At 33.5% G+C, this 144,179-nt stretch overlaps 4 protein-coding genes across 4 annotated transcripts; 2 read left to right on the forward strand and 2 right to left on the reverse strand.

Annotated features, from left to right (window-relative positions):
* Positions 1-6,152: 6,152 nt before the first annotated feature.
* Positions 6,153-50,496, forward strand: LOC139501693 (allantoinase, mitochondrial-like). Its single transcript, XM_071290840.1, has 11 exons — positions 6,153-6,334; positions 9,905-10,056; positions 11,061-11,175; positions 14,232-14,378; positions 15,213-15,264; positions 45,956-46,049; positions 47,182-47,368; positions 47,873-48,011; positions 49,401-49,573; positions 49,789-49,821; positions 50,264-50,496. Exons 1-11 carry the CDS (start codon positions 6,191-6,193, stop codon positions 50,411-50,413), a joined length of 1,386 nt encoding a protein of 461 aa, XP_071146941.1. The 5' UTR covers positions 6,153-6,190; the 3' UTR covers positions 50,414-50,496.
* Positions 50,497-51,625: 1,129 nt separating this feature from the next.
* LOC139501692 (heat shock 70 kDa protein 12B-like) lies at positions 51,626-56,267 on the reverse strand. The gene is made up of 5 exons (XM_071290839.1): positions 56,212-56,267; positions 55,107-55,427; positions 54,326-54,544; positions 53,084-53,237; positions 51,626-52,723 (listed from the first exon to the last, which is right to left on the reverse strand). Exons 2-5 carry the CDS (start codon positions 55,407-55,409, stop codon positions 51,672-51,674), a joined length of 1,728 nt encoding a protein of 575 aa, XP_071146940.1. The 5' UTR covers positions 55,410-55,427; positions 56,212-56,267; the 3' UTR covers positions 51,626-51,671.
* Positions 56,268-65,254: 8,987 nt separating this feature from the next.
* LOC139501694 (transmembrane protein 26-like) lies at positions 65,255-83,908 on the forward strand. Its single transcript, XM_071290841.1, has 4 exons — positions 65,255-65,545; positions 72,972-73,143; positions 81,631-81,837; positions 83,166-83,908. The coding sequence occupies exons 1-4, from the start codon at positions 65,355-65,357 to the stop codon at positions 83,727-83,729; spliced, it is 1,134 nt and encodes a 377-aa protein (XP_071146942.1). The 5' UTR covers positions 65,255-65,354; the 3' UTR covers positions 83,730-83,908.
* A 3,112-nt stretch (positions 83,909-87,020) lies between these two features.
* LOC139500958 (uncharacterized) lies at positions 87,021-99,197 on the reverse strand. Its single transcript, XM_071289888.1, has 8 exons — positions 98,454-99,197; positions 96,541-96,826; positions 94,389-94,553; positions 92,053-92,226; positions 90,754-90,906; positions 89,870-89,981; positions 87,647-87,768; positions 87,021-87,386 (listed from the first exon to the last, which is right to left on the reverse strand). The coding sequence occupies exons 1-8, from the start codon at positions 99,026-99,028 to the stop codon at positions 87,081-87,083; spliced, it is 1,893 nt and encodes a 630-aa protein (XP_071145989.1). The 5' UTR covers positions 99,029-99,197; the 3' UTR covers positions 87,021-87,080.
* Positions 99,198-144,179: the final 44,982 nt, after the last annotated feature.

Genomic DNA, 144,179 nt, shown 5'->3' on the forward strand with positions numbered 1-144,179 from the left:
AAACAGTCTTTTCGATAACAACTGGCATATGTCTGACCTGACTTGGTACTATACAGAACAATTGAAGAAAATGTTGGTTGGAACATGATTTTAAACAAGAGTTCAAATGCAAAGTTGAAATCATCCCGTCAATCAACCAAAATACCGTCATCTCTGCCTTGAATTTCACCTACCGAGTTAGGCTTGTCATCGAGTGAGTATTACATGAGCCACAAGACGGGTGTCACATGTTGAACAGGATCTGCTTACCCTTTGGGAGCCCCTTAGTTCACCCAAACATTTTTGGGGGTTTGTGTTACTCAATCTGTAGTATTATATGTTGTGTTTTGTAAACTGTTGCTTGTCTTTTTCATTTTTTGTCCCTGCTTTGTCAGTTCATTTTCAAATGATGAGTTTAATGTATCTTTGATATCTTAAGTCTCTCTTTGAATAGTAAATGTTTTTAAAGTTATAGTTAAATGTATCGTGAATACGATTTGATTCTATATCAAATAATCACCATGAGCAAATAAACTTATTTCGCGGATATTTGTCTATATGTTGCGTTGAATCTTCTTCACTTTACAGTGGGCCGAACGTTTTGCCGATATTCATTACTGCAACTTAATGTCTTTAAAGTAAAATGATACCAAAGGGACAATCAATCTCAAACCATGAATCAGAGAAACTTATGAACAAAATTAAATTAAAGTCAAACAACAGTCCACAAAACACAACACAGCATGAACGACCACTGCCTAAAACAGCGAATGATCTCATGAGGTCAGGAAGGGTACTCAACCTTTTCATTTACCAGTATTCAATAACACAACTGCCTATAATGTTTTTCATACCCAATGTCCTGCATTTGTATTTTAAAAGCTTATGTTGGAAACACTCAAAAAACACTCAAAGCATCTTTCATTCGAATAATAAAAGAGATTAAACTTCTAAACACATTTAACATGTCTAACACGTTTTTAAACAGCAGCATTTTATTACGTTCGTTTACATCCCGCTTAATACAACCAAGTTTTTTAAACGATAATAACGTATTCCAATGTTGCCTACGATTTAGTCGCAAAGCCATGTTTGCATTTAAACATGATTACAAAAGGTAAATAAGTTTGACTTCGAAAAAAAACCTATTTTGACCTCAATTAGCTCGTATATTTCTGTTCGAACTTTGAATAACCCATCTTTTATTATGGAAAATCATTCTCCTCCCTGATATTGACAAATAGCGATGTGCTATTTTAACATAGAATTACAAAATGATCGCTATTTGCAGATTGCCGATTTTTGGGCAACTGCAAACACTTCAATAGAAGGCTGTTCTATGAACAAAAGTTAGTATTTGCATCTTAAAATGATAAAACATATATTCCTTGACCTAAAACATATACATTTATATATATTTTTTTTTTAGCATACAACTATCGATCCCCCATGATATATTTTGCGTTTGGAACAATTTTTCCCTTTTTTTTAATTTCCGCAACTAACCTCTAAAAAATTTAATGTTTATTCAACAGAATTTAACAGAAAAGTACTATAAAAAAAGGTATGAAAGAAAAGGCAAAAAGGCACGAATAAATAGGAATATGTCAGTTGTTATCAAATAGTTCATTTCTATGTATGTTGGCATGTGTTTTTTTTCATTTCATTGTTCCTGTTATTCTTTTGTTTTCCTCTTATAGTTGATGTGTTTCCCTCGGGTTTAGCTATAAACCCGGATTTGTTTTCTCTCAATTGATTTATGACTTTTGAACACTGGTATTCTACTTTTACCTTTATTTATTTATGTCTAAAAGAAGACAAAAATAAAAACACCAAACCAGTTAACTAACTGATTTGACAAAGTTTAATTAAAAAATGGAAACGCACGAAAAAATCAAGTATCGCTCTTTCATCTCACTTATTTTTCACGTGATCCGTAATACTTTGCTTGTGAATGTTTACGAAAGGTAAACGTATGCAACAAACCCGAAACTCAATGCACCGACAATGCAGAAAATGAGAAATAAAAAATCGAGCAAATGGGCCGTAAAATTATAGAGAGTAATATGGTGCTAAAATGTAAAGAATACAGAATAATAAATGGGAAATAAAGAACATAGTTAGCGAAAAAAAAAAAAAAAGAACTCCTATACAACCTGTATTGTTATTTAATGTTAGAATCAGTCTATGGAAGAAGCGTATTGATGAAAACTTTTCTTATGTCACATAGCGATATTGTCTAATATCAATTGTAAATATGCAGACATTTTATGCGGAAAATGTTGTTTTCGGCAACGAAAAATTAAGAAAATACTAACTTTAAAACTTATTGTTCAAATATAGACAACAATTGAGTCTAAATATACACTCAGAAGTTAGTTAGAAGCTAAAGTTTATGTCCGTGTAAAATTTGAAGTGCTGTGTTTTTCTTATATACATAAATAAACAAATGCTATTATTTCTTATATCAATGAGATACTTTTAAAATATCATAGCGGTGTTTTTGTTATATCAATTTTAGTACTTATTAGTATTTAAAATATAGACTGCTGTACCCATATTTTGACAATTTCACCTATTATGTCTGTTTTGTTCACGCATTGTTGTAAATATGACAGAATTTGATGAGACTGTCATACACGTCAGAGGTAAAGCGCTATAAAACCAGGTTCAATCCACCATTTTCAACATTTGAAAATGCCAGTACCGAGTCAGATATATATGACAGTTGTTATCCATTCGTTTGGTGTGTTTTATCATTTGATTTTACCATTTGATAAGGGACTTTCTGTTTTGAATTTTCCTCAGAGTTCAGTATTTTTGTGATTTTACTTCTTAGTAGTATTGTATGTAAATAAGCAGTTTTAAGACCATTGATTAATTCAAATTGTTTTTGGTAACATCTTACCAATTTCTCAATTGGTTTTTAGAAGCAAAGCTAATCAAATTATAAACCAATTGTTCAGAGAACAATTGAAAGTCTTTCAACATCAAAGAAATTTTGATAAGAAGATAGTTTCTTCATTCTGATGCGATTAATAATGGTTTAATTATTTTTTTGAGTGATATAAGGGAGATAATATGCTACTTCCGGTGACATGAATGTCACTTCCGGTCTCATATGAAAGCTTCTTTCACACTGATTCCAAAAATATATAGTTTCTATTTACTTTTGTATGTAGAATGGGAGATAATTTGCCACTTCCGGTTTGTTGGAAGTCATTTTTAGTCTTCAGTAATCAGTTTATGTATCTATATGACAAAATATATGGATTCTGAGTACTTTTATATGAAAAAAATTGCAAAAAAAGGCTACTTCCGGTATTCTCAAGGTCACTTCCGGTAGTTATTTTTCAAGGTAATTTGTCACCTAACCTTTTGTACAAGGTCAAATGCCTTTATAATGAACTTGGTTGAAGTTATAATCAAATAACCTCATATCAAGACATTTCAGGGGCACCAACTCCTATAAGATGCCATTAAATTGTATCAGACTAAATGTAGCATATCTTCATTACAATAAAGCAGACATTTTGCACTTGTTCTTTTATATGTATCTTTCAAAGTGTCGGAGAAAATGCAAAAACAAGCAAAAGTCACAATAGAGAACTTGACCTTGACCTATGACCTTGACCTTATTTTCTAAGTTAGGATGATTTCAAATAAAAACATTCCAGGGTTATACGGTTAACTGTTTATGAGTTCAAAAAACATACCGACGAATTTATTTTGTAAAGGTAGACAACTCCTATAAAATTTCATCGAATCGCTTTGATCCAAATAAGCCAAAATTTACTGAGGATGTAACGAACAATTTGTTAAAAGAATTTTGTCGATATCTTTTTTTGTTACAAAGGAGATGAACTTACTTGATAAACAGTGAATAGGGAGATAACTCTTACAAAGAAAATGGTTCGGCTTAGCAGGGTGAAATTTAAAAGCGCATAAACTATATGATACAATACAAGAAATATCTGAGCGACATATTGCGAAACAAAAATTTCAGAAGTTGGCGGAAAAAAAATGATAAGACTTAATAAAGGTTTAATAAACAATGTCGTAATCAAATAGCTAAGTATCAAAATGATTGTTCACATAACATTTAGCAAATTTTATAATGAACGCACCGAAACAATATATATCTGATATGCTCGCAACGCACGCGTTGAAGACTTTCTTTATTGATGACAATGAAACTAATTTGTGACAAAGATGAATCATACTGTCCTCGTTCAGATTGATTCCACAAAATCTGACCTGTACTTTTGAATCTCCTTTTTTTATACAAATTAGACCGTTGGTTTTCCTGTTTGAATGGTTTAACACTTGTAATGTTTTTGTTCCTATATAGCGTGCTGTTCGTTGTAAGCCAAGGCTCCGTGTTTAAGGCCCTCCTTTGATCTATAATGGTTTACTTTAAACAAATTATTACTTTGATGGAAAGTTGTCTTATTTGAACTCATACACCATCTTCTTATATCTATAAATCTTTAAAATTTCCCCTCATAAATAACTGCTTTCCAGTCCTCCAACTGAACGATCTAAATTGATAAATATAGAAAAGATATATACACATTTCTAACGTCAAAAGACATTTACATCTTATTTATTTGTGTTCTTAACAATTTTTGTTAGTACTCATCATGCTCAATGAAGAAATGAATTTATAACAAGCGATACGGATTGTTATTTTGCACTAAGAAATGTTCGCGTATTTATACGATCGATTACTAGTCAAAAACGAAAGTCCAATCTCTGTGGCAACAATACATCGGAATGCCCTCACGGTCATCGATGTAAAAGAGCGTTCACGCGGCGAGCTAGCGCTGATAATGTTCATAGAGATATCGATTTACCAACGGGAAAAGACTTTGATATCCAAAAAGAACTGTTTCCCTTCTCAACATTTTTTTACTATGTTAATAATAAATACATTTTCTGTTTAACAAGATTTTTGATTTTCGTTGTATCTGAAGTTGTCCAATTTATAGTCTGAGGCTACCTCAGTTGGTATCTTCAAAGTTCGGGACATCAGCATTTGTACATTTTAATTTGTTTGGATTATTTATTTTTCCATTTGAATATTTATTGTAATTTGGACCTGTATTGGATTGTTTGAATGAATGTTTCTTTTAAGTAATGATATTTTTTGTCTATTTCGATATTACCAACTTCAAGGTGGATAGGCTATAGCAGTGTGACCAGTATATTATAATCTAATAGGTCGGTAGACTATTTGTAACCGCATTTAAATTCCGCCATTGCATCATCACTTCAAATAGAATTAGTCGGTTAAACCATGTGATTGAAAACAATAGACTGAACAGGTTGTTAACACTTTCAACTGACAATAGGGTCAAGCAACATTTTCGAAATGATAAGTTTATGTAAGCGTTGATTTTGTTACAGTTACGAGATGTTAGTGATATTGATCCTAAAACATTAAACCGGTCATGATCTAAGTTTGTGAATTATGTTTGCAGTTTTCTTGACATGCATTGTGACGTGTCATCGTATTCATTTTATATTAGAAAACTATAGCAGTTATATTAAAAAAGTATCGCATTCATACATTTTTGATATTAAAAAATCATCGCTACTATGATATAAGACAAATATCGCATTTATATAATAAAATATAGCAGTATCTTTGACTTATAGGTGATTTTGGCTTAGCAAACAATTGAATTCATCTCTATTGCATTCCACGATGGTAAATCGTGCATTTATGTTTCATTTATTCAACAATTCAATTTTCTCGTTTAAATACATCTTGCTTTTTATTACATAAAATAATTCATGGAAATTATACACCAGACGTACATGTATGTCGTGTTAAATGTCACCCTGTTTTAAGAAAAGAGTCATTACTTTATGCCGAGAAATTTGCCTTTTTTCGTACAAATGCTAACATTCGTCTGAAATTTCCCACAATGCAACTCGTTGATATAAGACAATATTGCTCGTTGATATAAGAAAAGTTTTTATCGAATCGCTTCTTCCATAGACTGAGAATGGTTATCAGTAAAATTGGCTGTGTTTAATTTCATGGTTATTCGATCCCGTGTCCATTCCGAAAACATTTTGATGGCCTGTTACTGTTTAAAAATATATTATCGGATCTTTAAATTTCTCCTATTATCATTCCTGCAGTGATTCGATCGATAGCTAAAAATAGATTAACACGTTTGCACAGATTGAAAAAGTAATAATGTCAACAAGAAAAGCGTTTGTAAGCAGACGGGTTTTTCTGGAAAATGAAATAATTCCTGCTTGCATAATTGTGGACGATGGAAAAGTTACTAGCATACAACCTGGAGATGGGTCTAAAATATCGAAATCGGACGTGCCTGAGGTATATTATATAAATATATATGTGTGTGCATGTGCTTGTGTTGTAAATGTAACACATATTTCATATTGACAGTTGTAAGTGTGTAGTGTCAGTTTAGATCTCAACAATGTATTTAATATTTAGGTTATGTTTCTATTAATGTGAATTTTATTATTTTGGATGATATTTTTTTTTATCGTTTTATAAATATTTGATTTTAGAATGTCCTATTTAACATTGTCCTTGAATAAGACCAGGTATTATTAAATGTTACGAACCTGTTAAGCGGAAAAAGGTTTATCTCTGGTATTTATTTGTTCTTGTCTTGCATTTATTCTGTCGATCATGAACGTTTGATATCTACTTTATTAGTTTTTATACGCTCGTTTACGTCCACGTAAATGTGGTGTACCGTTGTCCGTCTGTCCGTCTGTCCTTCGATAACATGTCGGACATGAACTCAAACATGCTTTAACAAATTTGCATAAATCTTTGGTGAATTATTTATATCTATTGACGTGAGGTTTCATTCGTGTTTTATTAATTTTAAATTTTACTTTTCTGAGTTATGGGGTTACCGTTTTATTCATTAAAAAACGGGGAGTTCCAGTTTTCGGACAATAACTCAAATATGCTTTCACCAACTTGCAAGAAATATTGGTGAGTTGCTTATATCTATGGACATGAGCTCCCTTTCGATTTTTATACATTTTTAGATTTTTCGTTTCCGAGTTCCATGGTTTTATTTATAAAAAAAACGGAATTTTCCAGTTTTCGGACGATAACTCAAAAATGCTTTCAACAGTTCTCATGGAACTTTGCTGAATTTTTCATATATATTGATGTAAGCTTTCTTTAGAATTTCATAAATTTTATATTTAACATTTCCGAGTTATTGGGTTTTATTCATAACTAGAGGCTCTCAAGAGCCTGTGTCGCTCACCTTGGTCTATGTGCATATTATCAATGGACACAGATAAATTCATGACAAAATGGTGTTTTTGTGATGGTGATGTGTTTGTAGATCTTTCTTTACTGAACATTCTTGTTGCTACAAATATTTCTCTCTATAATGAACTTGGCCCAGTAATTACAGTGGAAAATATTTCCTAAAAACATGACGAAAAAGTTGTTAACAATTGACTATAAAGGGCAATAACTCCTTAAGGGGTCAATTGAAAATTTTGGTCATGTTGACTTATTTGTAGATCTTATTTTGCTGAACATTATTGCTGTTTACAGTTTATTGCAAAATTTCCTTAAAATTACTAATTTGGTGGCAGCAACCCAACAACAGGTTGTCTGATTTGTCTGAAAATTTCAGGGCAGATAGATCTTGACCTGATAAACAATTTTACGTAGTCAGATTTGCTCTAAATGCTTTGGTGTCAGAGATATAAGCCAAAATCTACATTTCCCCTCTATGTTCTATTTTTAGCCATGGCAGCCATCTTGGTTGGTTGGACGGGTCACGCCACACAATTTTTAAACTAAATACCCCAATAATGATTGTGGCCAAGTTTGGTTAAATTTGGCCCAGGAGTTTCAGAGAACTTCTTAAGGGGTCAACTGATAATTTTGACTTATTTGTAGATCTTACTTTGCTGAACATTATTGCTGTTTACAGTTTATCTCTTTCTATAATAATATTCAAGATAATAACCAAAATCTGCAAAATTTCCTTCAAATTACTTATTTTGGGGCAGTAACCCAATAACCGGTTGTCCTATTCATTTGAAAGTTTCAGGGCTGATAGATTTTCACTTGATGAACAATTTTACTCCATGTCAGATTTGCTCTAAATGCTTTGGTTTCAGAGTTATAAGCCAAAATCTACATTTCACCCCTATATCCTATTTTTAGCCATGGCGGCCATCTTGGTTGGTTGGCCGGGTTACGCCACACATTTTTAAAACTAGATACCCCAAAGATGATTGTGGCCAAGTTTGGATTAATTTGGACATGTAGTTTCAGAGGAGAAGATTTTTGTAATAGATTACTAAGATTTACGAAAAATGGTTAAAAATTGACTATAAAGGGCAATAACTCCTAAAGGGGTCAACTGACAATTTCGGTCATGTTGACTTATTTGTAAATCTTACTTTGTTGAACATTATTGCTGTTTACAGTTTATCTTTATCTATAATAATATTCAAGATAATAACCAAAAACAGCAAAATTTCCTTAAAATTACATATTCAGGGGCAGCAACCCAACAACGGGTTGTCTCATTCATCTAAAAATACAGGGCAGATAGATGTTGACCTGATAAACAATTTGATCCCATGTCAGATTTGCTCTAAATGCTTTGGTTTTTGAGTTATAAGCCAAAAACTGCATTTTACCCCTATGTTCTATTTTTTGCCATGGGGGCCATCTTGGTTGGTAGGCGGGGTCACGCCACACATTTTTAAAACAAGATACCCCAATGATGATTGTGGCCAAGTTTGGTTTAATTTGGCCCAGCAGTTTCAGAGGAGAAGATTTTTGTAAAAGTTAACGACGACGGACGACGACGACACCGGACGCCGGACGCAAAGTGATGGGAAAAGCTCACTTGGCCCTTCGGGCCAGGTGAGCTAAAAAGGGGGGATTTTCCAAGTTTTCGGACAATAACTCAAAATGTATTCAGCAATTCTCATGAAACTTTGATTTTCATAAATTTCAAATGTGACATTGAGAAGTAATTGAACTTTATTCTTCGAAAATGTGACTGGCGTATCATGCGCTCATGGTGCATCTGTTTATTACCTAAATCATACTCAAATGATAGTTTTAAATGATAACAAATAAATGTATACTTTTCCTTGACAAATGCTTGATGATCGTTTTACCTCATAATGAAAATATTCCAAATGAACTTTCATTTTTTAGTAATAGTTATTATCTAGTTTCAAAAAAATCTTGAATAACTTACTTTTAGGGAGCTATCATTTAATTTTTATGGGGGGGGCTAGGATGAAATTTGAAAAAAATAGGCAGGACAGGAGTTTTGAGAAAAAAAAAAGGCAGGATGAGACACTTTGCAAAAAAAAAAGGCAGGATGACAATTTAGGTAAAAAAAGTTAGGATAAACTAATAAAAAAAAAGGCAGGACCGAATAGAGTGAAAAGTAAAAAGGCAGGACAGAGATTACAACTAAAAAAAATGCAGGACAAAATTTTTCATCCTAGCCCCCCCATAAAAATCAAATGGTAGCTCCCTTAATTCTTAATAGTAGTTGTGCAGAGAAATGAAATCGTAATATACTATCATATGTTGGTGTCTTTGAAAAACAGATGGGGCCATATACTCCATATAACTTCTTTGGGGTTGTAGCATTCTAACGTATTACCGAACGTGTTACTAATCACTAATTGGATAAAGATAACGAGAACATGAAGTTTTGGTTGAACATTCGTAAACAAAAACAAAATGTCTATGACATTCCTTTTTCAATGCATCTGCGTAAAACACATTAAAATATTTAGTTTATGCCATGTTCATAATGTTCCGCTTCGTGTCCAGAATATGCATGTAATATGTGTTGCTGGTCAGTAAATAATAAAAACTTTTCATCATCTGTTACTTCAAATAAGGTTTCATTTGTAGATCATCAATGTCGGTGACCAGTTGATAATGCCTGGTGTTGTCGACTGCCATGTCCACGTGAATGAGCCAGGAAGGACGGCGTGGGAGGGTTATTTGACAGCCACAAAGGCAGCAGCGGCAGGAGGTGTTACCACAATTGTAGATATGCCGCTGTACGTATATCGATTTTCATTAACAATAAATTTAAAGCAATAAAAATATAAGTAAACAATATTCATAAAATTGAGAATGGAAATCGGGAATGTGTCATCAACAACGTGAACCCGACCAAAGAGAAGACAACAGCTGAAGCCCACCAATGGGTCTTCCATGTAGAGAGAAACTCCTGCACCTGGAGGCGTGGTTCAGCTGGCCCCTAAACAAAAATGTATACTAGTTCAGTTATAATGGACGTCATACTAAACTCCGAAATATACACAAGAAACTAAACTTAAAAATCATAAAAGACTAACAAAGGCAAGAGGCTCTGTTTCTGCTACTTAGTCGACAGGGTTTTAATTTCGCCTCATTAACCGCAATAGATAATTATATTAAAAAAGAAGATGTGCTATGATTGCCAATGATACCAATCTTCAAAAGAGACCAAATGACACAAACATTGATAATAATATGTTACTTAACGGCCTTCAACAATCAGCAAAACCCACACTGCATACATGTAGTAAGCTATAAAAGGCCCCGAAATGACAAGCGTAAAACAATTCAAACGAGAAAAATTACGGCCTAATTTATGTACAAAATAATAAACGAAAATCAAATATATAACACAGCAACAAACAGAAACTACTGAATAACTGGCTTTTGACTTGGGACATAGACACACAGAATGAGGCGGGTTAAACATGTTAGTAGGCACCCAAATCCTCCTCATAACCATGGGACAATGGTGAAATAATACTTAGTCCATAGGTTTACCTGTTCAAAAGAAGGGCCCAGGCCGGGTTAAACACAGTTCACATGCCAACGCGTAAGGCCAAATAAAAAAGTATGTGTGGTTCCAGTTACATCTGAAAAAAAGTTAGGGTAGGTAGGTAGGGATTTTTTTTTTTTTACATTATAAGGTATTGTTCAATTGCTCCTCAATTTATATGATCAAAATGAAAGAAGCGAACAAAATTAAATTAAATGGTCGATATATTTAACAACTATTTTGCAGAAACTCTATTCCCTCAACTGTGACATTACCTGCCTTCACAACGAAATTATCCGAGGCTGCTGGGAAGTGTTACGTAGATGTCGGTTTCTGGGGCGGTATTGTTCCAGGAAATCAGGTATGTGTACGTTAATAATATAGGTTTTTAATAATATACGTTCGATGTGAGACAAGGCTCCGTGTTGAAGACCGTACTTTGACCTTTAATGGTTTACTTTTATAAATTTTGACTTGGATGGAGAGTTGTTTCATTGGCACTCATACCACATCTTCTTATGTCTATGTTTGTCACTCGAACTCATCAAAATCAAATGTAATGTATAAAAAACATATATCTGCCAACAGTGGCGTAGCTAGGTCATGTTTACATGTACGCCCGGAGGTCGGCCAAAAATTCTGAGGGTTGCAATCGGGTCCATTTCATAGCACCTGCTGGTAGTTAAGTAGGTTCTAGGGTGGCGAGATATTGAGAAAGAGGTACCATTGCTTTCATTAAAAACTCAGCAATACCAACATTCTTAAGAATCTAAAACTTTGTTTATGTTTTAATTCATTCATTGTGTTAATTTGGAATCTTATGGTCATTGGTTTAAAAAAAAATGTCAAAAGCAGTTACTTTAAAATATGTTCATTTTCAATGTTATCAAATTAAAGTTACCGTGGCGTAAAGCAATCAATCGACAAAAATACCTTTTCATGTGCAAATGTGTTATTTAATGAAAATAAAAATGTATACTAACTGTTCAGAATTGTTAAGGTGCACTATTAGAATTCGTTTAGGGGTCTGTGAAACCCTGGTCCACGCCTGGGATTGCTTTACGACAAAGCTGGATCCGGCCTTCATCAGTCATTCAGAGGATTAAAAAAAAATGCTTTCGATATTTTTTCGTGAATTGGTCAAGTTTTATGACAATCTATGACAATCTATGAAGATTTATAAATTTATCATGTAATAAGAAATCGAGACGATCTGTTAATTGCGGAATAATAAGTCTATCTGTCAATATAATACTGAGAAATGAAAGAAAAAAAATACTTTCAAAATTTTGCTTTAGACAATAATCAAAAAAAAGCTTCTGTCCAAACTTTCATGAAATTCAATAAAAGTTTGACAAAGGATGTGTTAAAACTAACCCCACACTGTATCCACTTATTAACTGCTAAAAGAAATTCCTATCATTCGTGAAATACGGGGTAAATACACAATATTTCATCATTATGCTCTGGATACTCATATGGTCTGGAAACATTTTCGGTTTCAGCTTCCATAAAATTGCATGAAGGGTTGAGAAAGTTATTGATATATTTTTTTTTACCCCATACTTAACCTTTTTATTGACGAAGCCGACGTTTTTGAATCGCTATATCGGTCTCGCTTTTGCGACACAAATGTCAAAGGCTCGAAAAAATGCAAACCACATATCGAATTTAAGTTGATAATCAATTGCTATAAAGATAAGCAAAGCGATTAGAATTCACATATTTCAGACTTTGACAGAAAATGACCCAAAATATAATATGATACCATTTGATTAAAAAAATGGAAATAGTTATCAAAGGTACCAGGATTTCGTCTACATAAATTTCGAAATTTCGTTACTTACAGTCGAAACTGCAAGTTATTTAGTTAGATTAAATTTTTTTTTTTTTTTTATCAAAATGAAAGTGTACGCCCGGGCGTTTTGACGTAAACGTAGCTACGCGCCTGGCTTTAAAGAAACTTTAATATATCTTAAAAAAAGGTTACTAATCTATTTGAATTGAAGTTTTACAGAAAATACTGCTCTTCTATCCTAATATATTAATCCAACTGTACAATTAATTTTCTGATTTTTTGTCACTCAATGCTCTACAACTTTGTACTTTTTGGGTATTTTAACTTTTTGATTTGATTCAATCGATTTTTGTGGATGAAACACACGTCTGTCACACAAAATTATAAGCCAAGTGAGATTTTAAGTACAAATGCAGAATGCTGGTAACATATATAGTTGGGTATAAATGTTTTCTAATATACATAGTTGTGTAAACATTAGTGTTGTCAACGGTTAACCGGTTAACCGGTTAACCGTTCGAACGACCGAATACCGAATACCAAAAACGCTAACCGGTTAACCGGACTTTTTTCAATGTTGATAGATTTAATGTAAATTTGTATTGAAATCATTAAATAGTTAGATTTTATTTAAAAATTGTCGTCGTGGCAATTAATTTGACAAATCAATTGTTCAGTAAATTGATTGCTGTTGTTAATCATAATAACATAAAATTAATTAGAACTAGTCTCTCAGCTCGGGGCATGATCTTAAAGACACATAATTAGTTTACATGTTTTTTTAACAGTAACTCTAAACCAGTAATGCGATTAAATTTTACGACTTACTTCATTATTTCGTTTCTGATCTAATATTGTGTAAACTGAGTGTGTAAACCTACATCTAAATGTGCAAACTTCGTCGTGAAGGGCTTAGTCTTACTTAGAAACGAAATACTAACTCAAGAATTGTAAAATGAAAACCAATGTGAATGTACACAATGTATACGTGATAGTACGAGTAACATGCAAACAAAGTAAAGAAACAGGCCGTACAGTGACCTATAATAGTTGTTAATTTCTGAGTCATTTTGATCCCTTGTGGAGAATTGTCTCATTGGCAATCATACCACATCTTCTTTTTTTTATAATTAATCATTCAAATTGAAACACTCCACATCATTATCGGTGACAACAAGTAAAAAGGAAAGAATAATCAGTTTCAGACATATTCAATTCTACGAGATCAAGAAGTTTTATTTTTTTATTTTTCAATCTGAAGTTGGTACACACACTATAGTTGATACGGTGTAGTTGATTATTAAAAGTCAAACTTCGCCAGAAACCCACACAGACAAGCCTTAAAATGCCAAAGGACAAACTTCAATTTTAAAAGCGTAAATTTATGACTTGGATGAAAGGTTTTCAAATTGACACTCATACCACATCTTTTATCTATGTGTAGGGTACTATTGATAAGGGCTTTCAAGCACCAATTCAAACTACCGGTTAACCGGTTAATCGGTCGAACGATTATCCGAGTAACCGGTTACTAGTACTCAAAAGTGTACGATTTGACAACACTAGTAAACATGAATCAATTGAACATTTGTTAAATAGAACTTTACTCACTTTTTCAGAATGAGTTAGTACCAATGCTGAATGCTGGTGTGATGGGATTTAAATGTTTTCTGATACACAGTGGTGTGGACGAATTTCCCCATGTTGATAGATCTGATTTAGAACAAGCATTTCCAATTCTTCAGGGAACATCTGCAGTCGTTTTGGTATGTTACAGTACATTAATAATGTCCACTGAAGGATTAGAGCGTACGCCCCTTTTCGGCTGGAAAACAAGTGTTGTTTTGCATAAAATGGTCACAAGTAATTGAGCCTCTTTACTGTCGGTCGTTTTATTACCACAATCGACCCCCACGAACCCCCGGAGTCATCCCTGGTGTCGCCCCTGTTGTAATGGACCACGTATGCATTTAAAAAAAATACACAGCAAGAAATAGCATGAGGACTTATGTGCTTAAATTAGTGTAACATTAACCCAAGTTAAATCCTGTAGCACGTCAGATTACATATATCTAACCTTACAATGTTTGTTATTTGAGACTTTTGCTTGTGTTCTATTGAACAATTAGTTGGTTGTACCTAGTTGATGCCATGTGTGACTGAGTTCAAATTTGTGTTTTTTTGTCATTGTTCTAACAGGATTATTTGATTGTTGGTTGGTTGCAAAACGTCCAGCAAAAACCATATTCTATACATGTTTAGGACGAAAACCAACACAATATAGAAGGTCCTGTAATACAGGCCGTGAGGGATGTTGCCTTGCAATAAATCAAATATTGACCTCTTGAAGAGTTTTTGCAAGGGTTCGCAATGTGCTATAGAACGTCCTCATTTTAACCAAACGTGTGTGCGTACTTGTACATCCCACACAGCCGAACGGACGCCCCACTTTTACACAAGGGTTTTACCGCCGATCGGATGCAGACCATATTTCTATTCCCTTAGTATAGTCACCCTTTGCATGGTGATGTTGCGTGAGGATATAGCATATACATGTTTTTTAGGATGAATTAAATGTTAGCATATTTTGTATTTAACAGTTCCATGCGGAGGTTGACTGTGGTTGTGGCTCAAGCACCTACATAGAAAAAGGTAAAGTTTTCATTGTTTCATTTGCCTGTTTATCATACTAGAATGCTTGTCTTACAGGCAGGCATATCTTTATTATTGTTATTTAAATAACAACGTTACAGAAATGATAATTTACATGATAATTTATCATATTTTGCACGTGTTAAGATAGATTAATCATTAACTGGGGAAGGGTGGGGTTACACGAGTTCATTTTACAAATCCCCTGTAATACAAAGAACCACTATAAATGGATAAAAAAGAACAGATAATCCATTGAGTTAGCTACACAGGTATTTGTTTTTATACGACCGCAAAATTTGAAAAAATTTTCGTCGTATATTGCTATCACGTTGGCGTCGTCGTCGTCGTCGTCGTCGTCGTCGTCGTCGTCCGAATACTTTCAGTTTTCGCACTCTAACTTTAGTAAAAGTGAATGGAAATATATGAAATTTTAACACAAGGTTTATGACCACGAAAGGAAGGTTGGTTTTGATTTTGGGAGTTTAGGTCCCAACAGTTTAGGAATTAGGGGCCAAAAAGGGCCCAAATAAGCATTTTCTTGGTTTTCGCACTATAACTTTAGTTTAAGTAAATAGAAATCTATGAAATTTCGACACAAGGTTTATGACCACAAAAGAACGGTTGGGATTGATTTTGGGAGTTTTGGTTTTAACAGTTTAGGAATTAGGGGCCAAAAAAGGGCCCAAATAAGCATTATTCTTGGTTTTCGCTCAATAACTTTAGTTTAAGTAAATAGAAATCAATGAAATTTAAACACAATGTTAATGACTACAAAAGGAAGGTTGGTATTGATTTTGGGAGTTTAGGTCCCAACAGTTTAGGAATTAGGGGCCAAAAAGGGACCCAAATAAGCATTTTTCTTGGTTTTCGCACCATAACATTAGTATAAGTAAATAGAAATCTATGAAATTTAAACACAAGGTTTATGACCATAAAAGGAAGGTTGGTATTGATTTTGGGAGTTTTGGTCCCAACAGAATAAGGGGCCCAAAGGGTCCAAAATTAAACTTTGTTTGATTTCATCAAAATTGAATAATTGGGATTCTTTGATATGCCGAATCTAACTGTCATGACTGTGTATGTAGATTCTTAACTTTTGGTCCCGTTTTCAAATTGGTCTACATTAAGGTCCAAAGGGTCCAAAATTAAACTTAGTTTGATTTTGACAAAAAATAAATCAGTTAGGTTCTTTGATATGCTGAATCTAAAAATGTACTTAGATTCTTGATTATTGGCCCAGTTTTCAAGTTGGTCCAAATCGGGGTCCAAAATTAAACTTTGTTTGATTTCATCAAAAATTGAAATCTTGGGGTTCTTTGATATGCTGAATCTAAAAATGTACTTAGATTTTTTATTATGGGCCCAGTTTTCAAGTTGGTCCAAATCAGGATCTAAAATTATTATATTAAGTATTGTGCAATAGCAAGTCTTTTCAATTGCACAGTATTGCGCAATGGCAAGAAATATCTAATTGCACAATATTGTGAAATAGCAAATTTTTTTTAAAATTAGAGTTATCTTTCTTTGTCCAGAATAGTAAGCAAGAAATATCTAATTGCAAAATATTGTGCAATAGCAAGATTTTTTTATACGACCGCAAAATTTGAAAAATTTTTCGTCGTATATTGCTATCACGTTGGCGGCGTCGTCGTCGTCGTCGTCCGAATACTTTTAGTTTTCGCACTCTAACTTTAGTAAAAGTGAATGGAAATATATGAAATTTTAACACAAGGTTTATGACCACAAAAGGAAGGTTGGTATTGATTTTGGGAGTTTTGGTCCCAACATTTTAGGAATTAGGGGCCAAAAAGGGCCCAAATAAGCATTTTCTTGGTTTTCGCACTATAACTTTAGTTTAAGTTAATAGAAATCTATGAAATTTTGACACAAGGTTTATGACCACAAAAGAACGGTTGGGATTGATTTTGGGAGTTTTGGTTTCAACAGTTTAGGAATTAGGGGCCAAAAAAGGGCCCAAATAAGCATTATTCTTGGTTTTCGCTAAATAACTTTAGTTTAAGTAAATAGAAATCAATGAAATTTAAACACAATGTTAATGACTACAAAAGGAAGGTTGGTATTGATTTTGGGAGTTTAGGTCCCAACAGTTTAGGAATTAGGGGCCAAAAAGGGACCCAAATAAGCATTTTTCTTGGTTTTCGCACCATAACGTTAGTATAAGTAAATAGAAATCTATGAAATTTAAACACAAGGTTTATGACCATAAAAGGAAGGTTGGTATTGATTTTGGGAGTTTTGGTCCCAACAGAATAAGGGGCCCAAAGGGTCCAAAATTAAACTTTGTTTGATTTCATCAAAATTGAATAATTGGGGTTCTTTGATATGCCGAATCTAACTGTCACGACTGTGTATGTAGATTCTTAACTTTTGGTCCCGTTTTCAAATTGGTCTACATTAAGGTCCAAAGGGTCCAAAATTAAACTTAGTTTGATTTTGACAAAAAATGAATCAGTTAGGTTCTTTGATATGCTGAATCTAAAAATGTAGTTAGATTCTTGATTATTGGCCCAGTTTTCAAGTTGGTCCAAATCGGGGGCCAAAATTAAACTTTATTTGAATCATCAAAAATTGAATAAATGGGGTTCTTTGATATACCAAATCTAACTGTGTGTGTAGATTCTTCATTTTTGGTCCTGTTTTCAAATTGGTCTACACTAAAGTCCAAAGGGTCCAAAATTAAACTTAATCTGATTTTAACAAAAATTGAATTCTTGGGGTTCTTTGATATGCTGAATCCACAAATGTACTTAGATTTTTTATTATGGGCCCAGTTTTCAAGTTGGTCCAAATCAGGATCTAAAATTATTATATTAAGTATTGTGCAATAGCAAGTCTTTTCTATTGCACAGTATTGCGCAATGGCAAGAAATATCTAATTGCACAATATTGTGAGATAGCAAATTTTTTTTTAATTAGAGTTATCTTTCTTTGTCCAGAATAGTAAGCAAGAAATATCTAATTGCAAAATATTGTGCAATAGCAAGATTTTTTTTTAATTGGAGTTATCTTTCTTTGTCCAGAATCAACTTAAATCTTTGTTATATACAATATACAATGTATATTCACTTTTTACTACCAACTGATAAATTAAAATAATCTTTACCATTCAGTGATAACAAGCAGTTTTTTTACATCTTAATATTTTATGATGTATTTAAATGAGTAGTTATTGTTGCAAACTCCATTAGAAATTTTAATTGAGATTAGTTTTGGAATAAGGGAAAGGGGGATGTGATTAAAAAAATTGGGTTCAATTTTCTCATTTGAAATTTCATAAATAAAAAAGAAAATTTCTTCAAACATTTTTTTGAGATGATTAATATTCAACAGCATAGTGAATTGCTCTAAGAGAAAACAAAAATTTTAAGTTCATTAGAACACATTCATTCTGTGTCAGAAACCTATGCTGTGTCAACTATTTAATCACAATCCAAATTTAGAGCTGAATCCAGCTTGAATGTTGTGTCCATACTTGCCCCAACCGTTCAGGGTTCAACCTCTGCGGTCGTATAAAGCTACGCCCTGCGGAGCATCTGGTTTAAATATTCAATATGTATATCTTTTAATTTGAAATTGTTTTATATAAAAAAAAGATGTGGTATGATTGCCAATAAGACAACTCTCCACAAGAGAACAAATGACACAGAAATTAACAACTATAGGTCACCGTACGGCCTTCAACAATGAACAAAGCCCATACGACCGCATAGTCAGCTATACAAAGCCCCGAAATGACAAATATAAAACAATTTAAACGAAAAAGTGAACGGTATAATTAATGCACAAAAAATGAACGAAAACAAATACTATATAGTAAGCAACACATCAACAACCGACAACCACTTAATTACAGGCTCCTGACTGGGGACAGGTACCGTCATACAGAATATGGCGGGGCTAAACATGTTAGCGGGATCACAACCCTCCACCTAACATGGGACATAGGTGTCACAGTATAACATAAGAACGAACTACAGTTGAGATCACTTCTAACCTCTCATCAAATCTGTCAGAACTGTTGTAGGACAGTATGTAGAACTGTTATCCTGACATCATTTAGATAGTACTAGCTAGAACAGTTCTAACCTAGAACTGATTTGGTCAGTTCTACCTAGAACTGATTTAGACATTTCTACCTAGAACTGATTTAGACATTTCTACCTAGAACTGATCGTGAAAGTTCTACCATAGAACAGTTTTAGACAGTTCTACGACAAGAACAGTTCTACGCCTAAAACAGTTCTACGAATAGAACAGTTATACAATTAGAACTTATTTGGTAAGCTCTACGGCTAGAATTGGTTTAGTCATTTCTATCCATAGAACAGTTTTAAGAACTCTTTGTCTTAAATAAGAATAAGTCAAAAGAATATAATATGTATTAAAAACGATAATAATAACACTGAATGGTGACCAGTGAGATGTCCTTACTGCAGTGACGCCATTGTATGTATGTATGTACGAAGATCCCTCCGTGAACGGAGCACCCCTCGATTGCTGCGAGGGTACAGTGGAATCCGTGTACACTCCCTATCAGGATTAATGGAGATGTGTCACTAACTTATATACAACCCACCACCAGGACAATCCCCAACCCAACACAGAGGGAGTGTTAGGAGACACAGGGAAGTCTGTTATTATGGTGGAGGAAGCCGAAGAACTCGGAGAAAACCACCGGGCTTCTCGGCGGGAACAGACAAACCGAAGAGATTTCAGAAGATTGATCTCCAGGTCAAGCTGGGAACAACTTTGACCTACCGAGGCCCCCGAAGTATCCAAGCTAGTTTAAACTCCGGTCTGGATACCAGAGATGTGTGTGAGAGGGTGAAAATCACCCTTCTGATGTACTGAAATTTTTGGCATCCCGAGTGAGGATCGAACTCGGGACCTTCAGCACTGTAGCCATCGGTCTTAACCACTAGACCACGAACTCACACATTTAGAACTGTTCTACAATCATGACAGGTTTGGTCAGTTCTACGGCTAGAACAGTTTTAGACGGTTATAATGACAGTCCTACGATTAGAACTGAGTTAGTTAGTTCTGCTGACAGTTCTACGGTAAGAACTGATTTGGTCAGTTCTGTTGACAGTTCTACGACTAGAATTGATTTGGACAGTTCTACCTAGAACAGTTTTAGACAGTTCTACCCTAGAACTGATCCTGAGAGTTCTACCTACTGCTGATTTGGTCAGTTCTACCTAGAACAGATTCTGACAGTTCTACTCAGAACAGATCTAGAGTAGTTCTATGGCAGTTAAGAACAGTTCTATAACAGCTTATTCTGACAGTTCTGATGAGAGGTTAGAAGTGTTACATCTACATCTACATCTACGACATAGCAAAGTCGTCACTCGAAAAGGGTACTTTGACCCATCACTCAAGTATAAAATTTTACTTTGACGTCTTCCAACATGACAAAAAATTTGTAAATAACATTCAATAAAAATAGACCAGGCAGAAGCTAGCGAACAATAGCTAGCGAACAATAAGCCAGCGAACAATAAGGCGATATATCGAGAAACCAAAAAAAAAAATAAGACAACAACGGCCGTTAAATAAAAAAATATTTAAAAAGGCAGAAAATCAGTTAAAATATAGCAATTTAAACTCAATTTTGAAATGGTTTTTATCCAATCTATTGATTTAACAAGTCGCATAACTTTTTAGGCTAATATTCAGTACCACAATAACTATGCATCTATCAACGGATTATTTGTAGGTGTAGGGCCACCCCTATTCTAGAGAAAAATAATGAGGGGTGTCACGGGGTATGACTATATAGGTCTTGTAGAGCAGAAACAGGCGCTTCTTTTGCACTAGGTATCGAAGGGCGCTATGTTCAAAAATCTGAAACTAGAGCTCAAAGTTCGAAAAAAATGTCCAAAAAATGGGGGTAGGGTCGGCCTATTCCAGGAGTTCTAGAGAAAAATAATGAGGGGTGTCACGGGGAATGACTATATAGGTCTTGTAGAGGAGAAACAGGCGCTTTTTTTGCGCTAGGTATCGAAGGGCGCAATGTTCAAAAATCTGAAACTAGAGCTCAAAATTTGAAAAAAATGTCAAAAAATTAGGTGGGTCGGCCTATTCTAGGACTTCTAGAGAAAAATAATGAGGGGTGTCACGGAGTATGACTATATAGGTCTTGTAGAAGAGAAACAGGCGCTTCTTTTGCACTAGGTATCGAAGGGCGCTATGTTCAAAAATCTGAAACTAGAGCTCAAAATTCGAAATAAATGTCAAACAATGGGGGTAGGGTCGGCCTGTTCCAGGAGTTCTAGAGAAAAATAATGAGGGGTCTTTCGGGGTATGACTATATAGGTCTTGTAGAAGAGAAACAGGCGCTTCTTTTGCGTTAGGTATCGAAGGGCGCTATGTTCAAAAATCTGAAACTAGAGCTCAAAATTTGAAAAAAATGTCAAAAAATTAGATGGGTCGACCTATTCTAGGACTTCTAGAGAAAAATAATGAGGGGTGTCACGGGGTATGACTATATAGGTCTTGTAGAAAAGAAACAGGCGCTTCTTTTGAACTAGGTATCGAAGGGCGCTATGTTCAAAAATCTGAAATTAGAGCTCAAAATTCGAAAAAAATGTCAAAAAAATGGGGGTAGGGTCGGCCTATTCCAGGAGTTCTAGAGAAAAATAATGAGGGGTGTCACGGGGTATGACTATATAGGTCTTGTAGAAGAGAAACAGGCGCTTCTTTTGCACTAGGCATCGAAGGGCGTTATGTTCAAAAATCTGAAACTAGAGCTCAAAATTTGAAAAAGATGTCAAAAAATTAGGGGGGTCGGCCTATTCTAGGACTTCTAGACAAAAATAATGAAGGGTGTCACGGGGTATGTTATATAGGTCTTGTAGAAGAGAAACAGGCGCTTCTTTTGCACTAGGTATCGAAGGGCGCTATGTTCAAAAATCTGAAACTAGAGCTCAAAATTCGAAAAAAATGTCAAAAAAAATAGGGGGGTCGGCCTATTCTAGGACTTCTAGAGAAAAATAATGAGGGGTGTCACGGGGAATGACTATATAGGTCTTGTAGAGGAGAAACAGGCGCTTTTTTTGCGCTAGGTATCAAAGGGCGCTATGTTCAAAAATCTGAAACTAGAGCTCAAAATTTGAAAAAAATGTCAAAAAAATAAGGGGGTCGGCCTATTCTAGGACTTCTAGAGAAAAATAATGAGGGGTGTCACGGGGAATGACTATATAGGTCTTGTAGAGGAGAAACAGGAGCTTTTTTTGCGCTAGGTATCGAAGGGCGCAATGTTCAAAAATCTGAAACTAGAGCTCAAAATTTGAAAAAAATGTCAAAAAATTAGGTGGGTCGGCCTATTCTAGGACTTCTAGAGAAAAATAATGAGGGGTGTCACGGAGTATGACTATATAGGTCTTGTAGAAGAGAAACAGGCGCTTCTTTTGCACTAGGTATCGAAGGGCGCTATGTTCAAAAATCTGAAACTAGAGCTCAAAATTCGAAATAAATGTCAAACAATGGGGGTAGGGTCGGCCTATTCCAGGAGTTCTAGAGAAAAATAATGAGGGGTGTTTCGGGGTATGACTATATAGGTCTTGTAGAAGAGAAACAGGCGCTTCTTTTGCGCTAGGTATCGAAGGGCGCTATGTTCAAAAATCTGAAACTAGAACTCAAAATTTGAAAAAAATGTCCAAAAATTAGGGGGGTCGGCCTATTCTAGGACTTCTAGAGAAAAATAATGAGGGGTGTCACGGGGTATGACTATATAGGTCTTGTAGAAGAGAAACAGGCGCTTCTTTTGCACTAGGCATCGAAGGGCGCTATGTTCAAAAATCTGAAACTAGAGCTCAAAATTCGAAAAAATTCAAAAAAATGGGGGTACGATCGGCCTATTCCAGGAGTTCTAGAGAAAAATAATGAGGGGTGTCACGGGATATGACTATATAGGTCTTGTAGAGGAGAAACAGGCGCTTCTTTAGCGCTAGGTATCGAAGGGCGCTATGTTCAAAAATCTGAAACTAGAGCTCAAAATTTGAAAACAATGTCAAAAAAATAGGGGGTTTGGCCTATTCTAGGACTTCTAGAGAAAAATAATGAGGGGTGTCAAGGGGAATGACTATATAGGTCTTGTAGAGGAGAAACAGGCGCTTCTTTTGCGCTAGGTATCGAAGGGCGCTATGTTCAAAAATCTGAAACTAGAGCTCAAAATTTGAAAAAAATGTCAAAAAATTAGGGGGGTCGGCCTATTCTAGGACTTCTAGAGAAAAATAATGAGGGGGTGTCAAGGGGTATGACTATATAGGTCTTGTAGAAGAGAAACAGGCGCTTATTTTGCACTAGGTATCGAAGGGCGCTATGTTAAAAAATCTGAAACTAGAGCTCAAAATTCGAAAAAAAATGTAAAAAAATTTGGGGGTAGGGTCGGCCTATTCTAGGACTTCTAGAGAAAAATAATGAGGGGTGTCACAGGGTATGACTATATAGGTATTGTAGAAGAGAAACAGGCGCTACTTTTGCACTAGGTATCGAAGGGCACTATGTTCAAAAATCTGAAACTAGAGCTCAAAATTCGAAAAAAAATTCAAAAAAATTGGGGTAGGATCGGCCTATTCCAGGAGTTCTAGAGAAAAATAATGAGGGGTGTCACGGGATATGACTATATAGGTCTTGTAGAGGAGAAACAGGCGCTTCTTTTGCGCTAGGTATCGAAGGGCGCTATGTTCAAAAATCTGAAACTAGAGCTCAAAATTTGAAAACAATGTCAAAAAAATAGGGGGTTTGGCCTATTCTAGGACTTCTAGAGAAAAATAATGAGGGGTGTCAAGGGATATGACTATATAGGTCTTGTAGAGGAGAAACAGGCGCTTCTTTTGCGCTAGGTATCGAAGGGCGCTATGTTCAAAAATCTGAAACTAGAGCTCAAAATTTGAAAAAAATGTCAAAAAATTAGGGGGGTCGGCCTATTCTAGGACTTCTAGAGAAAAATAATGAGGGGTGTCAAGGGGTATGACTATATAGGTCTTGTAGAGGAGAAACAGGCGCTTTTTTGCACTAGGTATCGAAGGGCGCTATGTTAAAAAATCTGAAACTAGAGCTCAAAATTCGAAAAAAATGACAAAAAAATGGGGGTAGGGTCGGCCTATTCCAGGGCTTCTAGAGAGAAATAATGAGGGATGTCACGGGGTATGACTATATAGGTCTTGTAGAGGAGAAACAGGCGCTACCTTTGCGCTAGGTATCGAAGGGCGCTATGTTCAAAAATCTGAAACTAGAGTTCAAAATTTGAAAAAAATGTCAAAAAATTAGGGGGTTGGCCTATTCCAGGGCTTCTAGAGAAAAATAATGAGGGGTGTCACGGGGAATGACTATATAGGTCTTGTAGAGGAGAAACAGGCGCTTCTTTTGCGCTAGGTATCGAAGGGCGCTATGTTCAAAAATCTGAAACTAGAGCTCAAAATTTGAAAACAATGTCAAAAAAATAGGGGGGTTGGCCTATTCTAGGACTTCTAGAGAAAAATAATGAGGGGTGTCAAGGGGAATGACTATATAGGTCTTGTAGAGGAGAAACAGGCGCTTCTTTTGCGCTAGGTATCGAAGGGCGCTATGTTAAAAAATCTGAAACTAGAGCTCAAAATTTGAAAAAAATGTCAAAAAATTAGGGGGGTCGGACTATTCTAGGACTTCTAGAGAAAAATAATGAGGGGTGTCACGGGGTATGACTATATAGGTCTTGTAGAGGAGAAACAGGCGCTTTTTTTGCACTAGGTATCGAAGGGCGCTATGTTCAAAAATCTGAAACTAGAGCTCAAAATTCGAAAAAAATGTCAAAAGAATGGGGGTAGGGTCGGCCTATTCCAGGGCTTCTAGAGAGAAATAATGAGGGATGTCACGGGGTATGACTATATAGGTCTTGTAGAGGAGAAACAGGCGCTACCTTTGCGCTAGGTATCGAAGAGCGTTTGTTCAAAAATCTGAAACTAGAGCTCAAAATTTGAAAAAAATGTCAAAAAATTAGGGGGGTCGGCCTATTCCAGGGCTTCTAGAGAAAAATAATGAGGGGTGTCACGGGGAATGACTATATAGGTCTTGTAGAGGAGAAACAGGCGCTTCTTTTGCGCTAGGTATCGAAGTGTGCTATGTTCAAAAATCTGAAAAAAGAGCTCAAAATTTGAAAAAAATGTCAAAAAATAAGGGGGATCGGCCTATTCCACGGCTTCTAGAGAAAAATAATGAGGGGTGTCACGGGGAATGACTATATAGGTCTTGTAGAGGAGAAACAGGCGCTTCTTTTGCGCTAGGTATCGAAGGGCGCTATGTTCAAAAATCTGAAACTAGAGCTCAAAATTTGAAAAAAATTTCAAAAAAATAGGGGGGTCGGCCTATTCTAGGAGTTCTAGAGAAAAATAATGAGGGGTATCACGGGGTATGACTATATAGGTCTTGTAGAGGAGAACCAGGCGCTTCTTTTGCGCTACAGTTTGGTGCAGACCAAGCATTACATAAAGTAAACGCAAGTTAACGCGGCGTGCACATATTTCGTTAGTTAACTTTAAATTTCGCGTTTACTAGTAAACGCCCGTTTACTTCATTTACGTTAACGCGGTCAAAATAGAAATTTCTAATGTCTACTCGAGTAAACGCGCGTTTACTCTGTGTCCGTTTAGTCAGTAGTAAACGGCCGTTTACTTCAGATTTCACAAGTTTAATTTTACTTGCACGTAAAAGTAAACGGGCGTTTACTACAGATTTCTAAATTGTATTTTTACGTGCACTTGAAAGTAAACGCGCGTTTACTTTTCGCGTTAACTAATTGTGTATATTATAAAATAATCGTCGCGTGCATTTGTACATTTATTTATGTTGTTAAAATGACTTAATATTTTACGTATTTGTGTTTTAAACCTTAACATTCAAAAACACTTTTTATTACAAATATAAACATTTATTAATTGCCAAAAAAAAAAATCAGTTCCAAAAACTTTCAACAGCGGCTTTTCTACTTTTTCTGTTCAAAATTTACATGTATAAATATCAACTCACAAACCGGCATATTTAAAAAAAATATGCTAAAATTGATTATTGCAAAACTATGTGTACATGTAAATTATGTTGTTAAAGTAATTTGTCAACATTCTTTACGGCAGATTCAACTAGGTTAATATGCTTCAAGAATTAAAATAAATGACATATCGTACAAAACTTTGGTTCTATGCCGTAGCACATTATCTTTAAATCTAAAAGTTAATTTTTGTATCAATTCATATACAGATACAGTAACACGTAGGCCTATGTATAGTTTATAATAAGTAAAACTCAAGTAAAAATGGACAGATGGATATTTTGATGTACCTTATCATGTGATATATTAGGTCAGTGTATCCAGGATACGAGGACAATCTGCGTTAACGCGCGTTTACTACAAACAGTAAACGGGCGTTTACTTTATTGTACAAAATTGGAAGACACGCCTTTTTCGCGTTAACGCGAAGTAAACGCCCGTTTACTCTTTACAAAATTAGAAGACGCGCGGTTTTTGCGTTTTACTATTTATGTCTACTAAAATTTCGGAGTTAACGCAGAGTTAACGCGGCGTTTACATGAAGTGCACGCGAGTAAACGCCGCGTTAACTTTTAAGGACCGTTTACATGTAATGCTTGGTCTGCACCCAACTGTAGGTATCGAAGGACGCTATGTTCAAAAATCTGAAACTAGAGCTCAAAATTTGAAGAAAATGTCAAAAAATTAGTGGGGTCGGCCTATTCCAGAGCTTCTAGAGAAAAATGATGAGGAGTGCCACGGGGTATGACTATAAAGGTCTTGTAGAGGAGAAACATGCGCTTCTTTTCCGCTAGGTATCGAAGGGCACTATGTTCATAAATCTGAAACTAGACCTCAAAATTTGAACAAAATGTCAAAAAATTAGGGGGGTCACCCAGCAGTGGCATAACAAAAAAAAACTCATCATCAATACCAGACGCGCGTTTCGTCTACAAAAGACTCATTAGTGACGCTCGAATGAAAATAATGGACGAAGTTGAAGATCATTGAGAACCAAACATTCCTAGCAGTTTTGCCAAATACAGGTAAGACAGTTTATTCCTGGTGTAGAAAAACCTTAGTTTTTTTTTTCAAAAATTCAAAGCGGTGTTAATTTATAAGATTATATTAATGATAAGCCAAGTCAACACACAAGTGCCAACTACTGGGATGGTGATACCCTCGGGTAAATAAATCTTTACCAGCAGTGGCATCGACTCAGAGGTTGCATTTTAAGTTTTAACTCATCAAAGATACCAGTATTTTAATTTTATATTTACGCCAGACGCGCGTTTCGTCTACAATATATCAATGAATGTCCTGTGAAGGAAAAACAGGCGTATCGTTTGCGTAAGACTTCAAAAGGTGCTATGTTCAATTTTGTCGAAAGGAACTAAAAAAAAATAAAAACTCAACTGTCAGACAAGAACGCGAAAACCAAAAAAAAAAAACCAACATATCAGAGTCAGTAAAAACTAATTTTCAAAATCTTGTTATATAAAGTCATAATTTCCCCATCCGAATAACATGATAAAAGAGTTTGTAAAATGTGTTATGTAAATACTGATAAAAAGAATGCTGATTACTGGCTGATTTTCTTTTTCAAGGGTATTTCGAAAAGAAAACGACGAAGATGAAAGAACTTTAGTGCGAATACCAGCTGGTATATAACCTAAAGTTCTATATACACTTACATACTTAATAGACAGTCTACTTTTTATTCTTTCAAAAGTTTTTTTCATATCGGAGGTTTTGTACCAGATAACCAAAATCAGCAAAGAATACTGCATTGTTAAAAAAGTATGATAGTAAAACTACATACAGACCAGTTAACTTTATCAATGACAATACAAGCGCCACAACCTTAAAGACGGTATAAGTACCCTCGTCCATGTGCGGGTGTTGTCTGATAAAAATAGATGTACATGTATACACATGGAAAAAAGTATTTTGTAAAATGTGTTATGTAAATACTGATAAAAAAATGCTGATAACTGGCTGATTTTCTTTTCAAGGGTATGTCGAAAAGAAAACGACGAAGATAAAAAAAACTTTAGTGCGATTGCCAACTGGTATATAACCAAATTGGAATTGAAATTAAAAAAACACTCTTTATTTTTTTATGATATAATTTGTTAAAATAGAACTAGTTAAACACTATTTAAATATCACCTGAGTTTGATCAATAATTATCGACTCGATAAGTTCTTATCTGCACATGCAGCTACTGTACCCGTACACAGCAAAACATGTGTTTCATCCTCATTGTTTTCAACACTTTAAATAACCAAGTTTATAAAGTTATGTGATTGACACCTTGAAATAGGTCCTCCACAACTCTTAACCGCAGCAAGATGGTAGATTATCAGCATGAGAGAGGCAGGAATGTCGCTGTGACAACTGTACGTATTGTCGGTCATCACTTTTCCACTATTAGTCGTTTAGAGAATAAAAATCAGGCAATACACGATATAAAAGACTATCCGAGACCAAAAAGACCCCCTATGCCACCTGCTAGGGAAAATCAAGCATGATGAAGCTTAGTCAGAAAGAAACCCATTGCATACAATACAATCCTGAAAAGAGAGGGGTGGGCATACAGGGGCCTTTTAACAATAATTGTTCGAGATTGAATCATTCCTTCTGGTTATTGTGCGATAAGACCATTTCAGGGACGTTTGCTTACGAACAGACACACAGTTATCCGTATCAAATGTAGTGCAGAGCTCGCCAAAATTGGAAATAAGCATCGTGGAGGAAGATCCATTGTTCAAATGGAATTCTGTTTATTTTCCTTGGTCCAATCATAGCCCGGATTTGAACCATATCAAGGATGTATGGGACACTATTGGGCGTAATTTGCACAAAAGGACACCCCAGTCCAAACACGTGATGAAATAAACAATGCCCTTCATCAGAAATGGTTGCTGCTACCTAAGCAACAAATTAGTCGATTTATGGCAGAAATCATAAGACGTTAAGTGGCGGTTGACCGTTTAAATGGAGACTGCGCACAAAGTGCTATTTCTTTGGCGTATAACGATTAACCATGATGTGAACAATCATCTTAAGATTAATTTTGAAATGTCTGACATTGTAAAGTTCGACTACAGCAAAAGTTGTAAAATGCAGTTTTTTGTACAAAAAAACACCTCATTTTGTTTTTAGAATTGTGGTTAGATAAATATTTTTTTTTTCAAACATTTTTTGTTCGTTAAAATGCCAATGTTTTCATAAACTATGTTTCAATATTATTTTACAAATATTTTATCATATTCCATCCAAAATAAAGGCTGATTATTCAAGTTTTAAAAAATCAATATTTTGCAATACTTTTTTCCATGTGTATATATAAAAAAAGAAACATTACTTTGCTTTTTAAGTAAAATATATTTAATATATTAGTTTGTAATATTTTCACGATTAAAACTAATGACCTGAATAATCTATTCATGATCATTTAGTATTTTCTTTTAAATTCGAAGATAACTTTACGCCATTTTCCGATTTCAAACAAATACGCATTTTTTCAACCATTTACCTTTATAGAGATGGAACTAAGTTGTCCTTTTGATCATTAAATGTATCGAGCACTATTCAATGTCTCTAGAATGACTTTGAAAGGCGCTAAAGACTCGTCTTAGAGATACTGGTACAACATTTTAACGTCCCCGAGGTTTCAACTCACATGAAACGAAGTTATGTGAAGATTGGCAAATCCGCATTATTTATCTCCGTAATCGATTTGGAGAAACTCATGGAAGAAACAAAAATAGGCTATATGCGCAAACAGTTTGTAACCGACTTCATCTGGGCAGCCTAAGAGCTCGTCGTCCGTTGAAGTGATCTATCCTTACGCAGAATCGAAGGATGTCGCGAGTTGAATGGAGAGGGTACGGATTCGATGACATAGACTAACATGGAGACTAATCCTTTTTACCGCTGAATCGAAATTCAACTTGACATTTATCGATGGCAGAGACATGGTCTGCCGCAGGTACAAGGTATGCTTTTTGATGCGTGCGTACAGGAAACAAATTGGCTTTAGGGTGGCGAATTAATGGTATGGGATGGATAACCTACCAGGAACGCCCCGATCTGACAATTAGTGACGGAAACCTAAATGCAAAAGGGTATAGGAACGAAATTCTGGCTCCACTAGTTCTCCCGTTTCTCCGAAGGCATCGTTAAACTACATTTTAAACAGAAAACGCCCGTTGTAAACACATTTTAATGAATTTTTGAGAATAATCGCATTCGAGTGTTGCCGTGGCCAGTATTGTCTTCAGATTATCGCCAATGGGACATCTTTGGGACGAACTTGGACGACTCACCAAAAAGAGCCCAAATCCATCGGAAACGGTCATCCAACTTGAATAATACTTTTCAGGGAAAGTAACAACAGAAAGGGTCATTGATAAAAAGGACGATCAAGAATAGTTTCTTCAGATACTGGAACATGAATTACCACAATATCACCATCCTGAAACCTCTGAGGGCCATTTCGGATTCTGTAATGAAATGTTGGTTCATTCAAAAGCACGTATGAAACGGATATAAAATGGATGCAAATAAAATATGATGCAGCAATAAAAGAACGTGAAAATAAAATAATGAACAAGCTGGACAAGTATGACCACAAATTCAAACATGCAGAACCATTGATTTGTTAATTTCACGAAAATAAAACGGCAGCTGAGATCCAGGTGATGAATGTTTGGTAAGCAAAACAAGAAGAACAAGAAAGAGAAATTGAATAGATTCACGGAGTGAGATGTGTTGAGACAAACTAGAGTAGATATTGAAACCTTAAAAATTGAGGGTAATACGTTGCATCATACTCATACCTCTCGTAAATACCACACACACGGCGTTTACTATGTGCCGCACTCAATGTAATGTCACGTCACTTTGACATCTTTCTATGATTAATACATCTCTCACATAGTTAAGAAGTCCTTTATTTCTATTTTAAGAAAGGAAAAGTAATACAAAGCTAAAAGCCATTTGTTCCGGAAATGAACGAGCACTTACAAGACTTTAGAAGAATTTTGGATACATAACTGGATAGTTTCGATATAAAAATTGAGAAATTTTAGATTCATACTCACAAAAAATGACATTTATATAGGTCATCATGATAAAATCGCAGAAGATTCCTCTTATAAAAAGGTGGTGGAAGAGATTTAGCAAACAAATCCGTAAATGTTCGTTAAGATTAAGAAATCCGTCAAATTATATTTTTTTTATTCAATCCTCACAATCATCTAGTTATAACTTACCCGTCAATACTATCGTTTTTTTAAGAATACATATCATAATTTCATCTACAGACAATGTGTACCTGCAAGTCACTCCTCTCAATAGCACCGGCATGCACGCAAATTAAATTGATGCACGTCGACATCTCTTGTTTAATAGAATGCAGCATATATTCATAGTAGTTACTCTGATTTATCAGAGAAAACCGCTGAATCATTGGTTACTAGTAGTAACCTTGACATTCTCATAACCTTTACAGTCTTGGAGAATCATCAAGAATATAGACCTTCTAGAGATGTTAGTTTAATCATAGTTATTTCGGAAACAAGTTATTATGAGTTAAATTACTAGTAATCATACCCCTTTCTACTTTTATTGTGCGAGTGCTGCCTTGTAGCGCCATTAGCCTGCTCTTTTTTTGAAGCTAACAAGTTGTCTTTTACGTGCAAGTGGTATGGCTCTCTTTTAACACGTGATCAGTCGCGTATCCTTCCGACAGACTATCGTTGTTCCAGAAGATGATACTCGCAAATGGTGTGAATGAAGAGCCGAAAATTTGGTCCCTGAAATTGTCTCCCAGAAACGGAGATGGAACCACGAACCTTTGTGTTTGAAAATAGAGGTTGAGACTCCATGTCTTATTGTTTGAACCAAGAAATAAATGACTGAGAATACCTTTCCATTCCTCCAATAGATCATTTTACATCACCCCAATTATACGATTATAGATGCGATACGCGGTATTCAGAAGTTCGGGAACCCTGTTTTTCCTCATTGTTAAAATTCTGGAATTGGTAATCACGCGGAACTGACCCTGCTGTATAATTAGTATGTCTGCATACAAGTTACACTTCACCTTATTATCTTTCATATTTCTTATAAGTTGCGGCCACATGTCCTAAGTCGGTCTCTGTTTGGTGGTGTTTTTGTTGGTTAAGAGATCATCTAAAGTACCAATCACGCAAGTGCGAATATATTTGGCTTTAAAGTATTAGTTCATCTTCCCCATCATGGTATGATCTCAGTGATCGAGAAAAACTCGAGTTTCCTCAAATCTTACGGGATCGATAGAGTAGACATCAACGCAGTGTATTATACATAGTACTTTGATCTCTTTGTTGTTGAATTCGGTAATCTTTTCCGTCCATAGTTTTATGAAAATGCTTGACTTGAATATGGAATGAAAAGCAACCTGGATCATCACAACTTCTTGGTCTTGGGCGGCATTTAGTCATATTGGCAAGTAAAACATAAATGATGCGAAGAATAAACGTGAATTCTGTATTCTGATGAAACAGAACTGTAATCCAAGTTTCACTCAAACGAACAACGATCAAGCATCGTTTCTCGAATTTACGTCGAAATATTTTATCCGTTTAACAAACTTTTCTATAGAGACACCTAGACCGATTTGTACTTTTGTGAAGATGAGGTTTGTTAAACGGCTGACTAGATGAAGTCGGTTATATAGTGCATAGTTAACAACCTATGTTCTTTAACTCACATAGTTGCGAGTCGTTGTATTCTTATGTTGAGCATCGACTGCTTATTTGCAATAGGCGAGTGACTTATTTCAAAAAGACGCTTAGTTAACAACCCTAATGGACCCATCTTACGCACGGCTGTATTATATATACACATGGAAAAAAGTATTGCAGCACCTTGATTTTTTAAAACTTGAAAAATCAGCCTCTTTTTTTGGATGAAATATAATAAAATATGTGTAGGATATTATTGAAACATAGTTTATGATAACATTGGCAACCACAATTTTAATAACAAAATGTAGTGTTTTTTGTACAAAAAATGCATTTTTCAACTTTTACTGTAGTCGAACTTTACAATGTCAGGTATTTCAAAATTAATCTTCAGATGACTGTTCGCATCATGGTTGGTCGTTATACGCCAAAGAATTAGTACTTTGTGCGCAGCCTCCAATCAAACGAATTACCGCATCTCAACGTCTTTTGATTCCTGCCATGAATCGGCTAATAAAGTAATGTAAAGGTAGCAGCAACCATTTCTGATGAAGGGCATTGTTTATTTCATGATGTGTTTGAACTGGTGTGTCCTTTTGTGCACTTTCCGCCCAATAGTGTCCCAAATATGCTCGATATGGTTCAAATCCGGGCTACGATCTGGCCAAAGAAGATGAACCGAATTCCATTTGAACATTGGATCTTCCTCCAAGATGCTAATTTCCAATTTTGGCGAGCTCTGCACTACATTTGATACGGATAACTGTGTGTCTGTTCGTAAGCAAACGTCCCTGAAATGGTCTTATCGCACAATAACCAGTAGAGATGATTCAATCTCGAACAATTATTGTTAAAAGGCTCCTGTATGCCCACCTCTCTCTTTTCAGGATTGTATTGTATGCAATGTGTTTCTTTCTGACTAATCTTCATCATGCTTGATTTTCCCTAGCAGGTGGCATAGGGGGTCTTTTTGGTCTCGGATAGTCTTTTATATCGTGTGTTGCCTAATTTTTATTCTCTAAACGACTTATAGTGGAAAAGTGATGAACGACAATATGTGCAATTGTCACAGCGACATTCCTGCCTCTCTCATGCTGATAATCTGCCATCTTGCTGCTGTTATGAGTTGTGGAGGACCTATTTCAAGGTGTCAATCACATAACTTTATAAACTTGGTTATTTAAAGTGTTGAAAACAATGAGGATGAAACACATGTTTTGCTGTGTACGGGTACAGGAGCTGCATGTGCAGATAAGAACTTATCGAGTCGATAATTATTGATCAAACTCAAGTGATATTTAAATAGTGTTTAACTAGTTCTATTTTAACAAATTATATCATAAAAAAATAAAGAGTGTTTTTTAATTTCAATTCCAATTTGGTTATATACCAGCTGCCATTCGCACTAAAGTTCTTTTTATCTTTGTCGTTTTCTTTTCGACATACCCTTGAAAAAGAAAATCAGCCAGTAATCAGCATTTTGTTATCAGTATTTACATAACACATTTTACAAACTCTTTTATCATGTTATTCGGATGGGGAAATTATGACTTTATATGACAAGAAATTGCAAATTAGTCTTTGCTGACTATGATATGTTTTTTTGGTTTTCGCGTTCTTGTCTGACAGTTGAGTTTTTCATTAAAAGTTTTTAGTTCCTTTCGACAAAATTGAACATAGCATTATTCTTACTACATTTGTATAAACTTCAAGATTATAATTATATTTTTAAACCGGTTTTTTTCTAAAGTGAATATTGATCAATATTTTCGAAGGGTTAAATATTTCTCAGTGATGTCCTGCCATGGCTTTGTTTTAATTTGTTTGTTAGCTTTTTGTTCATGAAATTTTGTCTCTAATATTTAATTAACTATGCATTTGTATTCAGATGTTGCAGATCAAATATATTCGTTCATTGTGTAATCATACGTTTTTTGATTGAGTTAAGTCTACCAATTGATATTTTATCGTGTGTTTTTCTATGTTGTGATGTTATGCTATTGTTTCAGAAAAAGGGAGAAGGTTTGGATCCATTAAAACGTTTAATCCCGCTGCAAATGTTTGCACCTGTCCTAAGTCAGGAATCTGATGTACAGTAGTTGTCGTTTGTTTATGTAATATATACGTGTTTCTCGTTTCTCGTTTTTCTTATATAGATTAGACCGTTGGTTTTCCCGTTTGAATGGTTTTACACTAGTAATGTTGGGGCTCTTTATAGCTTGTTGTTCGGTGTGAGCCAAGGCTCCGTGTTGAAGGCCGTATACTTTAACCTATAATGGTTTACTTTTTAAATTGTTATTTGGATGGAGAGTTGTCTCATTGGCACTCACACCACATCTTCCTTTTTCTATAGCACCTTTTGAAGTCTTACGCAAACGATGCGCCTGTTTTCCCTTCACAGGACATTCACTGATATATTGTAGACGAAATGCGCGTCTGGCGTAAATATAAAATTTAAATACTGGTATCTATGATGAGTTAAAACTTAAAATGCAACCACTGAGTCGACGCCATTGCTGGTAGAGATTTATTTCCCCGAGGGTATCACCAGCCCAGTAGTCAGCACTTGGGTTGACTTGGCTTATCATTGATATAATCTTATAACTTAACACCGTTTTGAATTTTTGAAAAAAACTAAGGTTTTTCTACACCAGGAATAGACTGCCTTACCTGTATTTTGCAAAACTACTAGGAATGTTATGTTCTCAATGTTCTTCAACTTCGTCCTTTATTTTGGCCTTTCAATCATTATTTTGATTCGAGCGTCACTAATGACTCTTTGTAGATCAAACGCGCGTCTGGTATTTATGATGAGTTTTTTTGTGTTATGCCGCTACTGGATGCCCCCCCTAATTGCCTTTTTTTTAAATTTTGAGCTCTAGTTTCAGATTTTTGAACAAAGTGCCCTTCGATACCTAGCGCAAAAGAAGAGCCTGTTTCTCTTCTACAAGACCTATATAGTCATACCCCGTGACACCCCTCATTATCTTTCTCTAGAACTCCTGGAATAGGCCGACCTTATTCCCATTTTTTGGACATTTTTTTCGAATTTTAAGCTCTAGTTTCAGATTTTTAAAACATAGCACCCTTCGATACCTAGTGCAAAAGAAGCGCCTGTTTCTCCTCTACAAGACCTATATAGTCATTCCCCGTGACACCCCTCATTATTTTTCTCTAGAAGTCCTAGAATAGGCCGACCCCCCTTTTTTTTTGACATTTTTTTCAAATTTTGAGCTCTAGTTTCAGATTTTTGAACATAGCGCCCTTCGATACCTAGCGCAAAAGAAGCGCCTGTTTCACTTCTACAAGACCTATATAGTCATACCCCGTGGCACTCCTCATTATTTTTCTCTAGAACTCCTGGAATAGGCCGACCCTACCCCCATTTTTTGGACATTTTTTTCGAATTTTGAGCTCTAGTTTCAGATTTTTGAACATAGCGCCCTTCGATACCTAGTGCAAAAGAAGCGCCTGTTTCTATTCTACAAGACCTATATAGTCATACCCCGTGACACCCCTCATTATTTTTCTCTAGAAGTCCTAGAATAGGCCGACCCCCCTAATTTTTTGACATTTTTTTCAAATTTTGAGCTCTAGTTTCAGATTTTTGAACATAGCGCCCTTCGATACCTAGCGCAAAAGAAGCGCCTGTTTCTCCTCTACAAGACCTATATAGTCATTCCCCGTGACACCCCTCATTATTTTTCTCTAGAAGTCCTAGAATAGGCCGACCCCCCTAATTTTTTGACATTTTTTTCAAATTTTGAGCTCTAGTTTCAGATTTTTGAACATAGCGCCCTTCGATACCTAGCGCAAAAGAAGCGCCTGTTTCTCCTCTACAAGACCTATATAGTCATTCCCCGTGACACCCCTCATTATTTTTCTCTAGAAGTCCTAGAAGAGGCCGACCCCCCTATTTTTTTGACATTTTTTTCAAATTTTGAGCTCTAGTTTCAGATTTTTGAACATAGCGCCCCTCGATACCTAGTGCAAAAGAAGCGCCTGTTTCTATTCTACAAGACCTATATAGTCATACCCCGTGACACCCCTCATTATTTTTCTCTAGAAGTCCTAGAATAGGCCGACCCCCCTAATTTTTTGACATTTTTTTCAAATTTTGAGCTCTAGTTTCAGATTTTTGAACATAGCGCCCTTCGATACCTAGCGCAAAAGAAGCGCCTGTTTCTCCTCTACAAGACCTATATAGTCATTCCCCGTGACACACCTCATTATTTTTCTCTAGAAGTCCTAGAATAGGCCGACCCCCCTAATTTTTTGACATTTTTTTCAAATTTTGAGCTCTAGTTTCAGATTTTTGAACATAGCGCCCTTCGATACCTAGCGCAAAGGAAGCGCCTGTTTCTCCTCTACAAGACCTATATAGTCATTCCCCGTGACACCCCTCATTATTTTTCTCTAGAAGTCCTAGAAGAGGCCGACCCCCCTATTTTTTTGACATTTTTTTCAAATTTTGAGCTCTAGTTTCAGATTTTTGAACATAGCGCCCCTCGATACCTAGTGCAAAAGAAGCGCCTGTTTCTATTCTACAAGACCTTTATAGTCATACCCCGTGACACCCCTCATTATTTTTCTCTAGAAGTCCTAGAATAGGCCGACCCCCCTAATTTTTTGACATTTTTTTCAAATTTTGAGCTCTAGTTTCAGATTTTTGAACATAGCGCCCTTCGATACCTAGCGCAAAAGAAGCGCCTGTTTCTCCTCTACAAGACCTATATAGTCATTCCCCGTGACACCCCTCATTATTTTTCTCTAGAAGTCCTAGAATAGGCCGACCCCCCTAATTTTTTGACATTTTTTTCAAATTTTGAGCTCTAGTTTCAGATTTTTGAACATAGCGCCCTTCGATACCTAGCGCAAAAGAAGCGCCTGTTTCTCCTCTACAAGACCTATATAGTCATTCCCCGTGACACCCCTCATTATTTTTCTCTAGAAGTCCTAGAATAGGCCGACCCCCCTATTTTTTTGACATTTTTTTTCAAATTTTGAGCTCTAGTTTCAGATTTTTGAACATAGCGCCCTTCGATACCTAGCGCAAAAGAAGCTCCTGTTTCTCCTCTACAAGACCTATATAGTCATTCCCCGTGACACCACTCATTATTTTTCTGTAGAAGCCCTGGAATAGGCCGACCCCCCTAATTTTTTGACATTTTTTTCAAACTTTGAGCTCTAGTTTCAGATTTTTGAACATAGCGCCCTTCGATACCTAGTGCAAAAGAAGCGCCTGTTTCTCTTCTACAAGACCTATATAGTGATACACCGTGACACCCCTCATTATTTTTCTCTAGAAGTCCTAGAATAGGCCGACCTCCCTAATTTTTTGACATTTTTTTTCAAATTTTGAGCTCTAGTTTCAGATTTTTGAACATAGCGCCCTTCGATACCTAGCGCAAAAGAAGCGCCTGTTTCACTTCTACAAGACCTATACAGTCATATCCCGTGACACTCCTCATTATTTTTCTCTAGAACTCCTGGAATAGGCCGACCCTACCCCCATTTTTTGGACATTTTTTTCGAATTTTGAGCTCTAGTTTCAGATTTTTGAACATAGCGCCCTTCGATACCTAGTGCAAAAGAAGCGCCTGTTTCTATTCTACAAGACCTATATAGTCATACCCCGTGACACCCCTCATTATTTTTCTCTAGATGTCCTAGAATAGGCCGACCCCCCTAATTTTTTGACATTTTTTTCAAATTTTGAGCTCTAGTTTCAGATTTTTGAACATAGCGCCCTTCGATACCTAGCGCAAAAGAAGCGCCTGTTTCTCCTCTACAAGACCTATATAGTCATTCCCCGTGACACCCCTCATTATTTTTCTCTAGAAGTCCTAGAATAGGCCGACCCCCCTAATTTTTTGACATTTTTTTCAAATTTTGAGCTCTAGTTTCAGATTTTTGAACATAGCGCCCTTCGATACCTAGCGCAAAAGAAGCGCCTGTTTCTCCTCTACAAGACCTATATAGTCATTCCCCGTGACACCCCTCATTATTTTTCTCTAGAAGTCCTAGAATAGGCCGACCCCCCTATTTTTTTGACATTTTTTTCAAATTTTGAGCTCTAGTTTCAGATTTTTGAACATAGCGCCCTTCGATACCTAGCGCAAAAGAAGCACCTGTTTCTCCTCTACAAGACCTATATAGTCATTCCCCGTGACACCACTCATTATTTTTCTGTAGAAGCCCTGGAATAGGCCGACCCCCCTAATTTTTTGACATTTTTTTCAAACTTTGAGCTCTAGTTTCAGATTTTTGAACATAGCGCCCTTCGATACCTAGTGCAAAAGAAGCGCCTGTTTCTCTTCTACAAGACCTATATAGTGATACACCGTGACACCCCTCATTATTTTTCTCTAGAAGTCCTAGAATAGGCCGACCTCCCTAATTTTTTGACATTTTTTTCAAATTTTGAGCTCTAGTTTCAGATTTTTGAACATAGCGCCCTTCGATACCTAGCGCAAAAGAAGCGCCTGTTTCACTTCTACAAGACCTATATAGTCATATCCCGTGACACTCCTCATTATTTTTCTCTAGAACTCCTGGAATAGGCCGACCCTACCCCCATTTTTTGGACATTTTTTTCGAATTTTGAGCTCTAGTTTCAGATTTTTGAACATAGCGCCCTTCGATACCTAGTGCAAAAGAAGCGCCTGTTTCTTTTCTACAAGACCTATATAGTCATACCCCGTGACACCCCTCATTATTTTTCTCTAGAAGTCCTAGAATAGGCCGACCCCCCCAAATTTTTTGACATTTTTTTCAAATTTTGAGCTCTACTTTCAGATTTTTGAACATAGCGCCCTTCGATACCTAGCGCAAAAGAAGCGCCCGTTTCTCCTCTACAAGACCTATATAGTCATTCCTTCCCCGTGACACCCACATTATTTTTCTCTAGAAGTCCTAGAATAGGCCGACCCCCCTAATTTTTTGACTTTTTTTTCAAATTTTGAGCTCTAGTTTCAGATTTTTTAACATAGCGCCCTTCGATACCTAGCGCAAAAGAAGCGCCTGTTTCTCCTCTACAAGACCTATATAGTCATACCCCGTGACACCCCTCATTATTTTTCTCTAGAAGTCATAGAATAGGCCGACCCCCCTATTTTTTTGACATTTTTTTCAAATTTTGAGCTCTAGTTTCAGATTTTTGAACATAGCGCCCTTCGATACCTAGTGCAAAAGAAGCGCCTGTTTCTATTCTACAAGACCTATATAGTCATACCCCGTGACACCCCTCATTATTTTTCTCTAGAAGTCCTAGAATAGGCCGACCCCCCAAATTTTTTCACATTTTTTTCAAATTTTGAGCTCTAGTTTCAGATTTTTGAACATAGCGCCCTTCGATACCTAGCGCAAAAGAAGCGCCTGTTTCTCCTCTACAAGACCTATATAGTCATTTCCCGTGACACCCCTCATTATTTTTCTCTAGAAGCCCTAGAATAGGCCGACCCCCCTAATTTTTTGACATTTTTTTCAAAATTTGAGCTCTAGTTTCAGATTTTTGAACATAGCGCCCTTCGATACCTAGCGCAAAAGAAGCGCCTGTTTCTCCTCTTTAAGACCTATATAGTCATTCCCCGTGACAACCCTCATTATTTTTCTCTAGAAGTCCTGGAATAGGCCAACCCCCCTATTTTTTTGACATTTTTTTCAAATTTTGAGCTCTAGTTTCAGATTGTTGAACATAGCGCCCTTCTATACGCAAAGCAAAAGAAGCGCCTGTATCTCCTCTACAAGAGCTATATAGTCATTCCCCGTGACACCCCTCATTATTTTTCTCTAGAAGTCCTAGAATAGGCCGAACCCCCTATTTTTTGACATTTTTTTCAAATTTTGAGCTCTAGTTTCAGATTTTTGAACATAGCGCCCTTCGATACCTAGCGCAAAAGAAGCGCCTGTGTCTCTTCTACAAGACCTATATAGTCATTCTCCGTGACACCCTTCATTATTTTTCTCTAGAACTCCTGGAATAGGCCGACCCCCCTAATTTTTTCACATTTTTTTCGAATTTTGAGCTCTAGTTTCAGATTTTTGAACATAGCGCCCTTCGATACCTAGCGCAAAAGAAGCGCCTGTTTCACTTCTACAAGACCTATATAGTCATATCCCGTGACACTCCTCATTATTTTTCTCTAGAACTCCTGGAATAGGCCGACCCTACCCCCATTTTTTGGACATTTTTTTCGAATTTTGAGCTCTAGTTTCAGATTTTTGAACATAGCGCCCTTCGATACCTAGTGCAAAAGAAGCGCCTGTTTCTTTTCTACAAGACCTATATAGTCATACCCCGTGACACCCCTCATTATTTTTCTCTAGAAGTCCTAGAATAGGCCGACCCCTCCAAATTTTTTGACATTTTTTTCAAATTTTGAGCTCTAGTTTCAGATTTTTGAACATAGCGCCCTTCGATACCTAGCGCAAAAGAAGTGCCTGTTTCTCCTCTTCAAGACCTATATAGTCATTCCCCGTGACACCCCTCATTATTTTTCTCTAGAAGTCCTAGAATAGGCCAACCCCCCTATTTTTTTGACATTTTTTTCAAATTTTGAGCTCTAGTTTCAGATTGTTGAACATAGCGCCCTTCTATACGTAGTGCAAAAGAAGCGCCTGTTTCTCCTCTACAAGATCTATATAGTCATTCTCCGTGACACCCCTCATTATTTTTCTCTAGAAGTCCTAGAATAGGCCGACCCCCCCAATTTTTTGACATTTTTTTCAAATTTTGAGCTCTAGTTTCAGATTTTTAACATAGCGCCCTTCGATACCTAGCGCAAAAGAAGCGCCTGTGTCTCTTCTACAAGACCTATATCGTCATTCTCCGTGACACCCCTCATTACTTTTCTCTAGAACTCCTAGAATAGGCCGACCCCCCCTAATTTTTTGACATTTTTTTCGAATTTTGAGCTCTAGTTTCAGATTTTTTAACATAGCGCCCTTCGATACCTAGCGCAAAAGAAGCGCCTGCTTCTCTTCTACAAGACCTATATAGTCATACCCAGTGACACCCCTCATTATTTTTCTCTAGAACTCCTGGAATAGGCCGACCTTACCCCCATTTTTTGGACATTTTTTTTTAATTTTGAGCTCTAGTTTCAGATTTTTGAACATAGCGCCCTTTGATACCTAGCGCATAAGACGCGCCTGTTTCTCCTCTACAAGACCTATATAGTCATTCGCCGTGACACCCCTCATTATTTTTCTCTAGAAGTCCTAGAATAGGCCGACCCCCCTATTTTTTTTGACATTTTTTTCAAATTTTGAGCTCTAGTTTCAGATTTTTGAACATAGCGCCCTTCGATACCTAGCGCAACAGAAGCGCCTGTTTCTCCTCTACAAGACCTATATAGTCATTCCCCGTGACACCCCTCATTATTTTTCTCTAGAAGCCCTAGAATAGGCCGACCTCCCTAATTTTTTGACATTTTTTTCAAATTTTGAGCTCCAGTTTTAGATTTTTGAACATAGCGCCCTTCGATACCTAGCGCAAAAGAAGCGCCTGTTTCTCCTCTACAAGACCTATATAGTCATTTCCCGTGACACCCCTCATTATTTTTCTCTAGAAGTCATAGAATAGGCCGACCCCCCTAATTTTTTGACATTTTTTTCAAATTTTGAGCTCTAGTTTCAAATTTTTGAACATAGCGCCCTTCGATACCTAGCGCAAAAGAAGCGCCTGTTTCTCCTCTACAAGACCTATATAGTCATTCCCCGTGACACCCCTCATTATTTTTCTCTAGAAGTCCTAGAATAGGCCGACCCCCCTATTTTTTTGACATTTTTTTCAAATTTTGAGCTCTAGTTTCAGATTTTTGAACATAGCGCCCTTCGATACCTAGCGCAAAATAAGCGCCTGTTTCTCTTCTACAAGACCTATATAGTCATATCCCGTGACACCCCTCATTATTTTTCTCTAGAACTCCTGGAATAGGCCGGCCCTACCCCCATTTTTTGGACATTTTTTTCGAATTTTGAGCTCTAGTTTCAGATTTTTGAACATAGCGCCCTTCGATACCTAGTGCAAAAGAAGCGCCTGTTTCTTTTCTACAAGACCTATATAGTCATTCCCCGTGACACCCCTCATTATTTTTCTCTAGAAGTCCTAGAATAGGCCTAACCCCAAAATTTTTTGACATTTTTTTCAAATTTTGAGCTCTAGTTTCAGATTTTTGAACATAGCGCCCTTCGATACCTAGCGCAAAAAAAGCGCCTGTTTCTCTTCTACAAGACCTATATAGTCATATCCCGTGACACCCCTCATTATTTTTCTCTAGAACTCCTGGAATAGGCCGACCCTACCCCCATTTTTTGGACATTTTTTTCGAATTTTGAGCTCTAGTTTCAGATTTTTGAACATAGCGCCCTTCGATACCTAGTGCAAAAGAAGCGCCTGTTTCTTTTCTACAAGACCTATATAGTCATTCCCCGTGACACCCCTCATTATTTTTCTCTAGAAGTCCTAGAATAGGCCTAACCCCAAAATATTTTGACATTTTTTTCAAATTTTGAGCTCTAGTTTCAGATTTTTGAACATAGCGCCCTTCGATACCTAGCGCAAAAGAAGCGCCTGTTTGTCCTCTACAAGACCTATATAGTCATTCCCCGTGACACCCCTCATTATTTTTCTCTAGAAGCCCTAGAATAGGCCGACCCCCCTAATTTTTTGACATTTTTTTCAAATTTTGAGCTCTAGTTTCAGATTTTTGAACATAGCGCCCTTCGATACCTAGCGCAAAAGAAGCGCCTGTTTCTCTTCTACAAGACCTTTATAGTCATTCTCCGTGACAACCCTTATTATTTTTCTCTAGAAGCCCTGGAATAGGCCGACCCCCCTAATTTTTTGACATTTTTTTCGAATCTTGAGCTCTAGTTTCAGATTTTTGAACATAGCGCCCTTCGATACCTAGCGCAAAAGAAGCGCCTGTTTCTCCTCTACAAGACCTATATAGTCATACCCCGTGACACCCCTCATTATTTTTCTCTAGAACTCCTGGAATAGGCCGACCCTACCCCCATTTTTTGGACATTTTTTTCGAATTTTGAGCTCTAGTTTCAGATTTTTGAACATAGCGCCCTTCGATACCTAGTGCAAAAGAAGCGCTTGTTTCTCTTCTACAAGACCTATATAGTCATACCCCGTGACACTCCTCATTATTTTTCTCTAGAAGTCCTAGAATAGGCCGACCCCCCTAATTTTTTGACATTTTTTTCAAATTTTGAGCTCTAGTTTCAGATTTTTGAACATAGCGCCCTTCGATACCTAGCGCAAAAGAAGCGCCTGTTTCTCCTCTTCAAGACCTATATAGTCATTCCCCGTGACACCCCTCATTATTTTTCTCTAGAAGTCCTAGAATAGGCCAACCCCCCTATTTTTTTCACATTTTTTTCAAATTTTGAGCTCTAGATTAAACAATGACATAAAAGGTGCTATATTTTACAGGATAGGACTACTTTTACATACGTTCGAAATTGAAAAGGGTGCATAGGTGGCCCTACACCTACAAATAATCCGTTGATAGATGCACAGTTATTGTGGTACTGAATATTAGCCTAAAAAGTTATGCGACTTGTTAAATCAATAGATTGGATAAAAACCATTTCAAAATTGAGTTTAAATTGCTATATTTTAACTGATTTTCTGCCTTTTTAAATATTTTTTTATTTAACGGCCGTTGTTGTCTTATTCTGTTTTTTGGTTTCTCGATATATCGCCTTATTGTTCGCTGGCTTATTGTTCGCTAGCTATTGTTCGCTAGCTTCTGCCTGGTTAAAAATAGTTCCAAATTGTGCTCATAATTTATGTACAGGTGCTGGTTAAAAACATCATCTATCTTTTATTTGTTGGTTAGCCACTACAGAGGAGCTTGGTGAGTTTAGTCTTGAATTCCTCACTGCTTGCAATCTCTAATAGCTCGTCTGGTAGTTTATTCCAGTCTCTGATGGTCCGAGGAAAAAAATGCAGTACTTGTAAATATCTTTGTTTGGCCTGATTTGTACATATCTTTTAGTAATCGGCTGATGGAGTCTTCTTGGTTTTTAAAATGTGCGATGGAATTGGAATAGCAACCTGTTCATTGATGGCTTTATGAAAGAGTGTTATGCGTGCTATTTTTCTTTTGGTTTCTAAAGGTGTCAGGTTCAATTTTTCTAGAAGAGTTGTAACTGTTCCAGACTATTGAGTAGTTGCTTTTGATAAAGCGTGCTGCACGGCGCTGGACCATCTCAATCTGGTATATATGTTTTTGTAGGTGAGGGTCCCATGCGCTGCAAGCGTATTCAAGGTGAGGTTGGACAAGGGCAAGATATGCTTGCTTCTTGACTTCCTCTGGACAGGATCCAACATTTCTTCGTATAAAGCCTAGTGCTCTGTTTCCTTTAGTGACAACTTTATTAACTTGTCCCATAACATTGTGTTGGTAAGTTCAGCTCCTAGGTATGGGGTTGATGATACTGATTCTAGGATATGTCCATTGATGTTGTAGTTGTAGTTGTAGTTGACGGCTTGTCTCTTTTTGGTTATTGTAAGGACATAACATTTTGACGGATTGAAAAACATTTGCCAAGTTTTGGTCCACTTTACCATTTTGTCAAGATCTTCTTGTAGATGTTTGCAATCGTCTTTTGTTGATATTGCTAGGTAAAGTAAGCTATCATCTGCGAACAGGCGAATATTTGATGTTATGCTGTTCCCTATGTCATTTATGTATAGGAGGAACAGCAATGGTCCTAAAACTGTTCCCTGTGGTACGCCGGATGTAACTTTAGCAGTACTGATATCCACTTTATAAAAATCAGTTGAAAAAGGCTTTACTCATTAGATGGATACAAATAACATATATCTTAAAAAAAAAAGGGCGGACGTTACCGGGTATTTGCACTCTTTTATGCATCTGTATTTTTTTTCCAGAACCTAGAAAATACGAGACCTTTTTAGAATCCCGACCCGACCAAATGGAACTTGAAGCCATCAAACTTGTGTGTGAATTATGCTTAAAATATAGGTAAGTCGATTAGAACTAATACTAAATGTTATTTTTGGAAGAAAAGAGAGAGATTTATTATTTTATTGATATTATTTTATTAAATGTTATTAATTTATTCATGTATGACAGGTGCTAAGCTCAAACAGTTACTTGATTTATAATCAAAAGAGAACTTTTGGCATGGATGGTCTTTACACCAGTTCCTTTATACAATGTCTATTTACCCAATTAGACCACATTTTTTTATTTGCATGTCCCATTCCAGAATTATGTAGCCAAATGCCCGGCTGTTAACTACCAGAACACATGAGTTCACTCCCGTTTTTAGTGTGTTTGTATTCCCCAATCTAAAGTATGTTTAGGGAGCTACCATTTCATTTTTAGGGGGGGGGGGCTAGGATGAAAAATTTTGTCCTGCATTTTTTTTTAGTTGTAATCTCTGTCCTGCCTTTTTATTTTTCACTCTATTCGGTCCTGCATTTTTTTTTATTAGTTTATCCTGACTTTTTGTACCTAAATTGTCATCCTGCCTTTTTTTTTGGCAAAGTGTCTCATCCTGCCTTTTTCTTTTACTCAAAACTCCTGTCCTGCCTATTTTTTTCAAATTTCATCCTAGCCCCCCCATAAAAATCAAATGGTAGCTCCCTTAGTTTAAACATATTTATTTATAGTGGATTGGGGAACAAGTTTTGCAACTTATATTAATCCCTTTCCACTTTTTAGGTGCGAGTACTGCCTTGTAGCGGCATTAGCCTGCTCTTTTTCGAAATCTACAGTATTTTACGTGCAAGAGATATGGCTCTCTCTAAACACGGGCCAGCCATTTATCGTCCCCTTCCGACGGACTATCATCGTCTTCTCAAGACCATACTCGCAAATGGAGTCAAGGGAGAGCCGAAAATTCAGTCCCTGAAATTTTCATCCCGGATCGGGAATCAAACAAGGAACCTTTGTGTTAGTAGTTCGATGCACTTTTTTTTTTTTATCTTTATCCCTTTGTGTTAGTAGTTCGATGCACTAACCACTACACCACGGCTCTCTCACGGTTATAGTGAGTTGTGTAGGTTAATGTGGACTGTTTTCCCTTGCATTCTTCAACTCATAATTTTGTATTCACATTTTTGTTATCGTCATGCTCTTTTCATTACAGAGTAAGATGTCATATCGTGCACTTATCCACAGCCAAAGCCCTTCCAATAATTATTGAAGCTAGGAAAGCAGGTGCTCCTCTCACAGTGGAGACTTGTCACCATTATTTATCACTAGAGGCAGAAACGATACCAGATGGCGCTACACAGTATAAATGTTGCCCACCAATCAGGGGCAAGAGCAACCAGGTAAGCTCTTTTTATCAATAGACGACAGATACTAGATGTAGACATCTGAAGCTTATGAAAAAATGTTATTAGCTACCCCAAGGGCAGAGGGTTTGCGATTGAAGTATACATTTCAGTATTGTGCTTGAACAGATTATTTATTTTCGTTCTTGTACAAGACTAGTTACTGCATTGTTCTGGATAGAATGTTCTTAAGGCACGGTTGTTGATGTTTTCTCTAGTTAAATCCAGGCACGTTTGTTTCAATCCAAGACCAAATATTAATTTCCAACCCACTCCCAAGAATAAAAATATCAAGTAGTCTACGTAGTTTCAATCACTAGTCTGTCAACACTAATTGACTAGTATTACCTTTTTCTTGCCGAAGGTCGGTGGTTCTTTAGAGCACTCCGTCTACCCCTTCCAATAAACCTTGGTCGACGTGTTAAAATGTGACGTTAAACACAATCCATCAATAATGTGAGATACATATTAATTTTAAAGATATTGTATTTTATTTTTCAGGATTTATTATGGGAGGCATTAAAGGATGGACACATTGATATGGTTGTGTCAGACCACTCTCCATGTACTGCTGATCTGAAAGTCTTAGACACAGGTGACTTCCTGTGTGCCTGGGGTGGCATTGCGTCTGTTCAATTAGGTATGTTCCAACAGAAAGATATCATTTTACAGGCTATCGAAATTGCAGATGCTATAGACAATAGAGATCAAAATCTGCTGTTAAATGAAACAATCGAATCCGGGACAAATTTTAATATCATTTTAACACACATACAATTGAATCTGCCGTAGTGATAGCCAGTAATAGTAAATACAAAGAAATGGAAGCATTTGATGGAATTTTGCCACAGCTTATGTTTGCAGGTAAACCAATGATTACAGACACTCAGGAATTTATGTCTGCTTTTTAGACTTTGTTGAAATTTATTTGTCTATAATAATTTGGTTAACAAATTCAGAACCTTAAGTTTATTCGTACTTGCTTTTGGAAGTGAATCTGTAACCCATTGTATACTCAAGGTAAACAATGAGTTAATTGAAAAAAACTTCTTAAATACCTTCTATTTTTCGCATGGAGGAAACCTGTCCATTCAATGGACTTTATGGGTTAGCATATTTGTTGAGGGGCCTGCTGAAGGACGGCTCTGGGTGCGGGATTTTCTCGCTGCATTAAAGACCCATTGTTGGCCTTTGACTGTTGTCTGCTATATGGCCTGGTTGTTGTCTCTTCGACACATTCCCCATTTCCATTCTAAATTTTAGCTAAGTGAAGAGTTAATTCGGTTTAATTAGCAGTGATAAAAACAGAAACAAAAGTGAATACATTCTGTCCTTAATAGCAATTGCTCTGCGCTAATAAAAACCATTTATAGATACGGGACTGGTAATTTGTTTGTTCAATCTTTGATTTTGTCATCAACTTTATGAATTATTCAACTTTACGTACATGAAAATCTTAGAAAAGAGTATAATATATTTGATAGATACTATACAGACGACAGTCATACTTTTTTCGTCTGAAGCAGACAAGACTAATTTTATGATCAGTTTTATATGCATTTAAAGTATATAAACTATGTGTGAATTAGAAGCGCAGGGGAAAGGGGGGATGATCTCCAATTTAAAAAAAAATGTTTGGGGGCAAAACTTTGTTCATTTTTGAAAATAAAAAGCTTCAAAGATTGAAGACACTGATTTAATCTAGACCATTAGATGATACAATAGTGTTTTTTCTTTGCTTGTATCTTTCAGAAGCTCTCCCTCTCTTTTGTGTCTACTGCTATGCCAATGGTACTAACATTTTTATCTGAGAAAAGTTTCAAGGAAAAATGACATGGTTTTTTGAAAGGTTAATTCATATTTAAGGTAAAATACCAACTAATAAAATTGAGAAAATGTGCTAAAAAACAACAACCCGACCAAAGAATTTGGATACCATCCAGACATGCTTATTTGTATTAGTGTCAGAAAAATTATACCTTTGAATGGTAAAATTGTGGTTTACTGTTACACTATACATCTGTTCCAGGTCTATCTTTATTTTGGACAAACTGCCTTCGACATGACATGACCCTAGTAGACTTAGTGCAGTTGCTATGCAGAAAAACGGCAGAAATGGCTAATCTAGGACACAGGAAAGGGGCCATAAAGGAGGGATATGATGCTGATTTCGTTGTTTGGGATCCTGATTCAACATTTAAGGTAAATTTGAATGTTACTTGCGGAACAATGGTTTAAATATTTGGAATATAGTCTGTCTTTTGGAATATAGTTTGTCTTTTTCAATATATCCTTTTTAAAGTCTTGATGTTAGGAGGAAATTCTTCAATTTTCATTCAATGATGAAATTTAGACAATGTAATTTTTCCTAAATCACTGGACAGCTTATTCATTATTTCTTTCTATATGTTTTACAGGTGACTGAGAAGAATATTCATTTCAAGAATAAGGTACTATATTATTAGAGAAAAAACATTTATGTAGAAGCAATATAGATTCCATAACTGCAACAAATGTGTAACAATATTTTTCCAATCGAGACAGTTAAATTTTAATATTCAAAGCACGTTTTCTCTATTTGAACCTTCAATTGAACAACAACACACACACATACACACACACACAACTAAAAATACAGATTTTAAAATCTCATATGTTGGTTTGAACTGACATCAGATTGAAAATATGCGTTTTCAGAGGCTGCACAACAATGGCTAGTTCAATTGTTTGATAAGCGAAGGCAAACATTAGTCTTATTATTTAACCAGAGCTTTGGAAGGCAAACGCATAAATATTTAAGAGTCACAACATCAAAGAATTCCTACATGAAGTTGAAATTATTCAAAAGAAAATTAAATTACAAAACTGACATAGTCCAAAATTAATTTTCAGATAACGCCATATATGGGCAAAGAACTAAAAGGCGTCGTGCAATCGACTATTGTACAAGGAGTGACAGTTTATGATAGGGGAGATTTTTCTGAGGCACCTCGAGGTCACTTTATGCTGAACGAAAAAAATAAAAGCCAATCAGCTCTCTAACCAGGACCTTTTTGGAGGAATTTATTAAAAAAATCTCATATTGTGAACGATATTTATTTTGTATAAATAAATTTTGAAATACACAGTTTGTTATGACTGACACGAAAGTAATGAATCAAAGACTAATTATTTCTGTGTACAAACATCTTTAAAATATATCCGGATTATAGTTCTAAACTAATGACTCATGACCCATGACGGGTGCCACACGAGGAGCAAGATGCGAGTGCTCACTCGAGCCCCTTAGTTAAACTCCGCAATTTTGTTTTGTTTTATTGCACAGTTTCTAGTTTTCTATGTTTGTTCGTCTTGTTAGTTTTGTTCTTATTTTCGCGTCCTGTTCTGTTTCTTTAAAAACCAAGTTTCTCTTGAGTTTTGCCATATTTAAAAAAAAGTATTCTTTATTATAGCAAAGGAATTATCCCCTTAGTTTGTGCCCATAAACTGATTATTTGATCGACTAAATAAACTTATCATTCAAGCAGATGTCATATACATTTTTGTTGGAGTATATGTGAGCAAAATGCTTACTGGCTCCAAATTTAGAACAGAAACAAAATTATTGATTGGCCATTATGACAAAAGTGTGTCAGAAATCATATCTGATATTCTTCCTCAGTCATAATAACCTTCCATCTTTACCTAACTGAACAAAGAAATAACACGACGGGTGCCGTAAACGGTGCAGGTGCTTACCCTTCCGGAGCACATGATTTCACTCCCGGTTTTTAGTGAAGTTCGTGTTGTTTCTTATTTATTATTTCTAACTTCTTTTTGGTTTTATGAGTCGTTGTTTACTCCTTGGTTTTGATTGTTATTGTCTTATATATCTTTCTGCGAACCGATACATGTACTATGTGGACTCCATCATAGATATATTCAACTGTAGACCAAATCAAAGCATATTTATACACCACAAGGTTGTACTCGTCTTGAATATGCTTGTTCTATTTTCCGGATCAATTTTCAAGATTTCAAGATTTTATTCATAACACGACATGTAATAATTCACCGATATTTTCATTAAACTTACTAATAGTTATTTTTAAGTTTGTTAATTAATTTGGTTTAAACTGCATTTAATTTTTAATTGTCATAAATTTTCAAGACCGCTCTCTTCCCTTATAATTTCATTTTTTAGACAAATATCCTCTAAGCACATTTTTATTTTGGATAGCAATACAATCGATTGGAGAAGATCAAAGTCGATGCTGATTTTTTAAAATGATTTAATTGACAGTTTTTGATTATTTCGGTTTTACAAAAGTTTAATGCGTGTTCTGCATGAGGATCCAAATTTTACCTCTCGAGCAGATACGGTTAATTCCGTCTTGCCAAAATTATAATTGACTATCACTGTACGGTTTTCCTCAGAAGGATGTGGTATATCTACTACGACTTCGCCGAACTTGGAGCACCCCTCCTCGTCTACGTATTTTGGGTTTTCTTTGGTGCTTACGTACAGTGTTATCGGCATTGCAGTTTGAAACGGATACATAGTAAAGTATGATCTCTGAATTTCTGAACCTATCACAGCTTGTGTATGTTGATGTATAATAAAGTCAAAAACTTCACATTTTTCTTTTCCTTGCATAATTTCTTTCCGAGATGCGTCATGAACGAATGGATCAAAATCTACGTATGAATCTGTTCCGTAAGAATACCGGATGACACGACTCGCTATGAACTCTGGGTGATGCCCATACAGAACAGCTCCTTTCAGCACCGATATTCCGGCATCTTCGGGAACAATAACTCTTTTCTGTGGAAATGCTTGTTTCAATGCGCTCTGAATAAGCTTGCATTCGGAAAAGCCTCCGACCATTACAATCAAAGGTATGTCAGTCGCCTTCAATTGCGTGTTCATCTCTTTCACTAAAGCTGTGATTTTTTCTATTGGTTTTGCAAACAATGATTTTATAAGGTCGGCATCAATTCTTATTTTGTCTCCTCTGATAAGAATTTTGTTTTTGAACGAGGACTTCTGAATAAGTTCTTCTAACTCACACTTCTTCTGCTTTTTACAAATTGAGTTAATGGTAGACAGTGGTATACAAAAGTTTACTTTCCCAGTTGAAGAAGAGTCGATTTTTCGTTTTACTGTTTCAAATTCTCGGGTAAGATCCAAATATGATGACGGATCGTCCTTTTTAAGCTTGTTGATCATTGCAAACCCTGAGATTTTGTCAAACAGCCTGATGAAAGCGGCATCAACGGAAGTTCCACCACAATCTTCGCCATTTGCACGACATAGTTCCTTTATACTTCCGTCTTTGTGTTTCTCGTGAACTGTTAAATCCGCAGTGCCTCCTTAAAAATAAAACCAATAAGGCATTAACTTATTTTTTTTTAATCATGATAATAAAAAAAAAGTATGCACAAAAGCCAGGGAATCCTCCTTTCAAAAATGCGTCTGTTTGTTTAATTAAAAGAAGCAAAACGATTGAAAAACACTACATGTAGAAGAGGGTCGTGGAAGGAGGACCCTCAATACTAAATTTTACATTTTTTATGACATTTGTTTTCTCCATTCTTTATATTTTTGATCTCCATGATTCTCTGTTTTTGCCTTCTGTTTTAAGCCCCCTTTTCCCGTAGGATTGGTTAATTATACTCTTATTCTGTAAACCCCAACCAGCCCCTGACAGAACCAATGACAAATGTTCTAACCTCCGAGATCAACAATCATGTATATCACCCCATCATCACCGAGGTTTACAGAGTTGTCTTTCCCTGTCAATTTCTCGTTGGGTAAATACTGGCAGTATATAGAAGCAGCTTCTGGTTCAAGAGCAATTAGTAAGTTTCCACCTTGTATATCTGCCTATAAAAAAAAAGAAATAAAAAAGGATATTTTATTCTTTCAAAGTGCATACGAGAAGCTGAAGAATCTATTAAGATTTCAATTCAATTAAATATTTTACTGCCATCAAAATGGGTTTTGCTCATTATTAAAAGCCGTACGGTGGCCTATAATTGTTACCTTCTATGTAATTTTGGTCTCAGCTGGAAAGATGTCTCATTGACATTCAAGAAAAAAAACCATGACAGCAAGGTTCCAGTACATGAGAAATTATTCAATTATCCTGACCACTCAAATGCCTAAAAGATAAAATTGAGAATTGTAACGGGCAATGTGACAAACAACAACCCGACCAAAGATCAGAAAACAGCCTTAGGCCACCAACGGATATGACGACGGATTTGTCATTGACAGGTTAAATGATATAAAAATGTGCTTGTTTAAGGTTGGAGATAAACAAATGTGACTACAATTGATGACATGACTCTTTAAACACAGAATATTAAAAAAAAAAGGAGAGGAGGGTTCAATCTTAATGAGACAGCATCCCAATTTTGGTGACGTGTATCTTTAAACACAAATCTATGTGACTACAATCAAACGACAATAAAACCAAAAGACATATATCAGGAAACATATAGTCTACATTAATATGCAGGTGTCTATAAAATATGTTAAAATATTTGTATGTATAAAAAAAAAATCGTCAAAGAAACCGGGCTCATAATTTTGTACGCCGTCGCTCGTTTTGAATACAAAAGACTCATCAGTGAGGCTCGATTAAACAAAAGTTAAAAGACTTTTCAGGTTCGAAAGAAAGGTTTTAGGGAATGACCATTTAACTTCAAGAGGTCCCAATAGGGGTGCTATATTTTTTTCCGAAAAAAATATTAAGATCAAGCAGATGACAAAAAAATAAATTCTGAATCCAGATTTCCCCATACCTTATCGTTTTCAACTATGAAAATAAAACGATTGATGGAGTCGAAAAACTGATTAAAAGTCTGACTCAGATAAAAAAAAAACATGCCCCCATCCTCTCTTTGAAGTTAAATGGTTGCTCCCATATATTATTGGAATATCATTATATCTAAATTATATCGACTTACCACTTCAGCACTGGTTCTCATAAATTGTTTTGCTTTATCTGACCATATAGCAGGGACTGTGAGAACCCATTGGATTTCTGACCATTCTATGGATGCCCCTTCTGTTTTCAGCAAGTCAACAAAATGATCAGAAAGAGCTTTTATAGATTTTCCGAAAACTTCTGTGGCCAACATTTTCTTGCCAACAATATCAGCAATTTCCATCTCACAATTCACATCCTAAATAAGAAAATATTTAAATTTTGAAAATAATCAAGATTTTATTTATTTACCAAAATATAAAGTAACGGCACCGTGATGAAGGCCATACCTTGACCTATAATATATGACACTCATACCACATCTTCCTATATCTTGATCTGTTATGGATTCTTTAACAATTATTTAACGTGCTGTCGCAAATATTTCATGTGTCGACAGAAACAAATAAATACAGAAGTTAGGCTGGTGGGATGAATGCGGGATATTCAATTTCACAACATTTCCGTTGTTGAATGAACTAACCGGTGAAGGTAACTGGTAAATGACGCCAGTACAAATATAAATAGTCCAAGACCGGTGGTATGAATTCTTATATTTATTGCTAAATAATAAGAAATTTAACTGTTATTCATATTAAATGTCAGTAAATCAGGTAAAGCAGATATATAAGTCAAATTGATTCAATTTCCCCGCCAAGATCAACAAAAAAACAAGTAAAGACTCCTCCAATGTGTATCTTTCAATCGTATTTAAACTGAACATGTACAACAAGATACTTAGTATTGATAAATTTATATACCTTATTTTCATAAAGCCTCATTTTGAACTTGTCAAAGTAGTAATAATTTTTATGCTTGTTGTCAAGAACAAGTTCTGCGTACGCATCTTCTGCTTCGTATCCAAATGCCACAGTTTCTTTGTTCTTTCCCAATAAAAGACACGTTGGAGTTTTTAAAGAAAGAAGTTGTTTTTTCCCAGAGTTCCAAGCTTGGTTGGCGTGGATTTTCAGAGGCTCTCGGAAGAAGTCGGATCTGGTCGAAAAAGCGTACCCAGAGTATGTTGTCCCAAAATCAATAGCAACGACCATTAACGGGTTGGCCATCACATCAAAGTTCAATGACTGTAAGAATAATACAATGTTATTAATTTTATGTCGCAATAAACAACTAGAAGTAAACATTAACCCTACTTTGATCGATGTAAAGTAAATCTAAAACAATACATGCATGTCGGCCATTATTCCGATTTTTGGTGGGGTTCGTGTTGCTTAGAATTTTTTGTTGTTTTGTCTTTTCATCGTTCTTCGGTTTTTGACCCGGCATGGCTTTTTATCTGTTTTGTTTAGGGAAGTGAGTTTTGAATGTCCCATTTTATTTTACCGAACGAGTTATTGAGCGAATGGTAAAAGTTTCGTTTGTTATGCCCTACAGTGAACCCGCGCGGTTTTCGCATTAGAAATGATGTTTAAGAACTATACACTTAAATCAGCTTTAATATTCGTGGTCATCAGCGACATCTGCTGAAGAAGGGTTCTGATTATGCTTAAACTTATGTCAGAGATTGCTTTAATATTACCAACTTTTTACCTTTGTCCAACATAGGTGATACCAGAATAAAATGATATACTGATTAGGAAATACTTAACCCCGCCTCTCAACAAGTAAAATGAATATTCGGTCTGCAAAAATCCTTCCACTTCTACTCCCCAAAAATTATGACACTCCTTTTTTCTTTGATAATTCGCCGGGGTCTCAAAGCTTTCGTAAAGAGAAAAATATATCCACAAACCTAAGCTCGACGTGATTACTAGTATTCATGATTTCATTATTGTATTTTAACAAAAATATTACAATTATAAGTTTTTATAACATGAATTCATAATTGAAAAAGTATAAAATACTTACACTTAGGAACCACCAAACGTTTAATCACTTTCTATCTATAACGGTTTTGTAAACACAATTTGGTGATAAAAAAAACCTTTTGTTTTTGTTCAATGGGTCTTTTAAAAGTTAACGTCTGATATAACAAGTCTGAATTAAATTTCTTTTGTTTCGTTCGACCATGGAAGTATTATATTTACTTCCCATTTATATTATTGAAGCGTTGAAAAAAATAAACAAAAACAAATTATTAGATAATAAATAAATAAATAAGTCGATCCTCAGCTGCAAAACGTTATATGTAGTTCCAGCAGGTAGGCGATCCTTTTTCGAGAAATTATCATTGACGCGTTCAATGCATATTGTGCCAGTGATAAGCTAACATAAAACTATTGACATCTCAATAGAAATTGAATGAGGTAGGCACATGGTGTCATGAAAAAGAAGTTCCTTCATAATATAAGATCCAATTGGAAGAAATATACTGTAATATCATTTCCACTGGGACAAAGATCACAGTATTTGCTCATTCGTAATAAAAGATATTTGTTCCAACATGTCCAATAGGAACAACTGATAGTTTGACATTGTGTATAACGAAGTTTTATGTAAAACTTATGTTAGGTGGAACAAATATACGATGACAATGGTTCTTTGGGAAAAAAATACAACTTAAAAAACTTAAAAAAAAAAAACCCATTAATTTTCCACAATGTAAACAACTTCAAATAGTTAAATCGAAATAATTTATCATGTCTCGGGCTAAATTTCAAAGTTTTTGTTCCCTATCTCATTCCCACCATTTACAAGATGCACACTGAAGGGGTTAACAAAAAAGAGAATAATAGGAAAAGAGTACAAAGTTGAGTGCCAAATATAAAAAAAAAATGATTGACAAAATAAACTAAATGTAAGGAAAAATGAAAGCAATCATATAAAATAAAGAATCCAGAAATGACCATCCATTCGAGACCCTCATTGCTGACAGCCTAACTATGAAGCACTGACCTTAAATACTCCCGGAATAATGGATGACTTTATAACGAGGTTTTTACATCAGTATGTGAAAATAAAATGTTTGATGTTACATTTCAATAGAGAATTAATCAAACAATAATTAGCAGTAAAAAACCTGATATCAGTAGTGAAACATGGTAAAAATCTTAACCACTTCGTAAATTAATTTAATATAAAATTTATTTTTTTGACTGATCGTTGATTCAGCTGAAAAAGTTGAGGAATATAGGAATGATTTTTAGATTCGAACAGATTTTATGTTTTTGGGTGCATTCGGTGCGGAATAATTAAAACAAAACCTTTACTGGGCTTCCAATACGATTACTTTTGGCTTCATAAAAGGACATAATAATTATATAAAATGAGTCCATTTTTTAATTAACTTACTAGAACAGATTTCGCATCGTTATTACTAGTTTTTTTTTTTGAAAAAAAAAACCCAAACCGATTATAAAAATGAAAACAAATCATTTAAAACCTTGCTGATTTAAGACTACAATTTCCATTTTTTCGTACTAAAATATGTTTTTCTGAAAATTACAATGATACTGAATGTCATTAGTCTCTTGGAGGTGTCAATACAATCACAATATCGTACTTATAGTTGTAAAAGTATTAAAGGGGTAAAAATTGGAAAATAAAATAATAAGAAGGGACATGTAGAAGTCTAGCAAAAACTATAGAGGTTGTGCGTTTTGTTTGCTTTACATCATAGGGAGTGCTGACCGCAATTTTCCTGTAGTCTTCGTGGCCCGGAAATTAACCAAAAAGTTTATTAGACTTTTCCGATTTAAATCTTGCTGTACATATGGAATGGACACTGAAAACCGTGTTATGCCGCTAGAGATCTTGCCTAGTTTATATATAGGACTCAGAACCGCGATGGTTTACGCTGAAGTGCGATGGTTCACGCTGAAGTGCGTTGGTTAACACGCTGAAGTGCGACGGTGACATTGTGACGATAACTTGTTGTTATATACGCTGAAGTGCGTTGGTGAGTAAGCTGAAGTGCGATGGTCTAAATTTGACGTCTATAGTACTAACTAAGCAGGATAAATTGTCAAATACACTATTAACTTTTCATGGCATAGCTAAGAAATTGCCCACAACACTCATTTATTTATTTATCTCGATATCATCACAGTTTTTGACAAATAAGAACCATTGAGTAAATTTATACTTGACGCTTTTTCTGTTAAAAAAAACCCTTGAGAATTAGATGCTTCTCTGCTGAGCATCAGGAATTAAGGAGTACACAAAGTTTGGACCATTCGGGTTTATTTTTGCCTTACCGATTGCAGAAGATGAATTCTGTATATTACGCACAATAGAATTTTTAAGATTGCGTGTTTTCCTACAAAGCAGGTTTTTCTGTGTGTATTACATTTTAACGTTGTGTCGTTTGTTTTCTCTTATTTTTGAGTGTGAATTCACATTACTATAACACGTGTCACGGTACTTATCTATCCCAAATTCATGTATTTGGTTTTGATGTTATATTTGTTATTCTCAAAGGATTTTGTCTAATGCTTAGTCCGTTTCTGTGTGTGTGTTACATTTTAATGTTGTGTCGTTGTTCTCTTATGTGTAATGCGTTTCCCTCAGTTTTAGTTTGTTACCCCTATTTTGTTATTTGAGTTTTGAACAGCGGTATACTACTGTTGCCTTTATTCATCTTAAGAATTTACAAAATTATAGCTGATAATTAGTTTTATTTTATTATTAAGTTGTCCACATAAAATTATGTGATGTATACTAAATTGAAGAAAAGTAAAAATCTATATTAATATCAATACATTTTATTTGTCTTACTAAACGCTTTCGGCATGCATAATACATGCTTCTGCAAACACTGGTAAGCTCTGCAGACCAAGTTCATCTTTAATAGTCGCCTTTGCTCCCATGGTTTGTTGACTGACTTTATTTGACATTTGTGTAAAAGCCCCACCTCTAATGATTAAAACTGTTTGACATTTGTGTAAAAGCCCCACCTCTAATGCTTAAAACTGTTTGACATTTGTGTAAAAGCTTCACCTCAAATGCTTAAAACTGTTTGACATTTGTGTAAAAGCCCCACCTCTAATGCTTAAAACTGTTTGACATTTGTGTAAAAGCCCCACCTCTAATGCTTAAAACTGTTTGACATTTGTGTAAAAGCCCCACCTCTAATTCTTAAAACTGTTTGACATTTGTATAAAAGCCCCACCTCTAATGCTTAAATCTGTTTGACATTTGTGTAAAAGCCCCACCTCTAATGCTTAAAACTGTTTGACATTTGTGTAAAAGCCCCACCTCTAATGCTTAAAACTGTTTGACATTTGTGTAAAAGCCCCACCTCTAATGCTTAAAACTGTTTGACATTTGTGTAAAAGCCCCACCTCTAATGCTTAAAACTGTTTGGGATTTGAATCATTCGTTTCATTGTGTTTGCTTTCCTTTGTACGTATGAACCTTCATCTAGGTAAACCATTATAGGTCAAAATAAGGTATTCAACACGGAGCAATTAAATTTAATAACGTTGTAATTGAAAACGTCAAATTGTCCAAACGTAATGCAAAAGCATCGCACTTCAGCGAAAGGACCATCGCACCTCCGAGTCCTACATATATATATGTTGTTTTGTTTCAGTTTCGTTGACACAGACCATTTTCATATGAATAAAATGAAACAAATTTACAGATCTAACATTGTTGGGTTGATGTTTAGACGAGTTGTATATACATATATACGAGTCTAAATTGAAAACTACGTTCAAACCTATGATTGCGTTGGATAAAAACCGCAATTTTTATACGTGTGCATGTAAAACAAATTTCGTCTAAATACAGCACAAACAACATTTTCCAAAAGACCAAACAAGTGAAAAAGTATATTTAAACAAAACACATTTGACTAACAGGTCGAACAACTGATGTTCTTTAACCCTGCTGACTGCCATTGGCGATTGCCAAATAAAATTGATCACACGATGTAACAAAATGGATCTTAATATAAATATATAGAGCCTCTCCCCCTGAATTATTTAAGCAATGTTTTGATTCAACCTGTTAATTTTGGTTTGAGACACCCTTTAATGCAAAACGTTACAAAAAACATATAAAATTTACAATTTTGTATCGGATAACATCAACATTTGGTGTTGGATATAAACATTTCTATTTTATAAAAGTATGTCAAATAGTTGAAACCGAAGTCTCAGATAAAGATCTTTTAATTGCAAAGCCAGTATACTTTAAAAACGTTTTGATTTTTAGCCTGTCATTGATAAAAAAAACAGGAGAAGTTGGCGCTACACATTAGTCCTTGGATAGAGTGACACTAAAATACGAAACTAAATTTTAAATAAGTCAAACACATTTGTCTTGTGTTCTGAATGCGGTTTTCTGACAATGCCTATTCATAACCAGTTTTGTTTGCTTTCGATATTGTCAAAATTGATAACATTGATTGAAATTTATATCATACTCAATTGACGTATCGTTCTTTATATCAATAAGTAATTTGTTTAATTGGTTTGTTATTATTCGGCATTGACAAGCAACGTTTGTTTCACACCAAATAACACATTTCCCAGAACTCCCTCGAGACAAGTGACTATATGGTTACTGGACGGGAATATACATTACAGACAGGATTTATATTACAATGAATAATGTCATTGAAATCTAAGAAGAATAAGTACATTCCATTGTAATGTATGTCCATTCTATTTATTGAATTAAAATTGATAAGAATTTAATTCTTTATACACATACTGTATTATACGTTTCAACATTAATGAACAAATTCACAACAAAGGGTTGTTGAACCTGTGGCCATGCAGTACATAACAAAGCTCATTTACTAGGATTAAATTTTACTAAAACAATTGGTAAAGGTTGTTGTGTCACAATAGTCTTCTGTGCTCAATTTCTGGACAGGACAAATTTATGACTTCGAGTTTGCGAAACATACTTGAAACGTTGAAACACACAAATTCACTGTTACGTTGCCTATAAATTAAACAGTCACCTACCCACCAGTTTTTGTATATGAAAAACAAATCCTCACGCAAGTTCTCAATTTTAGGCCTTTCTACCATCTCATCGCTTTTCGCAATGGATCCATTTGATTAAAACTGGAGGTCGATACACTTGTTTATTTTGTAATTTTCTTGAGAGCTTAAGCTTATTTGGCCTATTCCTGACCTGTCATATATATGTGTTTCAATTATCGTTGGACGTTTTAAATGAAAAGGTATGCTATATTTTATTACAGGATATTAAGCAAGAAAACAAATCAACCCTCCATCTACTTTCCTTGGATAACCCATCCCGACATTATTATTTTTTTTTTACATATGCCGTACAATTAAATGTATTCAACTTGCCCTGAACTAATTAAACTCACGTCATACAAACCATATGTTTGGACTTGTTAGAAAATCATCGATCATTCAGAAAAAAGTATTTATATATTTAACAATAAATGCCAAAAAGAAATGAATAAATCAACTTTTAACTTGTATCTTGAAATCTGATTATTTTCATTCAAAATATAAATTATTCTCACTACAGTTTCACAAATAGTGCTTTGGCAGTTGAAAGGCCTTAACAAAACAGAAAACACATTTTGATATCCATTCAGAAACTTTAAACACTCTTTTCTATTCATACCAAAAACAAGAGTTGAAAAAATGAAAATCTTATGAAGACATATGATATCTTTTACTGTGATTTGAGCTCTGAAATAAACGTTAAACTTTATACAATCAACGTAGAAAACAGAAGCAGATCAATATATATCGTAAAGAGGTGAGACTGTCTAGAGGGGGTCTGATACAGTCATGCTTCAGTCAATCCCGGAATTATGAACAAAATTTTCCCCACAAAGGGGAGGCTGGACCTCCCCTCTTAATTCGCCTCTATGAAAGAATAAACCGAAACTCATTATTTATCCTGGTTTTGGGGTGAGCTTTATTCCAATACAGCTGATTATCTTGAACTTGAAATTCAAAACTTGTGTCATTTGCAACAATAACAAATAACGGTTGGTCAGCAAGAATGCAAATCAAATTTGATTGATTACTAACGATTGTAAAATACAAACTATCAGCTCAGTATCTGCAAGAAATTTGAAATAGGATACGAAAACTGTTATTTTAATGAAATTAGCTGTCTTACACTCATACATAGGTCATAAGTAGGTCAATCAAAACGAAACTGAAAATAGAATCTACAATGACCTACAGTCGATGAAAATGTATGTTTCTTATTAAATAAGAAGTTACTGTAGTAGTAGTTTGAATGATGTTAAGATCTCATAAATCCACCAAGAAGATGTTTCTCTAGGAAAATAAATACCCCCCCCCCCCCCCCAAAAAAAAGGGAAATTCCATTAACTCGAAACTCCGTACTCGAAACACCAAATCCAGCATTATGATTGGTTGATTTCTGAGTCTGACGGTACGGAAACGCTGATCGAAAGTTTTATGGCGAGACCGGGTGCGTAGGATGCGTAAACGTATCAAGCTCTGCAATAACACAGACAAATAGATTTAAATCATGTCCGATCAAGAATTCAAGTTTGCTCGTATAAAATCATTAAATATTCAACAAACCCTTTAAGAAATTAAAATATCGACAAGCTTGAAGTACATGTTTTTTTTTCAATATCTAATATTAACAAGCAAATATTTTCAACATGTTAAATAAAACAATATCTGTACTATACTGATAGCTTTCCCAGTATACTATTCATTAATATAAATTGCATTTACTTTTCAATACCTCTTGGTTTTCTTGAATAAAAAGCCAATAAAATTTGGCACTTGTGCTTAACTTTTCAAATGTTTTAAAACCTTTTAAAATATTATCATAAAATTCTTTTCTTAAAAAGTTATAAAGGGGACATTTACTATAAAAAATTCTTCATCTTCAACTTTATCTAAGGTGAAGTTTTTAAAACATAATCTTTGTGATTTATCTATATAGTTTTTTGCATATCTATCCGTCTCTAGTTTTAGGGGGGGGGGGGGGGGTGCACTTATTCTGATCTTGAGCTTGGCTATCTTTAAATTCTTTTAATTGCAGATATTTGTCTGTACCCAAAAAATGTTTAATTGAAAAATGAGTCATGAGTTTACCTCTACCTGATTCAAAAGTATTTTCTCTAAATTATGTCCAATGATTCCGAAAACTTGTTGTAATTTATTCTTAACTATTATAGTACATAAACGGCCCGCACTTACGTTTAAGTTTGGTTCTGTCATCAATACTAGAAAACCATGTAGTGATATTGTTTGCATGTAACTTTTTATTAATAATATATGCATCAACCATCCTTTGTGTTCTCTAACCTAGGAGCATATTTTAGCATTGCCAATAAATTTGACAAATATACAGGAAATCTTCCTAATTCACACATTACAGCAAAATTACCTTTTCTGTTAACCCCAATGATATACTCCATGAATTTTGTTTGTGACTTTTCAGATATGTCTTTTGAATAAACCTTTTCTAAAATGTAATCGTTCCTTTTCTAACATGCAACTGAAGTGGACACTGGTTGAAAAAATTCCCCATATTTCACTGCCATACATTAAAATAGGTTTAATTGTATGGTCATATATAAAGGTGCATTAAAGTTGAGACACTAGGATTTGATGATACTATATCAACAAAAATGTCAGGAATCCATTTGTATCAAATGATACAATTAATCTACAGAAAAAATTGAAGAAAAATCTAATTCAGGGGTGGAGAAGTTTATCTTTTTGATTTTGCATAGCAAATCATGAAAAAAATCTGATTAAGGGTGGAAGAAGTTTATCCTTTTGATTTTGCATAGCAAATCATAAAAAAATCTAATTCAGGGTTGAAGATGTTTATCCTTTTGATTTTGCATAGCAAATCATGAAAAAAATCTAATTCAGGGGTGAAGAAGTTTATCCTTTTGATTTTGCATAGCAAATCATGAAAAAAATCTGATTCAGGGTTGAAGAAGTTTATCCTTGTGATTTTGCATAGCAAACATGAAAAAAATCTAATTCAGGGGTGAAGAAGTTTATCCTTTTGATTTTGCATAGCAAATCATAAAAAAATCTAATTCAGGGTTGAAGAAGTTTATCCTTTTGATTTTGCATAGCAAATCATGAAAAAATCTAATTCAGGGTTGAAGAAGTTTATCCTTTTGATTTTGCATAGCAAATCATGAAAAAAATCTAATTCAGGGGTGAAGAAGTTTATCCTTTTGATTTTGCATAGCAAATCATGAAAAAAATCTAATTCAGGGGTGAAGAAGTTTATCCTTTTGATTTTGCATAGCAAATCATAAAAAAATCTAATTCAGGGTTGAAGAAGTTTATTCTTTTGATTTTGCATAGCAAATCATAAAAAAAATCTAATTCAGGGGTGAAGAAGTTTATCCTTTTGATTCTGCATAGCAAATCATGAAAAAAATCTAATTCAGGGGTGGAGAAGTTTATCCTTATTATTTTGCATAGCAAATCATGAAAATGTGTTTTAAACAATAAATAATAAAAAAGTTTTACTTTACATATATTGAGTCAACATTTTTGGGGTCAGTTCTGTGCAATCTAATTTTTGCGTAAAATTTCATTGTAATGTACATAAAACCACAGCAGACTTATTAAAAGATGATTCACATGTCGATTCCATCCTTTCAAGCGGCAGGATTGTTAACTACTCTACGATACAATGATAAAACATTTGTTTTTTTTTATTACTGCCATCACTATTCGATATCGTTTTGTAAGTGATGATGATTTTACCAGAATAACATTATATCATTCTGTAAAAACTGGATTTCTGTGGGTGTAATTTAATTAATTAAATGAATGGTGAAGCATCGAATCTGTTGTTGCATCCTTTGTCTGTAAACAAAAATGAAACTGAAACCTTGTAACGTACGTGTGGGCATGCGTTGACTTAAATAATCATGTGACTGACAATAGTCTGCCAATCGATAAGCGGGATTTTTCGGAATGCTTACAACTTTTTTTCAAAACACATTTACAAGATTATTTGTACAGTGATAAGTAATTCAGTTAGGAAAAGCAATAACTTATGGATTTAATCAAGTAATTGAATTATCGTAAAAATATTCAAAGAAGTTTTGTTTTAAACGGGTTCTGAAATCTTTGAAAATGAGGTGCCTTACGATTTGTCGCGCCCTTTTAGTGAGGATTCTATTTTCCATACATGGAATGATAGCAATTTGGAGGCTCTATATGGTCATTGGACAGATCTGGTGCTGGTACCTTTCTGCTGCATTACTGGGACTTTTTATTGAAACCATAGTAACACTGGTTAAGAAGAGAGGAAAGGAATGGAAATGGTAGGTATTTCGCTTTTTTCAATTTAGAATTCCTTGGAAAGTGACGAGAACATTCAATGGTATGACTTTTTCTCATTGTTGAAGGCCGTTTTTAATTATTACATCCACTTCATTTTGACTTTGGAGGATAGTTGTCTCATAGGCATACCACATCTCCCTATATTTACCAGGATGCAAAATCTTAAATGTCAAAATGATATACATGTAACTCATTGGTGAATCGACGTTGACCTGAAATCGTTTAAACAATGTTCGATTTCCTCCTTGACTTTGAAAAATTAAATCGTCAAAAATGTATTTCCCGTCAATTCATGAAAATTTAAAAAAAAAAAAAGAGACAGAGGATATCAAGATATTAATTCATGGGAACTAATTAGGTTATATGACCTAAATTTGATAGTTTGTGTTTTAAATTATTCTTCATACCGCAAGGTGTATTTGTTAGTGGTATTTGAAGACAAAACAGGACCTTAAAAATATTTTCTGGAAGTGGTTTTTACTTTTTTAGCATTCAAAAAATCTTTTGTTGTTAAACAAATTTATCCGAAACATATTAATATATATTATTATAATTATGAATGCTTTTTTGTATTATTCTAAACGAAGAAAACTCCCGAGAAAATCGCGAACACAATTTGATATTAATTAGCATCATAACTTATGAAAATGATCGAAATATTCATTTTTTTCATGGAAAGTATAAAAGTGGCAATTATCATGAAAAAGATGATTAAGTGTCTCCTTGATAACATCTTTGTAAATTTATCGACAGGTTGAAGGTATTCATATGGACACAAATTGCACCCTTTAAATAACATATTTTTTGTTATTTTACTTTTTAGATACGGTACTGTAAGAATAAAGCTCAATTATTATAAAGTATTGTCATATCTCTTTTAATGTAAAAGACGAGAGGAATAGAAGAAATTGTAGAAATTCTGTTTAAAAAAAGTATATAATAGTCAAAGACCCTAAATTTCATGCAAGACAAAATCGCTCTATCAGCCTTTACCCGAAAGACCTTCTATTCTTTACTTCTGGTGCATTTTTCTGTAGTTCTGTTCCAGTCATCTCTATTCTGTAAATTTTATTTGGACCCTCAGTTGGATTTATAGGTACAGTTTGTATAGATAGAATCTCAACTGTTTTCTTACTAAATGTTCAAAACAAGTCAGCAATTGATTCTGAAAATTGTAAAAAGAAACAACAAAAGTCGGTGAAAGTTGACAATTTCCGTGAATACAAACGCATAATCGGCTGATCAGTGGCATTTAACAGTAATTCATTGCTCGTAATTATGTTTCAATTTGTGTACACCTCATTTCCTTGAAATTATTACATTACCGGTCACATGTAAATATCCAGAATAATAAAATCCTGGCAGTTCTAATAAAATATCGGAATTAAATATGTTGATAGGCCCTTTATATTCCCAAGTATTAACTTTTGGAATAACAATTAGGAGAAAATACTATAAAAACAAATCTTATCAACAATCAAAACGTAAAAAGTAAAACTGATTGTGTAGTTATACTTTGAAAGTTGAATGAAACGCGGAAAACCTTATTAATGAATCGCTGTTTATTTGACTGAGTCATACGATTTCAACCATATTCGGGAAAATTTAATTTAGTATAATTCTTATATGATTTGCATATAAGGGAATACGTTGATGTGATTGGTCGAGAGGACTTCCGGTAGTTGATCTAGACGTCGGTTATTTTTCGATAGACGACGTTGACCGAACTTCTTTTCGTAACCAATGTAAACAAGATGGCGGCGATAATAACACCGACGTATAAAAACTAGAATTTCACTGCACGTTAATCGTTAAATAAAATAATGCATAAACATATTCATTTGAATGATACTAAGAGTTTTTGCAGTTAAATTTTTATCAGAAAGCAAATTTCATTGAGTATATATTTTTGCGCTTACCAAAAAATATATTCATGCGTCAGGCCTATTCGATGACATAAATATACAATTAACGTGTGATAGAGGTAACGATTTTGAAAAATATTCTCTATTTTCAATTTTAAAGAATTATAAGGATTAAACGCCTTTTTAAAGGAATTTATTGGTGTATAAACTGGACCAAGTCACTCACAAACATATCATAAAAGTCCTTCGGACGTTTGTGAGTGAATAGGTCGAGTTTACACACCAATAAATTCCTTTAAAAAGGCGTTTAATCCTATAATAATGTTCATACCGCATGGATATTACTAATCATTAATATTAAAGCTCGTCCTGTACATGCATAAAATATTTGCTACTGGACGTTAAGCAACCATAAATTAATCAATTTTTTCTTTTTTTTTCTTTATGTCTAATAGATTTAAAAATAAAACGTTACCAGGTTACGAAAATGTATGAAAAACAAGAATGACAGACAAAATGTCACATGAACAAACGCGACAACCACTGAATGAAGGAGCCTGACTTTGACATAGTATTCATTTGCATTGTGTATTTGAAAATTGAGTTAAGGAGTTGTACATTTCCAGTAGGGGCATTGGTGTTATTGTTGGCCGAGTGTTCTAAGTAGTTCATTTACAGTATCATTGATATTGCGAGTTCGAACCATGCACATGGGAAGTGAGATCGACTCTGATCTTAATTGACTAGTATTTCCCGGCATTTCGGCTTTCTGCTCTTATATTATAACTATATAATACCAAAATATTGCCTAGAGTGCATAAAGATGCGTCTAGCACCAACGATCAATCAATCATTTTTTAGCTTAGGAAACTAAGAAAATATCATTGTTCCGTTTTCGATGCAACTTCCGCTATTCTAATCATATAGCATCATTACTGCTTTATTTTCACAGTTTGGCACCTTTAAGTAGAATGGGATAAGCATTAATCTTTTTAGCCAATTATTTTCTCGTCTCTTCTCCATTTTTATTACCTTCATATATTTTTTTAGCTGTAAATGTTTGTTTTATTCCTTAGCCTCAACTTAGAGACAGAGACATATATGAAAACCACATCTTAGTGTTAATGATTTCTACAAATGATGCAATAATATGACTGAAATCTGGTTAGAAACTTTCATGGTTATATAAAAGAAAATATTCAACGAATGTAGTGAAGCAAAACTCTTATAATGATAACAGCAAAAACTATGTAATGATTATATTACTTGACAGCTATAAGAAAACATTTAATTTCATGGAGGCTTATTCCAATTTTGTATACATATGTAACAAGGAAGAAGTGTATTGTTATATATTAGGCAATTTTTTTTTATAGATTTTAGTTACGCTAATACTTCATGGATGTCTCATTGTGATTTGATTGATATCTATGTGTTTGCTTAATTTTTAGTGGAAAGTATTGCATGCGGATATTATCAATAAACTAATTAGTTGGCTCCACAAAGCAGGTCGCATTGGATACAAGGACGGTAATCTGTCCTTCCGTATAAAAAAATGGGTTATTCTTGGCACGATTCAAAAATAAAGTGTCCCTTGCAACAGGCTTATAATTTAATATGCTAGACGCGCGTTTCGTCTACTGTATGACTCATCAGTGACGCTCAGATCCCAAATAGAATGAAATTCAAAACAGTGTGGCTGTGGCCATTGATTGACACATTAAATTCATCCATTGACTGGGACAATTTACATGAACGTTTGTCTGTAACGACCACTGTTCACGACGTACCTACGATAGATATTTAAACTGTGGGGTCACCAAAGGTTTCTTAACGCCTTTAATTATAAAACAATTCAATAAATTAATCAGGAATAACCTTTATGTTTTGATTTATATAATTGATATAAATCAAAACATCGTGTTATTTCTGATTAGTTTTTCGAATTACTTTATTAAGGTGTTGAGAACCATGGTGACCCCATAGTTTAAGTGTCTTTAAAAAGTACATAGAGAGCAGTGGTTGTTACATACAAACGTTCACCTAAATTGTCCCAGTCAATGGATGAATTTAATGTGTCAATCAATGGCCACAGCTACACTGTTTTGAATTTCATTCTATGTAGAAAGCCAAACAAGTATAAAGTTGAAGAGCATTGAAGACCCAAAGTTCCAAAAAGTTGTGCCAAATAGGGTAATTTATGCCTGGGATAAGAAAATCCTTAATATTTCGAACAATTCATATGTTTGTAAAAACTGCTAATTAATAAAAAATGACTATATTATTGATATTCGTGTCAACTTTGAAGAGCTGACTACTGGGCTGGTGATACCCCCGGGGACGAAACGCTCACGAGCAGTGGCATCGATCTAGTGGTGTAAATAGTTTCAAAGGTACCAGGCTTATAATTTGATACGCCAGACGATCGTTTTGTCTACATATAACTCACCAGTGACGCTCTGATCCAAAATAGGAAGAAAGCCAAACAAGTATATTAAAGTTGAAGAGAATTCTGGTTCAAAGAGGTACATATCTGAAGTGACAAATAAAATCTTATTGGAGATATACTAGTTAACATTATGCTTATATAAAAAGTCCTTGGAAATTGCAGAATTTGCCATACATCTGAACAAATGGGAGAAACTATTTTCAGAAATAATACGAATGACATTACTTTCGGAACACATATTGATTACTTATAATTGCAATAACTGTAAGCAAAACCAACATGATGCCATTACGGGAACCCCAAGGGATCTGACATCATGACATTACTGTTACTCTATGAATCATTATTCTACCAACATTCATTAATTTCATTACCATAACCGATTAAGGAGGGTCTGGATTTGGGTGAAAAGGGGGAGGGGTATTCAAATCATAATTTTTATTTTGGCATATTATTCTCTTTTCATTTGAGCAACCGTTCTATCCAACACATCTTGCTTTTGCATTTCGCTGTCCCTTTCGTCCAGATAGACAAACTTTGCGTTTCTTTTTTTTATCATCGGCTATATTTTGTATTATAAAAGCTAAATGGTGTGCTTGAAATATTTGCAACTTGACGTTAGACAAGCAACACCTTATCAATAACTATTTTTTATCGTCATGATCTTGTATAAAATATGTGCCACTGGACACCAAGTAAGGAACGATGGTGTTTCACTGTAAAATGGTAATCTCAAATCAAGCATGTTTTAAATGTGACAGCAATCCAAATAAACCAAAAGGCATCGATGACAAGGAGATCGACAAACGGTCTTCAAGGTATTATTTATATACACTCCGCCATAAGTTAGACACTGCCTTATTTCGCTTTATTTTTTCCAAATAAACTTATTTTAAAGAAAAAAGCATGCAATATATTAAAACTGTAAACACTATGTATCATTTGGCTTCTTATCACCAGTACGTTTTTTTTTGGATATGAAAAACAGTGATCTTAAAATATGGGTGGTGCTCAACTTATTGCGGAGTTTATAGATAAATGTGCAAGCAATAATTAAGATGGCTAAAAGTTGTCAATCAAAATCATGTATCTTGCACTGGCTGATTAGATAGACTCCGAACAATCCCTAGCATAACTCTCTAGGGTTTTGATTACCCGACTAACAACATCATTACAATATGATTTTGATTAATCTAACATAAATGAACTCTCTTCCTGTATGATCTTTGACACTTGATTCTACAAATGAGACAACATTATTTAGTTTTTTCTAGTTATTTATTTACGATTCACAAAATGACAAAAACATGATTTAAATTTGTTTATTGAAACTGACATGTAATTAGTTTGATTCGATAACACAGCAGACACACAGGCTATTGTATTTCACTTTTTATTATTTGGAGTCAAAATGTATGTGCATGCAACTTCCGAATCATGGTCGTTGGCTCCCCGAACTTTCCCAAAGTCCTCCGATTGCCGAGTTTGTGAGCTTCGTTCCGTGCTTGGAAGTTAAAATTCTGTAGTTACAATTTTGATATTTTTGGTGTTCACTGTTAGATAGATAGATAGATACTTTATTCTCTAAAAACTAAATACAAGTTTACAGAGAAACATACAATACAATTACAGATATAATAGTTGAGGTAAACAAATACAGTATTACTAAGATATTTCAAAAGTACAAAATTATGATGCATGTTTAGTAACATGTATAATTAACGATTGAACTTACCGTTGTTAATATACTACATGTACATGTACTAACGGGAACAAATAACCGTGCATAGTTTATAGTAAGAAGTGCTGTACCCTTCAATTTCCACCCTATCTTTAACAATGTTCATACCTCAGATAACTTTAAGGAGAATATATGTTGGAAATACAATGATCATGTTTTGAAATTCTATACAAGTTCTTTCTAAATTTCTATTTAAATAATGAATGTATCTAATTACATTTTCTAATTTTTTGAATATCATTTACACTTAAGAGTTGCTCTCAACGTGTCACCATAATGCAGTAATACCGATATTATAAAAGTATGACATTATTTCAAATCTATTGTCCCTATGACACTATGGCTCGCTCGCACAAAACTCCTATGGGATAAAACCCCCTTATTTAGCACTTATTTTAAATAGTCCTACTAATAATGATAAAATTGAGAATGGAAATCGGGAATATGCCAAAGAGACAACAACCCGACCAAATAGAAGAAAACAGCCATCTTTAGACTATCAATGGGTCCTCAACACAGCGAGAAAATTCCGTACCCGGCAGGCTGTAGCTGGTCCTAAATAAAAATGTGTACTTGTTCAGTGAAAATGGACGTCATACTAAACTTCAAAACATATAACTAAACTAATTTAAAAACTAAAAACATGAACATTTTAGATAAGTTTAAAGTTGATGTGACATCAACCATAACTATAAATGTAAATATGGTATGGACGAACGGATGGACATATTTGCAAAGACAAACAGACGGGCACACAAACGAGAAATATGATGCCCACAAAATTTACGTTGTTAGTACATCTCATAATGATAATCATAAGAGAATATATAAACATGGTTGGTATTTGAATATTGATACGAGTTATGATTAAATTAAAAATGTCAACACACTGGATATTTGATTATTGATGTATTGAAAACCTAATGTATTGCCATTTTAGCCAATTATCTGCGTAAAATAAGGTGGTGCCGGTGGGGATACCTAGATCTACAGTTTGAAGTAATTTGAATATATCTGTAAGATTTAAAATTTATGAATCCCTTTGGTTTTGGAAGTGCTCCCAAAGGGAGATGGAACTTGTTCATAACAGTAACAGTAACACAAACAATAGTTTAAGACAACAGTAGTTTACTTACTATAGTTAAAGTCTCGTGAATCGATTGAAAAAATAAACCAAGGTAACAAACATAAACTGAGGGAACCATATGAAGGACCGATAACTGGTGCTCGAAAGGGTAAGCGGTTCCTATGATGCACGAACCGCACGCCATGTCAATCATAAAACCTATAAAATGCATCATATTGCCTTGAAAACAAACTGTAAAATAAAATCACTTGTTTTGATTTTTCAGGTTTTGTCCAAGTGTATTTTTCTACCTTGCTTCTGTTGTACCTGCTATTTGGTTTTTGGAACTACATAATATGCATAAACGGATAGATAAAAGGAACAATTTTAATGCGTCACTTCCGGTTATACAGGATGCAAACTCAACAGACGAAGATCTTACTGTCGATATCAAAGGGGTAAGCATTCATCTCTGATACTCTTTAATAACCTGTAATAGAATCTAATTTACATCTTCCGGTGCTTAAATTTAGATAGATCTAGGAAGATGTGGTGTGAGTGCCAATGAGACAACTCTAAATCCAAATAACAATTTAAAAAACCATTATAGGTCAATGTACGGCCTTCAACACGGAGCCTTGGCTCACACCGAACAACAAGCTATAAAGGGCCCAGAAATTACTAGTGTAAAACCATTCAAACGGGAAAACCAACGGTCTAATCTATATAAAAAAACGAGAAACGAGAAACACGTATAAATTACATAAACAAACGACAACTACTGTACATCAGATTCCTAACTTAGGACAGGTGCAAACATTTGCAGCGGGATTAAACGTTTTAATGGTACCAAACCTTCTCCCCTTTTCTGAAACAATAGCATAACATCACAACATAGAAAAACACATGATAAAGTATCAATTGGCAGGCATAACTCTATAAAAAAACGTAAATTAATACACTATGAACGAATAAATTTGATCTGCGATATCTGAATACAAATGCACAGTTAATAAAATATTAGGGACAAACATTCAAGGCCAAAAAGTAAACAAACAAGTCCAAGCAAAGCCATGGCAAGACACCACTGCGAAATATTTAACCCTTCGAAAATAATCACTTTTGAAAAAAAAACGGTTTTAATAATACAGGTAAATCTTGAAGTTTATACAAATGTAGTAAAAAGAAGTGAAAATTAGCAGATATTCCAAATAATCAAAGCTGGTATATAGACAAGATCCATATAAATATAAAATAACAAAAAAGCATTACTCTAAGGGTCTAGGTGGCCAAGTGGTTTAAGTAGTCGAACTACTGTATCATTAGCCTGTCAACACTAAGTTTGCGAGTTCGAATACTGTACGTGGAAGATACGCTCGAATTTATTGACTAGAATTGTCAGTTTTGATACCAAAGGTCGGTGGTTCTCTCCGAGGATTAGCAACTTTATCCGAATACAAAAAGTGACTGCCACGAAAAACAAAAGTTCTAAAATTATCAAAGGTACCAGGATTATAATTTGAAAGTGGCTTTAAAAGCTAACCAACGAATCAATCAATAAATCAATAAATTCCGAATGATATTAATTTGGGTCTTTTTGTATTGATGGCTGAATCCATTAAAAGGTCTTGTAAGTATTCGATATTTTCCCGTAGCAAATCTGAAATTTCAATAGAATGTATTCAATGATTTTACCGATTCTTTTAATCATATTCCATGAAAATAAACTGCCTATTTGGGTTTTCTGGTAAATAGTTTGAGTCATTTCAAGCTTGAAATAATCGCGTAAAGTGCTACAGGAAAATACCTTTATCTGATATGACTTTGAAACCCCTCCCCTAAAAGAAACAGAAAATTATGAGCTAAATAATGTAGAAAAGGGGAAAGAAAATGGGTTGTGATAGGTTATAAGATAACAGGACTCCATATGGAATCACGAATGCATCCATGTCTGCGAGAATGGTTTTCCAAAAAACAATCCAAACCTTTCACTTGTACGACAGTCGCTTAACATTCCTAAATTAAAGTACAGCAGTCACCATTGTGTTACATGTATAACGTTTACCACTTTAAACAAAGAACTATTTCAAAAAAGAAAAACACAAGGGCATATAGACACTCTATTTTACATAAGCAAAAATGAAAGACATTCATATAAAATAGTCCATAGCACAATAACGCAATGGCGGGATGTATGAATACAGTGATACGCAAAACGTGTATTACCAAAATTGACTAAACAGTAAAGTGAAAAAAAATACAAATGCAAATTACAAGCGGCACTTAAATCAGTATTAATTCATTATTTGTATTTTTAGTGTCCTTTTGTGTCTTACTCAATCATAATAAACAGGAGTTAGATGAAGTATCCACTAGTTAGCCAGCTTAAAACGGTCATTTTGATATAAAAGTAAAATAACGAAAATACCGAGGCAAATGGCTAAATCAAAAATTTCAAACACTTCAAACGAATGGATAACAGCTGTCATATTTGGTACAGACACAACATTAACTTAAAGCTGGTTGTGACAGCTAGCTAAACCTCTCACTTGCATGAGAGTGACATTAAATAAACCGCTTTTTAAAGAATGCGCAATACAATATTATATTATTTTAAGTCGTCTTTCAGCCCATTTTCATTCTAATCGCATGCGCTTAATTCAGCACTGTTTAGACAATTCGCTAGCTATCAATTAAGATCGGTTCAGTCTTTGAACAAACTCTTCAATAGGTTTCATTTACATGCAGAAGAATTGCATTTTTTATTTTGATAATGACTTTATCAGCCAGAATACCAAACGACCCCGCTCTCAAGGTATTACCGCATGGTTACGTGTTTATTATACGAAATACTACCAGGAGAGCATTGAAATACATAATGCAAATTTAAAATTGTGAATTTTAGTGAAGAATGGAATGTTGTGTGAAAATTGTAGATTTACGAAAAAATACTTGACCTCCTCGGCATTTAAAAGGATTTTCACAAAAATACTAAACTCCGAGGAAAATTCAAAACGAAAATCCCTAATTAAATGACAAAATCAAATCTCAAAAACACCAAACGAATGCACAATAACTGTCATATACCCGACTTGTTGTAGGCATTTTATTATGTAGAAAGTTATGGAATAAACCTGATTTTATAGCTAGCTTAACATCTCACTTGTATGACAGTTGCATACAATTTCCATTATATCAACAACGATATGTGAACAAAATAAACAGACAAAATAGGTAAAAATGTCCAAAATAGGTGCACAGCAGTCAACATTGTGTTATTATCTTAATTACCATAAAAACAATCAAATATGTTAACAAACATTTACCATGGTACAATAACACAATAATGTGATGTTTAAGTACAGAGCCAAGTCATATGTAAAAATGAAACACCAAAATGCATTTAGACAAAGCATATTAGCAAAAATGAAAAACAAGAAGCCAAAACTTATCATAGTACAATAACACAATGACTGAAAGTATAAGTACAGAGCAACGTCAAATGGATACAACCAAAAACAGTAAAAGTAATAATCATAAAGACAAGTAAAGGAATAATATAACAGTTATTAAGATGAAAAACAACGTCAGTATCCAGAATCTATACTTCAAGACCATCGTGTATTATTTGTGAAGTTGATACGGAATATTTATCAACAAGGTATTGGTACCTTTCAAAGAATCTTTTTTTTTTAGAAAAAGGACGAGACGTTCTTTAACATACTCCTGGTTCATCAACTTTCTACTCGGACACTTGTGACGTTTCACAAAGTCTGAGTAGTTGCTGTTAACATACTTTTAACACTATAACTGTGTAATGTAATTAGGATGTGTTAATTAAATTAAGCCGTTGATATGTTTACACTATGAAACATTTATACTCGAAAAAATCCGAAATGTTTACGAAATAATTTACTTTCAACAAAATTGCGAAACAAATTGGGCAAACAATACTTGTGTGTATACATTGATGTTGTTTCATAGTATTCGATAGTTTAATTAAAACAATAATGCAGTAGACATGATTCTAAACACTAAAAGTGTCATCAGTTATATAGCGTTCAACTCATCAACTCTGATCTGGGCAGAATGGTCCGATAATAAACTCCCTTGTGTTAATGATGGGAAATATTGATGTCAGAGAAATCATACATTTGCTTTTATTTAATTGAAAGCACGTTACATGAAATCAATTCATTTTATTGACAATTGATGGAATGAATGTTTGATAACGATACTATTTTAACAATGAAAATGTCTTTGGAATGTTGAATAGTATAAATGAATGAACGGAAAATATCACCAGTGTCATTTAAGTACCAATAACGTTCATGTTAAATTTTGAATTTTTAAGCTACTACTTTTTTTCCGAATTTTTAACTTAGTATACTTTTATTGGTTATTTTAGTTTTTTTTTAGCAAATATTTTGAAGTTTTAAGGGGGTTCGCAGGTCTAAATCATTTATATAGGATTTCTCTATATTTTTCTATAAATAAACTTTATCTTAAAAAAATTAAATAAAAAGTGGGGTCACCGTTCATTTTCGCTCACAATCTGCCTTCGAAAGAAGCATACATTTTTGTAAAGGTGTTTTTTTTCTGTTGAAGTAATAGGAGAAATAAAGTTAATATCGAAATAAAAAAAGGAAATTTATTACAGAACTCGCTCAAATTTTACAATAATTTAGTTTAAGTACAGCTTGTATGGAAAGTATATTAAAAAATATAGGTCACCGATGAGTTAAAAAAGATATTTCAATTTTAAAGCTAAAAAATGGCATTTTTCCACCAAAGGGAGATAATTTGGAACTTTTTCAATGATGTATACATTTTAAAAGTCATCTTGGGCCAAGACGAATTGATTGTTTTGAATGATTTTTGTACCATATGATAAAATAACAACTACAAAAGGTAATAAATAAAATTTGTAATGAAAAACAAATGTTTAATTTTTTTCTGAAATTTTTATACCCTCTAGCCTCCTTAACTTACTTTTATTGGTACCGATTCAATATCTCCTTAATTTATCATGCCTATTTTATATAAATTTTATTGTTTTATCAATGCTAGTTTTCAAATCTTTTTGTTTTAAAAGTTTTAAACATGGGCTTTTAAATTTTATTGTTAATACTTATATATTTATATGGAAATATATTGTAAAGCGCTTAGGGTAATTTTAATATTATATAATGCGCTGTTATAAATACTATATAATAATAATAATGTTAGTGTAGCAGTTACCTAGTATACTAAATAGTATAGTTATTTGATTTCCCGACGTTATGCTGCCTTTTAGTAAACCTTCTGCAGTGAAGGAAAACAAATTAAGGCAACAGTAGTATACCGGTGTTCAAAAGTCATTAATCGATTGAGAGGAAAAGAATCTGGCTCAAATATATATTCATTAGCCAGACATACAGCTAAAGTTATATTGGTTAGAAAATCTACTTTTTAGAATTACATAAAGTTTTGTACACAGCAAATATTTATATAATAACTTGGCCAAATCAATGATAGTGTTATTGTAATTTTATAAAATTTATTTTACAAAATAATTACATAATGTGTTCACGGTTAATAGGATATTTAGCAGTAAATGTTGATCAATTATATGGAATAATGACCCTTTCAAAACCCCTGGATCTGAATGATGTGACCTTACAGGCTGACATAACGCTTGATTCAAGTCAGGCAATACAATTACAAACATATGCTATGAAGATCTTTCAAATAAACACAACAGTGGTGTGCAGCTCTTTAGTAGTCCTAAATCGACTATGATAGGAAATCAACAGACCAACAGAAACACTGAACTGCAACAAAAGCAAATGCTTGCATACATAGAAACGGACTATTTGATAACAACTATCATTTTCCCGACTTAGTACAGAACATTTCAAGAAAAAATTGGTGGATTGAACCTGGTTTTATGGCTGGCCAAACATCAGAACACACGGAACAGAAATATATCTATAATACTAAAATTACGAGGTCCAATTTGTCAGCCGTCTTCACGTAAAACGACGAATCAAAGAATTCAACTTTATATATAACTAATATAGTACAAAGGTGTAGATTAAAAATTACACCACTCCAGGCCTATTTGTTTTCCACGTAATTAATATTGCCAATAATTAAGAAGTTCCGGGTCGCGTCCGATACCGATACCAATGGTATATTCACCTGTTACCTATTACCTTATCTGTACGTTCCGCATCTGACAGGCGCACAACCAAACGTTGTATTCAGGATTAATATGCTATATACACGGGTCATAATCACAGGGTTGACACTACTAAATTGTCAAATTGTTACGTATTGTAGTATTTTAATCAGTAAGACTTTCTAAGATAACAATACGAATACTAAAAATCTGTGACTAAACATAAGGCGTATAGGTACAGTTTTCAATTTGTTAGCGGGCATGACGTAAAACAGCGAATCAAAGAATTCAACTTTATTTATAACTCATATAGGACAATGCTGTTGATAAAAAAATACTCCATCCTAGGAGCTTTTGTTTTCTAAATAATTAATATTACCAATAATTGATAAGTTCCAGTTCGACGGGTTCAAACAGAAAGATTTGATAGCAGAGAAAACTGTGTATCTTATAATCGGCATGACTTTATCAGATAACAATACTAATACTAAAATAAGGCTTGCGCAAAGTTATATACTTTAATTCAGTCACGGGCCCGCGATATCACGGGTGTGTTCTAGTATAAATATATGATAAAGTGTAGTACATAACAATATGTAAACTGCAGAATAACAACGGACATCTCCCAAAACCGACAAAACAAAAGCAGAACATATGGAAAATTATATCAAGGCAGACTTATATACAATTTAACATTGTGAGTTGTTCAAGTATGGAACGCCGTAGCTGCCTTATGTGAACATATATCTATTCGGAATTGTTGATACCAACTTCCCAGCCATTTTGTCGAGGAATACAAATATGAATGAATCAAGCACAAAATGTTTCTCTGAAAATTAAAAATAAAACTTAATCAATAAAGGTTGATAATGAGACAACTCTCCACAGGAGATCAAAATGACACATAAATTACCAACTATAGGTCACCGCACGGCCTTCAAAAATTATCAAAGCCCTTACCCCATAGTCGGCTATATAAGGCCCCGAATGTTATACAGACTATTTAAGAAATGATTGATGCAAGCTATACTTTATTGGTTGTTTTAACATGGGTAGGCATTATATTCCTGATTATTTTTGCCCGAGCGATAGTGAGGGCTAAAATAACACGAATACAATGCCTACCCATGTTAAAACAACCAATAAGGTATAGCTTGCATCAATTATTTCGATTCTGATTAGGACAATTAAGGTAATTTTTATGTCCGATGTGTATAAGGGTAAAGCGAATGTATAGGCTCTTCCATGAACCTCCCTTTTTTGTTTGTAAAGATGCAAACAGCTGACACTGTGATTTTTCAGAGGGAGGATTTTTGGAACAGCCAGCATGAACGGTTGTCGTATCGAGGTCAAATATGTCAATTTCGGAATGCAACACATTACAGTCATAATAAATGAATAAGTAACAACATGTGTATCATTTAAGAGTTTGGAAGTGTTTTAAGTTTATGAAATATATTAAATGCATGCTAATTTGATGAAATTCACTATTTTGCTGTAGTCAATATGTACGCATGTGCAGAAAAAAATTATTGGATTTAGAGCAGGGTTTTTGTTTATTCATCAAGCGAAAGAAGCACGTCATATTAGAATTGTCGAGATAACATAAGAGGAATTGAGTTCACCTAAACGATCAGTAAATTGATGTTAACAAGAATGAAAGCATAGTTTATTTGAAAAAAATATGTGTTTTAAATGTTGTGGCTAATTACCAGGTGCATATAAACAGATGTGTAGTACGCAAATTCTGATTACATAACCATGCACAAATTTACGCCACAATCGCGATACAAATGTTTTGTTTTGTTTTCATTTAAAATTTTGCAGACTTTTGCACTGACTAACCCCAGTGTCGGCCAAGGACTCGTTTAATCTTTATTTATTTGTTAAAGTTATGATAATTGCATCTGTTTGTACGAGTTTCATACTTTTCTCTTTTTTTATATGAGATACAACTGTGCATGGTCACAAGGTAGCAATCATCTTATTAATTCACTGTGTGAACTTAATTTATAAAGTTCGAGTTATCGTAGCCGTTTGAACCTTTATAAGGAATGCTCAAAGGTAAACACGGTTACATAAAAACAAAATTTTCATAAAATGTTCGACACAAAGAGTTGGCTAGGGTATAGGATTACGGTCACTCGACAATCGTCATTAAACTTTTATAAAAAAAAATATGATTAAAAGCCATTGGAAGGAATGGATGACACATTTGGTTGCTTATTTGTCAAATCCCGCTTTTTTGTATTTTTTTTACCACTTCCTACTTTTTTCTATCGTTTTTTTCAGATTTATTTTCCCCCATGTATCCCACATCCCAACATTCCCCTCTATTTCATATCCCAAAAGTGTGTCATCCTCTTAGGGCAATCCAAACTGTAATTTGGATTTAACTTAAGCAGAACATTGCCACACCTATTCGTTATGTTGTAACTACAATTCCCTTCCCATTTCACGATTATGACCTACCCAATTAGACTATTTACCGGGTTTGTTATAACAGAAGTAACACGATGGGTGCCACGTGTGAAGCAGGATCTGCTAACCTTTCCGGAGCACCTGAGATCACCTCCAGTTTTTGGTTGGGTTCGTGTTGCTAAGCCTTTAATTGTGTCTTGTGTACTCTTATTTGTCTGTTTGTCTTTTTCTTTGTTAGCCATGACGTTGCAAGTTTATTTTTGATCTATGACTTTGACTGTCCCTCTGGTATCTTTTGCTCCTCGTTTTCAATTACACAATAATTTGACTGAAACATTTTTTCCAATTTTTTTATTTTCAGATCGGCAAAATTACTATTCCTTTCGCAATACCATCTGATTTATGGTTGAAGGTAATTGAACAGTTTCTGTTACTTATGCTCATAATCGGAAGATGGCTACTCCCGAAAGGCGCATTGTCACATGACCAGCTTTCTCAATTACTATTGGTCTATGTCGGAACAGCAGCCGATATTGTAGAATTTTTTGAAGCATTCAACGAGGATAAGGTATGTAATTTGAAAACTTATTTGAATTGATATCGTGTGCGCTCAATTAAAAAACGCAACTGACAATTTGTATTCAATTTAGAGATTATCAAATAATGTACAAGTAGTCTAAATAAAGGCAACAGTAGTATACCGTTATTCGAAAGTCATAATTGATTGAGAGGAAACCAATTTTGGTTACATACTAAAACCCAAGGAAACTCATTAACTATAAGAGGAAAACAACAAAACAACAGAACACTGAATTGCAACAAAAAACACATACATAGAAACAAACTATTAAATAATAACTGCCATATTCCTGACTTGGTACAGGACATTTTAAGAAAGAAATGACGTGTCATCCTCTCAGGGAAGATCAAACTGTAATCAGGATGGAGAGTTATCTCATTGGCACTCATACCATATATTTGTATATCTATCTATGAATTAAAAAGGAGTGATGAAAGGAAGGATTTTTCTTGAAAGATTGTATGTTGGATATCAACATAAATTTTGCCTAATATCAGACTAACCACGGACCATCAAAAAGTTGTTTCTTTTAACGTAATGAGAGCATTGCTATCTATTCCGGATGGACGTATCAACCCATCCGACAAAGCCGACCTGACGTCTGTTTTTAACAATGACATTACGAATGTAAGAAGACTATGATGCCTTATTTCTATACCTATGCCAACCATTCTAATGCCCCAGTTACTTGTCAATGTAGGCTTTTTTGTTGTCTGTACGTTTGTTCGTACTAATCATAAGTGGCTTTCATTCTAATACGTTTTTTGTCAGCTTAATATTTTGAGAGAAAAACACAATGCCTTTTACTACCAAACACAGATCGAGATCAAATTTGTGTGGCGTCCCTTTCACCGTTCTTGAGTTACGTTTCTTTTTTAAATAAAAAAAATCTTTGTTTGTCATTTCTGCACTCTTAATCTAATTTTACCTTTACCAAATGTTCTGAAACTTGTACCCTATGCTTATTACTAAATGAGGATGAACAAATCCAGTTTTTACTTCGGTGGCGTCACTTTTATGATGTATGTTCAAGTTATGTTCCTGTATAATTGGAAAAGAAAAAAAAATGACGTTTCATCACTTTAACTTTACTTTGCCTCACCCAAATATTATATTCTTAAATCCAATGTTTATTACCACTAAACATATATTAAGTTCGATTCTGAGTGTCATTTAAATCACCGTTCTGATGTTATATGCCCTTGTATTTATTGAAAAAGATGCCACATTTGCTGTGTACGCACTATATTGTATTGACCCTTTGCACAAAATTAGTAATAAGGGTGATTTTTATATTTGTTTTACTTTTTTTACAGGTAAAATTTAACCCAATGCTTTGTTATATTGTACTTGGTATTTGGACATCCAGTTTGATGCAATTTACACTTGTTCTCACAGCAACGAGAGCTAGACGAGACCATGCTGGCGCACCAAATGCCATTCAGTTGCATGATCCCGATTCGGCATGCTGTAATCCGGAAATTTACGGAATATTGATTTCCATATTTATGCAAGATTGCCCATTCTTAGTAGTACGTTTATTACTCATATTCAAATATCAAGTTGTCAGTTACACAAATATGTTTTTTACATCTAAGAACTCATTAGTCATCATTTTACTTTTATATCGAGTTGTTGTCGTCCATTGTGAAACACACAATAAGAAGAGAAACGTCAAAGGTAGTCCGATGGTTCCAAGATGCAGACCTGTTGACGGATTTGTTGAATACGAAACTAAGAACGGTAGAGTGAATCTGAAACCATGTCAAAGTACCCCGGATGTATATGTTTGCAAAACAAATGATAGTTTACAACGCTATAAAACTTTAAAACGGATTGGGAAAAGTGATCCCCAAATGATTAAAAGCAAATCCAAATGATGAAAAGGATTGTTTTTTAAATATAAAAATATCTGAAAACTGTTTCTGATAAGCATTCCTTATTTGAATAAATATTTGTAAGTTCCTGGTGCAGGCGGTATAATGGTTTGGCTTACGACAGCAACACATATGGTGATTCGGGTTTGCAGAAAAGACCAGCTAAAGCGGTGGAAGTGTGTGTTCAATATAATTATGGTCAATGAGATCATGTGCATATATGTATAACTACAACTTGTGAATGGCGCAAAATTTTTCATTAACATATATATAATATCTTTTGACATAAATATTCTTATTACAGTAGATAGGTTGTTAAGTGAGGATCTGACTGGGATTGTCAGGAGAGAGAATAATGGGCCAAATCTACATAAAACTGAACCAAAACAAATATAAAGAATGGCAAAAAATAGGACAAAATAATAACGGAAAGAGAATAACGTGATTCTAAAATGAAAAGAATTATCTGAGAGAATAATGGACGCAATATATTTAAAGAATAGATAAGAATGACATAGAAAAGTAAAGAATATAGAAATAAAGTACACCCTTCTAAACCCCTCTTACGTGTTTGTTGAATGAAAGTTTGTTTTTGTAAAGTATATATATATATGTATACAAGTATGCTTGTAGTAAAATGTATCGAGTGTAAATGAGAAAAGGGGCCTGCAATCTGAGTGTATTCCTTAGTATTTTGTTTATTTTCTCTATTCTGTATATGTTAGCCCTCCATTTTTCTCTATCTTTATTTTTTTGCCCTGTATTCCACATTTTGATCGAGGCCCTCATCGTTTTCATTTTCATAATGAATGACTTCAGGGAAATTTCACCATAAACAATGACCAATATGTAATGTAATTTTCATATATATTATAATGCTTGTATTATTGAACTAACACCAGTATTTTTTAATGTTTGTTAAAATTCTTAATCTAATGCTGTAAATATTGAAGTTCATTAACAGCAATGATATCAATAACAGATCATAAGAAAGTTTCCTTAAATATACGTATTAATATTTACATGTGTACCTTGTTGTGATCCATGGTTATGTACATACATTGTATTGGTATTAAATCTGTATTTAAAAAAAAAGAAGATTGTTTGATTAATCATAACAGTCTTTGTTTAACATTTGTCATTTCGGGGCCTATTATATTTGACTATGCGGTATACTTTTTGCTTAATGTTGTTTATTTCTATGTTAGTTGGTCTCATTTGAAGAGTTGTTTCAAGTGATCAGTTACTGTATGCTGGAGTTTCTTAGTGACAGCATATTTGGGGAGTATTGAGATAGACGTTTTCAACAAATGGTCGAATTGCTGTTAGGTGTTAACCAAGGCTCCGTGTTGAAGGTCGTACCTTGACCTATAATGATTTACTTTTGTAAATTGTTTCTTGGATGGAGAGTTGTCTCAGTAGCACTCATACCACATCTTCCTATATCTTTTATGGAAACAAACTGTGCACCGCTCCTTGCCGCCCTCTCCTAATTTTCAAATGAATCGGATTCATATGATGTAGCTCTATACTTATATATATATTATGTTAATTTATTGTACTATAAATTTTAATTTAAAATTTTGTACTCTTTTCATTCATTTTTGCTAATGTGCTTTGTCTATATGCCTTTTTGTGCTTCTTTAAAAACAGGATAAAAACATCAAGATTCCCATCATTCCTGATCGAATTCGATAATTGAAGAAATAACAAAAAGTAAAATCACAAAAATACTGAACTCCAAGGAAAATTCAAAACGGAAAATCCCTAATGAAATGACAAAAATAAAAGCTCAAACACATCAAACAAATGGATGTCAACTGTCAATATCCTGAACCATTTGTTTTAAAAATTAACTGAATGTGGTTGCATGCTGACCATTTATTTGGTATCTATATTACAGATGATCACTCAAACGCTCAACTGCTATAAACAACTTACAGTATATGTTACTTTTATCTTTATTCATGACTTTTACGATTCACAATGTGTATGTAGGTGTAATACCGCCAAAACATTGTAATAATACCGTCACGTCACGTCCGGTATCATTCGAAAATAGTCGAAAACTAAATTGCGATGAATTTAACAGTTGTTGAAAATTAATCTTGCATTTCAGTACAGAAAAGGTAAATTCTGCTTTTTTAAGATAGAATAAGAGTGAAAAGTTGGTGGTATAACCCTTTGTCATGAACAACAATTAATGGCTGCCAAGGATGATTAACTGTTCATGCAGAGTATTCTGGAGTTTTCTGTTCCTTCCGGTTTTGTTTGGATTCGTGCTCAATTGCATTTGAAGATTAATGCAACATAGTCCGAGATTACTCTGACGTCCAACGGCTGTTTTGCCAGACAAGCTGGGAAAGTCAAAATGCAGAAATCGATGGGTCTCTTTGAAAACTGTTAAAATATGGAAAAATAAAGGTTGGCAGGTAGGTGAAACTTACATAAATGAAGAGATAAATAAAAAATGAACAGATTGATGCCCGATTTATATAATTCCAAGGCCTTCAATCGGCACCTGAAGCGACGAAGCAGCGCATCTATTTTGGGTGGGCAAATATCCACTTTTTGATATGGGACGAGCTCTTACGTCCCACACCCCAGCTTGTAAATGCAACAGTACTTGCACCGATGTTCAAATCTCGTTAGTCAAGATGAAGAAGAAATTAGGGTTACAATAACAAATATAAGTAAAGCGCATGAATTCAAAGAAGCGAGACCGATGCGTCTTCAAGGTATACTCGTCTTGCTTTGGATGAATCACCCGCAATATGAATTTATACCAGACTAGGTTTTTCCTTTTTTGATCTTTCTGTCTTCTGCGCAGGATTTTTAACGCTCTGGGTATTTTGGAAACAAAGCTATCATGCTGATGTTATTAGATGTATTTGTAATGGTTTGTGACTTTATTTTTGCTTAGCGTACACTAGAACCAAGGGATCACACAATAACATTGAATAATATCTACACAGTAATTTCAATTGGTTCAATTTTTCAAAATTGTGTTATGTATGCAACATAAACACATAAGACTGCCTTTATTTTCATACATTGAAATATTCAAAGATACTAGAAAAAACAATCAAAAACACACAGCATACATGACGGCTTTTGTAAATTTACACATTTAAATGGTAATAAGGGGAAAAAAACACCTACATTTATTATGAAAAATACTGAAACCCAACTTATTTTCGCAAAGTCATTGGTAGTAACTCATTGCTAATATGAAAAACTTATTCAAGTACATCAAGTTAATTTGAAAATTGCGATATTAAAGCCGCAAAGTTTGCTAGAAAGTGGTAAACGCGAAATATAGTATACACAACAGTCATTTGGGTTTACACTTGTCTAAATTTGCACTGTGTCAATGTTTAGATATTTAGAAATTCCTAACATTGTCGTAGCATAAGTATAGGCATCTGATGACCAAAACGGAAAAAATCCTTCCGGTTCACTTTTAGGATTAAATCCATCAAAATCTATTGGAGTAGGTTGTCCAAAATGAGGTTGTTTTATCATCTCAGCATATTCCGAATCCGAAACAACGCCTTCAAATCCAACGACGAAAGCACCACCACGAGGAAATTTGTCGGGTTTAATTTTTGTGCCGTTGAAAAATTCTAGCCTATTTGCTGGATAGAAAAATGGCAAACTCTGAAAATAAAATTCAAAATAAATATATGTGTATAAATTATATGTTACTTTGTTTTTTTTTAAGTCTTTTTAGTATTTTTGTTTGTTAATTAGACATATTCACTTTATTACGTTTTCATATTTTCAAAGCAAATCCTCACATCTTTATCTCAGTATAATTAGTATTAATTACTCAAAAAACAGCTTTTATTGCTTTTCTTCATCTCACAACTATTGAATCGGAAATAAACAATAGCTTTGGTTATAAAAGTAGTACTTACTTTGAAACCTTTACCAGATCCAGAGAAAAACGCATTCCAAGTTTTATAGGATCCACCCAATGTAAAGTCTTTTAGGAAGGCAACAGAGCCATCAACATATTTTTTAACTTTATTAATAGTACCTGCAATATAAAAAAAAAACAGCCTCTCTGAACTAAAATAAAATAGCTGAAAAACACAGTTAAATCGTATTAAGAAGATAGTTGCTCGTTGAAAAAATATGTGCACCGTCCCCCTACAATCATAGTCTCGCAGGTTATTTCTATGATGCGAGAAATAAGTTTTCTATGATGTGTTTTTTTTGTGTAGAATGTTGCTGGTTTTTGGTCGTTTTTCTTTATCTTTTTGCTGTGGCATTGTCAGTTAGTTTTTGACTTATGAGCTTTAATATCTCCTTGGTATCCTCCGCCTCTCTTTTGGTGATGTTATTTTAATTTGTATATAATCCGCATTTTAATGATCACAGTTACTCGAAATTTAGGATACTACCACCGAAAGTAAAAGGTGAGGCAAATTTAAAATTGAATTGTCTCCCGTTTACCACAAAATAATATCAACTTAATTCACTAAAATGTGTAATATTTTAAATCGACCAAGTCTAAATAAATATCTGACAAGTCCGATACAAAATTCAAAAATAGTATGTCAAACGTAACTTATCTTGAAGGTGCGGTGGTGTCTTTTAAAATAAATTTTTAGGACAATGATACTTCAAAGTAAAACAAAGGGAATATCGGAAAGACCGGGACAATGATACATCAGTGTAAACCGAAGGGAATATGGAAAAGACAGAGACAATGATACTTCAAAGTAAACCGAAGGGAATATCGAAAAGACAGAGACAATGATACTTCAAAGTAAACCGAAGGGAATATCGGAAAGACCGGGACAATGATACTTCAAAGTAAACCGAAGGGAATATCGAAAAGACAGAGACAATGATACTTCAGAGTAAACCGAAGGGAATATCGAAAAGATTGAGACAATGATACTTCAAAGTAAACCGAAGGGAATATCGAAAAGACAGAGACAATGATACTTCAAAGTAAACCGAAGGGAATATCGAAAAGACAGAGACAATGATACTTCAAAGTAAACCGAAGGGAATATCGGAAAGACCGGGACAATGATACATCAGTGTAAACCGAAGGGAATATGGAAAAAGAAAGACAATGATACTTCAGAGTAAACCGAAGGGAATATCGAAAAGATTGAGACAATGATACTTCAAAGTAAACCGAAGGGAATATCGAAAAGACAGAGACAATGATACTTCAAAGTAAACCGAAGGGAATATCGGAAAGACCGGGACAATGATACATCAGTGTAAACCGAAGGGAATATGGAAAAAGAAAGACAATGATACTTCAGAGTAAACCGAAGGGAATATCGAAAAGATTGAGACAATGATACTTCAAAGTAAACCGAAGGGAATATCGAAAAGACAGAGACAATGATACTTCAAAGTAAACCGAAGGGAATATCGAAAAGACAGAGACAATGATACTTCAAAGTAAACCGAAGGGAATATCGAAAAGACAGAGACAATGATACTTCAAAGTAAACCGAAGGGAATATCGAAAAGACAGAGACAATGATACTTCAAAGTAAAACAAAGGGAATATCGAAAAGACCGGGACAATGATACATCAGTGTAAACCGAAGGGAATATGGAAAAGACAGAGACAATGATACTTCAAAGTAAACCGGAGGGAATATCGAAAAGACAGAGACAATGATACTTCAAAGTAAAACGAAGGGAATATCGAAAAGACAGAGACAATGATAAAGTAAACGAGGGGAATATAAAAAACCAGGGACAATAATACTTCAAAGTAAAACAAAATAAATATAGAAAAGGCAGGGACAATGATACTTCAAAGTAAAACAACGGGAATATCAAAACAACAGAGACAATGATACTTAATTCAAAGTAAAACAAAGGGAATGTCGAAAGGACAGGGACAGTGATACTTCAACGTAAAACAAAGGCCTTATGGAATATCGAAAAGACAGACACAATATAATACTTCAAAATAAAACAAAACGGAATATTGAAAAGAAAGAAACAATGCTTCTTCAAAGTAAAATCAAACGGAATATCGAAAAGACAGGAACAATTATACGTTAAAGTAAATAAAATCTCATTTAACAAATGTATGGCTCAAATAAGCATTAAGCATTTACACTATATTTTTTTTTTACAAATATGGAACTATTTACCCGAAGAGCCAACCCACTGTAGTTTTTTAGTGGCTGGATCAAATACAGTGAATGCGTCTATTAATGTATTCAAAGCCATAGAAGTTGTAAATAATCGGTCTTCAGCTCTTTTCTGAAATAACAATATAGTTTTTGCCATAATTTTGAACTGTTTATTTACCAAAGAGTCCATCAAGAAATAGAAATAAAAAACAAAATCATTATCATAACGGGTCTGAAATTCGCGGAAGGATACGAACCTCGAATCTCTTTGTTTAGATTATTAAGAAATTTGTAATGAAAATGTTTCAACCGTGCCAATATAATTATGTACTGTAGAAGCTGTGGTGTTTAGCATATTAGATTATTAATATTAATATTAACAGAGAAAAACACAAAAACAAATCACTGAAATTGACGTTTCCTCGTAAAATTCACTTTGAAATAAAATGATATATTTATTTTAAACACTAGATTTATTCTTTTAAAATTATGTATTAAACAGTGTCAAGATGATACCAAGCAGAGTGTTGTATGAAGTAGTACACATATATGCTATAGCACTACAGGCTAGGGAGATGACTGAAAAAAATAGCTGAACGTTTTAATAAAGCTCTATACTACTGTTTAAAATATGAAATATTTAAACTCCCGATCAAAACAATTAATGTTAGTCAAGGTCTTTGGTACCACCTGAAAGGTCATGTACAGTCTCACGTCAAAACCCTCAACATTTCCACAAGTATACTTGGTAAAAACATCCCCCCAAAAAAACAAAAGACGATAACATTTAAAAAAGTTTGCATAAACTCTTGAAATTAAGTAGGTTATTTCATGTTATTAAACATACGTAGTATACTCACAATTTTGAAGTAAAAATGATAATACTGGGAATTCATACTCACAAGGTCAGATCCATCTAACCCTATATCACCATCTCCAAGAAAATCGTCAAAATAAATTCTTTGCGACTCGTCTATAACTGCAGATTTTACTATATCATCTAGAACAGGGCCATTAAATACGTCGATGAATCTGTTTAATACTGTATCCATTATCTATAAAAAGAAATACTGTATCCATCATCTATAAAAAGAAAAACTGTATCCATTTTCTATAAAAAGAAATACAAGAGCTTTTGAAATAATTAATTTGATGAACTTTTTCCTCGTGGAACAAATTAAGACGCTTCACATCATTTTGATAAGCAGTAAAATGCTTAATCTTTACTTTAAAATCCGGCGTTATTTATTTAGAGCCAGTGTCAACATGATGGACTTCTCATTAGGAATTAAACAATTGTAAAAAAAAATAATTTAACATTGGACAAGACGATATTTTCACGACAGGTCACATGGTACTAGTGGGACAGTAACTATTTTTTCCCTGGAAATCTCTGTTTCAAATCAACTTTTTGGAACTTTTTGTCCTCAGTGGTCTTCAACTTTGTACTTGTTTTGGCTTTCGTTTTTTTTCCATCTGAGCGACGCTTGTTAGTCTTGTGTGGAAGAAACGCCATTCTCCCATTTGTTTGTATTTTAGTCCTGTTATGTAATGTTGTCATTATAATATTATATTTAACATTGCCATTAAAGCGAGAGGTTTGGCATGCCACAAAACCAGGTTCAACCCACCATTTTTTCTTTCTTAAAATGTCCTGTACCAAGTCAGGAAAATGACCATTGTTATATTGTAGTTCGTTTCTGTGTGTGTTACATGCCGTGTTTCTGTTGTGTCGTAGTTCTCTTATATTTGATGCGTTTCCCTCAGTTTTAGTTTGTATCCCGGATTTATGTTTTTTTTTCTCAATCGATTTATGACTTTCGAACAGCAGTATACTACTGTTGCCTTTATGTTGCCCTATGGTTTGATTGAATTCATGCTGCTAGTGTTTAGTTTTCTTTTGTGTTTTCTTTTACGTTTTTTCTGTTGCTTTCATAAAAAAAACGATAATTGCTTTAAACAATAAAAAGACTTTTCTTGAAGGTAAAGATTTAATAAAATGAAAGGATAATTTAGCACTCTTAAAATTATTCAAACGTTTTTCAATTTGTTTTTTTTAAACAAATGCTGCTCAATAAATTTTGCCGAGTTATTTAACAGTATTTTTCAAACTCTTAAATTTTTAGAGGGCAGACGAATCTTTGATATTATTGTAGCGGAACATTTATATGTTGTCACATCACATTTTTAACTATACTTACTTGGAACGGCAGTGGCTGTGTCTTTTTAAAGCGCCTGAGCATAGCTAATGTTCTTGCTGTAAACCAATAGCATTCAATTTTAGAGGGATAGTATGTCAGTGCAAGGTCACGTCGGTTAGAGAAATTATTGGCGAGTTCGTAGCTAACCATTAAAGTTGTATGGTTGTATATATTCTGCAAAAAACCAGATACATTTAAATTTTGTATCAAGAAGATGGAGACCACCTCCCACGCGACATATCAGAAAACGGGAGCGATGAGAGATCGGTTTTTAATTAGATTGACTTTTTTCTATAATGTAATAAAAATTGCACGTATACATCTTTCTTAGTAAAAATGTCGAAAAAATGCTTGTACAATAGTACATGTATATACATACAGATAGAAATAGGATGATTTATATAGCAATGGACGATCCAGAAATTTTCATAAGTGGGGGCATCCTTTATGCCGAAGAGTGGTCCCGCTCCAGTCATACTTCAGTGATTACCTAAATAATCAACAAAATTTTACCCACAAACGACCCCTGCCATCAATTCGCCTCTGTATAGTCGGATATTTAAAAACTTGTCTAATTAGTTATCAAAGGTATATACCAGGATTATAATTCAATACGCCAGACGCGCGTTTCGTCTACATAAGACTCATCAGTGACGCTCAAATCAAAATAATTATAAAGCCAAACAAGTACAAAGTTGAAGAGCATTGAGTATCAAAAATTCCCAAAAGTTGTGCTAAAGACACATGCCTCATTTCGTCAGTACTTCGATCTTTAGATGTCTATTTGGTCTCAATGACGTTTATCTCGCACACATCTCGTTTAAATCATAGAGTTCTCTTCCAAAGACCTAGACTTAACCCCGGCTTTGGGTTCATGTTGCTCAATTAATTGTTGTATGTGTCATATTTTGGCATATTATTAGTCTGTTTTTCTTTTTCGTAGGTTTTCGTAATGACCATGGTGTCGTCTGCTTTTAATTCGTATTCAGCTAGGGATTCATCACAAGTAGTTGTATGTGTAAGTGTATTGTTTTGTCAATAATAAAAAGCTTCAAAGATGATATCTCAAACCAATTACACTAGTGGTTCCAGCAAGGATTTGTATAGTCTTACTATACAAATCCTTGGTTCCAGGAAAGGGAGATCCCAAAAAACTAATTGTCAATATTCACGAAAAGGCTGAAGAAGAAATCGCCTTGCTATATAGCATGGAATCCTGCTTGGATCTTTAATACAAGAAATCAGTTTGAGGTTGCTGATTACCCTTCATTGGTACAATTTGTACCTTCAGATGTTTGTGCTAAAAACTCTATTTCTCTGAGACGTGACGTAAAATCTGATTTGATGTGGAGGAAAAGGTTTTTTTTAATGTTGATATCGTGGTAAAAACAGATGTGTATTTGATAGATATGCCTGTAGAAAATCAGGGCAAATGTGTAATAGTCGATGCCATTCAAATTTAGTTTGTAAATAAAATGTTTAATATTAAAATATTATACATAACAATAACATTTATCAAAAGAACTGTACGCATAAAAATAGTTTTAATGACAATTTAATTTTAAATTATTTCATATTCTCAACTAAAAACAATTGCTAAAACAATATGATAAAAAGAATAATCATTATGCAATTTAATATTTTCATACTGACTTCATCAACCCGCCCGTGTGGGCTCGCTTGATATTATTAATACTAATACAGTCAATATCAAAAAGGGCTCGCTTGATATTATTACTGATAAAGTCAGTATTAAAAACAAAACATCAATTATTCCATATATATTTTGCTTATCATTTAATCATATTGTGCTTATCATTTGATTATTTTGTGTATAACATTTCAATATTTTTGTCCTTCATATTAATAAATTATGCCTAACGTTTTACAATATTAAGGTTATTATTATGATATATTAAGGTTAACTTTTAAGATATTTCAATATGTTATATATTTTAGTATTATTTCAGTTATTCTGTATAATCCCTGACGTTTTTTTTCTAGTGATTATACATAATCCCTGAAAGTTTTAGTGATTATATATAATCCCTAAACTAACCAGTGATTATACATAATTCCTGAAAATTTTAGGGATTCTACATAATCCCTGATTATACAAATTCACTGTAACATATATATGATATAAGTATTCAAATCAATTTTTGTTGTTGTTGTTATTCTTTGAATGATGTCAACAAGTATCATTTTACTTATATGACAAAATAAATGATTAATTGTTTGCTTTCATTGAATTATGGCTGTTTATTGTCCCCTTGGAATGGTCTTTTTCTCTTTTTATTTATATCTTTTAAAAAAATCCAGTTCATGATACATACTTGAATATCGGCATCGAATGTTTCTTTGGGAACTAGTCCACTAAGAAGGCTAGCTGTTATACCAAACACGGAATTAGCAGATACCGTGACATCGACATTGTTAATTGTAAAAGGCATGGACACGCCTTTGTAAAATTCTTCTTTAGCTTCGTCCACATTCTGTACCTACATTATGGTATTGGCATAAGAGAACATGCAAGAAACAAGGGAAAAAAATACAAAAATACAAAATAGGTATAAAAATGTATCAATTAAGGATACTGTAATCTTGTTGTTTCTATGACATTCGTCACAACTCGGCCGATTAATGTAATTAATGTTTCAAATCTTTTAACGAAAATCTATGTAAAAAGTCCAAAGATTTTCTGTATATCTTGACCTGAGGATCTTAAAATCTCCCTTTTCTATTAAATGCAATGACCCAATAGATGTAATAGAGATAATTCCTGAACGAGTATCGGCAAATGTACAAAAAAGTCACGTCTCTTTTTATTCACAAATTTTGTTGTTTTGATTACACTTTGAAAAGGAGGGATGAAAGATACTAGAGGGACATTGAAACTCTTAAAAATCAAAAATAAACTGACAACACCATAACTAAAAATTAAGAAAGGACAACAGACAAACAATCATTATTGTGTGTATACTAAACACAAGATATAAAACTAAAGACTAAGCAGCAAGAACCCCACAAAAACCTAAGGGTGATCTCGGGAGCTCCAGGAAGGTAAGCAAATTCTGCTGTACATCTGGCACCCGTCGTTTCAAAATTTTAAAGTTTCTAAGGGTTTCCTGGTAGATAGGAAAGGGTAATCACCCTTAAATCAAGTGTATTTAAAAAAGAAAGTTACGAATGAAAATAACCAGCAATCACCTACACATACAAATAGAAAATAATTATCCTTGTCGCTTGTATTAAATATTGGTTTTGTTTTTTGCATATAATTTTGTATGCTTAACTCCTGTATTTTCAGAACAACTTAAACAATAAATCAACGACTTGTAGGTAGGTTCTCGCAGAATTGGTCGACGAAAATAGAACAGACATTTCGGAAGGCGTCGGGAAAATAGTTTCCAGTTAGCATTTAAGTCATCAACGATTTTTTAAAAAATAATTTATTTTTAAAAAGGACATTGCCCCCTCTACATGCGTGACACTCAACATTTTACTGGGATATACAAATAGGATCCTCATTACCTACACCTGTCCAATCCAATATTTCAAGTAATGCTTAGGCTCTGCCATGAATTTGTCTCGGTAGGATGTATAAATACGCAGCCACGTCCGGTTAAATTAAGAATTGCATATCACATATATCATGTTGCCGAGCTGTAGTTATATAGGATAAAGTTACGATACTGTTGTCAGGTCATTAAGGATTGCATATTTTGGCGTTAATATTGATTCACTTATAGGGTCTTTGCATCGGAGCTAAACACATTTATTCAAAAACCAGTTGTTGGCATGACACGGGTTATGTTCTTCTCATATATGTTATGATGATAATATGATACTAAATTCCTAACAGGAAGGATTGTGCCTGATGTTCATATGATGAAATCATAATCTTTCAGTCAGTTTAATTGAAGTCTGGAGCTGGCATGTCAGTTAACTGCTAGTAGTCTGTTGTTATTTATGTATTATTGTCATTTTGTTTATTTTCTTTGGTTACATCTTCTGACATCAGACTCGGACTTCTCTTGGACTGAATTTTAATGTGCGTATTGTTATGCGTTTACTTTTCTACATTGGCTAGAGGTATAGGGGGAGGGTTGAGATCTCACAAACATGTTTAACCCCGCCGCATTTTTGCGCCTGTCCCAAGTCAGGAGCCTCTGGCCTTTGTTAGTCTTGTATTATTTTAATTTTAGTTTCTTGTGTACAATTTGGAAATTAGTATGGCGTTCATTATCACTGAACTAGTATATATTTGTTTAGGGGCCAGCTGAAGGACGCCTCCGGGTGCGGGAATTTCTCGCTACATTGAAGACCTGTTGGTGTCCTTCTGCTGTTGTTTTTTTCTATGGTCGGGTTGTTGTCTCTTGGGCACATTCCCCATTTCCATTCTCAATTTTATGTAATAAAAGTTGTTCTTGTGACGTGTTATTCGCTTGTAACAAATGTTTATAAAAAATAAAAGATAAATCTTACCCATGTAGGAACCAAAGCTGCTGATTTTGTCAAATTTTCCGTCAGAAAATTTCGAAGATAGAAGTATGTCCGTGGGTCGATAGAATTTTGGTTTGTGTCTGGTGAGAACGGACGATAGGCATACTTTTTAAGGGCTGTAAAAGCGGATGTTATATTTGTGTTGACATTTTTCCATTCTTTGTATAAATCAGTAAATTGACTCTCTTTGAGTAGACTTCCCATGCCAATATTAACAAAGGTATCGTCAAAATCTGGTGGAATATGGAATGCTTGCAAAAATATATCCCTGAAAAAAGAGGAGCCGATAAATAGTCAATAAAAAGTCATTCAATTTTTGGGCTACAGGAGGGTTCAAATTAAAGCTTTTTGTCAATCAAGAACAATCAATATAAAACAGCTGATACATGCATATGAAAAGGAGCATCTTAAAGTTGTATCCTAACTTATAAATAAAGAAGATGTGATATGATTGCCAATGATACAAAAGATCAAATGAAAGAAATTAATAACTATAGGTCACCGTACAGCCTTCAGCAATGAGCAAAGCCCATACCGCATCAGCTATAAAAAGCCCCGAAGTTTATAAAAGTGTATTTTTTCCCCAACAGATATCGCTTTTAAACTCCGCCCACTGGCTGACTACGTTTATATATTACTGTTGGCGAGTATTGTATGAACCTGAGTGACCTCAGAATGTGTATTGCAGTCGCATTACCAATGACGTACTAGTATTGATTGACCTTATGTGAAATAACTTAAAATGAATTAATTTACGTTCTGTTTGTTTTTAAGCATTTTTTCTTAGCAATAACAATTAAACAGAATATTAACATCATTTGAGAACTGAATGCTTCTTTTTGTAACTTCATTGGGATGTAAAAGCGTTGACCGAAGTACATTTTGTATGACGCGCGGAAGCGCTCCATTCTAAAAATGTGCGCACGGTGAACACTTTTACACCCCTATGAAGTTACAAAAAGAAGCATTCAATACTTATAGTTATATTTTTAGCTGGGATCATGAGAACACGATTTTTATCATTTTTTTAAAATTTAATTCACATGTGTTCTTTACTGTGGGACCTCATGTTATCATGAATGATAAGCTTTATTGTGTAATGCAATTGCTTAAGGAATATCACGTGATGTGCAGTTAGCCAATGAGAATAACGTATTATAATGAAACATACATCTAATGTAATTATATTAATTTGCTACGACCCCAATCATCGAGTTCAAAACTTGAATGTGAAAAGGTGTATCATAAAATCAACCATGTTTCAGCATGTACAGTAGATGTCGAGTTAAGTTAAAAAAATTCTTAAGCGAAGGACAATGCCGTTATATATCTTATGGTTGTCCGTTCTTATACATTTCTAATTCGAAAGGTCATTCTATACTCATAGCAGTTTTCAGTGAGGTTAAGATACACACTTTTTGTCCATTTGTTATGATGAACATTGAGAGAATGAGTTTATGATAATGAAATATTAAGGATGTTCGCTACTCTATTTCAAAATAACAAGCTTTTTAAAAGACTGTTCTAAAATGATAGTTATGAATAACGTACATAAAAGAAAAGACAAAAAATTAGGGGTCAGTGTGCTTGTTTTCAAGACACAAGCCATTGAAAATTTGGCGGGAAATGATTCTCTCTAGATTTGTCTAACTTTTAACATTGGCCTCTTGTTTGATTGAAAAAACTATGAAAAAATTACAAGGATTTTATACGGTTTTCAAATCTGGCTTTTAAAAACTATATGCAATAACATAATGAAAAGAAAAGTGGTGTTAGTTAGTGGGCAATTTAATTTTATAAATAAAATCAGAGGATTCCTAAAATCTTGCAAAAGCTAAAAAACAAGAGAAGCAAACATCTTTAAGTTAAAACAAACGTTACGTAATATACTTCACTTTTCCTTCAGAAGTTTTTCAACTATTTCTGCAACGTCTTTTAATCCAATCAAGTCCAGAAAATCCTCCAAGAGTTTGCTTGGAAACTTGTTAGTAAGATCGAACAAGTCCATGAGATTTTTTGGAGCACTTTCCCACGTCCGGTTTCTTTCATTATAGACCTGCGACCAAAAGGTCATGATTGAATTATTATATGGTCTATTTCGATCATGATATTGTTCAATTGCCTTAAGTGACAAATGTATCTGTTCGGATTTTGGAACAGGCCCGATTCCGTACATCGAAGCTTCAATCAGGCAACTAGAAATCCAAGCGGTAGCGAACATGTTGTTGTCGAACACTTTAAAAAGCTCCCGTATTTCCGCAATTTCCAATTCTCCATGGAAGTTAAGTTTAACATGACTCGGATATAATCCTTGGTCTTTTTGCCACGAAAAGGGCGGCGTCCCATAGGTAGATGTTTTTATTTGAAGCTTCTCCACTTCATAAGACAAATATTGTACCGTTTCTGGTAACGATAAACAATTTACATTAAAAAGAAACTTTATAAACCAACAGATAAATAAATAAATCATTTGAACCTCGACACAGTTAACGTTCAATACCTTTGTGGTCTCAAGATAAGATAACAAGTTATACAATATATATACACATATATATATACGAAACTTACACGTGTATAACTCGAATAACTTAGCGCCCTTTCACCGCCAGTGTCCTTTCGTGGAGTAATCGTATTGACCTATTCGAGTTAACACGTGTACTATGCTGTTGTCTTTATATAGAACTCAATTGTAAGACGTAATATCAAGTTAGTGTGATGTTGATTTCTTGTCACGCCACTATTTGTTTTCAAGAATGTGGATCGTTTACGGATAGGAATACGTTTAAATTTTGTGTAGCCATTTTCAGCTTCAGCATCAAAACAATGTAAGTTCAATGTCAGAAAAATATCAAATAATTGAAGGACTGGAAAATCTCGCACTACCTAATTTCTAAGCATTAAGAAATACATTTGTTTTCTGACATTGAGCTACTAATGTATATTGACATGCTCTTTTATTGTATTATAGTGATTGCACCGAAATATACATATCCTATTTTAAAGGGGAATTATCTTCGAGATATGATTTTTTGTTTAATCAATATTAAAAGTGAAATAGAGAAATAATAATTCACTTTTAGCAGCCAATTTGATGCAATTTTGTCAAAATAGGATAAGAAACATTACTGATGAATTAACCAGAGAATGAGTTGACCTCATGTGATCCGTATTCATGTAATCTCCAATACATTTATTTCGCCTAAAATATAAAATCAAACAGACCTAGAAAAATCAATTGCACGAGTTCCCTATCTATTTATATGTATATTCATGTTTTTATCGGATTATGTATTAGATATAGAACAAACACGGATAGTAACCGCGTCATATTGATGAGCCTTTAGAACAGTGTTTGTGTCATAGTTTGGTTATCACAAGAGATTTTGAAGACAAACAATGGCAAAATATAAACATTCGGATATTTTGTTAAAGGAATTTCTGACCATTGATGGAAGCTGATAAGTATCTTTTTATATAGCTAATATGCTAGTATTTGTATCATCTAGTTAATATTTGACTCAGAAAAAATGCTTGAGTATGCAAAATTTAAAAGTTGTGATTCGTTTTTTATGCATAAAAACGTGGTTTGCTTACTGTCACATACTAGTATTTCGTTATGATATAAAACTGCCTTCAATCACTCCGTAAAATAGCTACTTGTGCACACAATTTAAGATTACAGAAAATTCGGTGTCATGGTTTGGTTTAGCCGTGTCAAAGGTTTAGTGTCATGGTTGACATGGTTCAGTTATGTTATTCTTGTCGTGTATGAAGGAAGAGTAACGATAAGAATAAACAGACATTATACAACTATTGAAATACTTCTTTATAGAATCGTTTTATATGGAACACAAAAGGACATATAATGTAGTAATATATTTATAATAAGTGCTTCTAGTAGATGTGGTTTAATTGCCAATTATACAACTATCCATCCTAGACAAAATGACGTTCATGTTAGCATCTTTATGTCGCCGTACGGCCTTCAACAATGAGCAATACCAAAAACTCTTAGGAAGCTGTAAAAGGCGCAGACAAAATTAAACGTGAAAAAAATCAATAAGAAAACCAATGGTCCTATGTATGTTCAAAACAATTAGCAAAAAAAGATATACAGCAACTAAAGACAGTCACTGTATTATAATTTATTATATTGACTCTTATAACTTGGATAATGGATTGTCTATATACAAATTCAAAGTATTGTTGCATACAGTTCATTTAAAATGTCATTATAAAGTAGTAATTTAGTGTTTCTGAAATTATACAACGTACATCAAAATGGAATTAACATTATCGGTGATTATAACGTAGAAATTTACACAATGTGTATCATATTTATACTGAAATAAAAAAAAAATAATTGTAAAATTAAAAACTTTAAAGAATTCATAAATTGTACACCACTGTCCTACAGTCAGGTTCTGTTGAACTAATTTATACCCTTTCGGAGCACCTTATATCGACCCCAGTTTTTGGTGGGATTCTTGGATTCTTGTTGCTTAGTCTTATTTTTCGATGTTGGATTTTGTGAACTATTGTTTGTCCGTGTGTCGTTTGCTTTTGTAGCCATGGCATTGTCAGTTTATATTCGATTAATTGATAGAATGACTCCCTGGTATCTTCACCCGTATTTCATAAGACCACTCGTCAACTGGGGACACTTGTTTGCTCAAACAGAAAAAAGTATAAATGTGCAATAATTATGAAGTCTGTTTAATAAATATAACCGTTGCTACTTTGAATTTTTTATGCTAGTATTCACTTTGTTTTGTAGTACTAGTACTGATTTTGTGCAATGAATGAATGAATAATCCGTATCCTTTGTTTTTCTATTAAAGAACATTTTGAATGCTTGTTTATTATTTTCAAAATAGTATAGGTTTTCTAATCATATTTGTTTTCAATCGATTAAATAACTACCATTTGACTTTGGGTGTTGTAGGGAATAACATTTTTATTGTGAAAACTCTAGATCTGAATCTGAGATATCCGTTCTTTTTACTTTTTCTTTTACTTGAAGAGTTTGAAATAAAAAAGTTTTTGTTTAGTTAAAGCTATAACTCCAGACCGAACCCCCCTTTTACAGTTAAATGGTCGTCCTCTTAGTTTATGTATTTTCACATTGAATATATATGCTTGCATTGATTAATCCCATGTTGTCTATGGCAATTATATCTGAATGTCAAAATCACTGTTACATTTACCAAATACCGAATAGTTTATTATTCATACTAAACTTTGTATATATATATCTATGAAAATCAGTCAAATAATAAATAGTAAAGAATTCGGACATTTAATTCACTGTACTGAGTTCATACTTGATTTTGAAAGTGTTGATTTTACTTTACAAACGAATTCCATTTTGGTCGAACTATCGCGTACATCTCTAAAACGATGAATATTATCGTCTTTGCGGCTTTATTCGACCGTAAGATTAATACACCTACAACTATTTTGATGATGGACATTCTAACTGCGTTTTGTACTTATGTGTGTATTGTTTTGCTGGAAATGTACAGATTTGGTGTCATAGAACTTCAAGGATACTCAATATCCCTTGTTCATTCTACTAAATAATATCTCATATACTTGTTGATCATAATCAAAACATATAAGGTTATCTATTACAAATTTGCAATCTATTAAATAACTATCATTCGACTATAGGGTGGGGCATAAACATTTTAATTGAAAATACTCTCAACCTGATATTTCCGTTATGATTACTCTGAATACTCAAAACTGTTGTAAATTAGAATACGTAAGCTTCATTGTCATAAAAGAACTAACAATTTAAATGTTTACATTTTTTACATGAAGCTTTAATATTCGTCGACCTATATGTTTAAATTGTCACAAAAAATATCTTTAGATTTTTTAATTAGTCTATAATATTGAAATCGTAAGATACCTCAAATCTAACACTATATATGAATTATTTGTTTTGTACACACCAACGGCTACGTTGTCGTTGAAGACACGAGTGCATAGAATTTCTCTTTATACACATATAGTAATGCATCAAACAACAAATGAACTTCGCTCTATCATCCAACAAAGTTTACTTAACAAATTACTCAAAACAATTTTTTATAAAGCAAACAAACATTATTTTATCATCGCTCTATCATCCTACCTGATATACATGTCTTCAATGACTCTGTGTTGATTTTTCATCAAAATCACGATATGAATACTAGTTCTTCGTTTTGAACCAGCAGTATCCGCGAAAATATATTTACGGAGATGTTTTAAGCACGTGCAAAAAAGGACTTGGTTTAGGGGTGAACACATTTCCGATACGTTACAAACAAACACCATTTTGGCCGAATATTTTAGCTGGCCCAAATATCGTGTACATCTCTAAAACGATGAAAATTATCGTCTTTGTGACTTTATATAGTTGACAGAAAGATTAAAACGTCTACAACTGTTTTGACGAAGGACAGCCTAGCCGCATTTTGTACTTATGTGTGTTTTGGGCTGCAAATGTACGAATTTTGTGTCATGGAACTTCAAGGATACTCAATATTCCTTGCTTTTTGACTTTGGGGCGGGATGGGGCATAACATTTTAATCGAAGACACTCAATCAATCAATTTCCGTTACGCAAACTCTTAATATCTTTTTCTTATTCTACTTGAAAATTGAAAATCAGATTTGTTTTTAATTATAGCCATAACTCCAGACTCCAGACCGAACCCCCCCACCCCATTTTTACAGTTGTATGGTCGTCCTCTTAGTTTATGTATTTTCACATTGAAAATATATGCTTGTGTTGATTAATCCCATATTGTCTATGGCAATGGCGGACAGCCTTGCTGCAATTTGTACTTATGGATTCGAACCGTTCTTTATGGCATATTACGAAGAGATAGGCGATTCAAAGAAGCATGAATATATCCTGGCATGGCAGAACGAAATAATGGATTTCGTCAGTCTAAGATTTCCACAATGCTGGTTTCATTACCTATTTACTAATTGGACAGACACGTTTCACCTAGTATCTGTATTATTAACAACATCTCTTGGATTACAAAAAATGCTTGCTGTATTTTGTCCAATCTGGAGTAAAACCAAAACGACGCAAAAGAAGGCAGGAGTAGTTTGTGGAATTTGTTTTCTGGTCTCAATGGCCATAAGTATTCCCAGATTGTTTTTTGTTAGTTTCACTTCGTTTGATGAAGGTAACATCAATGGCATCGGGGATGTTTGTTTGGTGTCAGAACCACACGCTATCATGGAGAAATATGTGTTGACATATTACCCAGTTTTGCTGATGGTCATTTTAACATTATCAGTGTTGATGATGATGGTATCAACTTGCTTTATAATTGTTATTCTATGGCGCCGAAAACGTGTTAGAGGTCATACGTCTGTTTCGAGTTCCGAAAAAAAATCGTGCATACTAATTTTGAGTGTGATGGTCGTATTTGTACTTTCGGAAGTACCTAGATTATACATTAATTCAACCGTATTCTTTACTTACAGATTTGATCTGGAAAAGAATGAAAACATTGCATTTTATAAATCGACGACAGAAATAAACAAAGATTTTGATTCTTGTCTCTATGATACAGAATTGAGATTATGGAAAAATCTGAATATAACAAATGGTTTTTGCTTTGACCGAGAAGTTACAGCTTCCATTATACAAATTACTCTTCACATTATGAAGGAAATATTTGAAAAGAGAGATCACAAATTTTATACTGTGAAGTTCAAATATAAACTTAGAATAAACTATTTTTTTGAACGCATCATCGAAAACAGATTTCGCTTAACGGCTATAAAGTTTGCGCGGTTGATCCTTTGTGGAAGAGTTTGTCCTAGTTATGTTAGAACCATTTACTCTGGAAAGGAGAAGTTTGCACAATGTCTTCGTTCTCATTTTGAGCATGCAGAATTAAAGTATTCTTTATATTTACTTGGAGCAACGCCTTACAGCGAACCGATGAACTACATACTGAACATTATCTGGGAACAATGGGACATAAGTTTGAAGAATTTAAAAATCTTTATCGAAATTCTTCAACTTTCCACCATTCTTGGCTGCTTGTCAAATTTTATCATATACATAATCATGAGCGATAAACTACGTGAATGTTTAGCTAGGAAGCTGAAATGCTTGCGAGATGACCAACAGAGAAGATCAGAGGAGATTGAAATGAACTAAAACTGATAAGGTTCCCTTTTAATAAAAATGAATTATGAGATGTCTCATTGCAACGTATTGCATTTATTCCTTTTTAGGTTGTCTACTTAGTTTTCCGCTTTGTGCATGTTGTGGTTAAGACACTTTTTTAATGTATCATTTGTACAATAAACCAACATACAATACATGTCTTCGTTTATTTATACTACATGCGGTTGTAATGTTGACTGATAGCTGGCGAAAACAAAGCTGTTTCATTGTTTATAAGAGGGAAGGAAAACAATGTAACTTTCTCGAGAATCCGCCTTGATGACGAGCAGTTGAACTTTGTTGGAAATATTGCAGCGTGTAATATCTTGATTTTGTGTTTGTCCTGTTTAATTTGGTATCGTCAGATACGTTAATTCCATGTTGCCACAGCACAAAGAGAAGAAAGCACAACACACAGACTTGATTGTTTTCATATTTGAATTGTTTTACAATTTTTCATTTCGTGGCCTTTTATACCTGAGGGTGCGGTTTGGGCTTTGATCATGGTTGAAGACCGTACGATAATCTATAATGGTTGTTATTTTCTGTGTCATTTGGTCTCTTGTGAAGAGTTGTATTATTGGCAATATTGATACCACATCTTCTTTTTGATATTGATAAAATTCACAAGGTAATATGTTATATTTCAGGGGAGGTGAGAGTTAATTCGGTCAAGTGGAAAAAGGAATTTTATGAACATTTGACCATAGCAGTAGGGATTTGTATTGGCTTGATTTGCCAACTTGGTACGCGCGTCATTTATCTAATTTTATTTTATCTAATGGGGAACATTACGTCACTGATGAGTCTTACGTAGATGAAATGCGCGTCTGGCGTACTAAATTATAATCCTGGTACATTTGATAACTATTTACCGAACATTGCACAAACCGTAGAACTTGCAGAAACCGCTGGTTGGATTTTAGAACTGATAAATATCTATCTCTCTCTGTCTTTAGGGCCGGACAAATTAGCAGACAGTGATTTCCTTTTGCACGGTTTGTTTCACATAACAAGCACTAAGGTTATAAAGAACAAATAGGGTAACAATCATTGTGGTAAATGGCCAGATGTAGGGTATCGAAATCTGTTGAAGATTGCCAATGGATTTTCGACTAATTACATTGTTTAAATGATTGAGTTATTTCCCTTTGTACACGTTAAAATTGAGAATGGAAATGGGGAATCTGTTATAAAAACAACCATCCGAAGAAAGAGCAGAAAACAGACGAACATATTCACAGTGAATAATTAAATAATGTATTCGTAAATCTGAGCCTATAACAAATACTTTGTACCACTGTCTGTAAATGTAAACACAAAAGAATAAAAAGTTAGATGTTCACACGGCAATCTGTTGAAATTTGTTGTGAATGACAAAGAAAAAGAAAACATTATATCGGTAAATTGTAAACACGTACATTGTAGTAATCCATCATGCAATGCAGCCGATTCATTGGCTCAATTAATACCCAGGTATATGTATTTTGGCGTAGTATGAAAACAAACATGTATATTTTTATATCACTATTATGCAAAGGTATGTATATTCACATACGGTTATGTATCCTTTCTGTTCAAGAATTATAGTAAGATGTATAATGCAACGTTATATATAGACATACGTATACCTTGAAAAAAAAAATGGCTGAAGGAGTGTATTCCAGATCATGTTTGCTGATAACTGTACACATTTATTATTTTTTAAGTTATACAAATATTATGATTCAAATATTAAGAAAGATCATAAAATTATCATAACGAAGTTATCAATATAAAAAAATATATCCGGGTGAATCCTCTAAATTATTATATGTAAAATTTCAATATTATTGAGTCGAAGTTTATTGATTTTACACACACAAGGAGACTGTTATTGTTTTTAAATAAAAGTCCAGTACATATAAGTCTAGTAAATAGTATCATTTTCATAACAGGGTAGACAAGACCATTTCTTGACGCGCTCATTTAATCAATTGACTGCGTAAGATTATGTTAATAACATTAACGACACCAACTTTTCTGCACCAGATGCGCATTTAACGTTGGTCTGTAATGCCCACTTAATTGCCATTCGTGATTCTGATCCCTCAACGGATTCGAATACAAAGTTCCGATATTTTCTTGATATTTATGAAATCGTTCTTACTTGTACCTTTCCTTAATCGTGGACGATAGTTGGTGTATTACGATGAAGGTAAACGTGCGGAAAAATAAAACGTTACTTAACTGTTGTAAATTAGAAAACGTTAGTTTCATTGTCATAAAAAAAACTAACAAGTTATAAGTTAACAATTCTTACATGCAGCTTTTCTCTGATTTATTTGTTTAAATTGTTCCAAATAAATTATCTTGAGTTATTACCTAGTCTATAATATTAAAATCGTATGATCAAATAAAACACAAGCTAAGAAAATATTTTCCATTGGCTGAGTTTATCTTTGAAACACGAAAAAATAGAATTTCATTTAAATGAAAAATTTATAGAAATGCATAAAAAAACTGGAAACCGCTTGTATAACGCTACACCCAAACACTACATAAATAAAGTGTAGCGGTCAACAGAGAACCAGCTTATGCATCACAATCTTCCGACATTAACTTCTTTTGAGTTATTGTCTTCCCGTACTCTAATTCCCCGACAGATTTCGCAGATTCAGTCACTTACCTTTGACCCCTCTTGTTAGATATTTGGCAATTGCACAGGGCAAGTCGAAGGGTAAAACCATGATTGAGGAAAGTAAAACAAACATTGAAGGAAGTAATCAATAATAAAATGTACACCAAATAGCATAACAATTGTCATTAACAAATTAAAACGCATAAATACAATTCAAAAACAAACAAACAACAAATAAACATCCTCTCACTTATCATTCGTGTCCTTAATGCTTCAAAAGTTGATAAACTAGTGATCAGTGTAGCTGACCTCCTAAATAATACTTCGCATCAATCGACGCCCTATACCTCTTGTTTGCTTTCTAAACAGATAACATTACAATTGAATGTGCAAAAGGGCTGATGTATATTTATAAGAAGTATAGGCTAGTAAATAATATCTCCTTTTTTATAATATTAAAACTGCTGTTCATTTGCTTTTGGTGTATTTGTTTCGTTGTACATGTACTGGGTACTCCATATTCTTTGGTTTTCTATTTAAGAATGTTAAAAATACTGGTTTATTATAATCAAAATCGTATAGGTTTTCAAGTCAACTTTTTCCAATCGATAAAATTACTACAACTTGACTTTGGTTCGGTGTGGGGGGGGGGGGGGGGGGGGGGGGGGGGGGGGTGGGTGGCGTCAAAAAATTTAATAACAAAAACTCTTTCCCTTCGACCTCTCTACATATCCTTTTCTTTTACTACTTTAAAATGGTGGAACAGAAATTATTTTTTTAATTAAAGCATTGACTCAAACCCCAACCCCCTTTTTAGAGTTAAATGGACATGCTCTTAGTTTATGTATTTTAATATTGAAAATATATGCTTGTATTGATAAATCAAAATTTGTTAATGACAGTTATATCTTTATGCCAAAACCGCTGTCACATTTAACAAATACCAAATAATTAATTGTTTTTTTATACTAAACTCTTCTCATATTGAATGAACAGAAGTCTAATAACAAAGAAATCGGACGTCTAATACACTGTACTGAGTTCCTACTTGATTTTGAAAATGTTGTTTTCATTTTACAAACGAACTCCATATTGGTTTAACATTGTAACTGGTCCAACTATCGCATACATCTCTATAACGATAAAAAATATCGCTTTTGCGGCTATATTTGACCATAAGATCAAAACGCCTATATCTGTTTTGATGACGCATTTGTACTTATTTGTGTTTTTGCTACAAATTTACGGATTTCATGTCATGGTACACTCAATATCCCTTGTTGCGTCAATTAAATAATATTTCAAATACTTGTTTAGGATAATTTAAACCTACTAGGTTTTCGTATCAAAATATTTGCAATGTATTAAATAACTACTATTTGACTTTGAGATAACATTTTTAATTGAAAACAATCAATCTGAGATATCCGTGACGCCTTCTCTTAATTACTTTTACTTTTCTTTTACTACTAAGAAAAAATAGCCAACAGTAGTATGCCGCTGTTCAAAAGTCAAAAATCGATTGAGAGACAAAAAAATCGGGTTACAAATTAAAACTGAGGTGAACACATCAACTATAAGAGGAAAGCAACGAAGCAAAAGACACTAGGAATCATAACCATAACTGCAACAACAACCCCCTTTTGAGAGTTAAATTGTCGTGCTCTTAGTTTATGTAAATTAACATTAAATATATATACTTGCATTTATTAATTTCATGTTGTGTAAGACAGTTATATCTCAATGTCAAAAACACATCAACATTTACCAAATACCAAAATAATTTATTATCTATAACTCTCTTTGTATATATGTAAGACTCAGATCGACGTCCGGTCTCTAATCGACGTCCGTTCCTAAAATCGACGTCCAAATAAATAATATTCCAAATCAACGGCCAAGTTTGTGCCTATCTTATCGACGTCCATTTCTTGGCATTCTCTAATCGACGTCCGATTTTGAGCCTTTCTAATCAACGTCCGTTTTAGACACAGAATTCAAAACTGAACTGAACAGCTCGTGTTTATCTTTTAAAACAAAAAAGTTATGTTTTTCTATCGAAAGGAAAAATATGTCCACAAATCCGTATTTTGAGGAAATATCCAAAATTTGAACCTCAATTTACTTAAAAAGTAGCACATGAAGGTATATTTTTTATAACATATTTTATTTAATCAGGTAAAAAATAGCCTACATGCAAATTTTCCTCAAAATTTCAATATGAGATCAAAACTGTATCGTATGCCCTTAAAAAGAAATGTGTGTGTGTGTGTTTTTAATTTGTTACATACTACACTAAGTATGTAAACAGGTTGTGATATCAATTTTTAAATTTAAGAGATTGGTATGATTTCCAGAGGGACAACTATACACCAGAGTTCAAATAAAATGGATGTGAGCAAATTGAATTATAAACCATACGGCTTTCAACAATGATAAAAACCCATAACGCAAAGGCTATAAAAGGCCACAACATAAAAAATGTAAACAATTCAATTAAGAAACTAAACGGTCTTATTTATAATAAAAAACAATTCCGAAAAAAAAATATAACAGACATAAACCATCGAAAACCAATGCACTGCAGGCCCATACATAATATGTTGGGGTTAAACATGTGCGTGAGCACTTAATCTAGAACAGTGGTGTAACCGCACAAGATAAAAACAGTATGCCAATGTCTTGCGTTCACGTGTGTAAAACTTTGTTGAAAAAACAAACTTACAGAGTCCGAATTATAATACTCTCAAAACAATTGGCTGTGCTTCTTTATTTTGTTTATTTATGAACACTGAATAAAGCTCCTATATGTCGTTTAGTTTTCTTTGTCGTTGGGTTGCTTACTCATTTCATACACTTACATGCAGTCACATTGGACGTCGATTAGAGAATCAAAATATTGGACGTCGATTTAAGAATGTGATGTCAGATTTGGACGTCGATTTGAGGAACGGGCATCGATTTGAGGAATGGACGTCGATTAGAGGCCGGACGTCGATCTGAGTCTAACATATATATTACAGTAAATAGGTGAAATTAGGAATTACATGTAATTACTAAGATTTAGGAACTACATGTAATCCCCAATGCACTTAGTAAATACAAGAAATTCCTTAAACGGTCCAGTTATTATCAGTAATTAATAATTTGAAAATGATTTTTTTTATATGACGTCCTTATTACGCTTTGTAAACAAAGCCGTGTTCTAATGAGCACAAAATATGTTTGACACATGCGCACGAACTTACTGTTTATATTAACGTTATTTCCATCGTTATCCTTTAAAATATATACATTTAAGCAGCTAACATAAACTTATTATATTTTTTTTTAATTTTTTTATGAAACAACATATTTTTACCCTGCTCGTAGCTTTTAAACTAATCAGTTATGAAATGCAATGCACAGACTCCTCCAAGAGGAAACGGGAACAGCCAAACATTTTATGGTAATTTCGTACGCTTCGACCTATAAAAATACTGTATTTGTCATATTAGAATCGAAATAATTCCTTCATGTGATGTTCTATGCTCATTTTAACATGGGTAGGCATTATATTTGACCACATTTTACACCTCGCTAACGCTCAGTGTAAAATATCGACAAATATAATGCCTACCCATGTTAAAATGAGCATAGAGCATGACATGAAGGAATTATTTCTTAATTTACACCTATGAACTAGCTGTTAAAACAATGTTGTAATATGGTCAGCTGATCAAAAGTTATGGTAATACCAACTATAGAAGATCAGTGAATACTCTTAAAAAGTGATTAGCCTAAAATGTACACTTTTGTTATAGGAGCATTAGCTACGAGATATACAAAAAATAGAATAGGATTTTTTATTGTTAAATCATTAATGAAAATGATATAGTGAAATTATATTTTTTTAGCAGTCAATCTTGTACTGGTGCACTCGCAAGTGAACAATTGGACCTCAATGAATACGTATGCATGTGACCTTCAATTCAACCCCTAGCTAGAGATAAGTTATCGATGTATTCAGATTTAAAATTGTAAGGTTTCGTGAAACCAGTATCTTGCCTTATTTGCTGTTAGTCGCAGGCTGAACAAAAAGGGGAAAAAATATTAAAATGTTCATCCAGATACTATCTTTTGACTAGTACTGTAGGAAGCTTTTGTCCAAATTTGGTTAAAATCCAGGATGGTTTATGAAATCTAATAAATGTTTAAAAAAGACTTTAACTGCAGAGTGTTTGTAATATTAACAGGAAAAAAAAAACGAAGTCCATTTATAAGGAATATACGAAAAAGGATTTTTTTTACAAACTTTACTTCCGAGTATTATCTTATGATCATAAACAAGCTTCTGTTCAAGTTTGGTAGTAATCCAGGATATTTTGAGAAAGTTATCAAAAGGTAAAGAACTTTAACCACAGAGTGAATATTTGTGGACGCTACTGACGACAGAATGATTTGCTATGTATCGCTTTTGCGACAATAGTCGCAGTGTCGACAAAAAGAAACAGAATGACAACATTTGAAAGTAAAACAAAAGGGATGGACCATTTAGTTGACTGATACAATCCACAAAAAGATGATTCTTATTCAAGTCAAAAGGATGATAAAATTTTGTTGCAGGTTTAATAGCTTAAGTTTGGAGGTCTTGGACAACTCATAAAAAAGAGAAACACAGAAATATGAAATGTGACTCTTACATGTCTTAATACCATCAAAGTGTATAAATTTGATTGTGAAGAATATCAGCGTCATCACAACAGTCTGACAAAAGAAGTCTTAAATAAACCTATTTTGTAAAAGGAATTTAACTTGTGTCATTGGGCAAGTATATTTATATATAGGTATATATACAGACATGCGTATAACTTGAAAAGAAATTAACGGAGTGTATTCAAGATCATCGATTTATTTACGGATGTGAAGTAAGCAGCCGGTTCGTTATCCGATATTCAATATCCAACCGGCTGCTAGCATATTCTTTTAAATTGTCTACACTAAAACAAATCAAAAAAGGACTAGACGTATTTGCTGTACAATATTATACAATTACTGTCTTTTGATGAGGTAAATGTGTGGTTTTATTGACTTTTGAAAAACTGATATTCAAAACGGCCGAAGTTAATATCAGTTTTTCAAAATTCAATTAAACGACATATTTACCGAAACAAAAGACAGTATTTTTTTTTATTCCATATTCCGAGAGAAATTTATGTAAAGGAAAATATTTAACATGCAAAAGCTATTGTACATCAACCGTTTTCTTTTACCGTTATTATACACGTAAAAGCACGCGACGTTTTGCGTGGTAATATACTTTTTCGCAGGTGAATATGCTTATTTATTCATAATTCCATTCATATAGAAAAACCTACTAAAGTTTTTAACAATATGGATTAAGTATATATATTTAAATAAACTGGAAATACATTTGCAGCGAATGAAATCAATATTCTGTTTGCGTTAATGTCTTAAGTTTAATTGTGTTCTATAAAAACGTGAGTGTCAATTTCTTTAATGTACAATTGCTGCCAGGAATTGAAGTGTATTTCTTCCTTTTTATTACTGTGACGAATGACTTTGGGACGACTATGCATTAAAAAGGGCGAAGTCAGTAGTTATTGTTCCCTTTTTTACTTGAACTCTAAACATCAAAACATTGGAATTAAAAGGTACAGTTACAATTTCTTTATCTGACTTAATACTTACCTTAAACTTCATCGTATTAAAGTTACAGTGAGGTTAATCATTTGATAACTTGCAATATTTCAGACTATATTCTATATTTCCAATGCGAGTGCTTATACGTATCTCTGACTATTTAATATACTGGCAAATGAGTGAACTTGTATAAAGAATACTCGCCGTGAAATGTATTTACAATATAATTGGTAATGTTCATGGTCATCGGGTACCATAATATCTTCCTTGAGATAAGATATAATTGTTTAATTACATGGCATCCCTTGTTACTATGATATGCTCCATATGACACAGTACAATGAAGGTGAACTCGTCGAAGGTTGAAACACCCTCGTTACTAGGCAATACAGGGTAATGGTATTGTCCAATAGTGGTATATCCCAATCATTCAGGGGTATATAAACAATCGTCAACAGTCAGTCAGTCAGGGTCGGTAATACGATCAGATCACACGTATAAGTGACAGGATAAATACCTGCTTATTGTTCCAAACATTGGATTCACTGCCCAAGTATTTCCAATAACTGAAACTTAGTAGAAGAATTATCTTAAGCTATAAGTGAGTTGCATCGAGAGAAAAGAAAGAACTAGAGAGTTAAGAGAGCTTAGTTGATAAAGACATGGCGGAAAGAGCGACAATATTGTGAGCTAGTGGAGCTACAGCGCTAGTGAATCTGTTGAGCTAGGAGCTACAGAGCTAGTGAGCAAGTGGATATTGCTATTTATTTGATTCATAGAGTCAGTAAGCCAGATGGGCTGAGTAATAATTGAGCTGGAAGAGCCTTTATGAGCCGAGAGAGTTAAAGAGGAATTATAAACAAAAGAAAAAATATATATACAAGTCTCAGAACTCGAGAATCAACTCGGGTACGGAACCCAGACACGTTAAATTACGATATTAAGGTTACAAATATATAATAATTATAGATTTACAAAATATCTACGGCAAAATACCTTTTGAATCCCGTGAAAGTAATAACCAAAGAAAAAAATGAACACTACATCATAATATGCAATTAATTGTAAAGAAACATTATAAATATAGATATATATTAATACAAGTACATAACAACCATTGCAAATTGACTTCAAATGTATCAAATATTCCTATTTATGGTAGATTTAAAATGTAAGAACAATAAGTATATACGTCATATGAAAGTTCAAATGGCAAACTTTATGTATATTCTACAGATCGTTACCTATCTTTATATCTTATTAATCACAAAATAACACAAATACGACAGCAGCCACATGTGGAGCAGGATCTGCTTACCCTTTCAGGGCACAAGAGAAACCCCCCGGTTTGTTGTGGGGTTCGTGTGCCTCAAGCATTAGTTTATTTATGTGTATTAATGTCTTTCTTTTCATTGTTTTTCATTTTTTGCCATGTCATAGTCAGTTTTTCGACTAATGAGTTTATCCATTTGGTATCTTTTGCATACATTATTATAATCTAGAAGATTTTCTACTATATAGGTATTGGAAGATGTGGTATGAGTACCAATGAGACAACTCTCTATCCAAGTAACAATTTATAAAAGTAAACCATTATAGGTCAAGGTACGGCCTTCAACACGGAGCATTGGCTCACACCCAATAGCAAGCTATAAAGAGCCCAAATAATTAATAGTGTAAAACCATTCAAACGGGAAAACCAAAGGTCTAATCTATTTAAAAACGAGAAAAGAGAAACACTTATGAACAGAATAAACAGACGACATCAGATTCCTGACTTAGTACAGGCAAAAACAACTGCAGTGGTATTAACGTTTTAATGGTACCAAACATTCTCCCTTTTCTGAAACAATAGTATAACATCACAACATAGAAAGACGCACTATTAGATATAAATTGGAAGACTAAACTCAATAAAAAAAACCACCCATCCACCCACCTATTCTTTTTAGTAATTTTCGCATTACTTTTATTTAAATACTATTAGGCTATTTTGTCATTTTATCCATCAGATGTTGATTGCAGTTTTAAGTAGTTTTCTGTTTTTATACGCCCGTCAAAATTTGACAGGACGTATTATGTTATACAAATGTCCGGCTTCCGTCTGTCCGTCTATCCGTCTGTCCGTCTGTCCGGCGTCCACATGTCGCACCCTAACTTGAGAACCGCTTATCCAAATTTCATGAAACTTAAGATAGTTATTTCTTATGATGGTCAAATGATCTGTATACTTTTTGGTGAAAATAGGATTTAAACTTTTTGAGTTAGGGGACTTTATAACTAAAACAGGGGTGTGTATTTTTCACATGTCGCGCTGTATCTCAAAAACCATTTCTGATTATTGCTTTAAACTTCACACACTTCTTAATTATATTAATCCAAAGAACTGCATACTTTTTGGTGATGATTCAAAATTTTATTTTAGAGTTATTGAGTTTTTTTTGTAAAAAAGGGGTTGGGTTTTCATATGTCGCGCCATATCTCACAAACGATTTATGATTATTGCTCAAAACTTAACACACTTCTTAGCTATATTAATATGCAGATCTGTATATTTTTTGGTGATGATTCAAAATTTATTTTAAATTATTGAGATTTTTGTTAAAAAAAAAAATGTTTTTCACATGTCACACCAGATCTCAGAAACTATTTATGATTATTGCATAAAACTTCTCACACAAGACGAAGGGCGTATCATGCGCTCATGGCGCAGCTGTTTATTTAATATTTTATACACTGGACGATTTGTGCATCTGGTTTATTTTTTAAACCTGTCATTTGTTGAAGAATGCACGAGGGTCTGAATGGGGAATAGAGAGGGGTGTCCTTCAATTCTGCATTCTTAAATTTTATAAGGCCCTTTTTTCTCTATTCTTAAAAAATTGCTCAATCGCATTATTCTATATTCTCCAAGTTTAACTCTTAAGCATTCTGTATACGTTTTTGAATATCTTTTTTACATAATTCATTATAATATTCTAAAACGGTGAATTAGTTTCATGTATATTGGGAATAATGAAGCAGTGTGTTTCAAATGAACTGTAAAAAAATAACAAATAATTTATAAAAAAGTCCGGGATATAATAATTAAGTTGAGGGAGTCGAATAAAGCGAAAATATATCTAACAGTCACCAAGAACTCCAATCAGTTGAACGACTACCAGTTTCCTTGTCAACTCAAAGTGGTTAATTTTAAATAAATTTTCAGAAAATCTGAAATTTTATTGCCAATGCTATTAATTTATTTTAACACTCCAAGTAATCTGGTCTAGCCACGGTTTAAATAAACCCAGATGATATAATGACTTGCATCACAATATTTGACTTAGGTTTTCTAATTGGACGGCAGTATTAAACATGTCTAGCTGGCAGTAATGATCTACTTTTCGGGTTGTTATCTGATGGTGGTATTTAGAATTAGATCATTATTATTTTTTTCCCGATTACAGTTTGAACTAGTATTTTGCGTGCACGCTGTGATCATCTAATTCGGAGAAATAAAAAACTAGGAGTACATATTTGAATCCGAGTATTTTTTCTTGCAATATGAACAAAATGAGCAGATATCAAGAAGCATGTTCAACAATCATCACAACTTGGTCGATTCCGTACCTTCATCTAACGATTAAGAGTAGCGGATTCACCGGAGGATTGGCTATTGGCATGTTCTTGAGCAGATATTAAGAAGTATGTTCATAAGCAGATATTAAGAAGTATGTTCATAAGCAGATACCAAGAAGCATGTTCTTGAGCAGATATTAAGAAGTATGTTCATAAGCAGATATTAAGAAGTATGTTCATAAGCAGATACCAAGAAGCATGTTCATAAGCAGATATTAAGAAGTATGTTCATTAGCAGATATTAAGAAGTATGTTCATAAGCAGATACCAAGAAGCATGTTCATAAGCAGATATTATGAAGTATGTTCGTAAGCAAATATTAAGAAGTATGTTCATAAGTAGATATCAAGAAGCATGTTCATAAGCAGATACCAAGAAGCATGTTCATAATCAGATATTAAGAAGTATGTTCATAAGCAAATATTAAGAAGTAAGTTCATAAGTAGATATCAAGAAGCATATTCATAAGCAGATACCAAGAAACATGTTCATAAGCAGATACCAAGAAGCATATTCATAAGCAGATACCAAAAACATGTTCATGATCAGATACATAGAAGCATGTTCCTAAGCAGATACTATGAACCATGTTCATAAGGAGATATCAAGAACCATGTTCATAAGGAGATACCAAGAACAATGTTCATAAGCAGATACCAAGAACAATTTTCATTAGAAGATACCAAGACGCAATCAACACTAAGTATGTCAAAGCGAGGCAAGTAAATAAGGTTTTTGCCATGTGAGAAACTGACATATTTTAATATGCCCGTCAACATTTTCATATTATTAAAACTTTAGATACTTCTTAATTATATTAATCTAAAGATCTGTATATATTTTGGTGATGATTCAAAATTTTATTTTAGAGTTATTTGGTTGTTTGTTTTTTCACATGTCGCGCCGTATCTCAGAAACTATTTATGATTATTGCATAAATTGCATAAAACTTCTCACACAAGACGAAGAGCGTATCATGCGCTCATAACGCAGCTGTTTATTATAGTGTGTTGTTATGTTAACGTTGTACTGTTACACCACTGTCCAAGGTTAGTGGGAAGGTTGGGCGCTTGCTAATATTTTACCCCACCACATTCTGAATGTGTGTGTCTGTCCCAAGCCACTAACCTGTAATTCAGTGATTGTTGTTTGTTGCTGTGACTTCTATGTTTCAGAATTGTTTTTTGTTCATCTTTTTTGTACAAAAATCAGGCCGTGAGTTTTCTCGAGCGAATTGTTTTACATTTGTCATTTCGGAGCTTTTTATAAAATGCATGAATTCTTTATTGAAAAGCACTTTACGTCCATATGGGCCAATGGCTTAAACCATTATACATAATATACAGTTTACATATATAAAACAATAGCTGACTTTGTTATATCAGATTTGATCATTGTTCAAGGCTGTACGTTGACCTATAGTTGTTCTTGTCTGTGTCATTTTGGTCTTTTATTGAGAGTTGTCTCATTGGCAATCAATTTTACCACATTTTTAAAAGACAACAGTTAACTGTATGGAATAATTGTAAGGATAATATGTTCAACTGGTAGTTGTCATCTGACCGTGACCTCATTTTCATGGTTCAGTGGTTAAAGTAAGGTTATTTGTAATTTGGTCAGCTTTTCTAAAACTGTTTGATAGGTCAACTATATTTGTTTGGTGTATGAAAATATTTTACGATGTCAGTCTGGCATTGTTTTTTTTTACCATGACGTCATGTTTACTCAATGTTAAGTTTCTGGTGGTGTTTTTTAATATGTTTTTCTAATATTATAGGCAATAGGTCAACTATATTTGGTGTATGGAATGATTATAAGGTGAAAAAATGTTTTATTAGATACTATATTCAGAAGGTCAACTATATTTAAAGCATTTACAGATTGGACAGAGTACATGTCTGTCTGACAGGGTTCATCTGAACTTGGCCTCAATTTCCTGATGCATTGATCAATGGTTAGTTTCTTTTTTTAAGTTAACTTCTAAGATGTGCAAAAGGTCAACTATATGTAAAGCATATTTGGTTTATGGAATGATTATGAGGTATTTGTATTTCAAATTTGGTTTATCTTTAAAAGTGCATAAGTGGTGTTCGTTATGTTGAATTAACTTCTTCATGTTCTTCATAATCGACATTTAAGATTTTAACATTGGCACACTACTATTATCTTATTATTCTACTACATACTCTATGAGGGTCTGGATGGTGATCTTTCATTTCTTTAAAATTTAATATATCAAATTTTTCTCTATTTTTCTTAATTTCCCGCTTATTATCTTTTTATCACCTCGTTATTCTCTATTCCTCATTTTTTGCCTGTATTTTGCACTTTTTGCCCATAATTCTCAATTGTGTAAACACTCTTCAGACCCTCAATTAAACTGCGGGTGAACTATTTCTTCTCTTGATCGATGTTTTTAATTGTTTTAAAAATAGCAATGATTGTAAAGTAAAACAAAAGCAAAAACAAAAAAAGCAACGCATTCGTTTTAGAATTATTTTGTGGTGAAAATCATGCGTTAGCAACCTACAATATTATTCTGATGGAGAACAAAAGTCTTAAAAAAGAGAAATGATTAACATACAAATAGGACATTGCTAAAAACTATGTCGTTTTCATCAATATCAAGAATCCTGTGGACAATTTAACGACTGTACGTAATGGTCTATCAACGTTAAAAAACCGAGTTACATAATTTCTGCCATTTTTCATCGAATTATTACGCTTTTGTTGGCTTTGGAATTATTAGATTGGTGGAGCGATGATATATTTAATCTTTGTACTAAAAAATGTATGAACAAAGAAAATATAGATGATAGCATGTACTTGGGGAGGTTCTTCACTAAACAACCGGCCTGATCAGTTTGATGTTAAACAACCGACCTGATCAGTTTCGTGTTAAATTACTGTTCCTGTGAAAATTCTCCAAATCGAAAAGAATTTTCCTAGTACTGCCATAAGGCTCATCGTATTTTACATCTAGTATCTTATGATAATTTTTGTTTATCGATTCATTACCAAAAAGTAAAGTGTTGATATTACCGTCAGAACTCGACCGCTTTACAACTTTGAAGGGCCATCAGTGACGCTCATATCAAAACAGTTGAAAATCCAAACAAGTACAAAGTTGAAGAGCATTAAGGACCCAAAGTTCCAAAAAAAGTTGTGCCAAATACGCTTAAGGTAACTACTCATGGGAAAAGAAAATCCTTAGTTTTTCGAAAAATTCAAAGTTTTGTAAACAGGAAATTTATAAAATGACCATATAATTGATATTATGTCAACACCGGAGTGCTGGCTACTGGGCTGGTGATACCCTCGGGGAAGAAACGTCTACCAGCAGCGGCTTCGACCCAGTGGTGTAAATAGTTATTAAAGGTACCAGGATTATGATTTTATACGCCAGACGCGCGTTTCGTCTACAAAAGACTCATTAGTGACGCTCATATCAAAACAGTTGAAAAGCCAAACAAGTATAAAGTTGAAGAGCATTAAGGATCCAAAGTTCCAAAAAAGTTGTGCCAAATACGGCTAAGGTAATCTACTCCTGGGAAAATTCGAACCATTTGTTTACGTACCATAAAGTTACACGTAACACTTAATTCACGTATACCCTAGAGGTACGTGAACAAAGTGTTACGTTTACCTCTAACATGTCTAGGGTACGCGAACGACCTTGTACGAATTCCTCTAGCGTACGTGTAACAAAATGAATAATGACCCGAACGGCCCATCATATACAACGAGCATAGCTTATGCGTAGGCATCAATTTAAACACAAGATTTTTGGTTTTCTGTACGCAGTCGCTATTTTTCCGTATTTAAATTGATCTTTTTGTATGAATTGATTGACTTGTAATTGACATTACAATGGTTGATGGATTCGTCTTATACAAATTGGTAGGAGTAATGAATTATTTTAACCCTTCTTTTGATGTGTAAAAAAATAGTTTTAGTCAAATGGTGGATTGTCCCCTTTGCTGTTATCTACAGACAATACTGAGATCCCGCGGTAATTGAATCTACAGGTTTGTAAATACAGCTGTTTCACAAACAACGCCTCCTATGGGGAGGTTATATAATATTTATATTTTTTTAAATTTGTTTATGTACCTTTTTACAGATATGACTACTATATTTCATCTCATCGAGAAATAACTTGGGGATGTTATCAGTATAAACAAATTCTTGCTGTGAAAATTGTAAACTGTAACAAGTTGGGGGAATATAAATTTTGAAAATATGCCACTCAGCCCTATGTTTTGACCTTTGAATCAAAAAGTAGTACATATCAAATTTCCGTTCTAGGATATATTTTTGGATGAAATGTCATAGTTAAAGTTGCACAGCTTTAGCCGCAAAGGGAGTTCCTATAGACAATTGCATTGTCTATATATACAGAAGTGCAACCTACTGATAGGCGTTATTTCACTCGTACCAGTTAGTGTAATTATTAAACTGAATTTAGTCTTACAAAATTTATAAAATTTCATTTCAAGTATACCTGATTTCGCAACAGAGCGCATACAAATGATATTTGATATATTAGAATAATTAAATTTACATTAAATAATTGTTTTTTTTCCATTTCAACCATATTAAAAATTTTAAAAGAAGATAATAGAATTTTCCTTCCATTCGAATTAAGAGTTTTTCAAGACCATCCTATTTTCTAAAACGATAACTTTTAACTTAATTTAATCATCTTAGAAATGACAAAGGAGGGAAATATACTTTCCTTTTAAGTAAAATACCACGCATAATTTTAACATGTTTTCCTGATAAAAAAGATAGAGAATTTCATGTCTGATGTAAAATTTCTCGGTAACTATAATAAAATGTCCATCGTAACAATAAGAAACATTCTGCCTTTAATATTAAATTTTAACAGTGACTTTTAAGGTAGCACAATACAAAGATTTGTTCACTCCCAATCAGACAACTTTAAACTGATGTAATTCATTTCATCCTTCTTTATATTTTATAAATGAAGTACCAGAAGAAAGAAGAAAGATTAATCTTTCAAAATGTGATAATTTCATTATGACATAATTATTATCTAATCAATTGTTATGTAATTAGTTGCTATATTGTGATGTCCACACTTGAATGAATTTAGCGTCTTTGTTCTTCATAGCATCCCAAAATATTTTATAGATTCTTGTTCAACACAGCTTGACCTCCAAAACAGTGTCTCAGATTTCCAAAAACATCAATAGAACAAATTTTATACCACATTGAATTTAGTGATCTCTTATGAATTGATGTTGCAAACTTCAGTGAAGATTTATGAGAGAATGAAATACAATAGGAAAAATCTGAGACACAGTTTTGGAGGTCAAACTGTGTTGTGCAAGAATCTATAAAATATTTTGGGATGCTATGAATAACAAAGAAGCTAAATTCATTCAAGTATGGACATCACAATATAGCAACTACATTTTTGTAATTACATGACAATTAATTATGTAATACTTATGTCATAATGAAATTATCACAATTTGAAAGATTAATCATTCTTCTTTCTTTTGGTACCTCATTTATAAAATTTAAAGAAGGATGAGTGGAATAACATCAGTTTAAAGATGTCTGATTGGGGATGAAAAATCTTTGTATTGTGCTACCTTAAGATCACTTGGTTATCTTTATTCAATCAAATGCACAAAGTTTAACAATCTGATTTTTTAAAACTACAAATAAACTCAGGAACATTGAGCGATTTTGGGAATATTTGAATGAAAAAAGATAATCAAGTGACCTTTCAAAGTCGCTGTAAAGTTTAATCAGACTCGGTGCATTATCGATATTAGACACTCCTCTAATTTTGAAGACAATACATCTATGTAGTCAATTTTAATTACCGTATGTGCAATTCTGGATATCTTTGTATATTTGTGTCATGTTACTGTAACATCGAAGTATAACCCGCAAGTCCTTTTATTTAAATCAACAGCAAACAGCTAAACTACTGTAATGTTATGGAGAAGATATCAAAAGGCAATACAAAGAAACATACAAAACAGACCTCGCAGTGCTGAAGACACAATGGTGGACGTTGGCTGTTTTCTGCTCTTTGGTGGGGCTGTTGTTTCATTTCCTTTCTCTGTTTTATCATTTTATAACATAAAAGACAATCCAGGACTTACTGCACCTTCACACTAAAATTGAAGAAAGTTGCTTCTTCTCCCCCCAAAAAATAATAAATAAAAAATTGGAATCACAGGAATGCATCAGTTGCTCCGGACTAAGACAACAGTTACCTTATCGCTCAGATTGAAAAAAAGGTGCTCCGGACTAAGACAACAGTTAACTTATCGCTCAGATTGACAAAAAGGTGCTCCGGTCTAAGACAACAGTTACAATATCGCTCAGTTTAAAAAAAAGGTGCTCCGGACTAAGACAACAGTTATCGTATCGCTCAGATTGAAAAAAGGTGCTCCGGACTAAGACAACAGTTACCGTATCGCTCAGATTGAAAAAAAGGTGCTCCGGACTAAGACAACAGTTACCTTATCGCTCAGAGTGAACTCAGGTGCTTCGTACTATTGAGCAGTTACCGTATCGCTCAGAGTGAGCACCTGTGCTGAGTACTATTCAACAGTTACTGTTTATCGGTCAGATTGAACTCAAGTGCTATGGCCTATTCAACAGTAACCGTATCGCTAAGAGTGAACTCATGTGCTGCAGACTATTGAATAGTTACCGTATCACTCAGAGTGAACTCAGGTGCTGCAGAATATAATATTTACCGTATCGCTCAAAGTGAAACCATGTGCTACGGACTATTCAACAGTTACCGTATCATCAGATTGAAATCATGTGCCGCGGAAAATTCAACAGTTACCGTATTGCTAAGAATATTGAGCTCCTGTGTTGCGGACAATTCAACAGTTACCATAACGCTCCGAGTGAAGGCAGGTGCGTAACACTCAGATTGTGACACTATAAAAGTAAAATAACCAAAATACCGAAATCCAAGGAAAATTCAAATTTGATAGTCTCTTATCAATTGGAAAATCAAAAGTTCTAACACATTAAACATATGGAAAACAAGTTTCATAAAAGTGTTACTGACTTGGTACAGGCATTAACTGATGTAGAAACTGGTTGATTAAACCTTTAATTTCAAAGACCAAAATGTTAATGAACTGAAAGTAATAGCTCGTTGGTCATCATTTCTACCAAAAACTGACATTATTATCTGTATTTAATCAATAAACTATAAATTCATAACTAGACAACCTCAGATTTACATCAAGCTTTAGTCTGTTGGTTGTATGACTTGTTGATCTTCCCATTGACACAGGGAGACGTAAACCAAATCAAATGAACTTAATATATATTTTAAGGATTGAAATCACGAAAAGTTGTTTATGTAGTAGTGCGTTTATGAAATCTATGGGTAGTTAATTCGTTTAAGTTGTAGAATTCTTGACGTGGCGCCATACGATTGATCTCTTTGCTTTGCAGATGCACGAGGGTCCGAATGGGTGTCATTCCACTATTTTTTCTCCTTTTTTTAGATAATGTTCTCTTATCTGTTTATATATATGTTTGCCCATAATGTTTCTCTTTATTCATGTTATAGCATCAAATTATTCTCTGTTTTTTTTTGGTTTTTTTTTTGTCCTATTTTCTGTATACTTTGTATTGTTTGTTCTGTTTTTTGCACACTTAACTTTAAACCCAATCTAGACCTTCGAGTACTTGGTAAACTGCATTTATGGAATAATTTGTTTAACGTGTATTGAGTTTCAAACCAATCACATTTATGGTTTAAATCATAGAATTTGGAATTACATAACGTTCCTTTACATTTATATAAACAGGATCTTTATACATTGAAACTAAATTATTTGATATATACCAGATATGCTTAACTACATTAATCCATGAATTAAGAATAACACGGAATGCGACAATCCGTTAATTGTGATATCCAGTGCAAAATGTTCAACCGATAATCAAATATAATAAAAAAAATCTTGCATGCTGAACTAGTACTGTAGGTGCAAGATCATCAAACACATTGCGGTATTGCAACATGTATTTAACAAATCTTTCTAGGAACTTGTGTAGAAAGATAGATTTGAAATGAGAATGAAATGTTATCATAATTTTTAAAGTTCATCTAAACCTTCTGAAAAAAATGTTCTCCAAATTGCAATATCTTTCGTCATTATCTGACAGGAAAACATGGATACCATTCAATTACGAAACATTAATGAACCAACTGAAGAATTTCATACATTAGTTGTTTCCGATGAAAATATTATGCGAACTTGTATTAAAAGAAAATATCGTTACAGTATGGTTCAAATAATCATTTTTCTTTTTAAGTCTTCTTAACATTACAAAAGGTTTTCTTTTTGTTTTTAATTGTACTTTCTCATGGTTCTTGTAACCTATCCGTATATTTTCCCCTGCAAAGCTTTAAAGTATCACGCTTCTTATGAGTCGAATATGCAATATCAGAGGATGCATGTTTTGTAACATAAAAGAATTTTATGTATACACATATAAAAGGGGCATTTGTTTGCATCTTTGATGTTCAGTGGTTGTCGTCTGTTGACGTGGTTCATAAATGTTTCTCGTTTTTTATATAGATTTGTTTGTTTTCTCGTTTGAATGGGTTCACACTAGTCATTGTGATAGCTCGCTGTTCGGTGTGAGTTAAGACTGTGTGTTGAAGACCGTACTGTGACCTATAACGGTGTAATATTGCAAATTGTGACTTGGACGGAGAGTTGTCTCAATGGCACTCATTTCCCATCTGCTTATATCTATATCATTTGAGATGCACATGATAACAAATGCCATATTCCTGACTTGGTACAGGACATTTTGCGATAAAATGGTAAGTTGAATCTTATTTTATGCCTAGATAAACCTCCTGCTTATATGGGTATAGAAAATATCGCAATGACAACACTGCGTGACAGGAATACAGTACAAATAAACACACCAACACTCTGCATAGAGAAAGGCATAAATAAGTTCTCAAAAGATGAACAGTCAGTTTTTAGGCATCTAAACAGTTGTACAGTTTTTAGGCATCTTTAAAGATCTACAATTTATATGCATCTTTGAAGATGTACATGGTATATACATCTTCAGCGATGCACAGTCAGTTTATAAGCATATCAACAGATTTACCGCTACTTGTGTGCAGATACTTTTTTATACATGTAGTGGTTGATAAAGATATCATCTGTGAAACGGATATTCCATAACGGTCAACCAACTCGTGACGGCGTCCCAACAACAAAAAGACACATTAGTACTAATCCTAGAATACTCGCAGTTACTGACAGTTAGTTCAAAGCCACTACCAGCTAAAAAAATCATGCATCTAGAACTAAATGCATGTATATAAGTAATGTCATTCGTTCGACCTCAAATCACAGAGTCCTTCTATCATATGGATCAAGACATTCCAGTACCTCCAGGACAATGGGTGATTTCATTGTTTGAACCCAAAAATATAAATAAAGTCACCTTATTGGTTACATTTTCGTTGTTGACGACTTTAACAACAAATCATGTTAAATATATTCTGGAACGGCAACTTGAAATGATTGATATACTTCTTCGTTGAAGTTACAACGGTTTGCTCAAACATATGCTTACTGTAATATTTGCAGACATCTTTACTACATATAGATGAAGTCTTTCTGTACAAACCGCATCTATTGCTGAAAGCCTTCGGAAATGTCAGAGCTTCACATGTTTCAAAGCAGATATATATATATTTATATATAAGGTCGCGTCTTTAACATATTGAATTTCTAATTCTTTTAAAAGGATTGATATCTTGAAAGCCCTCATTCAATAAAATAAATGTTATATTTCTTTATTACCAATATCATTATTCTCTTTATTCTAATATTGTTACTGGTAATCAGTAAGAAACTGCAATTTTTGAAATGATATTTATTTCCAAAAAAACAAGCTAAGATTTAGATTGAAAATCAGCTGCAGACATGCATCTTGTTACAGTAATTACGTTCGCAACCATTTATATATGTCAACGTTATTAGATTGTTCTGCTCATCTGTACATCATTTTGTGAAAGAACATATCTTAAACTTAATACATTTTGTACTCTTAGGAATGAGACAAATTGCTATTTTCAATTCTTCAATATTACTAGAATTGTAAGGTACATGCACATTTGACTTAAACTACGAGCATATAGCTATTTAACTTACTAAAATCATATTTATCTAGTAAGTCTAAAGATTACTGCATTTTTTAAGTTTAGGAGGAAGTAAAGTAATTGCAAATGAAAATACTGTAGTGTTGTCAAATCGTACACTTTTGCCTAAACGGTTACTCGGATAATCGTTCGACCGATTAACCGGTTAACCGGTAGTTTGAGTTGGTGCTTGTAGTACCCTACACTTAGATATAAGATGTGGTATGCTAGTCAATTTGACAACCTTTCATCAAAGTCATAAATTTACGCTTTTAGAATTGAAGTTTGTCCTCTGGCATTATAAGGCTTGTCTGTGAGGATTTCTTGCGAAGTTTGACTTTTAATAACCAACTACACCGTATCAACAAAAGCGTTTGTACCAACTTTAGATTGAAAAACAGAAAAAAGACTTCTTGATCTCTTAGAATTGAATATGTCTGAAACTGATTATTCTTTCCTTTTCACTTGTTGTCTCCGAAAATGATGTGGAGTGTTTCAGTTTGAATGATTAATTATAAAAAAGAAGATGTGGTATGATTGCCAATGAGACAAATCTCCACAAGAGATCAAAATGACACAGAAATTAACAACTATAGGTCACCGTACGGCCTGTTTCTTTACTTTGTTTGCATGTTACTCGTACTATCATGGATACGTTGAGTACATTCACATTGGTTTGCATTTCACAATTTTTGAGTTAGCATTTCGTTTAAAGTAAGACTAAGCCTTGCAGAACGGAGGTTGCACATTAGATGTAGGTTTAATCAATATCAGATCAGAAACGAAATAATGAAATAAATCGTAAAATTTAATCGCATTACTGATTTAGAGTTACTGTTAAAAAAAAATGTTTACTAATTATGTTTCTTTAAGATCCTGCCCCGAGCTGAGAAACAAGTTCTAATTAATTTTATGTTTATATGATTAACAATAGCAATCAATTTAATGAGCAATTGATCTATCAAATTAATTACCACGACGACAATTTTTAAATAAAACCTAACTATTTAATGATTTCAATACAAATTTATATCAAATCTATCAAAATTGAAAAAAAGTCCGGTTAACCGGTTAGCGTTTTTGGTATTCGGTATTCGGTCGTTCGACCGGTTAACCGGTTAACCGGATAACCGTTGACAACACTAGAAAATAGGCAGTTTTAAGTTTATAAATATACAAAAGAACCAACATACTTATTAAGTAATTTTATAAAAGTAATTATTTTTCATGTGTTTCAACGATCTGTTTCGGTAAGGTATTGACTTGTATCTATTTTTTTGAAAACTTCTATGTAAACTAGTTATTACTGATCAAATATGCCAGTTTCCCCATATCCACGGAGCCGTTGTGGATTTATAAGTCATCGAGTATGGAAAAGGTTTATCAAAACCACGAGTAAGACGAGTGTTATATATGATTACATCAAGGATTACAAATGTTTCGCATTCTGTTTGGATAACAAATCGTAAGCAGGGAATGTCACATTTTATGCAATGTCTGAGACCTGAATAACATGTAATATTCTGGCTTATACTATATTTGTTTTTGAAACGTTTTTGAAAATCGTACGAAAAGATGTAAATCGTTTGTTCGCAGTTTCTCTTTTTAATTATATATGCATGATTGCATATTGATCGTTAATTGTCATTTGAATTTTATATTAATCATGTTGTCCCCGACAAATTCTTCAGAAAAGCGCTTGACGACAAGAATATTTGGTTGCATATTTATATACATCATCCTTGACATTCTAGTATATTATTAAAAGTACATCTATGTTAGTTACCAGGAAGGAAACATAATCTGACGGGATGCGGACTCCTACAACAAATTAGTTTGATTCGCAATAAAGCAATTGAATTTGCAACCTATAGATTGTTTATGAACAAAATAGTATGCAAGACATATAGTTATGTGTTTGTCTATGAACCAGCTACAAAAGGACGACAATAATCAAAATGCATCTAGTAGTCTGTTTTGAAGAACATTAAAGGCAAATTCATTAATGAAAATCATAAGAGTACGATATAACTACATATTCCCACATGACAGTGGTTTACAATTTCCCGCAATTATTAAAGCAGCACCACAGTATACACAATAGAACAGTGATTCACGATAAATAAATAAAGCGCACTCGCTCTGATCTTTATTAAATGGAATTTGGATATATTGCTTAATGTCAAATTTTTGAACTAAACGCACAGGTTTGTACTTTTTAAACCAGCGAGTTGCAATTATCAGCATGTGTTTCTCCTCTCTTCGTTCTGTTTGCTGATAAAATTGAATTTTGGTAAATTTTTGGGATCGGTCTTTTTTTCAAATTACCCTGGAGATTTTGTTAATTTTTGTTTGCATACCAAGGATACAAAAGATAGACAATCTCTCTCAGACAAGTACAAGGTGTGAAAGGTAGGCAATTAATAGAACATCAACCATCAGTTGCAATGCATTACGTTTTCGACACATCCAGTCTGTACTTTATTTTGGAGTTCATACATTGGCCTCAGTATTGTGTGATACCTGATTTGTTGGAGTTCTATTTTGCATGTACTTTATTTTTCTATGATATGTTTTTGTACCCTTTTTGTGTTTGTCTTTCCATCTTTGTTTCTCTTTTGCCTTGGCATTGCCAGTTTGTTTTCAGACTTATGAGTTAAAATATTCCCTTGGTATTTTTAGCAGCTCTAATGTTTCCTCTTTGCACACTGGATTAAAACATCTTTAAACTAATGTCGTCTTAATTTACATGCTTAGTTGTCATTGAAATTAAAGATTTTTTTATCCATTATATAAAGATGATATGCTTTTATACTGTCAAATATTGCATGCAATGATTTCTCAGAAACATCTATTATAAAGCATTGATTTGTGAGTTCATTAACATCCATTATAAAGCATTGGTTTGTGAGTTCATTAACATGCTTTAATATAATGATATCTCTAATCTGCTTGTCAATTCATAGTGAAATGTATTTGTGATTTATTTTTGAACTAGATAAGTTGGTTTTTCAGGACGAATTCCTGAAGTCGTAATACTGTAATTTGATGATGTTTTGACATATTGGTTTCTTAACATTAGGGTTCAGGTATTTGCAAAGAGATAAAAAGAGAAAAATTATTCATCAAAGTCTACTTTCCCGTTTATAAATTTCAAACAATCGACAAATCTAAAAAGGTATAAATATTAATAAACTTTGGGGAAAACAGACATCAATTCAAACATAGAAAGGTCATCGATTGTACTAAAACATGTAAAATACAAAAAAAAAGAAGAAAGAAACATTTTAAACCTCAAAACACTTCAACATTTGTTCAAATACAGCTATTTACTTTTTCTTGCAATATCATGCCGTCAGTTTTATCATGTAACCTTATTATAAACATTTTCATCAAATATACCCGGTTTAAAATTGTTTAAACAAGATGAGCTTTTTTCTACAAAATATTTCAGTTACGCTATAATAAAAAGAAGTTGTTAATGCCAAAGGAGTAATGATCGGCCTAAACTTCAATTTCGACAGGGTGTTTTTTTTCTAGCAATCTATATATTGTAATAATATGGATGTATGCAACCAAATTAAAAATTTCGTTGGAAGAAAAACTATGTTTTACCTTTAACATAGAAATTATTTTCGGATGTATGTAATTTTGAGGTTTCACAAATGTAGGTTGTGGTGTTGAGTTGCTGTTTGAGGGCATATATCCGTTAATTTATTTATACATAAAATTACCTTTCATTTTTCAAAACGTCCATCATCTTATAATTGGATACTGTTTTACTCATACGAAGAGTGATACTCTAAAGCTTTGTAAAGGGAAAATACGGATGGATTCTAAAATTACAAGAACGATGAGAAAGTACATTTAAAAACAAAAAGAAATTTGTTTTTGTTATTTAGAAGACATAAAAAGAAATATGATCATTTGAACTATATTATAACAATATCATATTTTAATACAAGTTAATCATGTGCGTACAATTTCCGGAAACAACTAATCTATGAAATTCTTTAGCGGGCTCATTAATGTTCCGTAATTGAATGGTATCTCATGTTATCAGAAATGACTAATCATATTCCAAACTAGGAGACATTTTTTCGTAAAAAAAATCCTCTCACGAACTATCAAAAGGATAACATAATTTTTGTTTTGTTTAATATCATTAAAATTAATTCGACTGTCATACAAGTAGGAAGTTTTAGTTTTAGTTACATATTACTTTTCATTGATCTATAGGCATTCAAAAATATAAAGTTTGGAATTATTCACAAAACGATGTGTGTCTTTGAAGATAATCGAAAAATGTTACTTTATCAATGAACCGAATCAAATTAATCCATGTTTATCTATAATAATATGTACTGTTTATTTAGTAAAATGAGAAATATTTCATGAAGTACCTTTAAATAAACGCAACAGTAGTAAACTTCTTTTCAAAAGTCATAAATCGATCGAGAAAACAATTCTGGGTTTTATAAGAATCAAACGAAAGCATTTACTTTGTTAATACACGAGGGGCAAAATATACCAGAGGGACAGCCAAACTCATAGATAAAAAATAAACTAACAACGCCATGGCCAAACAAAGGACATACAGACAAATAAAAGTACACAAGACACAACATAGAAAACTAGAGACAGAGAAACACGAACCCCGCCAAAAACTGGGATGATCTCATGTGCTCCGGAAGGGTAAGCAGATTATGCTTCACATGTGGCATCCGTCCAATTGCTCATGTCATTTCAAACCCGGTTATACATGTTTATAACAAACATTAATTCCAATACTGTTTTATTATATTTAAAAATCCTATTACATTTCTCTTTAAACATGTATCAAAATTATAGCTTTTTTATTGACTCAAAACTACGATTCTGCTATTTGAATTGTCCTTTTCTATATTAAGATGTTTCAATTAAAACGGGAAATAAAAACTAAAAAGTTATAAAAAAGAAAAATTTTGTGTAAGCAGTAGTTAACTTCCTTTTGAACTGTGAAGTTCTGTTCATTTTCCAACTCAATCCCTACGCGTCTGTCTACAGAGACGTCTAAGAAAAATAACAAAAACTCCAAGGAAAATTCTAAACGAAAAGTTCATAAGCAAATGGCTTAATCAAAAGCTCAAAACATCAAACGAATGGACAAGAACTGTTATAATCCAGATTTAGATTTCAATGAACGTAGCGTATGAGTATCTACATGTTAATTACTCAACTGAGGATTTGGTTACTAGTTATTAATTTTTGTAATGAAACACAGATTTGGTTTTACAATTAGATGTATAATTCTTATGATCTAATGAGTTTAACACTCTTCGTAATGAATTCATAGAGCTCGAAAGAGGTGTTCAAGGTATGGATGTACAGATTCAATTCGTAGAATAATACAATGCATACACAATAAGAAAAAGGGACTAGTTACAAACAAGAAAGAGGGCACACATGACATTAGAGACTCGTAAAAATAGTTCAGGTCTCCATGGGAATAACTGTAGAACTGCATTTTCATATACTTGCATATACTATTATAAGATAAAAACTGGTTTATTATACAAAATGTCATATATAATACTATTGAGTATATAAATAAACTATGAATTAAGAAGATTTAAATTTGATAATACATCTTACAAAACATAATAAATGTATATTACATTGACGCAAGAATTTTTATGGTTAGATTTCTATTTACAGGCTTCTAAATTGATAGTACTTGTAGTAAGTATAGAGGTAAAAAAAAACCAAAGAATCGTTGCTTTTTCATTTGGTTTTTTGATTTTATTCTGCTTTTGTACTTTTGCTCTATTTTGTTTGATTAGCTTGATTTGATGTATAGCATAACATGCCTTTATCTGTTGGCTGATAACATTTCAATTCATCATATTTCATGGATTTTCATCTTTTCCAATTTACCTTTTTTTGTATTGTTGTTTAACGTTTTTGCTTAACAAGCTAAGGCCGTGTTCACATTGACCTAAACTCGGTGTTGTGTAAGTGTAACCCACACGTAAACTAAACAAAATTACGTTCCCATTGATAACATTCAATGTTTACATGTAGTGTAAGACATTTTTGTCTACATGCAGTCGATACTCGATGTTTGCCTTGTGTAGATTAAGTGTACACAAAACTAGGCATTTAAACATTAGTTTCACCGTGTATATTTAAGGAAGAAACAATTTTTGAATAAAATTGATATCTATAACAATTATAAATAAAGTTCTTTACAGAAATATTTGTCTAAACTTGATATTTTTTTTTATTTTTTTTTAAACTTAACGTAGCTTTATTAAGCCCTTATCAAGACTCAAAGCAGCATCATTGCCGAACACATAATTAATTTGAAAATTAAGGTCTTTCCGAATCGACTTGACTTGCACAGAATTGTTTGCCACTGGTCTTTACTCAAACAACGATTCACTCATAAATGCATTACTTAAAACGTGTGAGGTAAATGTATTGTTTGTCTACACTAGTAACCCGAATTTAACTTGATCGGACAAAAACGTGTTAACGCTATTTAAATGAGATTGATCGTTATTTGATAAAGATTGACAAAAATTAAAAATTATATTTAATTCATTTCAATTCATATCAATTCATTTGAACGCCAGTCAAATAAATTTCTCTGCAGTCGATCAATTGAAATCAAGTTAGTGGTTAGTTGTGTCAAACTAATAGGCCACGCCCCTGTTAAGCTATTTCAAACATGCATTAATTCGTTTTAAACATGGATAAGACCCGGGCTTTTTACAGGTAAATCACTCAAGCAAAACGACCTCGATGTATCTATCGTAAGTAACGTGTGGTCCTTTGCAACTATTTACGAAACTTTATGTATTCCTGTATATTTACCGTTTCTCTTTTTTTCTGTTTACTATATTCATGGAAGTATTATATTGTACTCGTAAATCAAATGTAGACACGGAAAACTACACAGAAATTATTTCTTGTGTACATAATTTAAATCGATGTGTCTTATATTTCCGGGAAGCAACATATATTCATTCTCTTGCTGTATATTGATATTTGGAAAAGCTTGTAATGAAAAACAAGATATTGTTGAATAATAAAATTGACGAAGATATTGTTGACGTTGAATATGATAAACAGAAAGGCATGAGAGCCGTATAAGACACAATATATAAATATAAACAAATTTTTACTCATTTAAATTCAAAATTTACAATGTCCGTATACTAAATGAAATTAAACATCTTTTTCTTTAAGAACAAGTGAAATAAAATGCCGTTTCTTTTCAATAAAATATTGTTGATGTTTTTGGCACCTATTGCAGCAACATTGTCGTTATTGAATAAATATATAAATTGTTCGCTATTTGATATTTATAGATTAAAATTTTAAGCTTAATGTATCATGATATGTCTATAATGGGTATTTTAAAAGCACAGGAATATGAAAAAGAAGATGTGGTATGATTTCCAATTAGACAACAGTCCACAAGAGACAAAAATGACAGAGACATTAACAAATATAGGTCACCGTACGGCCTTCAACAATGAGCAATGCCAAATCCGCATGGTCAGCTATAAAAGGCCCCGATATGACAATGTAAAACAATTCAAACAAGAAAACTAACCGCCTTATTTATATAACAAAAAAAAAAAATGAACGAAAAATAAATATGTAACACATAAACAAACGACAACTACTGAATTGCAGGCTCATGACTTGGGACAGGCACATACATAAATAATGTGGCGGGGTTAAAATTGTAAGCGGGCTCCCTATCCTCCCCCTAGTCTCGGTCAGTGGTATAAAAGTACATGTACAACATAAAAACGAACTATAAGAATCAGTTTAAATAGGCTTAACTCATCAGATGGACAAAAACATGGAGGGGTATAGGGTGTAATATTTGTAACTGGTCGTTAAGCAACCATGAATCATTTAATCTATTCTTTATATTTTCATCTCTTTATTCTGTAATTTGAAGTGCTTATCCCATTATCATCTTTATTTCTGTAAACTCCATTTATTTACTTTCATAGCCTCATATATGTACATGTACATGGTATTTGTTACAGGAACAATTTTGACATAAAAAAAATTACAAAGTTAGTGTCCATATTTTCCGGTCACGATAAATGACTTGAATTTAGCTAGAAGGTTTTTTTTCTAAGAAAATCCAGTTTTTAACACACTTATGCTTAATACTCACACTATCAGCCCACTTGTGAACTTTTGCATTTAACCGATTTGAGCTCATGTTATTTAATCTACACCACAAACGAATAATACTTTTCCACTGTTTATATCAAAAATAGGTGGTATTCCTAAGTCTCTAGTAACTGCAGCATTTGGTGCATATTTTCGTACTCCGAGAAAAAAATCTACAAGCCCTATAATGTATAGAGTTAATACAGGAATATGATTTTTTCACCCCATATACCTGCTCCATATTCTATTATAGGACAAACCAATCTTGCATACAAATTGCAAATACAACGAAACAAACACCACCTAAAACAATCGTTTTACAAAAATCATCAACTTCGAATTACAATGAAGTTTGACTAAAAACCCCCAAAAAAGTATCATAAAGTCAAAATAATTAACCTATAAAAAAAAATACACACAAAAAGAAAGAAATACAAAGTTTTGTTTTAAATCATACAAAAACAAACAATTATATAACACGGCAAACAAAAAGGTGGAAGCCGTGTGTTTGTTATGTTTCTTTATTTCTGCATGAATCAGTGATTTTATTACCTGGTTAATTACTGACACGTGTCGTCGGACAAAACCTTTGATGACAGAAAAAATCAAAATTACAACTTAACTACAATTTCTAATGACTAAAAAAATCAGATACATCATCTTCATGAAAAACAGCGTCTGATGGTATCTTTTTCACATTCATAGCACCATCCCATCATGGGCTTAGTGCAGTTTCTTGAGCTTAGTGCACCAAGGCGGCCTATGTGGTGTTTAGACGCTCCCCAATATACCGTCGTATATTACAAAATTCAGAATGGAAATGGGGAATGTGTAAAAGAGACAAAAACCAGACTATAGAGCAGACAAAAGAGGACGGCCTATATTACGGGTCTTCAATGTAGCGAGAAACTCATGCGTATACATACATGCATTATTGTATGCACATGCTTGGACTTATAGATGCATATATATACGTGTACAAGTCCAAGATTGTGTTATAAAGTATTTCTTATAAAAATACAGGAACATTTTAATGCTAATCCAAACGCACGGGGGTCAATATCTGCAAATCTTCCGGTAATTACAAGTTGTCATTTGAAAAAAAAAATTATAGTGTATTGTACAGTAGTTGTCGTTTGTTTATGTAATATATACGTGTTTCTCGTTTCTCGTTTTGTTTATATAGATTAGACCGTTGGTTTTCCCGTTTGAATGGTTTTACACTAGTAATTTTGGGGCCCTTTATAGCTTGTTGTTCGGTGTGAGCTAAGGCTCCGTGTTGAAGGCCGTACTTTAACCTATAATGGTTTACTTTTTAAATTGTTATTTGTATGGAGAGTTGTCTCATTGGCACTCACACCACATCTTCCTATATCTATTTAACAGAAAAAAATTATGGATGAATTAGATATATTTATTTTAAAGAATTCCAATCCCTTAAAAACGAGGCACCATCATATATACTTATAAAACAGCTCAAATTCTAATCACTGAAGAGACATGTATTTTCGAAATGCGCATCTGGTGCAAGAAAATTTGTACCGTTAATTTATTCTATATTAACCAGTGACATGTGTCTTAATTTTTTAAAAAAGGGATAGAAAAAAGTAGGAAACAAAAATAACCGGTTTTTCAAAACTATATTTTCAAAATGCACTGCATAATTTAAACCGCTTTAAGGTGTTTCATTTTATTTTATGTTTGTGCGTATACGAAAAAATGATAGCCAGTTAAACTTTAATGTTCATGACTTACAAGTATTATATTTCTTGTAAAATTGATAGATGAGCGGTTTTCACAAATACCGAGCATAAGAATATAGCGTAAACGTCAATTAATGGACAAGCAACCCAACGAGAAAAATATAATTTCAGAGGCATCTACATGTACATGTATAACTAGTTTTGAGTTAGAGAAATCATTCAACATGTTCAATGCCATGCATACGATTCATTTCAGATTTGTGCGTTTTTTCGATTTACGAATAAGTCAATAAGATAAAAAAAAAAGTAATTGAAGCAAAAAAAAAAAGATACATGAAATAGCGAATTAACATAAGTTTACAAATACATACATAGGTGCATTTACTAAAACAAATTTTTTTTTCCTTCATATTATTGTAATTTTATGTTTATGTACCCGATAGGGAGCTCTCCTGAAATTAAAAATCACTTGCATGGGTATTTCTGGTGTATATACATGTATAACACGTGATATCTACATGTACAATATACGGAAATGACACGGCTGGGTATTGTAAAGTTACTGAAGGTAGATTACTGGCAGGTGTATATCCCCGGGCGAAAAAAATACTGATTTGTGAAAACGGTTAGGTGTAATTTGTCATATTGTAAACGTTTAAATAGCGCTCATCTCTTCTGTTTTATAATATTAATTGCGCCAATAAATGGAACTTGACACATTCCCCATTTCCATTCTCAATTTTATTAATTGTGTCATATTTACCTCGAAACTATTGCCCAAACCAGAGACATATAATACATGTATTATATGTCTCTGCCCAAACTATTAACATATTTACACGTACATGTAACATTATAATACGTAATTCAACTGTTAAATAACTTTATAATTACTAAAATTCGAAATTATGTACTTCTCCTTCCGTATGCCATGTTTTTTGTGTCAATTCTATCTTTCCATCAGGTCCATTGTGCACTTTTTTTGTCAGTCTAAGTGCACTAAGGAGGCCCTTTCAGTTTGCGAATTCGGAACCTACATGTAAATACCGAAAAGGACCTCCTCAGTGCTCTAAAAAGAAACATTTGAAAACAAGTCTATAATATTTGCACAATTAAATGAGTGTTTTATTGGCGCAAATGAATGTTGCAGTTTTTATGATAAAGTGATACAAAAAAAAAAAAAAAGAATTCGCGTAATTAGCTTGTGGCGCAAATTTATTCTTTTTTAGCCAAACTGGATATCGGCCTTCAAAACATTGTGTATACATAAACAAAGCAATATTTATCTTTTACGCAGTCTAGCCGGAGAATAAAAGTTTTTGCAATTTGTGTAGGATTTTAATTTTAGAATGCAATGAACAAGTAAGAAGATCGTTAGAAACCTTAAGTGAATCGGAAAATGAGCTATGCACGATGAAAGGGAAAAGTTTGGTGCGTCGATAAAAATTTCATGGATGCACTTGATAATTGTAAAATTTCAAGTCTTTAAATAACATCCATTTGTAGAACTGATTATTTCGATCCTTCAAATATATGTAGAATAATAATAAAAAAAATATATTATTAAGTCTCTTTCATATAAATACTGAAGATTTGTATTTGATCATCGATTGCAAACATAACGTTCAGTGAGAAATATTTCATGTATTCGTACAGAGAACAAATCAACTTCTTTCAGAATACAATTGATGGTTATTGAAGTAAATGATTTGCGACAGAATAAGTGAAACTTGGCCAGCAGCTTACCTCTAAAATAAAGAAATATAAAAAAGGTAGACGGTTAATTCTGTATTTTACTCATACTGCACTCGAGCACTTTTTACAGTCAATACCGAAAATATGAAATACATCGATTTAAAGTCATAACAAACGAGTGACCAATTCATGAACCAATGCATACAAACATCATAAACTTAAGTCTTCTGTGCACGAATTCATCATTTTGTTTGTGTAAATTTCGTATAATCCTCAATTTTTTTCTCAATTGGACAGTGTTGTTGTGAAAATATAGCAGGTAATTAAAGTTCGTGTTTTGAAGCCGAAGTTTAACGATTGTCACCTGTTTGTCAACAATCGGCAAAAAATCAACAAAAAGCATAAAAAAAAGCACGTGTTTAACATGTTTAATTCAGATAATAGTTTATTTTAAGGACATCCATGCGTATTGTGATCACCGGATTTTTACGAGATGTGTCACACTGAGGTCACTTTGCATACGGAAAATATGTCGGGGGAATTGCTTCCTGAGGAAGCAATTAAAATAAAGTAAACTTCTTCTAAATATGAATAAATTAAAGAATTTGCTTCAGAAAAAAGTATATGAATACAAGATTTATAATAAAAACTATCCATTAAGTTATAAATAAACATATGCATTATTTTTTTTGATTTGAGGTTTCTTATGACTTTAAATTATGTACACAATAAATAATTTCTGTGTAGTTTTCCGTGTTATACATTTACATACGAGTACAATATAGTAAACTGTATAATTTGTGTATGTATTTGATCCTATGAGCTGTATATTTTCTTACGGAATAAAGAATTATTACAGTAAAACAGAAAAAAGAGAAACGGTAAATATACAGGAATACATAAAGTTTTGTAAAAAGTTGCAAAGGACCACACGTAACTTACATGCCACGTGTTTTCATAGAACTTGGCAATTTTTGAAACGCATGTATATATGCAATAAAGATCTAGTGCATTTGAGCAAATCAAAATCATGTTATATATCTAACTATTTTATTTTCAACAGATTCACAAGTTTTGCATTTTTAAACCGCGTGTGCATATATATTTTAATGTTTTATTTCAATTCCTTATATATGAACATGTCACGTGTATTATTCGGGCGCCCTATTATTCATTCGCTTGTTTAAATTGTGAAACATGCGACTTTACTAAGACTGTACGCATTTAAAATTGGAAACAAAAAACTGCAATTGGCGCAAATTGATTCTGCCCAAACGATAGATACATCGAGGTCGTTTTGCTTGAGTGATTTACCTGTAAAAAGCCCGGGTCTTATCCATGTTTAAAACGAATTAATGCATGTTTGAAATAGCTTAACAGGGGCGTGGCCTATTAGTTTGACGCAACTAACCACTAACTTGATTTCAATTGATCGACTGCAGAGAAATCTATTTGACTGGCGTTAAAGTGAATTGATATGAATTGAAATGAATTAAATATAATTTTTAATTTTTGTCAATCTTTATCAAATAACGATCAATCTCATTTAAATAGCGTTAACACGTTTTTGTCCGATCAAGTAAAATTCGGGTTACTAGTGCTAGTACATGTATCTCGGATCAGTTAAATTACCCTTAAAATTAAAAAAAAAACATTACCCCCTCCCTTTGCCAAGTACTCCTTGGAGAAGAAATACCATTTGAAACAAACAGAAAAGATAGGAATAAAGTGATCCCTAATATATCATTCCTTCTTCTTCTTCAATCTCTGTACCGATGTAATGCATTGGCTTTATGAGAATAGTAATATATATTCTTCGCCTGTAAGCACGCTGCTGCAGCCTACGGTTTCTAATGCTTAATAGAGACATCTTTATTATTTTTAAACTACTGCAAATCATCAAAATGGCTTTCATAAAGAAGCAACCACTTAACTTAAAAAGGGGGGGGGGTGGTGTATTTTGTTAATTTATCTGAACCAGAAATTTTTCCGCGTAAACGTTTTATTCCGGTTTTGTTTTCGATGCTGGTAATCAATTTTTTTTCAACATTTAACACTATAATGTATGGGGAAACTCTTGATTTAGAATATTTTTTTATCATCTGTAGGACCTTTTTTTTGGAGCAATTTAGGGTTCGGAATATTTCCATCGATACCCCTCCCCCCTTCCCGATTTGAAGTCAAATGGTCGTTCCCTTACTGCTAGAAAAGTTGTCCGAAAACTTTGCATTCGGTTCTACGTAATGAACATTTAAATGACACAGAGTTTACAAGTGTGAACAAATCTTATGTACAGGTAATTAAACAAGGTGTATAGATGTGAACAAATTTAATGTGAAACCAATGTCCAGTACATTAAACTAATTGTAAACAAGGTTGCCGAGAACAGATGATCTCTCTTAGACAAGTACACGGTGTGAAGGGTAACACATTGATATCAAATCAACCGTTTGTATGCACTCATTACTCTGTCGACACATCCGGTCTATACTTTCTTTTGGTGTTCATACACTAATCTCAGTGTTGCGTGTTACACGATTTTGTGGACTTCTTGTTGCATTGACCTTAGTATTCTATGATACAATGTATGTTTTTGTACTCTTTTTGTGTTTTTCTTTTCATCTTTGTTTCTCTTTTGCCTTGACATTCATAGAGAATGATAAACTTGAAAAAAAAAAAAAAGTTACAAAACTAAATTGGTGACCTTAAAGAGAAAGCCATTCTACAAGAAAAACATGATGGGGAGTATATAGATGACAGTAAAAAAGATGAAAATGTGAATGCAATAACAAGACTAAAATGCGATTTCTATTTTTGCGATATTCAGAAAACATGTTTGATTCATATGACAAATGTCTAAATAAAAACATCGCAATAATTTCTGAATTTACAAAGACGACGAGATAAACCAGTTTTAATACTTTGTAGTCTTAATTAACATGCTTAATAGTCATAGAAATAAATAAATAGTTTGATTCATTATATGAAGATAACATAATTTCATAAAATATCAAATATTGCGTGCAATCTTTTCCCAGATACAGCCATTGTAAAACATTGATTTGTTAGTTCATTAACATTCTTTAATATAATGGTATCTTCAATTTTGTTGACAGTTCAAAATTGATTTCATTTGCGAATAATATTAAGTTGTTTTTCTAGGACGAAGTTCTGAAGTCACAATTTTGTAATTTTATGCTGTTTTTGACACATTGGTTTCTTTACATTTGGGCTCAGATGTTGGCAAACAGGTAAAAAGAGAAAAATTATTCGGAAAGTAATTCATCAAAGTCTAAGTTCCCGTGTATAAATTTCAAACTATCGACAAATCCAAAAAGGTATAAATATTAACATACGATATCATCATTTGTGAAAAACAGACATAAACTCAAATATCGAGCGGTCATAGATTGCACTGTAAAACAAAGTAAGAAGCAGCCGTTTAAAAAAACTCAATACACTTCAACTACAGTAATACATCTATATACTCGTTCTTACAATATTACACCGTCTGTAAACAAACTCATTAAATAAACCAGGATTAAAATTTTGCACACAAGACATTGTCTACAAAAGACTTTTCGATGAAGCTCTAATAAAAAAAGTTGTTAAGGAGGCTCGAGGGTACAAAAAAATTCAGCAAAAATTGAAACATTTTTTTCTCATTACTAATTTTAGTTATTATACACTACTAGTTGTTACTTTATGACATGGTACAACAATTTACCAAACAAATTAATTCGTTTTTGTCCCAGATGACTTTTAATCATTTATATCATTGAAAAAGCTCCAAATAATCTGAATTTGGTGAAACAAATGCCATTTTTTTGCATAAAAATTGAAATACTCATCTGAGACCTATATTTAAAAAAAATAATAAACTGTACTTAAACTTAACTATTGTAAGCGTTTTCTGTAATTTAGTTCTTTTTTTTATTTCTATTACTTTATTTCTGCTATTAGTTCAACAGGAAATAAGTACCTTCACAAAAATGCAAGCTTCTTTCGAAAGCAGTTTGTGAACTAAATGAACGGTAACCCAAATTTTTATTTTATTTTTCAATTAAGTAAAGGATAAAGTTTATTCATAGAAAGAAAATGCGAAATCCTATATTTGAAAAAAAAATATTGATTTATACCCACGAGCCTCCTTAAAATTATTGGAGTAATGATCGGTCGAAACTTTAATTTCGATGGATTTATTTAGCAAAAAAACAAATTTTATATAAAATGTAACAAGTAGGATGTATCCAACCAAATTAAAATTCTGTTATAATCAAAACTATTATTTGCTTTTAACATAAAAACAAATTTTTTGATATCTTTGAATTTGAGGTTCCACCAATATAGTTTGTGGTGTGAAGTTGCTGTTTAAGGGCAAATGCCTGTTAATTTAATGATGCATACATTTTCCTTTCATGTTACAAAACGTTATCATCCTAATATTGCATATTCTACTCATAAAAGCGTGATATTTTAAAGCTTTGCAAAGGGAAAAGACAGATGTAATAACAAATGAAGAAAGTACAATTAAAAAGAAAAAGAAAAGCTTTTTAATTTTTAGAAGACATACAAATAAATATGACTATTTGAACCATGCTGTAACAATGTTATATTTTAAAACAAGTTAATCATGTGCGCATATTTTTTCCTGAAACAACTTATCTATGAAATTCTTCAGTGGGCTCATTAATGTTTCGTATTTGAATGGTATCCCATGTCAGATAATGACGAACTATATTGCAATTTATAGAAAATATTTCTTTAAGAAGGTTCAAATGAAATTTAAAAAGTAATAACATTGACAAACCTGATTTTTGTTTTGCTCACATGTTGGTTTTAAAATAATGGAATTCAATGCGACTGTCATTAAAGTAAGAGGTTAAGCTATCTATAAAACCAGATTTAATCCGTCATTTTTACATATGAAAATGTCAAAATTAAGTCATGAATATGACAGTTGTTTTCTATTCGTTCGACGTGTTTGACCCCTTTAAATATGCCACTTTATAAAGGGTTTTCCGTTTTGAATTTTCTCTGCAGATCAGTATTTTTGTTTTTTTTACTTTTCATTCTATAGGCATTCAAACATATGAAGAGTGGAAATATTCACAAAGCGATCTTTGACGTGTAAAATAATCAGATAATTTTACTTTATCAATGAACCAAATTAAAGATACCCATATTTATCTGTTAGAATGTATAAGTGGTGAACCAACTTGTTTATCTATAAGAATGTTTCAGTGGTGAACACAACTGTTTGTCTATTAGAATGTTTCAGTGGTGAACCAAACTGTTTGTCTATTAGAATGTGCAAATGTTGAACCAAACTGTTTGTCTATTCAACAGGAAGATTTGCTAAAGTTGATCTAATAATTACAAGATACATTTACTCAATTACAGAATTAACAACCTTTAAAGATAAAGTCATATGTGTGTTTCTGAAATGAAATGTGTTAATTTTTTTTTATTCTCTTGTATCCAAATTATAAATGATTAAAAATGCCCAAATCTACGAATTTGGCTATTGGAATTGTCCTTTTCTATATTTGGATATTTCCAAATAAAAACCAAAATGTGTGCGGTTTAGTTAATATTCCTTTTGTACTATGAAGTTCGTTGAACCCTTTTTACGTGTGTCTGTAGTGGCAAGTATGACAAAAAGTATAATAACAAAAATATCGAATTCCGAGGAAATTTCTAAACGGAAAGTCCCTAAGCAAAATCAAAAGCTCCAACACATCAAACGAATGGACAACAATTGTT

This window comes from Mytilus edulis, chromosome 13 (assembly GCF_963676685.1).
Source record: "Mytilus edulis chromosome 13, xbMytEdul2.2, whole genome shotgun sequence".
Lineage (NCBI taxonomy): Eukaryota > Metazoa > Mollusca > Bivalvia > Mytilida > Mytilidae > Mytilus > Mytilus edulis.

Bases quoted from the DNA above. Each gene is read 5' to 3' on its own strand.
- LOC139500958 (XM_071289888.1), bottom strand. From the start codon at position 99,028: ATGATTTATTTATTTATCTGTTGGTTTATAAAGTTTCTTTTTAATGTA. The intron at 96,827-98,453 runs GTGAAGTATATT...CTCTTTTTTCAG, and splicing joins GAAAAACTTCTGAAGGAAAA to GGATATATTTTTGCAAGCAT. The intron at 90,907-92,052 runs GTAAGTATAGTT...TTCTTTTTATAG, and splicing joins CACAGCCACTGCCGTTCCAA to ATAATGGATACAGTATTAAA.
- LOC139501692 (XM_071290839.1), bottom strand. From the start codon at position 55,409: ATGGCCAACCCGTTAATGGTCGTTGCTATTGATTTTGGGACAACATAC. The intron at 54,545-55,106 runs GTATATAAATTT...TTTCTTATTTAG, and splicing joins TGAGGCTTTATGAAAATAAG to GATGTGAATTGTGAGATGGA. The intron at 52,724-53,083 runs GTTAGAACATTT...TTTATTTTTAAG, and splicing joins CATGATTGTTGATCTCGGAG to GAGGCACTGCGGATTTAACA.
- LOC139501694 (XM_071290841.1), top strand. From the start codon at position 65,355: ATGAGGTGCCTTACGATTTGTCGCGCCCTTTTAGTGAGGATTCTATTT. The intron at 73,144-81,630 runs GTAAGCATTCAT...TTTTATTTTCAG, and splicing joins TTACTGTCGATATCAAAGGG to ATCGGCAAAATTACTATTCC. The intron at 81,838-83,165 runs GTATGTAATTTG...CTTTTTTTACAG, and splicing joins AAGCATTCAACGAGGATAAG to GTAAAATTTAACCCAATGCT.
- LOC139501693 (XM_071290840.1), top strand. From the start codon at position 6,191: ATGTCAACAAGAAAAGCGTTTGTAAGCAGACGGGTTTTTCTGGAAAAT. The intron at 6,335-9,904 runs GTATATTATATA...TTTCATTTGTAG, and splicing joins CGAAATCGGACGTGCCTGAG to ATCATCAATGTCGGTGACCA. The intron at 15,265-45,955 runs GTAAAGTTTTCA...TTTTTTTTCCAG, and splicing joins AAGCACCTACATAGAAAAAG to AACCTAGAAAATACGAGACC.